General features: G+C 39.6%; 9 protein-coding genes, 2 long non-coding RNA genes, 1 other non-coding gene and 1 pseudogene across 15 annotated transcripts; 6 read left to right on the top strand and 7 right to left on the bottom strand.

The window, feature by feature from the left end:
* The first annotated feature begins 1,963 nt into the window (after nt 1-1,963).
* On the top strand, nt 1,964-3,976 carry LOC112174472 (cyclin-D3-3). Its single transcript, XM_024312246.2, has 4 exons — nt 1,964-2,709; nt 2,815-3,016; nt 3,155-3,285; nt 3,394-3,976. Exons 1-4 carry the CDS (start codon nt 2,206-2,208, stop codon nt 3,676-3,678), a joined length of 1,122 nt encoding a protein of 373 aa, XP_024168014.1. The 5' UTR covers nt 1,964-2,205; the 3' UTR covers nt 3,679-3,976.
* A 21,866-nt stretch (nt 3,977-25,842) lies between these two features.
* LOC112169781 (probable isoaspartyl peptidase/L-asparaginase 2) lies at nt 25,843-27,754 on the top strand. Its single transcript, XM_024306841.2, has 4 exons — nt 25,843-26,106; nt 26,373-26,606; nt 26,851-26,937; nt 27,033-27,754. The coding sequence occupies exons 1-4, from the start codon at nt 25,945-25,947 to the stop codon at nt 27,528-27,530; spliced, it is 981 nt and encodes a 326-aa protein (XP_024162609.1). The 5' UTR covers nt 25,843-25,944; the 3' UTR covers nt 27,531-27,754.
* A 3,240-nt stretch (nt 27,755-30,994) lies between these two features.
* LOC112169782 lies at nt 30,995-31,768 on the bottom strand. Its single transcript, XM_024306842.2, has 2 exons — nt 31,612-31,768; nt 30,995-31,517 (listed from the first exon to the last, which is right to left on the bottom strand). The coding sequence occupies exons 1-2, from the start codon at nt 31,693-31,695 to the stop codon at nt 31,245-31,247; spliced, it is 357 nt and encodes a 118-aa protein (XP_024162610.1). The 5' UTR covers nt 31,696-31,768; the 3' UTR covers nt 30,995-31,244.
* Nucleotides 31,769-50,901: 19,133 nt separating this feature from the next.
* On the bottom strand, nt 50,902-55,398 carry LOC112173576 (probable carbohydrate esterase At4g34215). 3 transcript variants are annotated; one of them, XM_024311232.2, is made up of 2 exons: nt 54,640-55,394; nt 50,902-51,318 (listed from the first exon to the last, which is right to left on the bottom strand). In XM_024311232.2, exons 1-2 carry the CDS (start codon nt 55,246-55,248, stop codon nt 51,253-51,255), a joined length of 675 nt encoding a protein of 224 aa, XP_024167000.1. In that variant the 5' UTR covers nt 55,249-55,394; the 3' UTR covers nt 50,902-51,252. The 3 variants fall into 3 exon arrangements, with proteins under 3 accessions (XP_024167000.1, XP_024166999.1, XP_024166998.1); XM_024311231.2 differs by lacking the exon at nt 50,902-51,318 and adding an exon at nt 51,377-51,575 and having other exon boundaries at nt 54,640-55,398; XM_024311230.2 differs by lacking the exon at nt 50,902-51,318 and adding an exon at nt 53,925-54,242 and having other exon boundaries at nt 54,640-55,396.
* A 9,341-nt stretch (nt 55,399-64,739) lies between these two features.
* Nucleotides 64,740-77,122, top strand: LOC112171809 (adenylate isopentenyltransferase 5, chloroplastic). The gene is made up of 3 exons (XM_024308930.1): nt 64,740-65,152; nt 69,477-69,485; nt 76,618-77,122. The coding sequence occupies exons 1-3, from the start codon at nt 64,740-64,742 to the stop codon at nt 77,120-77,122; spliced, it is 927 nt and encodes a 308-aa protein (XP_024164698.1).
* Nucleotides 74,806-74,884, bottom strand: LOC112174903. The gene has a single exon (XR_002926215.1). It is a non-coding gene; the product is annotated as a small nucleolar RNA J33 (small nucleolar RNA).
* Nucleotides 77,123-81,096: 3,974 nt separating the features above from the next.
* Nucleotides 81,097-82,376, top strand: LOC112169870 (transcription factor MYB44). The gene has a single exon (XM_024306933.2). The coding sequence runs from the start codon at nt 81,237-81,239 to the stop codon at nt 82,155-82,157; it is 921 nt and encodes a 306-aa protein (XP_024162701.1). The 5' UTR covers nt 81,097-81,236; the 3' UTR covers nt 82,158-82,376.
* Nucleotides 82,309-85,281, bottom strand: LOC112169869 (putative receptor protein kinase ZmPK1). The gene has a single exon (XM_024306931.2). The coding sequence runs from the start codon at nt 85,257-85,259 to the stop codon at nt 82,809-82,811; it is 2,451 nt and encodes an 816-aa protein (XP_024162699.1). The 5' UTR covers nt 85,260-85,281; the 3' UTR covers nt 82,309-82,808.
* A 1,864-nt stretch (nt 85,282-87,145) lies between these two features.
* Nucleotides 87,146-94,532, bottom strand: LOC112171808 (annotated as a pseudogene).
* On the top strand, nt 87,547-90,163 carry LOC112169829. Of its 2 annotated transcripts, none has more exons than XR_005802521.1 (3): nt 87,547-88,020; nt 88,892-88,934; nt 89,145-90,163. It is a non-coding gene; the product is annotated as an uncharacterized LOC112169829 (long non-coding RNA). The 2 variants fall into 2 exon arrangements; XR_002924917.2 differs by having other exon boundaries at nt 88,892-89,259; nt 90,029-90,136.
* On the top strand, nt 90,299-91,095 carry LOC112169830. Its single transcript, XR_002924918.2, has 2 exons — nt 90,299-90,378; nt 90,841-91,095. It is a non-coding gene; the product is annotated as an uncharacterized LOC112169830 (long non-coding RNA).
* Nucleotides 94,533-110,469: 15,937 nt separating the features above from the next.
* Nucleotides 110,470-113,198, bottom strand: LOC112173310 (putative receptor protein kinase ZmPK1). The gene has a single exon (XM_024310923.2). It carries the CDS (start codon nt 113,058-113,060, stop codon nt 110,661-110,663), a length of 2,400 nt encoding a protein of 799 aa, XP_024166691.1. The 5' UTR covers nt 113,061-113,198; the 3' UTR covers nt 110,470-110,660.
* A 9,540-nt stretch (nt 113,199-122,738) lies between these two features.
* Nucleotides 122,739-125,431, bottom strand: LOC112173309 (putative receptor protein kinase ZmPK1). Its single transcript, XM_024310922.2, has one exon. The coding sequence runs from the start codon at nt 125,252-125,254 to the stop codon at nt 122,852-122,854; it is 2,403 nt and encodes an 800-aa protein (XP_024166690.1). The 5' UTR covers nt 125,255-125,431; the 3' UTR covers nt 122,739-122,851.
* Nucleotides 125,432-144,179: the final 18,748 nt, after the last annotated feature.

Below are 144,179 nucleotides of genomic sequence, written 5' to 3'. Positions count from 1 at the left end.
TAAAACAGTGCCAACCTTTGTTCTGTACTTATAGTTCTGGTTCAATTGAGAGTTGCTTTAGTTTGGGCTTGGGTTTTTGGTTGAGGGCTGTATTGGAAATCACCATAACCACAACCACCACCACCACCACCGTTTCCTCCATTACACTCCCTCATTCTGATAACAGTATAGACCAATACTTTTTTGTCCCCTTATTTCCGTCTCTAGCTTAATTTCTCGGAGAATGTACCTATAAACTAGTAGGACGACGATGAAAAAAGAAAAGAAAAATTAGGGCAACGAAAGCAACCTCTCAGTCTCACACTTCCACGCGTCCCCATCTGTTTTTAGGCTACACCTACATTCTGCAAATTGCAGTACTCCCTTTTCTCTTTTTCTTGCATGGCAGAGAGGGAATTGGAATTGAAATTTTCCGTTGATTTATAGTATTTTGGTGTATTGAAATTTTAAAGACCTAAATCTTTAGATTAACTCAATGCATGGAACACATTGCAAACAGCGAGTGATTTAACGATATACATCTTTGGAGCTCTATAAAACTCTTTAAGAATTTTAAGGTGACTGTTACACCCAGACACACACTTTCTCTGTCTCTCTCTTCTGTAATTGCCGTAGTTGAGAACATAATGGTAGAGTGCAGCACGGAGAGAGGAGACCACTTTTTCGTACAAAGGAGGGGAATTGTGTTGTGCTGTCCTGCTCCTCCTGCTTCTGCTATAGAGTGAATTCCGCTGGAAAGTGTGTGCTTCCAAGAAATACCCTTATTATTATACACCACAGTTTTTTACCTTTGAAAACGTAAAGAACCAACCTTCAAAAAGTAACACTGACCAGGATTGCCCAGATTACATTCTAAGCTACTTATTTCTATGTTTCAGTAGGTAAGCAACTTAAGGATCGTTTTGAACAATTATTAGAGGTGAAACGAACATGATCATCGAGATTAAAAGCAAAACCCAGAAAGATAGAAAAGGGCAATAAAGAGTTGCCTCAAGAATATGCCTTTGATCTTCTGCTCGGTGCTAAAGCTTAAAACTATCCGTATAAAGTTTTCTCTTTTCCTTTTACCGTAACCAATCAACCCAAAACTCTTTATTATTGAAGAAATCAAAAACCCGTATAGTCAATGATACAAAGCTCACTATTGACCTATACGGAAGGACGCAGAATATTGGGTTTTTAACCCCTTTTTTCTCTGGTTATTTTTGGGTTTTAAACCCTTTTTCTTTCTCTCAAATTTTCTAAATACCACCGAACTCTCTCTGTAATCTGTAGCAATGTGCCACGATTCCGAATGCTAGGCTGGTTCGGCAAATACCCACGTAAACAATCTATTAAAATTCATATTATTTATATTTTGTAGTGTTTACGAGAGTAAAGACCGATTGATGGGTTGCCAGAAACGACTAAGTTTGATCAGGTAATGTCATGTAGCCATGTCTCGTACTCAGCCGCACAGTACTTTTTTATTCCCAAAAAGAAAAAAAAGGAAGGGAAATTGCGGGGTTGGGAAAGCAAATTTCTTTTTCTCATTTCGTGTGTGCCAGCCCACCGCATAGATGAAGCTACTCCCGCCTTCGCGCGCCAATTCAACCCCTCGCACTAAAATAATTATTTTTTCTTTTTTCAAAAAATAAAAATAACCAAAGATAATTAAATGCAGGAGAGATATTGAAATAAAAAATAACCAATTGATTTGCAAATGTTGTGAAATCCCACGGCCGAGAGCATCCGATGACTTGCATGTGAGCCGCTGATTAGATCACTCATCAGTGGGCCCCGAACGTTGTGGGCCCGCCAAAGGTACAATAAGGGCACGTGTCAACATGCTGTGCTGCATGGCCCATTATATCAGGCTCCTATTAGGCACGCGAGTAAGCCCCAATTAAAAAAAAAAAAAAAAAAACAGAGAGTGAGAGAGAAGAGTCTCCCCACAAAAACCAAATAAAACGCATATCTTTGGGGGTTTGTGGTCAGTCTTTCACTTCTCTTCCTCTCCTCCACTGACCTCTCTCTCTGCTCTGCTTGTCCATCAGAGACATATTTTAGTGCAACTGAGTGAAAAGAAAGAAAGACTGAGACGCCTTGAGAGGCTAAAGGCTCAGTCTTTGAGGGCCTCTTTGTGTATTGCTCATGCCCTCAAAGCCTCTCAGGCCTATAATGAAGTAATGAACCCAGAACCAAGCCTCTTCTTCATAGAAGAAGATGGATCCGCCATTTCTCTTGGACGCTCTGTTCTGCTCGGAACAACGTTTGGATGAGGAAGAGCAAGAAGCTACGGTGTTGGACTATTCAGAGGAATTTGTTGAAGATAGTTCTTTTTATAGCAACAACTCTTCGTCTTGTAAACAACAACAACAACCAATAAAGTCCCCAATCTTGCTAGAGCAAGACCTGTTCTGGGACGATGAGGAACTCACCTCTCTGTTGTCGAAAGAGAAACTGAATCAAGATCGGAAAATCCTGAATCCCAACTCGTCTTTGGCCGGGGCACGTAAGGAGGCTGTGGATTGGATGCTGAGGGTCAATGCCCACTACTCTTTCTCTGCTCTCACTGCGGTTCTGGCCGTCGATTACCTCGATAGGTTTTTCTTCAGCTTCCAATTTCAGACCGAGAAGCCATGGATGACACAGCTCGCTGCCGTGGCTTGTATCTCCCTTGCTGCAAAAGTGGAGGAGACCCAAGTCCCCTTATTACTAGACTTCCAAGTACGTTATGTTATGTTTTTATTGCTTGATGCTTTGTACTCTTAAGTCTCTTATGTCCTCGTTTGGGTTCTCAATCAATTTGGCTTTGTTTTCCGATTCGTTTAGGTTGAGGACAGCAAGTATGTGTTCGAAGCTAAAACGATTAACAGAATGGAGATTTTGGTTCTCTCAACTCTTGATTGGAAGATGAATCCGGTGACCCCAATTTCGTTTCTTGATTACATGACAAGGAGGTTTGGTTTGAAAGACCATCTCTGCTGGGAATTCCTCAAGAGATGTGAGCTCATCATTGTCAATCTCATCTCAGGTAACCCCATCCTTCTCATCCAAATCGGGTCTCTCCTTATCCTCCTTGTTGATAAATTTGATACCTTTGTTCAACAATAGCACTAGTAAACAAAGAAAAGTTCAGGCCTTTATTAAAATTTGGCCTTATTATCCGCAGATTCTAGGTTCTTGTCTTTCCTTCCATCTGTAGTGGCTACTGCCACAATGCTGCACGTTGTCAATAACATTGAGCCTTGTCTTCAAGTTGAGTATGAAAACCAGCTCTTGACTATTCTCGGAATCGACAAGGTTGGTTAAATTCTTACCCTTTTTACCTTGATTCACACTACATTGACTGTAAATGTGTAATATAACGAACAAAGTCCTGAATTTAACTCTTGATTGAATTTGAAACAGGGTTTGGCGGATGATTGCTCTAAGCTCATAATGGAACTGTCATCATCGTGGTCGAGAAACAAGCGCAAGTTTGGTTACTCAATTCCTGGGAGCCCAAATGGAGTCATTGACATATCATTCAGCTCGGACAGCTCAAATGACTCATGGGCCGTGGCCTCATCAGTCTCGTCCTCACCGGAACCTCTGTCCAAGAAAAGCAGGGCTCTGGAAAAGCAGCTTCTGGAGAAGCTCAACCAAACAGCAAATGCAGCAGCTGATATTCTCAGCCTTCCACGCCTTCCCTAATTGGTTCCCCTTCTTTCTAAGGAACTGCCTAATAATAATACTTTATGTTCCTAATTTGTTTATTAAGTTAGTTGTTAAATTGCCTACCATCTCTGTATTAAATTTTCATCCCCATATATCGAATCGATCGATAGGATCATCATCTTTGCCTCGCAATGTGGTGATCCGATCTATGGATTATGATCGGATACGGGATTAGGAAGCGGAGATGGTTGGCATTTTATCCGGAGGAAATTTCATGACGAACAATCATCAACATTATAGTAATGAAGAGTACTTGCATCATTGGGCAACATTATATCTTACCCTCTTTGCATGCTCCATCCTTCTGAAGTTAAAAACAAAGAGAAAACTACGAGTAATGTCTGTAATTTTCCTCACTTGGTTAGCCATTGGTTAGGAACTACTTAGCTAGTAGTCCAAAATAATGCTCAAAATCTTGTGGTCTTCTCAAGAGTTAAACCGGGGGGAATGGTTTAGCAGGGAAGATTACTAGATTAGGGAAGGGGTTTTGTGTCATGTGGGAAGAACAACATGTTGTCGGCCACTGGTGATTTTGATGTTCTTAAGATTGTGATTTGTGACTATTACTATTACTATTGCTTGGATGTTTGACCTCGAAGGAAGAGCTCTTGGTTTTGAAAGACTTTAGGGCTGTTTCTCAAACCCTAATGACTATTTGAAAATGACCTACAGGTGTAAACCACCCAATCCTTAACACCGTCCAATACCCTCATCCTCCTCCTCCTCTTGGTCTCTCACCTACATAGGTTCCATAACTCCCATTTTCCTTGCTCGAATTAGGGTTGTAAATAATGCGAGCACTATTCAATATATCTTAAAGTTCACTTCTTTGAGTTGTGCATTTATTAGGTTAATTTAGGATTAATAGGGCTAATGTGGTATGGAGAAGGGGCCTGCAACTAGTTGTAGCATCCCCCGGCCAGAAAAGCTAGGTCAACTAGTGCTACAAATAATGGAGAAAAACCATTGCATATAGAAAATGAATGCTCACTTATTTATATTATGTAAATGAAATTAATAGCTCTCTTTAATTATTTGATCCTCAGTGTCCTCTAGGCTCTAGTTTAGGAAAATGACAATTATGAGAATTATTCGACAACTGGTGCGTGTATAATTCTATATATTTAGGTAATATTTGGTTCCGATGGTAAAGTCGATAGTACATCAATTCATACCGTCTCTTAGCCGAAGGTTCAACAAGAAAGTTCTAGTTTTTAACTCAGATAGAAAACTACGAGTAATGTCTGTAATTTTCCTCTGTATCAATCGGATTCTACTTGCATAAACTCTGTAAATCTGGCTCTTGATTTTAATTAATCAAATCCCGATCTTGCTAGGCAATCCTAGCGTGTGATCGAGAGGGAATGACTTGTTGATTAGATTTTTCTGCCACTAGTAATAGTTAACAATTTGGAGGCATTGAACGAATGGATCAACCTCATTACGTGCAACAAGGATCATAAACATATGATATATAGTCGTTAACAATTCACAAAAAGACACCCACAAGAAGCAATCCATGTGCTTTTCTACTCCTTGCCCTTTTTGAAAAAATGGGTGCTGGTTTGGTTTGAGCTCGAGATTGAAATATATATCCAATCCAGTTCATAATTTTCTAATGCACCGCGATTGCCGGAGCAATATATAAATTGAGTGGTTGGCTCAAATTTCCGTTCATATATATTGACCCCATCTCTCTGCATCTCATTCATTCATTTAACACGTATTCTTGCTGCAGGGTCTGTATTTGGTAACCAGCACTATAATATTACAACGCAGATTTATGTGAATATGTATTTCATTGCCTCTTTGAGGAGGTGATTATTTAATCGATTGAACTGCACATGAAAATGTCATATGCAAAATTTATGAGGGATGTTTAATTCTTCATCTAATCGATCTTAAAAAAAAAAAAAAAAATGTAGCGGATCTAGAGAAGTTTTTCAGACCTTGAGAACATGTCCAAGTAACTCAATTGGGGTGGCAAACACCGAAATGCATTGGTATGCCTAGCACGGGAGTTGAGTTTATCAACAAATTTGGATAATAGGAGATAATTTACAGGGAATTAGAAAAGCAACGATTTAATTGATCAAAATTGAACAGTTGGGGGATGAATTAACGGACATGTTAAAAGATGTGGGGGCAATTAAGCTAATTTTCTTTTGTTATTTGAATATTTGATTGAAGTGCCACATGAAAATATCATGCAAGCTTCATGAGGATTGTTTAATTCTTCATGTAATCGATTTTTAAAAATGAATGTTGCAGATCGAATATTCAGACCTTGAGATCGAGATTACAAAAGATTAAAAATTAGGGATTTAGGAAGAGATAAACAAAACACAAATGGGGGGGGCGCAAAACTAAAAAGGAGAATTAAGAAAAGGTGAAAGGTAAGGGAATGGTGAGATCGGGGAACAATATCTTTTGATTTTGTTTGACATGTCTTTGTTGCTCGGTCCTTACAATTTACACTTTCATTGCTTTTTGGGGATAGAATGTAGGCTATGTAGTGTTATAAATAATTTCAACCTAGAAATAAAAAGAAAAAGTGAGAAAGACAATGATAAGATATGGATTGTTCATATATTGGTGATGGAGACCTGAGAGAGGAGAAAGCTAGCTAGATAGCAATGGATTCCAGCGTGCCATCCTCTTTATTCCCCCCTTTCAACTCTTCAAATTAAGTTCATCCCTTTAATTACCATTTGTCAATTGGTCACTTGCAATCTTACCCTAATAACGATCTCAACAAACTCAGAGGCTTCAAAGCAAAATCACTAATCGGTATATGTGTTTGTTTCTTGTAATCAGAGTTAACCGTTCAACCGTGTTTTTATTTTTATTTTTTTAATTTAACGATGAGAGTTTATAGTTTGGGTGTTTCTATTCATACCTCTAAAATTGACATTTGGACCTCCTTGTATATTAGACCCCTAACTTACTTTTTCAAATACTTAATTTGCTAAGTATACCTCCCTAATTTTCCCTAAATGCCATTAGCCATTATAATCATCAAACTTAGGGATCTTCAACAAAAACATTGAATTTCAAGCGACCACTGGGTGAGTTCCACTCCCATGCTTCAACCACCAAACATAAAGAACTTTTCTTGAGAGTCTAACACAATTAAGAAGAGCTATTGCTAGCTAATGATTATGGCAATGGATTTATACCTATTTGAACGTCTCTGCTTTGAGTAATAGGAAGATGATCACATCTCATATTAAAACTGAGGTTTAACCTCAAGAAGGGGTAATCATAATTCATTTCAACGAGAAAGTTCCCATTGTTATACTGTTTCTTTTGAAAGTCTGAACAAAGGTGTTGCATGAGGTTCAAAACATGCCATTCATCTTGATTAGGATTCTAACATGACGACAAAAAATGATGAAAAAAAATGCAGATGAAAACTTAAGAACATGAGCATGAACAATTACATGGTAATGAAAAGACTAAAGATCTGGATAAAGACTAATGACCACAATCAGGCTCCTATACAATAGATACAATTTTAAACATCACTTTTACTAAATTGTCTGCATATGATTTTAGGTAGGTTTTCAAATTGATTCTTGAATCACGAAAAAATGAATATAATTACGATAAAATTTGAAGTTGTCATATGTGAAATCTAAATGACAAAAAAAAAAAGCTTTTTCTTCATCTTCTTCTTCTTTTTTTTTGCCGGGTAAAATGAAACATGAATACATTGCTCAGTTTGTCAAAGACAGTGGGGAGGTAAGAAGAGAATTTATATTTAGGGCTAAATACAAATTACTACCCTGTGGTTTAGGTCTAAAATCAATTTAATCCTTGAACTTCTAATTTCATCAAAAACACCCCTGCACTTTCAATTTTGATCTAATAGGTCCAATTTGTTAGTTTTCTGACAATTGAGTTATTTAACTTGTTAATGTGGCTCATATATGGCCTATGTTTTATGATGTGGTGTCGAGGTGGTCTGCATAGTCAATTTAGGAGTGAGTCCTACTATTAAAAATAAATAGTTTTTCAACAAATAATTCAACTATAACTTGAACCCATAACACAATATTAACGAATTGGACCTATTAGATCAAAATTGAAAGTGCAGGGGTGTTTCTGATGAAATTAGAAGTCCAAGGACTGAATTGATTTTGGACCTAAACCACAGGGTACTAACTAATATTTAGCCCTTATATTTATTATTTCCATTTTTTCATGTTGTGTCTTTATTTGTCATTTTACGTGAGTTGACAAAGTCAATCATTACTTAAAAAAAGTAAGAGGTCCAAATGTCAATTTTAGAGATATGAATAGAAGCTCCCTTATAATTTTCTACAATAATTTATCACTCCAAGCCTAAATAAGGTTACGTAGATTTCTCGTCCAGCATTCATGTCAACTTCATTTGGGTAAGAACTGATGAATTAAGAAGAGGGTAAGTTTAATTATTAGTACGTTTGATATATTGTTCTCTTATTGTTACACATAATTAATCAAGTCATCAGTATATGCTAGCTTATGTGGCCAATCATCCTGAAGTAGGCTTGAACCTTTTTTGTTTTGAACAGTTTCTAAAACGAGTGGGATCACGCTGTTAAAAACATGATGCAACAATCATACATCAATGACCAACATCAAAACACATTACACATATACAAGAGCAAATAAACCAGCTGCACAACATCCACACAATATCTGCAAAATAGTTATCCTAGTGGAACTAGGACTCCACCTGGATGAATGACACTTTGGATCCCTGCAGAAACAGCTTGGAACAAGGATTGAATAGCAGCAGAACTAGAGCAAGAAGCCTTCTGTATGTCAACACTAACTGCTTCATAATGGGGCTGAACTATATGCAAAACTTATATTGAATACAGGGACTTTGCTCCCTATTTATATTGGCCAAAAACACGAGTTGGACTACTCATCCCATAAGGAGTAGTCTAACATTGACTCAATGTTTATCATTTAGAGAGGCTTAATTTTATCACAACACTTAATGCTAATCAGGTTAATTAGCCAATGAGTTCCCTACTTCTACTAGGAGATATACATCCAAGTAGATAACCGGAATTAGAGTTATAACCATGTACTTCTTGTTATTTATGCTTAGTTAAATCAATTGCTTAATCTTAATGCATATCTGATAATGTTAAGTCCACATTTTTCCAACACACGCTCTATATATATATATATATATATATATATATATATATATATATAGGCCTTCTCCACTGCGGACTTCCGCAGTTTTTCATTGGTGCGGATTTCCAGTTTTGACCCACTTTCTGATCATATTTTCACATCTTAACCGTTCAGTTTTTAGGTCCTAATGTGTAGATCACTTCTGCAAAATTTCAGCCAAATTGGTGATCGTTAAGGCATCCAAAACTGCAATTTACAACAATGTACACGAACGGTTCCGGTTCGGCAGATTCGGTCCGTTCGTGTAAATTGCAGTTTTGGATGCCTTAACGATCACCAATTTGGCTGAAATTTTGTAGAGATGATCTATAAATTAGGACCTAAAAACTGAACGGCTAAGATGTGAAAATGTGATCGGAAAGTGGGGAAAACATGGAAATCCGCACGTGAGAATGATTCTATATATATATATATATATATATATATATATATATATATATATATATATATATATATATATGGGAGCTCTGTATAAGTTGATTCACTTGAGGATCCAAGCATTATTTTCTCACAATATAATTACAAAGATGGGTATGGATAAATTTTGGGACGACACACGGTTATATTTCATATATGTATCTAGCTTGTTTTAGGAATCTTGAGATGTTGGGAAAAACTAACTTTCAAACTTGTTCTATATAGCTCAATCTTTTAATAAATCTTCTTTAACAATATTTCGTGTTTGATGAACAACCAATCTAAAAGTAAACATTTGTGAATCTTTTTTATTTTGCCCAATCCTCTTCTCCTTCATAATTTGAGAGTGTTAGATTTATTATTCGATCACTTTAGTTTGTAAATCACAGCACCAATGAGAAAGAGGCCCAATTGAAAATTGTGGATCAGTGCTTGAAATATTGAGTGCAATATGTCTGTGCACATAAAATATTGTTATAAATCCTTATTCTAAATGAAGTATTGGCATATGCAAATTGCTCTTAATAATAATGTATCTTCCATATCAACAGTTGATTAGAAATCAAAGGTACAACTCAAGTTCAAAAGACCAATATATGTGGTTTTGTTGTTTCAAAATTTTAAAATTTGTAGTTTTACATCACATGAATTGTACAATTTACAGAGATCTAAAATTTCAATTAATTCACTTAATCAATTTAATTATTCACGACCTGAATTGCTGTTACAAATAACTGAGCAGGTTTAATAACCCAACCTTTCCGCAGAATTTTAACTGAAAATCTGAAATTGTCTGGATGCAGAAAATTCACTTATGCAAGTAACCGACTAAGGGAAAAAAAAAGTGATCGAAATATCTTACATGTATGTCATATATATGTGAAGTCGCTTGGACTAGTGGACATAACTATATTATATAGATATGAATATTCTTGAGTTTGAAGACAGATGGAGTGGAGAATCTGGATTTTATCTGGAGAGAAGTGATGAAATGGGACATGGATTTGGCAGATGAACTGATTGATGCACATTCGACGCGTGAGTGGTTTAAATGTGAGCGAGCAAATCAATATCCAAAACCATCCAAAGGTTTAAATTTTTGAATACCTCCCCTTCCTCCGTCTTAATTTTTGTCTCAGGCTTTGTTTCAGTCTTGCAGTAGCAGTAGGGTTCGCAGAAAGACAGAGAGATAGAAAGCGGATGATGAGAGATCATCTTACATAGACCACAAGCTGGCGATGGGCTGGGCCTCACTGCTGTTCTCCCCGTCTGATACAATGTAGTGTGTCACTGTCTCGGCAAATGCCAAACGTACTATATTTTCAGAGAGCCTCTCAGTCTTTTTAATTAATGAAGACAGCCACAGCTCGATCTGCAGTACTGTACCATTTTGTTCTTACATATCATGGATTCATTGAGCTTCCAAGTTACAGAAACCTCACAGCGGCATTTGCAGTAATAATGGTAGCTTATGAACGATCAAAGTTAAGAGAAGCTGCATTATTGTTTCTGGAAAATTAAACCATGCATGCGGCCAAGTTCGACGTAAAAGTGGTCCTCAATCCCTCATGGTTTTTATAAACCAGACGTGGTCCATTGCGCAAGTGTACGTATGTTGAATTATTGCTATATCACCTATATGGTCTAACTTCTCGTTTCGGTTTTCCTTCTGGGTTTCATTTTCATTTTCCTTTCTCTTTCTGGTAATCAAATAATGCAGTATGAAGCTAATTAAGCTGCAAATTCCATTAACCCTTACCATCACTGTTTTTTTACTCTCTTTTTTTAGGTTAAATAACTGATTCCACCTCTCATAAGTTAGATATAAGATTTACCTCCTGTTTTGTTTTTGAACATGTGGCTAGCTATATCAAAATTTCTTACAGATGGTTAAACTTAAACTTAAAATTTGATACGGTGTTCTACCTAGCTTGGGCAATTGATCGTTGTACGTACTTGCTGAGGTTATTAAATACATGCATCACACATTATACCAGTGAGTACGTAAGTACCATCATTATACCAACTGAAATCTTCCAGGGCTTTGATTTTCATGAACAAATCTGCCAGTTATACGTCCCGATTGTCCAACTCTTATTATGATAATTGATAACGATTGGAGTTGTCTGATATTTAATCGTAATTGAATATATGGATGCATAAACTCTTCAAATTGGTGACCTGCAGACCTCCTCAACCGCAAGTGTTGCCAGCCAAAGCCGAAAGTGATAATACTACAGAGCTAGCTAGTCTCCATGGCTCCACCGCCGCAGGCATGCATTTAGGTGTATGGGTCCCTTTTTATAAATTAAAGCCCTACTTTCTAATGTACATGTAAAGTTATTCAACAAATTTATCTCTTTCACATATGGATTCAGATCCAACCCGACCCTGATGACAATAAAATTGGGCAAATCAACCTCGAGCCTCTGAATCTTTGGGGGCCGTATTCACAAAACACAAATGTGCATTTTTCTGCTGGTATGGGGCTTTATTGTTCTCACCCAAGTATGGGCCTCATTGTAGATGACATTTTTCTATTTGGTTGTAGAATTCAAGCAAAAGCACACAAATCAAATCCTACTCAAAAGTATAAAGACATTTCATCCTTTATTGCAAGTATTCACTAATATGTGATCGGTCTCTCGTCTCTCTCCGACCTTTATTGATGTTGAACAGATGGTCGAGAAATTTATGCAGCAATCCTAGAACTTCAATATTCTAACTTCGGCAACAGTGTTTGTTCGGTCCCTGAAGGTCCTTTCCAATTTGAAATTTATGGTGCGCACCTTAAATAAACGTGTAGACTCGCTTACAAGTTACAACAAGCTCACTCTAATCGGATACACTTGAAATAGACTGTGAGCCCTTGAACGTTACGTATCGCCCCGGGAGTACCAATTTTTCATTTTTTTTTAGGGCCGGAGTACGATAGACTATGCGTGTCGAAACCTAAGTCTTGCTCGACCCACTTTATTGGACACAAGAAAAGTAGACTTGGGCTCCAAGGACCTGCCTAGAAGTACATCAATGCAATGTGGGCTTGTTTCTCTTTCTTTGTTTGGTTTCATGTGATCAGAAGATAGAAACTCGCACAACACGAAATAGGATCTTTTTTTTTTTTTTGCTTTGGAAATGAGACATGGGCAAACTTGGGTTCCTTCTCCCACTGGGCGGCCGGCCTGGCTCGATCTCTGGATTGTGTGGAATCGGATAGTGTTGTTGACTCACTCAGGTGACAAGGCATATACACAATCGGTTGCAGGAAACCAAAATGGTTGGCTGGAGCTCTTATTAATTTGCCTTTTCTGGAATCGAGGGGACGTACGTACGACCCCCTTCTGTGGTGTTATATACAAATAAATAATAGTACAGCCCACTTGGTGTTTCGGCGCCCCCAGTTCCATCTCCATCGAACTCTTACTTTTATGATGAGCTACTCCAAACACCAAAGATCTCAAATCTGGAACATCCAAATTGGGCTGACGTGGAATACGCAAGCTGTAAGTTACAGTCTCTGACAAGGGCTGACGTGGCGCAAGGGGAGGCATACAATTACTCAAAGCAGGGGCAATTGGTAATTTTGAAATCGACGGTCGTTAGGGATTAAAATTGTGGCCGTTAAGGTAAAAAATGTCTCATAAGACAACAATATAGCATTTGAGAAACCACCAACCCACCACGTCCCTCCATTCATCTTCTATCAAATGAAGCCCCTGTTGATCAACACAGCAGGGAGAGTGAAAGAAAGTGATCGATCAAATATATATCGACAAGGTGTTCGTGAAGATCAGTTTGAACGATGGTGTAGTCGAAGATCAAGAAGGCGATGAGGAAACTTTCAAATCTCACAAAATTATGCTGGAATAGCGAATTTGCGGAAATCTGACTAATTATCTCATCCCAATTTCAAGTTTTATTAGATGTGAGATTACTAGGTACGTAGAAGTGATCCTTGGTAATCAAACCCATAAACGAGGTTTGTATGAGTGGAGTGTGTGCAAGTATAAATGGTTACGAAATCTATCCAATTTACTCATAGATAACAGGTTGTAACGAAATCTGTCACCTACCTTTGGGTGTTGGATTTGCTCACACGTACAATCATCAATTTTGCTGAAATGGAATTTGGGCATAACAAAACTTGGATATAAGCCTGCAGAACAGCTCTGCAACGACCTTGCTTGATTACTTCTGAGAACCCATAGGTAGGTGATTTCTATACCGGAATTATGAGGACAAATTGATCGTGGGTGTAAATCATTCTCGCCCTTTGCTAATTTATATGAATCAAATCAATCTGATACCTTGGAATCAATTTAGAACAACATATGAATTAACTCAATCTCATCTCCATCTTCTTTCTACTAGTTTGGTCCAATTATAGTGAAAATAATGGATCAAATATGGAGATGTGTAGGATATAATCACATCCAAATTGAATTGTATGACGTCGGAGATTGAAATGACATGAGATATTGTTTCTTTGGTTTTGGATGCTCTGCAATTTTATCAGGGATGGGTTGGATTTATATCTCTTCTTTAACCTCCATCTAAATCAAAACCAAACCCAAACTAGTTATGCAGACCCAAACTAGTTATGCAGACAAATGATGTTATAGAAAGGACCTAATTCAAGGAGAAGAAAGAGAAGCCAAAGAAGAAGAAAAGTTGAGAGAAGAGAACTAGAGAAGGGGAAGAAAGGAGAAGCTCATCCGGGAACCAAAAACGCTGGATTTGGTATAGAAAAGAAAGAAGACAAACAGTGAATCACATGAGTCGAACACTAGAACGGTAGAACATGAGGCAATATGAGGAATTAAAAGATAAGGAGAGGAACCACTGCAAGTGGTCTAGTGGTTCTTGCCTAGTTGGGTGTGCTTCCCAACCTAAGTTCGAATCCTGAAGCTGTCAAAGTGGCCAGGCACTGTGCTGCAATGCACAGTTGGAGTATTTCACATACGCCGAAGGGGTTTATCTTGGACCTAGGAAGCCTTTGGGTTCCCCTTGACAAAGTCAAAAAAAAAAAAAAAATAAGGAGAGGATCAGTGTCCCCCTCGATCTGTGAATAGGCTACAAACCCAACGATTTTTTTACCACAACGCCCGTAATTTTTAGCTCATAACGTCCGTCAGTGGGCAATTACCGATTACCCCAACTTATACCAAATATGTGGATATGCTTGCGCCACCTATTCCCTTGTCAGTGGCTGTAACCTACAGCCTGCGCATTCCAGCCTCCTCCTGCAAATTGATCGCGTTCATTTCTCACAATTTTGGAGTCTTGTCGTTGAGACTTATCAGCAAAATTGTTATTCCCTGATCTGTGGAGTTGTTCGTTTTGGCACGTCCCCGACCACGATCACCCCACTAGCACTGTGAGGTTTAATTCGTCATTCGAGCAATTCTACTAGGACAGTCTTTTGTATTATTAATTACTGATAAGAGATCAATATATGGAGCAGTACCTGTCCTTATTAGTGTCCCATTTTCTGTTTGGTGGGCACCGGGCAGTGGTTGAGCTCAGGCACCACTTAGTGGTTGAGACAACTACGTACTATTGATTCAATTGGTTGGGAGTGGGGACCTTAATCAAAGCAAAGAGAGCCATTTGATATTGAAATTTTTCCTATTGGCTACCTCTTATTTTGAAGATAACAAAAGATGAAAGAAGCCAGTGCTTTTTCCTTTGGCTATTTTGAGGATAAGACCTGAATGCAATGCTCCATTTGGGAACAGATCTAATGAGATAAGCTGATCAGCTTTCTCTCTTACCAGAAATTCCTCCGTGCATAGTACTAAATTATGTCCACATATTGATCGAATATTTTAGGATGATCCATCAAAATGCGATGCTTAATTTCATTTTCAGGGAACAAAACCAAGTGCCAATGCTCCTTATGCTTTCGACACGGTGATAGGACCTGCTTCTTTGTTATTTGAAATTTTCTGGGATCCGTTAAAAAAATTAATGGTCACACGTCTAGATTGATCTTCTACTATGATTCATTTTTCTTTTATATTCATTGTACTCAAATATTTTATGTTAAAGAAAATAAAATACCATGTTTAAGGCGAGTTGTGTAGCATAAAATTTGTATTCAAAATCGAAAGAATGACGAGTTCACAACATTTAGTCCCAACAATTCCATCAATTTTCCTTTTTTTACAACTACAAGAGTCTGCAAACAAAGCAAGTACAGCAATTCGTCTATGACATTGCCTTAAAACTCTTAACTTCTTTTGCCTGTCTTTCACTGTCTAGCATCTTTTACTCGTACGTTTTTATGAATTATATTTCAACGTTATAAACATCTTTACTTCCACCACCATGGGAAAAAAGTAAAATTGAAAACAACAACTAGATAAAATATCTGAAATATTTAAATAATAAACGATTGGACCGCGGGCGTTTGGTTGCATTAGCACCTTGGATCCGCCGATGTTTCGAAGCGAGTGGGATTGTATGGAAAATATGGATTGAAATTCATGCCCAGCAAATAAAAAACGAAAGACATAGTAACTTGAGTTATACAAGTTTGTTTAAGTTTCTTCTGGGAAATTGACACCCCCGTAACATTAATTCCAGAAATGAAGAAACTGTTGCCCAGCGCCGACAAGAGATTTTTCTTGTTTTTTTTTACCTCTTTAGTCACCCATTTTTTAAAATAAAGAAGATGAAGAAAAGGCCAGAAACGAGAACTTTATATAAAGAATGAAAATCAAGAGCGTATCGCTGATCTCAACTAAAAAAAAAAGAGCGTATCGCCCATAGGATGACCAGCTTCTATCGCTGGGGGACAAAAATTAAAGCTACTTTGAATACAATAATTTGGGTTTTGTCCAGTCGGGGCGGAATATTCCACTTTATTAGGTCTGGGTTGGGCCTTTTTGACAATGACATTAGTAGCGCAAAGTTGGGAGATTACTGACAATAAGACACGGATACATGCATGTGATGCGAATCTTTTCCAAGCTCACATGCATAGAGTCGTATAGAACCCAGCAAGTGAGCCTACCTAAAGAATCTTACTTAGATTCTCTCTCTCTCCTGCACTCTTGCTACCAGTCTATAATCAGTATTATATCATTAGGGTTTAGTGGATGATTGACTTACCAGTTTGATTACTATTTTTCAATCACGTTTTGTGCCGCCTCAGGAGCCAAATGGATCGGCTACTTCAACTTTGATTGCTTGGCTCATATGCAGTAGTAGCTACCCAGCTCCGACCATGAAAAGAAAGTGTTTGGAAAATGAGGGTGTATGTTTATTATTTTTGGTTAGCCATTGCAGTTTTGTAACTAGGCCTCATCAAAAATCTCGCGGATCAAGTGGGCCGATGGAGGCCCGCCGGCCCTAAGGGCTAAAAGCCCTGCTCGACCTGTAAAAGCCCGCAAACAAAAAATATTATATAAATAACACAGAAACTATTGTGCAGAATACCTAACTTCGCTGAATTACTGGGAACTGCTAAAATGGAATTAGGAGCTGTACCTAGGGCTGTCAATTCCAACACGACTCGAAACCCGCATGAAATAAAGCGGGTTGAACCCGCAAGATTAAAAAACGGGTCGGCCGTGGGTCAACCCGCCATGATCCATTTATTTAATAAATGGGTCGGCCACAGGTCAACCTGCCAACACGAAGTGAACCCATATAACCCGATTATAATATACTTATTCTTAAAATTTTGGAAGTTCGGAGTATTTGATCATAGTATTAGATAATTTGAAATATTTTGCTTTATAATTATTGGATTTAATTATTTATGAATATATAAAATTATTCATATTCTTCGTCTTATGGAGTTTTTAGTGAATTTAATCAATTTATGCATATTTTTTTTAGTTAAATGGGTCGCATTATTAACTCTTAAATAAATCATTTTGTCTAACACGACACGACCTATTTGTTAAATGGGTTAAGCGGGTTGGAAACGGGTAACCCGTTTAATAAATAGGTTGAGTTTGGATTTGAATTTTTGACACGATTATTAAATGGGTTGGGTTTGGGTTTGGATCTTGCGACATGACAAATACCTTAACCCGACACGACCCATTGACAGCCCTAGCTGTACCCTCTATGCACGGAAAGCCCCATGTGTCTACTTTCTGAGGAATTTTACGGTTTGCAATTCTGACTTTTCTAGAAGGAGTTATGGAATTTAATTGAAGGAAGTTCAGCTTGAACGAGAATCTGCAACACATAAACTGTTGTGCAGAACACCTAACTTCGCTGAATTACTCAAAACTGCTTGGATGGAATTAAGAGATGCACCCTATATGCACGGAAAGCCCCATGTTTCTAGTTTCTGAGAAATTTTACGATTTGAGATTCCGACTTTTCTAGAAGGAGTTATGACAATTTAAGTGAAGGTAGTTCTGCTTCGATTGGAATCTGCAACATCTTTTACAAGTTCATGTCTAGAACCGAACTTCGCTGAATTACTGGGAGCTGCTCGGAAAGAATTAGGAGTTGTACCCTATATGCATGGAAAGCCCCATGTGTCTAGTTTCTGAAAAATATTACGGTTTGCGATTCTGACTTTTCTAGAAGGAGTTATGACAATTTAAGTGAATGCAGTTCAGTTTTGACGGGAATCTAGAAGGCCCAGCACATATATTTGGAAATATTCAGTGTGCCACATCATCATTATATGTGTGTGTGTGTATCTCTTTGTGTGAGTGTGAATTTGTTGTAATTTGGCTTATGGTGAAATTAGACGTTCTCATACTTCTATATAGAATATGTGTATATATATTTTACATGTCATGACTACGGTTGATCGATTCGATCGGATTCGAAAATATGGTGAAATTAGCTAAATTTATTACCACACTTATAATTTATTATAATAATCTCATCCAACGGTCAGTTTTTCCATTTTATTTGAATTAATAGAGGTTACCCTTTTGAGTGTATGATATATAAATATAGGTTTATAAGAGTAACTAAGTTTGACCTATTTGATTGAATTCGAAACGAGAACTAAATTGGCTGAAATTTTTACAACCACCATAAAACATTACAATCTCTCCATCGAGCGGTTGGTTTCTCCAAATTCATTTTTCACTTCATGTTTGCTTTAGAATGAATCTCAATAATTTAAATGCAATGTATAAGTGATACAACTTTAGGAGGCAAATTGGTATAGGCCAATGTCTTTGTAATTAAAATTTAAGTTTTTATTTTATGTTCACGCACATCCATCTATGGAATATTTACAGACGTGATGTGAAAAAATAAGCACGTTTCGCGGTCGTTTTGTCATCGGTCAACTAAGAAAACATACAAGTGACGACGGTTGACCAATTCGATTGGATTTGAAAATATGGTGAAATTGACTAAATTTTTTACCACACTCAAATTTATTGTAATAATCATATCCAACGGTTGGTTTTTCCATTTTCTTTGAATTGATAGAAATTGTTCTTTAGAGTGTATGATATATAAATATAAGTTTATAAGAGTAACTAAGTTTGACCTAGTTGATCGAATTCTAAACGAGAACCAAATTGGCTGAAATTTTTACAACCACCATAAAACATTACAATCTCTCCATCGAATTGTTGGTTTCTCTAAATTCATTTTCCACTTTATGTTTGCTTTAGAATGAACCTCAACAATATAAATGCAATGTATAAGTTATACAACTTTATGAGGCAAATTGGTATAGACCAATGTATTTGTAATTAAAATTGAAATTTTTATCTTATGTCCAAGCACATCTATCGATGAAATATTTACAAACGTGATGTAAAAAAATAAGCACGTTTTGCGGTCATTATGCCATCGGTCAACCAAGAAAACATACAAATGACTACGGTTGACCAATCCGATCGGGTTCGAAACTATGGTGAAATTGACTAAATTTTTAACCACACGCATAATTTATTGTAATAATCACATCCAACGGTCGGTTTTTCCATTTTCTTTGAATTGATAGAGGTTGCTATTTGGAATGTATGATATATAAATATAGATTTATAAAAAAATTAGTGTCTTTAAATATTTATTATAAATAAAGCCCACAAGGCCCGTCCCTAAAAGGCCTGCAGGACCAGCTTTATATGGACGAGCTTAGATCTTTCGATTTACAATGAGACGAATGTACCATGCACTGCCTACTTTAACCTCTCATTGTGTGGCTTGTGTTGCTTCGGTTCTTAGCCAAGTAGTGTAGTACCTGCCTTTTCTTTTTCATATTCCATGATGACGTACCACGTATGATCCTTCTCAGATCGACAAAGACCTCAGTGAGCAAGAAAACACAGATCAATGCATTGGTGGAGAAAATACAATTACGCACCTAGCAATGTGCATGAGGATCTCAACACTTATTACTAGTTTAGTGACAAGTAAGTTAGGATGGTGGAAAGCTAACTAATTAATTGCCACGTACGAATTTGATGCTTTGTGTTCCAATTGCTAGGACAGAAGGAAATTTCTTGAAATGAATGACTGAATGAGTCGGCAACATTGTTTTGGGGTCTGCTCCTTGTTACGTTTCACGGGAGGCACTTCTCTGTTTTGCTCATCTTTTTTATGTTTCTCCGTTTTGCTCATCTTTTTTATGTTTCTCCAAGCGAGAAATTTTTATACAGGATAAACGTACCACTTAACTGGTAAAGCTGCTTAATTAGAGCAACTCCAACAGATTCCTTATATTTTCATTTTTCTCTATTTTAGGGAAAAATAAGCATCTTTTGCTCCAACAGATTCCCTATAACTATCTCTATTTTAAGGAAAGTGAGGAAAGAGAAAACCAAATTCCCTATATTTACAGCAAACTCTAAAATTTTAAGGAAGAATATGGAGATTTTAGAGATTGTTGTAAAATAAGGAATCTGTTGGAATTGGAGCAGAGTTTTGACTTTTGCTTCTCTATAATACATAAATTATAGGGAAGCTGTTGGAGTTGCTCTTAATGAACATATAAATAAGTGTTTTGGGTATTTCATTTTAATAAATAAGGAAAGTTTCGGAACACAAATTTTGTATAAATTTTGATTGGATTGCTCTATTACAATATGGTACTTTTGCCTTATGTAAAGATCTCTCATAATCCGCAAAGATTAAGTACACTATTTCCTTTTACTTACCAATTTTAGTGAAATCATATATTTTGGTACATGAAAAGTACTTTTTTGCCTCTTGATGCTAATAACACTTTTTTTTTCCCCACAATATTTATGCGCCAATCATGCTCATAAATGGTCGTTATTAGGTGCATGGTAATTTGAATAGTCCAACGACTTCAATCAATCTTCTAGGGAAATTACCAATCATGTCACAGTAATAAATTCTGCATATAGAGGTTTTTTTGGTCAATAATTTTGCATATATAGTTATTAGGAATGTTATGAAATGAAATTGAAATTAAAAGGAAAAATAGTGTGACATGAAAAGAAAAAAAATTATTCTATGCACCAGTGCAAGTAAAACAACAAATTCAACAGATCTCAATTATTTATATTTATGAATAATTATTTTTTAATAATTAAAAAATATACTTAATGTTATTCAGTCATTCATTTTTATTATTACATGACTCCACATGTACGTCGGTCCACTAAATATTTTTTTTACGAAGAGAGTATTGTGAGATAGAGAGAGAGCTAGTAGGTGGTGAGATTGTTCACGTGCCGTTGGTGATGGTACACGACAACAATAAAGTGGTCCACGGTGTACATAAACAAAATGTGGTGCTCGTGTGTGATGTGTCGTCCCCAACTTTGGGAGTGGGTCAATCTTTAATTATTAATATTAAATGTTATCGTCAATATTTTTATTCTAATCAAGCGTGAGCGGAGTAAGATTGTTAATGGTTGATATTTATTTGAGGTGTACGTAGAGTTCATTTTGATTTAGGCTTCTGACGCATCTACCTAATTTAATTAAATTAATTAATTGGAGCTAATTTTTGATTTTGCATGAGCTTTTATGTATATCTCGAGCTCTCATAGCTTCGTATATCCTCTCATTCTCACCACTTCGTCATCGGCCTAAGCTTTGCAATCATCATCATTCTTATCATTTCATATATAGTCAGTTGGAATTGTACACCAAATACCAAAATATCCGCGACCCCAGAAAACCCAGGGACCCATGAATACGAATGCTTTGAATTTGATTATGCTAATTAAGCCGCCAGGCCCCCCCCCACCACACCTAGAAACTGGTTTAAGAAACCTCCCTAGAAAAAAGAAAGCTGATCACTTGAAAATATTTAACATATTTGAAGAGAGGGAAGGGTTTTATTAATTTATTTTTTTCCTGAGAAAAAAGAGGGGACAAGAGCTCCAATAAACATTGGGTTTAGTGGCACGAGGTTTTGTACTCCGCTTTCATGGTGGTTAGAATCTGCGAAGAATCTTTCTAATTAGAATCTTTCTAATTATTTGCACGAGTTCCGGTGGTTATTATTTTTATATTTACGTCGGCAATTGTAATACTTGAAAACTTGTCGTTAGGAGCTGCAGATGTTGCGTTGTCAGTGACTAGAGCTGCCTTATAAGCTTGCATAAACAATAGGAAAACTCTTCTATATATAGAGTACTGCAAGTGAAAAATCAAAGAATTGAAGCAAATCTGAATAGTTGATATTTATAAGTAAATTTTTTTAATAACAAAAAAATAAAGTTAATATTATTCAATCGTTCATTTATGTTGTTGTAAGTGCATGTCGGTTTATAAAAAGTTAGAGTTAGACGACACATTTTATGACTAAAGGAACTACATATTCTTTATTTGTCATTTGGAATACCTGGAGAACCTAAACCCAAATGGATATAGTTTTGATAATAATTGTTGACAAGATTTAGTCCAGAGGAGAAACAATTATCACATACCTCGACTCATGAAGTCATGATGAGCAAGTAGTCAAATTACTTATAAAATTACATTAAAAAAATCAAATAAAGTTAAAATTTTTCTTTTTTCTAAAATGAAGACAAAAGATTTGAACTTCATATCTACTTATCTAGTATCAATACATTATTTGAGAAAAATGTCATACAACAAACTAAATGCCAGCTAGTTTATTTATATCATTACATATTCAAAATTCATATATTGTTTTAGAGAGCAGAGAATGCAAATAATTGCAACTCTCAAATCATAAAAATTGTAAAAATGATCAACATAGTTTATCATAATTCTAACAGCTATATCCCTTAATATTAAAATGATTGAAAGAAGCGTTTTGTTATGAGATTTCGATATAAGACAATCATTAATCATTGTCAAGTCAAGACGTAAGAACGTTTTGGCCGAAAGAGATTTGATATTTTAAGTGAAAGTTGATTTTGCTTTCAATTAAGTGTGCATTTATTTTCCTTCGTTTTAATTTAAATTCTGATTACTTTATCATATCAAATTTTGAATTTGTTACCATATAAACTGACCTAGTATGGTAGTTATTTATGTAGCCTTTCCATTTCAAATTTAGATTTATTTGATATACATGTACTAGTGGTGTTTACATGGTCAATAATTAATAAAAACAACGATGTTCAATCACTGTTGGATGTAAATGTAACAATGAAAAACAGAACAACTTAATTTGAAAATAATTATTTTCACTATTACATTTTTATCCAACATTAGTTGAGCATGATTTTTTTTAGGTCTCATCAAAAAGCCCGCGGATCAAGTGGGCCAATAGAGGCCCGCCGGGCCGGCCCTTCAAAAAACCCGCAAAAGCCCGCCTTGGTGGGTAGTGGACCGGCCCGTCAAAGGCCCGTAAAAATTCGGCCCAGCCCATAGGCCAAGCCAACCAAAAGCCCACTAGGCCCGGCCAGTAAAAGCACGCAAACAAAAAATATTATATAAACAACACAGAAACTGTTGTGCAGAATACCTAAATTCGCTAAATTACTGGGAACTGCTCGAACGGAATTAGGAGTTGTACCCTATATGCACGGAAATCCCTATGTGTCTAGTTTCTGAGAAATTTTACAGTTTCCAATTCCAACTTTTTTAGAAGGAGTTATGACAATTTAAGTGAAGAAAGTTCAGCTTGAACGAGAATCTGCAACACAGAAACTATTGTGTAGAACACCTAACTTTGCTGAATTACTGGGAATTGCTCGGATGGAATTAGGAGCTGTACCCAATATGCACGGAAATGTGTCTAGTTTATGAGAAATTTTACGGTTTGCGATTCCGACTTTTCTAGAAAAAGTTATGGCAATTTAAGTGATGGCAGTTCTGCTTCGACTGGAATCTGCAACATCTTTTACAAGTTCATGTCTAGAACCGAATTTCATTGAATTACTGGGAGCAACTCAAATAGAATTAGGAGTTGTACTCTATATGCACGGAAAGTTCCATGTGTCTAGTTTCTGAAGAATTTTATGGTTTGTGATTCTGACTTTTCTAGAAAGAGTTGTGGCAATTTAAGTGAAGGCAGTTCATCTTGGATGAGAATCTGCAACATCTTTTACAAGTTTATGTCTAGAAGGCCCAACACATATATTTGGAAAACTTCAGTGTGCCACATCATCATTATATGTGTGTGTGTGTCTCTTTGTGTGAGTGTGAATTTGTTGTAATTTGGCTTATGGTGAAATTGGACATTCTCATACTTCTATGTAGAATATGTTCCTATATATTCTACATGTCATGACTATGGTTGACCCATTCGATCGGATTCAAAAATATGGTGAAATTGGCTAAATTTTTTACCACACTCATAATTTATTGTAATAATCATATCCAAAGGTTAATTTTTCCATTTTCTTTAAATTGATAGAGGTTGCTCTTTGGAGGGTATGATTTATAAATATAGGTTTACAAGAGTAACTAAATCTAACCTAGTTGATCGAATTCGAAATAAGAACCAAATTGGCTGGATTTTCTATAAACACAACAAAACATTACAATCTCTCCATCGAGCGGTTGGTTTCTCTGAATTTATTTTCCATTTCATGGTTGTTTTAGAATGAACCTCAACAATTTAAATGGAATGTATAAGTCCATACAACTTTAGGAGGCAAATTGGTATATGCCAACGTCTTTGTAATTAAAATTGAAGTTTTTACCTTATGTTCACGCACATCCATCGATGAAATGTTTACAGACGTGATGTGAAAAAATAAGCATATTTCACGATTGTCATGCCATCAGTCAACTAAGATTACATACAAGTGACGACGGTTGACCAATTCGATCGGATTCGAAAATATGGTGAAATTGGCTAAATTTTTTACCACACTTATAATTTATTGTAATAATCTCATCCAACGGTCGGTTTTTCCATTTTATTTGAATTGATAGAGGTTGCCATTTTGAGTGTATGATATATAAATATAGGTTTATAAGAGTAACTAAGTTTAACCTAGCTGATCGAATTCGAAACGAGAACTAAATTGGCTGAAATTTTTACAACCACCATAAAACATTACAATCTCTCCATCGAGCGGTTGGTTTCTCCAAATTCATTTTTCATTTCTTGTTTGCTTTAGAATTGATCTCAACAATTTAAATGCAATAAGTTGTACAATTTTAGGAGGCAAATTGGTATATACTAATGTATTTGTAATTAAAATTGAAATTTTTATCGTATGTCCACGCACATCCATCGATGAAATATTTACAAACCTGATGTAAAAAAATAAGCACGTTTCACTATCGTCACGCTATCGGTCAACCAATAAAACATACAAATGACTACGGTTGACTAATTCGATCGGGTTGGAAACTACGGTGAAATTGACTAAATTTTTACCGACATGCATAATTTATTGTAATAATCACATCCAACGGTCCGTTTTCCCATTTTCTTTGAATTGATAGATGTTGCTATTTGGAATGTATGATATATAAATATAGATTTATAAAAAAATTAGTGTCTTTAAATATTTATTATAAATAAAGCCCACAAGGCTCGTCCCAAAAAAGCCAGGAAGGCCCAGCCTTGCCCGGCTCCAAAAAGGCCGTAAGGCCCGCTTTATATGGACGAGCTTGGATCCTTCGATTTACAATAAAACCCGACCCGGTCCGCAATTATTTAAAAATATAGTAAGGCCCGACCCAAACCTGCTATGAATGACCCAGCCCGGCCAAAGCTGTTGACGAGGCCTAATTTTTTTGAATCAATTACTGAACAATTGAACATTTCAGATACAAAACACGGTGACTCGGTGAGTTCAAACTTCTAACTTTGAAAAATAAATAAATAAAATAAAAAAGAAGACATTAACTGGTATTAGTGAGAGAAAGGTGAAGACAACCGAGGTGGGGCTAAATCCGTAAAATCCAATGTCTAAACATTTACACACGAAAGGACGCATCTGAACAAGGCGTGACCTAGAAACCTCCCGGAACAAGTGGGGCACAATTACAAGAGTGCCACATACAGAGAATCCTAATTTTATTTTTGGGGGGCCAAACAGAGAATCCCAATTAACTCGTATTGTTATTTTATTTTTAATTTCCATACGTATTATTTTTTGGTTATTAGGTCCAATTCATAGCCATTTGGAATCCGCCAGCGCCTATATAACGCACCAACATCCTTCATTCTAGCAGACACGCACCACCTTAGAGAATAGAGAGCCAGAGGTAACACACAAAAACCCACAGCAAATCCAGAAGGCCCTAGAGTGCGGGGCAGAGTGAGAGATGGGCGGTTGGGCTATTGCTGTGCACGGTGGCGCTGGTGTCGACCCAAATCTCCCTCTCGAGCGCCAAGAACAAGCCAAACAGCTCCTCACTCGCTGCCTCAATCTCGGAATCTCTGCTCTCCGTTCTGATCTTCCCGCCATTGATGTTGTTGAACTTGTTGTACGTCCCCCTTCCCTCCTTCTCTGTTTTTCTTGTACATTCTGCTTTTAATATTCTCGGTAAACCTCTACAAGCCGCCGGAACAAAATGAAACTGTTCCTCAAGGAATGGAAACCACCCTTTTTTTTTTTTTTTCTGTTTCCGTCATTTGCGTTATACTCTGACCTGAATTAATCAAGTTTGATTTGGTTTTTCTGTCTTAAACCTAAACTGTTACGGAAGAAAATAATATTGATAATTTTTTGTTTTGTTTTGTTCGTAAACAGGTTAAGGAATTGGAAACGGATCCGTTTTTCAATTCCGGCCGTGGATCCGCCCTGAATGAAAATGGCAGGGTTGAGATGGAAGCCAGCATCATGGATGGACCCAAAAGACGATGCGGCGCTGTATCGGGGTTGAGCACCGTCAAGAACCCGATCTCGCTTGCCCGACTCGTCATGGATAAGTCCCCGCATTCCTACCTTGCCTTCTCCGGCGCAGAAAGCTTCGCCAGGCAACAGGTCGGTTCACCCTTTTGTTTTCGCCGTCAATATCAACTGAAATATGTGTCTTTTTCACCAGGTGTATGAATCAATATGAATCTACGATTCTTGTAACAGTGGTTCCACTGTTCAGTATCTATTAATATTTTACATAATCCCCTGCTGCCAGAAATTTATAAATAAAAGCCTTTAATTTATATTTGTTTGGTAGAGGAATCTTTGTGTTGAATCTTAATAGGAATTGGTGCGTGTCATATTTCAGGGCGTTGAGCTGGTGGACAATGACTATTTTATCACGGAGGAGAATGTGGGGATGCTCAAGTTGGCCAAGGAAGCCAACACCATCTTGGTACGAATCTTTCACTTTGACAATTCCTATGTAGGTCCAAGAATACTAAAAACTACTATTAACAATTCTGTTACTTTTTCCTTTGTTACCGTCAGTTTGATTACAGAATTCCACTTGGGATGGAGACTTGCGCTGCTGGTGTGGACAGCCCGATACAGATGAACGGGCTGCCCATAAGCGTGTACGCACCCGAGACGGTCGGATGTGTGGTCGTGGACAGCCAGGGCCGCTGCGCAGCTGCCACCTCTACCGGTGGGCTCATGAACAAAATGACAGGTCGCATTGGGGACTCGCCACTCATCGGGGCTGGTACCTACGCGTGTGACCTCTGTGGGGTCTCTTGCACAGGAGAGGGAGAGGCCATCATACGCGGGACACTGGCGCGTGAAGTTGCTGCTGTGATGGAGTACAAGGGCTTAGGCCTTCAGGACGCTGTGGACTTTGTGATCAAGAACAGGCTCGATGAAGGAAAGGCCGGACTCATTGCTGTGTCCAACAAAGGAGAAGTGGCTTGTGGGTTTAACTGCTGCGGAATGTTCAGGGGGAGTGCAACAGAGGATGGGTTCATGGAGGTTGGGATTTGGGACCAGTAGGAGTTTCCCCTTCTTTTTTTTTGTTGTTGAAAAAGGAAGCGGTCTCTGGATTTGCTTTGTGTTTGTGACTATTGGTGGTGCTGGATACTGCAATTCCTGCTTGTGTCTAGTTGGAGGCCAAAACTAGGAATGCATGCCTTCATTAGGTGTAATCTTTAGTTTTAACTGGCATGTACATTATGATGGTGCTAATAAAGTCTCAAAGCATTTTCATTTTACTTGGATTTTTGTTTGAGCAGATATCCCACCTCCTTGCCTTTATCGGCTTTTTCATTTCTCTGCTAACGCCTATGTTAAAATATTTCAAATTTTTTTTATAATGTTAAATTCTGAGGTAGGGAACCAGAAAAATATTGTGTAGGGCAACCATAAAAATATTGTTCACACAAGTTCCAACACCACCTCTATTCCTTTTGAAATTTTGAACCACCTTATCATGCAGACGAAATATATGCAAAGTTATTTGTCAAGTAGTGATTGTTTGATACTATAGCCACGGGATATTATGACACGAAGGGGTTTTGGAGACCAGGAATATCGCAGGTCCTAGGTTTTGCCTCTGAAACTTTGGGTTGTCTCTGTGCTGGTTGGGCGGTCTTGTCCGGCACCGCCCCGGCGCTGGTGTGGGCCTCTGGTCTCGCCAGTGCATGGAGGCTGTTGTCGGATGGGTATTTGGTGTCTTCGAGGTGGTGGAGGCAAAAGCCTTGCAGGCGACATTCCTCTGCTTTGTTTGAGGTGGACGGATTAGCTAATGGTGGTTTCGATCTGGGCGAGGGTGAGGAGCGGATTCGACTGGATCTAGTTGTGCAGACCTTTGTCCGGAATAGAAGCATCCGGCGCTGGGAGGGAAGGCGGAGTTGGTTTGCGTCTTTGTTGGGTCTAGTTTGTTGTGTTAGGGGCCAATGGGAGGCGGCAGAGCAGGTGGGTTCTTGGAAGAGGTTTTTTCAGGCCGCTTTGTCCTATTGGCGGGGTTTTGACGCTTGGGGCCCTCCACAGTTCAGATCTGCAGCGGGGTGGAGCGACAATGCCAACACCAATCCAGCGACGGCGGCCGTTATTGGTCCGGTGACTGTAGCTTGGTGGCGGATTGTGGGTTGCAATGTTTTCCTATTGGTTTATGTTATGGTTTTGTTTTTTCAGTTAGGGTTTTGGTTAGGGTTAATAAGTCCCTACTCACTTGAGTTAGGGTTGTGTTCCTACTCTTTGGAGCTAGGATTAGGTCTATGTGTTATGCCATGTCAATGGTGTCCTTCCTGAGGACGATTTGGTTCAAATTTGGTTTACTGTAGTGGTCAATCTACTGACAAGTGATCCTTTACACGTGGTTTGGTACCTTTTAGACACGGCGTTGAAGAGGACGCTGTCATTTAGCTGTCGACTACGAGGTACTACTGGGACTTTCGGGATTATCGGTTCAAAGTAGCCTTGGTAGGAGGTGTATTGTGGTTAGAGGTTGGGCCCATTGGCCTGATGGTATCTGTAACCGCGGTTTCTTGGGGTTTCGGTCTATGTCTCCCCCCCCCCCCCCCATGTTGGCTTTCGATTGATTGAATGGATTTTCTATCTTTCTCTAAAAAAAAAAGATAATATAGCCACGGAAGGACATGAAAATTAGTTGGGAAGAAATTAAATGTTTTGACTACTAATTAAAGATAAGACACCTCTCCGGATGGATTCTGTGAACCCATAATTTGAAATGAAGGCATTAATTTGGTCCGTTGGGTTTGCTTAGCATTTTCAACGTGTCAAAGCTATGTTTTTGTTTTTATTTTTATTTTTTAAAAACAAAGATTCATTGTCTTAGATGACCAGCTAAAATGCCAGAGTCTACATACACTTAAAGACAGAAAGAATAGCGGGGTAACAACCAAGTTCCTATCTAATCACTGCAAACTCATTACAAGACAATTTGAGCCCGCTTTTTCAAGCAAACCCATAAACAAAAAACAACTCAGTGTTTTTTTTTTTTTTTGGGTCGGTGAAAAAAATGAATTAGATGGTCCAACTGGCACATCCAAATACAAGAGGTATAAAAGACCCCAGCATCAAGAGGCACATAGGCCCCAGCAACAAGAGGCACATAGGCCCAGCAATAGAGGCACTTAGGCCCAGCATAAACAAAATACAACTCATAATGGGTGTGGCCAAATTACAAGTCAGAAGCCCAAAGGTAAAAGAAAGAAACCCTAAACTTTCTAACAACCACCACATCTTCATCAGCCGCATAGTCTTCCTGCCGCAGTAATCAAGTTGTTGCTTGACGTCAATTCGCCGCCGCAGCATTAGATCGTACCGCCTTCACCACCGATTGTGACACACGCTGGGCACAAGAACGCCCAATAGAAACCGAGTAACCGAAGAGGGAGTGAGTATCGAGGTAATCTGGGCACCCTCTGTTAAGATAACAAAAATCCACCGCTAAAATCTGGGCACCCTCTGTTGAGATAACTAAAATCCCTAAACCCTAAACAGCTTAGTGTCTTTTGAGGAAAAAATTATCTTTTAGCCCTCCATCCGCCGAACACGCAATTGTGGTATTTAACATAATCTCAGCAAACAAATAGGAGCAGATTCCTCATCCATAAGCCGCTTGAAATACACCAATTTTATATTACCAATTCTATCAGAATCATGATCTGAATTAAATTGGTCATTTAAAGACCATAAAAAGGCCATACTCTACCAAAGTAGGTGAAACTCTTGGGCCAGGCCAACTCAAGGCATTAAGTAATGGATGAGGGTGGCATAGAATCAAACCAACTCCAACAGGCCCATATGGAAATGAGTCCGCAAGACCCAGCCCCAAAACCAAGCAAGCTGACTGGCAGCCCTTGCTGGCTGCCGATACCAACTAGTCACCATCGCGGTCAACTCCGGTTGCCTGTCTCACTGGACCAACATGAGCATAAGAAACTCCTCTTCACTCAATCCGCTGCAGTCCGAAACCAATTCGACCCGGAAGCCCAGATCAGAGAAATAATTCGATCGAGATAGCAAGACCTGGATCCACCGACGCGCCCAACCACTTACCTCACCCTGAAACATCGCTGCCGATCCCACCGAGAACCAGTTCTATCTCACCGCCGGTGCTGGAAGCGATCGGATCTCACCGCCGCCGCTTTACACGTCCCCCTAAGCTTAGTCTTCGTGTCAAAGCTATGGTTGGAAAACACTCAACTAGAGAAAGTGAGTCAAAAATTATTGTTGGAAAAATAATGGTTAGGCTGGGCCGGGCTTATGCAGATTGTAAGATGAAAGATATTTGAGGCATGGGTTCGACAGCTTAATTAGGATTGATTTTGACGGTGTTAGCAGGCCACATCTTGGACATTAATTTTTTGCCTTCTTTTCATATTCATCTTTTGATTTCTTGAGAAATAGACAGTAGCGTGCAATAATTTGAGCTCTCTGTTTGCTGAAACATATGCCATCCATGATCCGTCTAATTTACAAAGACAGCCCCGGATTAATATTTCTGCTGCTATATATATGGACATTAGAATAACTAGGATATTATTTCCTTGCAGTCTTCAGATTATAACACAAGCAATAAAGGTAAACCTGACAGAACATATTTAAGCAATTTCTTGGTTTTTCCTGGCCCTCTGATTATTTTGATTTTGAATGTTTTTGATACAACCAACTCATATACCCATCGAGCAAATTAAAGCATCTGTTCAAATGCTAGTTAACTGGCTCTTCCTACTTGTAGATTCATTTCGTGGTCTTATTTTCAGCAACAGCATCCTTGGGTTTTCCAGAAACAGCATCCTTGGCTGACTGAAAGGTATCTGCAACTGCAATAGCTGCTTTACCCACAAAGCCGGTAGCCCCGGTATTTCCAGAATTTGCTCCTCCATCGTTGATCTCATGAAGTATTTCCACCTTCTCCTTTACGGGTTCTTTGTCTTCTCCAGCCGGTGATCGGAAATCCACTGTCTCCACCTTGGTCTCCACTCCACCTTGCTCGTTTACACCTTCAGTTCCCTGCCAAAAAATACACCAACAAAATCAAAACCATCTCAAACATTTATATATAAAACAAGAACCAAGGAAAAGACTGAGTAGATAAACTCTGTACTTTTGAAGGATTCATGCTGCAGATTTGAAATATGAACACAGATGAATAATGCAAAGCTTTGGTTGCCATTGTGCAGAAAGTCATAGATGTTATATAGTCTACTTCGTGGTGGAGGTCGACCTAGCTCATCAGGAAGGATCTACCAATTGGTTAAGGACACGTTTCGTATGAGGTGTTTGATTCTGCTTGGTTCAAGCTTAGATTGTCTGTGGTGCTGACACGTATGTATCTTTGTTCTAATTATTTAGAACGAGTAGGATATTGTGTCGAACTGTCGACCGACATGAGCCTAACTTGCTGAGATGAAAGGACACCTGGACAATTCTTTTGAAAAGCTCGAAAGCCCAATAACGCTGGGATTCCTTCTCAAAAAAAAAAAAATAATAACACTGGGATTCAGTTTGTAGTAAAAGGGCTGTGAGATTGTGAGGGTATACCCAAGCATTCTTCGTCAAAGACTCCATACTATAAATCACAATGGTATTTGGGTTCTTATCATGGGTAAGGTCTACTAAATGGTACCTAAACTTAAAAATCGATCAAATAGGTACCTGTATTCACAAAAACACTTCAAGTAGGTATTTTTGTTAAAATTTTGTCTAACCTCTATTAAAATGGTTGGTAAATAAGACGTTTCACATGAAAATGATCAAAATGGCCTCATATGTACGATATAATCTGCTGCAAAATTAGATTTAGCAAAGTATTACTTAGTTTTCTGGGTTAAATCGGATGAAATTGATGATCTCATTATTTGATATCTAGATTATTTTCTTCATTTTTCGATTTTCGTTTGGGTTTTCAAGGTGTCCAACATGATAGTTCCAACTTGATGATCTCTCCCCAATCTTCTAGGTTGTTCACCTTTCCATGTTCTTAAATTAAGAACATGTTTTCTACACCCAATCTTCTGATTTTGTTCTAACATAATTCCAATTAAACCAAAAGCACTGACTTTTTTGTTTTGTTCTTTGGATTCATACTTACTCTTAATCTCTATTAGCAAACTAAGTGCATGTTTACTAACTTGGAATGGGAGGGAATGATTACGGGATAAATTTATTTCTGCGTTTACTAACACATAAAGAAATTAGAATGATTACGGATAAAAGTATTGTCATGCCCCTGATTTTTAACACAAATAAAAATCGATATATAATCCCTTAATTATACATGCGTGATCGTTCAGCCATCAATACAAAATACCTGGAAACTTTTTCCCTTTAAACCAAGTACATACTGATTCCCTAAACCCTCAAAGTTAATATACACTCGCTCTCCACAGAGTTATATATTACACAAGCTTACGAATTAAATTGTCAACAACAAAATAAAACGTAAATGCTCCTCAGAACTCACTACAAACGGAAGTCATAATAACGGTAAAGTCACAAAATTGACTTCCTGCTGTAAAACTGCTAGCATGCTACCTCAAATTCAGCCATAATTTTCCTGACCTGCAGGATTAACCCCTACATCGTTTGAATGGTGCACCGGGTTGTCACACAACAAACCCGGTAAGCTTTTGCAAACCAGTATGAGTAACTCAAAACACACAACTCACTCCAAAAACGAGGAAAACCCTTCAACTCGAGAATAAGGAAAACTTAGGCCTCATCAAAAAGCCCGCGGATCAAGTGGGCCGATGGAGGCCCGCCGGCCCGCAGAGTTTTTGGCTGGGCCCGGCCCGTCAAAAAACCCACAAAAGCTCGCCTTGGTGGGCCGATTGAGGCCCCTAAAAAAAAGCACGCAAAAACCCGGCCCGGCCCTTAAAAGCTCGCTAGGCCCGGCCCATAAAAGCCCGCAAAATATTATATATATATATATATATATAGATATATCTATATATGTGTGTGTGTGTGTTATATATATATAGATATATCTATATATGTGTGTGTGTTTATAAATATATATATATATATATAATATATAGACACATATAGATATATATTTAATATTTGTGTGTGTGTTTATATAGATATATATATATATATATATAGATATCTATATATATATATATCAATATATCATATATGTGTGTGTGTGTTTATATATATATATAGAGATATATATGTGTGTGTGTGTGTGTGTGTTTATATATATATATAGAGATATATATGTGTGTGTGTGTGTGTGTGTTTATATATATATATATATATATATATATATATATATATAGAGAGAGAGAGAGAGAGAGAGAGAGAGAGAGAGAGAGAGAGAGAGAGAGATATATATATATATCAATATATCATATATGTGTGTGTGTGTGTGTTTATATATATATATATAGAGATATATATGTGTGTGTGTGTGTGTATAACTGTATATAGAGAGATATATATATATATATATATATATATATGTGTGTGTGTGTGTGTGTGTGTGTGGAAGTTCTTATACTATTATACTTCTATATAAAATATGTGCATATATATATTCTAAATATCGGTTGACCAATCCGATCGGATTCGAAAATATGGTGAAATTGGCTAAATTTTTTATCACACTCATAATTTATTGTAATAAACTAATCTAACGGTCGGTTTTTCCATTTTCTTTGAATTGATAGGGGTTGCTCTTTGGAGTGTTTGATATATAAATATAGGTTTATAAGAGTAACTACGTTTGACCTAGTTGATCGAATTCGAAACGAGAACCAAATTGACTGGATTTTCTACAACCACCATAAAACATTACAATCTCTCCATCGAGTGGTTGGTTTGTCTGAATTCATTTTCCACTCCATGGTTGCTTTAGAATGAACTTAAACAATTTAAATGCAATGTGTAAGTCATACAACTTTAGGAATAAAATTGGTATAGTCTAATGTGTTTGTAATTAAAATTAATTTTTTTTATCTTATGTCCACGCACATCCATCGATGGAATATATACAAATGTGATGTGAAAAAATAAGCACGTTTTGCTGTTGTCACGCCATCGGTCAACCAATAAAACATATAAGTGACTACGGTTTACCAATCTGATCGGATTCGAAAATATGGTGAAATTGGCTAAATTTTTTACCACACTCATAATTTATTGTAATAAACTCATCCAACGGTCGGTTTTTCCATTTTCTTTGAATTGATAGGGGTTGCTCTTTGGAGTGTTTGATATATAAATATAGGTTTATAAGAGTAACTACGTTTGACCTAGTTGATCGAATTCGAAATGAGAACCAAATTGGCTGGATTTTCTACAACCACCATAAAACATTACAATCTCTCCATCGAGCGGTTGGTTTGTCTGAATTCATTTTCCACTTCATGGTTGCTTTAGAATGAACTTAAACAATTTAAATGCAATGTATAAGTCATATAACTTTAGGAATAAAATTGGTATAGTCTAATGTGTTTGAAATTAAAATTAATTTTTTTTTATCTCATGTCCACGCATATCCATCGATTGAATATATACAAACGTGATGTGAAAAAATAAGCACGTATCGCGGTTGCCACGCCATCGGTCAACCAATAAAACATATAAGTGACTACGGTTTACCAATTCGATCGGATTTGAAAATATGGTGAAATTGACTAAATTTTTTACCACACTCATAATTTATTGTAATAAACTCATCCAACGGTCGGTTTTTACATTTTCTTTGAATTGATATGGGTTGATCTTTGAAGTGTATGATATATAAATATATATTTATATTTAAATTATGTAAAATTATATATATGTTTTTAGAAAACTATCCGTTGGTTTTCTAATCCTACCGTTGGATCCGTCCGTTTTCTCATCCTACCGTTGGATACCAGCTGTGAGTGTGAGAGTGTGAGACGGCCTAAATGACCTAAAGTTAAGTCCTAAACCTAAAGCCTCAGCCTCACTCAGAATCTCAGATCTAAATCTATCACTTTCTTTGTTTCTCAAGCCTCAGCCTCAGCCTCCTCTCGTCTCAGCCTCACTCAGATCTAAATCTATCACTTTCCCGTCTCAGCCTCAGCCTTAGCCTCCTCTCGTCTCTCGACGAATCTGTTCCTCCATAGCTCCTCAGCCTCCTCTCGTCTCTCGACGACTTTGTTCCTCCATAGCTCCTCAGCCTCCTCTCGTCTCTCGACGACTTTGTTCCTCCATAGCTCCTCAGCCTCCTCTGATCCATCGACTCACTTTCTCAGCCACGACTCAGGACAGTGAACGGGATCTGATCCGGCGAGTTGGACACGGCGGCTTCACGGCAAGTTGGATCTTCTGTAGCAAAGCCGGTCACGACGAGCTACTCTCTTCCTCTTCCTCATCTCACGGGCTGCAGGAGGGGATAATCTGAGAGCAAATATTTGATCGAGCAGGTACTGAAACGGAGCGATCTGTTTTGTTTTGAGTTTGAGTTTGAGTTTCATCTTCAGTTTCTGTTTTGTTTTGTTTCATTTTCAGTTTCTGTTTTGTTTTGTTTCATTTTCAGTCTCATTTTCATTTACAGTTTCAGTTTCATTTTCACATGATTCTTTGAAGTGGTTTTGGTTTTGTGTTGTTAAGTTAAGAGTGAAGTTAACTTATATGTGTGAAGTTACCAGTTCTTGATGCAGCTGGGTCTGATGTATACCACAAAAAAATAAGAGACATGAACTTGATCTGAAATCTTGTTATTACTGGCTTATCTTAGAGTTAACGGGTCCAACATGATATGAAATCTTTCTCTTATGATTGAAAAATCAAAACTTTGTTTTCTGAGGTGTTAAGATGATAAAGTTCAAAACCAGTAGTTGGATCTTTTATTCTTCTGTTTCCTTGATATGTATCTTTTTGTCCGTTGATTAGATTCTGATATTGTCTAATATTGTCAGTTGCCACTTTCGGTAATCGATACTAATAGTGATGCACTTATGAATAAAGAATTTGATTGTTCAATTTGTTTTTACTCTGTTTGATTGTATATATACATAGATATCCTGTACTATGTACATAGTTTTTTTATTATCTTGTTTTCATTGTGATCTCTTACATTGCAGGATGAGTAAGAGCAAACAAAGGAATGGACAGTAGCATCTCTGCGAATAAGTTTTAGCTTGCTCATTCAAAAATTTCAAGTAATATCTTAACCTTGTTTCTTTCCCGCTAGAAATGGATGATATAAATGCTGATAACTTGACAGAAGCTGGAGCTTCATCTATTTATGCATCTTCTAAGAAAACTAGATTCACTAGTAATGTTTGGGAGTTTTTTGAAAGGGTTCAAGTAAATGATCATGGAACTATGGTACCAAAAAATAAATGTGGGGTTTGTAAGACATTGCTTAGAGGTGGTGCGAGTGCTGGTACTAGTCATTTAAGAAGGCATTTACAAATTCATGAAAAAGGGCAGAAAAGATTAGGTGTAGATAGTTCTGGAAATATCAATAGTTTTGCTTACGTTAAGAATGTTGCACGTAGAGAACTTGTTGATTATGTTATTAGAGCTGAACTGCCTTTTACTTTTGTTGAAAAACATGATTTTAAAGGAATGATTCGTCGAGGATTTTGTCCTCAATATGTAGGAATTTCAGCCTCAACATGTAAAAGAGATGTGATGAAGAAATTTACTAAGGGCAAAAAAGAGCTTTTGAGTTTTTTTGAAAAGTTTAAAGGAAAAATTTGTTTGACATCCGATGTTTGGTCATCGCGTCAAAAAATGGGTTACATGTCACTTACTGCACATTTTATTGATAACACTTGGTCTTTAAATAAAAGAATAATATGCTTAAAGATGATTGAGTACCCTCACACGGGAGAGTCACTTGCAAATCATATATATGAAGAATTGTTGTCTTGGCGCATTCATGATAAAATATTTTCCATTTCTTTAGATAATGCTTCAAATAATGATGTGGCTGCATTTGTTCGTCCCACTTATCTTATGCTTGAGGAAGTGCCTAAAAGATTGTTTCATGTACGTTGTTGTGCTCACATTTTGAATTTGATTGTGCAAGATGGTTTACATATTTTAGGTCCATCTATTGATAAAATAATCAATGTTGTTCGAAGCATGAATTTTTCTAATAAGAGACATGAACTGTGGGTGCGTTGTTGTAAGGATTTTGATTTGCCAAAAAAAAATATTGACAATGATGTGCCTCATAGATGGAATTCTACTTATGAACTTTTAGACCTAGCTATAAAGTATAAGGGGCCATTGAATAGGTATGCTCAAAAGGTGAATGAAAATAGGTCTTGCAATTTAGATGTTCCATTGGAACAAGATTGGTCAATTGCATTTCTAGTTAATGGCTTTTTGGGGATTTTTGCATCCTCAACTAAGATATTTTCTGGTGTCTATTATCCTACATCATGTCGTGTTATTAATTGCTTGATAGATATCCATGCAGCATTTGTGGCATATTCTGATTTTTCTGTCTTTAAAGATGCATTGGCTGCAATGAAGGACAAATTTGATAAGTATTGGGATACATTTCCCAAAGCTTTCTGTTTTGCTACAATTTTTTATCCTAGATTTAAGTTATTTGCTCTTGGAGAATGGCTAAAATGCATGGGTATGGATCAGCTTGATGTTGATACAAAATTGTTAGAGTTAAGAACCGAATTGCATGCTCTTTATGAAACATATAAGAAGAATATTGTGTCTAATGTAGCACCTAGGCAATCTGAAAATTTAGCTTCTTCGACCTCGAGTTTATCTCCGGGTTCTATAGCATTGCCTATTGTTGGTAATTTCTCAATGCAAAGTTTGAAAAGGGCAAAGGTATCATCTTCTCATACTTCAACTACGAGTTCTAATGATTTACAAATGTATTATGATTTACCAACTATTGAAGTTGATGATGATAATCAATTTAGTGTCTTGTCTTGGTGGAAATCAAATCAATCATTATACCCTGTGGTTTCTCTCATGACTAGAGATTTACTAACAATTTCAGCTTCTACTGTAGCTTCAGAGTCATGTTTTAGTGCAGGAGGTAGGATTGTGTCCGAGAGAAGGGCTAGCTTGAGTCCAAATACAATAGAGGCATTGATTTGCTTGAAGGATTGGAGTTTAGCAAAATCAAGGATGCAAGAGGCTCATTGTGAAATGCAACTAGCTGAAGAAAGGAGGCTCATTAGGGAAGGACGACCAGATTGGATGGAAAATAGTGAAGATGAAGCTGAAAATGAATCTGATAATGATTCTGAAAATGAGTCCCATGAACAGGTATATTGTTTTGGTTACTTCATTGCTTCTATTTTTTTATTTTCAATTTACCAAAACATGTTTTCTGGTTTTTTAATTCTTTATTTAAATGGGTAGGTACCAAGATCAGTTGAATCCCATGAGTTATCAACGAATCTGCAGCCTTAAATTTTCAAGGTTAGTAAGCTGCAGTTTGCAGACTTGCAGTTTATGTGGAAAATAGTAATTGGATCCTTAACAATTCTTAGATGCTTTTACATACAAACTTCATCTGAATTTAGACTATAGTGGGTAGTTTTAAAGCTTGAATTGGTTCATTTGAAACTTTGAGTTGCTTGCTTTTACTAAAACTTGCAGATTAGATATTTGGCTCATTTGAAGAAATTTTTGCAGGGCTGTACCAACTATGCAGGGCTGCTGGCAGATTCTAAGTGAGCCTCAATGATACCAAGTTTGAATGGAAGAGAATATGCCTAATTAGATAAACTCAAAGAAATTGTATTAATAATTTGCTTTCGTTCTAAGTTGTAAATTGGGACACTTTGTATTCTGTATTTTTATTTCAGTACATTAAAACGGGCGTGGGGATGAGCCTCCTAGTTCGGCTAGGTTCCAAACCCCTTAAAACTTTGAAAGGAAAAAAATAGCATCCTCAATATGACCTGTGAGATGATTTAGATTTTAGAAGAAAGATATAGGATATCCATTTTAGCCGAAGACTTTATCAATTAGTTGCATGAGGTTGAGTAAAATTAGTTGTTGTGGATGACGCTAAATATTGCACAATAAAACTCGCATAATACAAAAGCCCGGCCCGGCCCGGCCCGAATAAAGGTGGGCTACCCGGCCCGGCCCGGCCCGAAAAAGCCCGCAAGGCCCGCCTTATATGGACGGGCTTGGATCCGTTGATTTACAATGAAGCCCGGCCCGGCCCGACCCGTCACTATTTAAAAATCTCATTAGGCCCGGCCAGGCCCGGCCCGTTGACGAGGCCTAGGAAAACTTACCATGCTTTCCAAAACAATATTCTTTTCCTAAAAGAAAACAATGAAAGTCACACCGTGACAAAATCATATAAATCGTTAACCTAACAATTCAAATATATATGATAAATCGATCCAACCTGGATTATAAAAGTCAACTCACAACAAAACATTTCGGTTTAACCTGGACAAAACAACAAATCGGTCCAACCTTACGATATAACATTGCCATGACGATGCAACCTACAACCCCAGATCCTTAGGCCAACCTGACCCTCAGATCAAAACATCAAACGAGTCGCACTGGACTCAAAATGTTAAATCAAATCAAACGGAGAAATCACAACCTGTGACTCTCAAACCCTTAGACCACTAGTTGTCAGATTAAAAAATTTAAAATGGTCATACCGGACCTGAAAATGTTACCCAACCCAAAAGGAGAAATCACAACCTGCAACTCCCCTAATCCTCAAAACACTTTTCAAAACAATAGAAATATCATTTCCCACCATAATTGTTTTCCGAAAAGTCACATCACAAAACGAGAATGAACTCACCCACACATATATATTTCACGTAAATATATAAATACGTGGTCATTCACTCAGAAATGCCACTAATACCAACTATAGTTTGCAGTTAAATCAATAACTCACAAAACGACAAATGTAATTTCATTCGTAAATGAACATAGTGAGATTACTCACCTCGAAATTCCCACTGCGTCTTCACACCACTAGCCTACTCACAGAACATACTCTTCAAGTACCTAAGGAAAGTACAACCTTGATTCAGTAAATGGAACACAAGGAATAACGTTCGAAACCCTAAATCGAACTAATATTCCCAAAGTGACGCCAATTGAGGCGAAACCACATCCGAGACCACCCAATGTCTCTGGAATACTTCTACGATTGATATGTCAAAATCACAAGTCAATCGAACGCTCAAATCCTCATGGATCAAATCATCAAACGGTCCAAAACCGTAAAAATCACAATATATTCATGCTGTTGATGTTTAAGATTGAGCGATGACCCAAGTCTTTGGTTAACGCTAGTCCGATGGGCGGATCGCTACTTATGTTGTGATCGGTACTTCCGCTACCTGTCAAGTAAAATACAAAGGGCGTCAGAGGGAGATCGCGTTGGGAGGTCTTCTCTTCTTTGATGCCTAAGTTAGTCAATGTATTTGTGTTGACAGAATAACAGTAGGTAAGTAGTAAATGCGTAATTAATGAGGAGAGAGGAGAGAACCTTTTATAGGTGGGGAAGAGGCTGATCTCTTCCATGTTTTTGATGTGGGACTGATATGCTTCAGTTCCCAGCTTCTGGATCTTCTGATGCCATCTTGACGTGGCGCGTGGCGGCGCGTTGGTGGTGATCTGGGGGTTAGCCGGGGCTTAGGCGGTAGCCTGCTTGGATGTGTTTCCGTAGGTCACTCCGCTGGCGGGAGTTGGTACCGCTGGCGGTAGCATGAGCGTGGCTCATTAGAGCTAATTATGCTCGGCAAATGCTCATGTAAGTACAAGTCCCCCAAGTCCCCAGTCAAGGAGGGTAATCTTGGTTGGGGAGTTGCCTAGTGGTTTGAAGCGTTACTTCCGCTAGACTTGCAAAAGCATAATTATCGTCAGTGTGTTGTCAACCATGGACTTACTGAGCAAAAGCTTTATATCCTTTCGGGTGGGCCCTTGCTAGGTCCCCCAGGGAGTCCCCCACTCCCCGGCTAAGATAGGCCTCCGTTTGGTCGGTGTATTGTTTGTTGAGGGGAGCTGCACTGAGTAGAGGGTGTTGGGTAGCGAGCCCAATCTTTGGTACCCGAGTGGCGGGGGTCAACGTGCCTGATCAGGGCCTTCGTAGACTGTTGACGTGTCCCCGTGTAGCCTGACTGTAACACCGCGTGGCGGTCGTAGTCAACATGAGGCGTTGCCTCGGGAATCGTTGTTGGCGGAAGTCCCTCTGCTGATAGTAAGCGGCAAGCAGTGTCGCGGGGACCTGTTTGGTGGTAGCCCAGTGAGTGGTGTTGCGCTAGCTCAGCGGAGACTGTCGCGCTTGCAAGATGAAAAAGGAGAAGTCCCGCTTGCGGAGACTCTCACTTGCAAGATGAAGAGGGAGAAGTCCCGCTAGCGGAGACTCTCACTTGCAAGATGAAAAGGGAGAAGTTCCGCTAGAGGAGTTGAGCTTAGCGGAGACTTACTTGCAAGATGAAAAGGGAGAAATCACGCTAGCGGAGTTGAGCTTAGCGGAGACTCTTTGACAATTGGCGGTCTTCCTTTTTGATGGTTGTTTCGGATAGACGCTTCGTCTGACGGCGTTTGACACGTGGCCGGAATGTATTGGGTTAGTGTGTAGAATAACGTCCCCGTAGCAAGCCCACATCCTTGCCATTAATGCGAGTAATTATTGATTTTGTAACCGAGGCGACGCCTCGGTTAATCCGGAGAGTAAGTGCGATCGTGGGGCATGTGTATGGCTGTCCTGCGATGTCGTTTTTCAGCGGACGGTTTAGATTGGTTTGATGTTGACATAAAAGAGAGGGAAACCGAGTGGTTCAACACTTTGCACTTTGAACTGTTATCGTGTTCTTCAAGCTTTGTTTGCTGATAGTCGAGGAGTGCCTTCTGCAAATCGAGTGAGTGTCGTTTGGTGACGGAAAAAGACCCTTCGAAGTGAAGATATACATCCCAAGCGTACCGGATTTCTTATATTTACAGGTTGGTGATTCGAGTTTCTCTATTTCATTGTTTGTCAGTTTCTGGTTTTGTTGCTTCGAAGTGGTTTCTGTCATTCCCCGGTGTGTTTGAGGGTCTAGAATTGTGTTTGGGGGTGGGTTTAGGTGTTTGACAGAGGGTTGGGGTTTCTTGCTTTGATAGATGGTCAAATCTGGGGTTTGTGTGTGTATGCGCTTTGTTCTTGTTTTGGTTGTTTCTGGGCTTTTTGGGTAACTGTTCTTGATGTTCTTAGATGAAAACTGATGTAGGGATAGTTTAGATCGTTGTTGAACTAATTGACCTTGGTTTTAGAGTTTGTGATGGCTAGCGTTATAGAGATCTCGAGCAGTGAGGACTCCGGGTCTAACGTGTCGCTCAGCGTGGCGGATAGGATATTTATTGACTCGTTGCGTCCTTCTGCCTATGCAGGAACCTCACTGTCTGATCCGCTTGATATTGAGCCGCTACAAACCATACCTTGGGAAGGAGCAATGGGTCGTGCGGGGCGTCCAGAGAGCTCTAGGGGAAGAGAGGATGTTGCCGCTCGTAATAGGCGCGAGGAGAGGCTAACGAGTAATAGTGCCGCTAGCGGTTCCGCTGATGGGGGAGAGACTGGTGGGGAGGAAATTGAGTCAGCCTGGGTCCTTCATGAATGTACCCCAGGGGAGGAGGCGGGCGGGAGAATGACTGTAGTCGTCGTGAACCGACTAAAGCGGGTGTTTCGCCTCCCTGAGGTTGTGAAACTGCTCCCCCCAACGAAGGACGAGAGAGTTTCGATTCTGCCAGCGGGGCTTGCCGTCGTGCACGAGGCGATCTTCCCCAGGGAGTGCAGTTTCTCCTATTGCCAAATCTCCAAATTTTGGTTTGCGAGTTCGACCTCGCGTTTTGGCAAATTTGTCCCAACATGTGGCGGTTGTTGATGGCGATGAACTTGCTCTGGCGTCTGTCGGGATGTGAAGGGCCTACCATGGCAGAGGTACTTCACTTCTACGAACTTATGTATGTGAAGCGCCAAGGTTGCAGCGGGCAAGTGAACTTGAGTCGCCGCCAGGGGGCGCCGAAGCTAATCGAGAATCTGAAGGATTCCATGTCTCCTTGGCTGGGGACCTTCTGTATTGCTATCGTGGGGTGGGAATATCAAGCGGGGTTGAATAAGGGGGCGCCGACATTCAAGATTAAGTCGGAGTTCCAACCTATCCGAGGTTGTCGTTAGCTACCGCTGCTCAGAGTTGGTGGTTTTGCTTGTGTGATAATTCCTCTATTTTGTTCTAATCATTACTTCGTTTTTTTTTTTTTTGTAGCGGTCTTGCACTATAACCTGACGCGCGAGGAAGAGTGCTGCGTGGCAAGGATTAGAGGCTGTTGGCTGAATCGCAACTTGCTTGACCTTCGTCTTCTCACCGGTTGGGAGCTGTTGGTCGATCAACAGTTGACGTGCCCTTGGTAAGTAACTTCCGCTAATCTATGCCCTAGCTCAGTTTGTATCAGGCTAACTCGTTGTTTTTGTACCGATTCTCCGCCGGGTAATAAAGCGAGCCGCGACGCTTTTGCCAAAGTCATGGACCGCGCAGAGATTAATAATTTGTTGGAGGGCATATACGCTGCTGGGCTGGCGGCTCAACAAACTGTCGTTGATCCACAGACACTGGTAGTGAGCCAGTCAGAAACCCCAGTGGTGTTGTTGATGCCGCACCATTCTCATCTCGGTGCCAACGGTTCACCCGTGGTTCAGGTGGGAACTGGTGCAGATAGTGGGGCTGCCGGAGGGAGCAGGTTACATGCCCCCCCCCCCCCCCGGAGAAGGTGAGGGAGAGAGTGCACGCCAACCTTCGTGGGCCCCAGAAGGACAGAGTGGTGTTGGGGAGGGAACCAGTTACTGTTGCGGTGTTGGAACCACAAGTGACCTCGGGACCTGTCGCTGCCTGTGCCACGCGGGTGGTTCTTCAAAAGAAGTGGCTGCAGAATGACGCCGATGAGGAAGATGAGGCAGCTGATGCGAAGACCATTGGGGCCCGCCAACAGAAGAAGGACAAGCAATCCTCGTAGCCGGTGACTGTGGCTGTCATTGGGGAGACGCAGCAGGGCTCCCTAGACTCGTTCTCTGCTTACGTGGAATTTCTGACCGATCCCGAGCGAGAGTTTCTGTTCCACCTTTGCTACAGGCTAGGGTTCGGTGGGCTGGATTTGACAGTTCGTTCGACGGCGGTTCAGCAGTCACCCTTCAGCTCGGTGTTTGGACATCTGTCCGTCGGGCTGCACGAGCTATTCCTGGCGGCGTCGACCCAATCTCGAGTTCAGCGGTAGCTGAGGGAGGAGATCAAAGGTCTCCAGAGGGAGTTAGTGGAGGCGAAGGACAAGCTTGCTAATGTAGAGCGGCGCCTGACCAAGACAGAATGCGTCGCTATGGATGCCCGTGGCAAGCTGAATATTGCCATTGAACGAGACCTTGAGCGGAACGACCACGTCTCCAAGCTAGAGCAGGACATAACTCTGTTGAATGACCAACTAGCGGCGAAGGCTAAGAAAGTTGAGATTCTTTAGTGGGACTCTGCCGCCAAATCTGCGGAGGTGAAAAAGTTGGAGGGAGAGGTTGCCCGGCTGGAAGCTGAGAGGAGCCGCCGTGGAGTCGTTCAAGCAGTCTGCGGCGTACAAGCAAGCAATGATGGAGGCGGTGAAGGCTGGTGCTGCTGCCAAACTGGACTTACTGAACCAGAAGGGCGCCATTGACTGGGTGAAAGCGTTCCAATCCGCCGTGTTGTTGGGTCGGCGGGAACCTGCGAGTAGTGTGGTTCCTACTCAGGTTGAGGGTGCCCACTCAAGTAGTGGAGAGAGTGGTGAGCGTTCGACGGATGACTCTCAGCGGACTCCACCTCCTACTCAATCTGAAATTTCATGCGCTGACTTCATAGCCGCCCACACCTGAGCGAATGGCACCATGGTGGCGCCGAACCCTACTGCACCTGGATCTTATCAGAGGGGCCGCCCGGCCGGGCAACAACCGCCGTTGGAAGGTGAGGATGTCGCCGCTTCTCCCAAAATCTGTGAAGACTGCTCCATAGCTTTTGTAATGCCGCTGAGGCTTGTTTGCTTTTTAGTGTCGCTGAGGCTTCTTTTGTACTTTTGACAATATTTTTGGGCGGGGAGTCTCGACCCTGAATATATGAAGCATTTGCTATTTTCCTCTGAAATTTTTCCAAGTGTGGCATTGTGTAATGATTGCGTTGTTTGAATGTTGATGAACCGCTAGAGTTTTGACGTTGTTTTTGTTAATCAACGAAACATTAAAGGAATTAAAATTGTTCCAAATGCACGCTGTAGCGAACGTGGTCCGCCAAATATTGTTGGCGTTGCAGCTAACTCTTGTGCTTGGACTTGGTGACAATGGTTTGAATAATTCCTCGTTTCATTGATAGCTGATAAATTAGCGTTTACAAAAGCGGGGTTGTACCCGTTGGGTAGCTTCCCTTAGCTAAATATTGAACAAAAATTTAGCTAAGTCAAGATGCTCTTGGGTAGCGGCATGACTATTTGTAATAGTACCAAAGGTGTTTGGTATTCCAAGGGTGGGTCGTTGTGATGCTATCCTTGTCCATTAAGTAGAAGGTGCCGGGGCTATCGACTTTCACAATTTTGTATGGTCCTTCCCATGTTGGGCGGAGTGCCGTTGATAGCGAAATAACTTCCTTCATTACCCAGTACCCCAGTTGGGGGTTCCGGGCTTTGACTATGGCGTTGTAGAAACGTGATACCCGTTGCTTGTTTTGCAAGTTGTGCAAATGGGCCTTGTGGCGTTTCTCCTCGAGGAGATCTTTGTCGAGGTTGACGCCTTCACTATTGGTCTCGGATCAGTAGCCCTTGATCCTAGCGGTAGGTTGGGTGACTTCAATGGGTAGGACGGCGTCAGTGCCAAACATCATACAAAATGGTGTTTCACATGTGGCGGAAGTTGGGGTAGTCCTGATGGCCCACAGAACTTCCGGCAGTTTCTCCGCCCATAAACCCTTGGCGTTGTCGAGTTTCTTTTTTAGCAACTTCTTGATTATCTTGTTTGCTGCTTCGACTTGGCCGTTGGTTTGGGGGTGAGCGACAGATGCAAAACTCATTTTGGTGCCCAGGTTAGCGGTGAAAGATATGATTCCTTGTTGTTGAAATGTGTGCGGTTGTTTGTGATGATTGTTGTCTGTATTGATTTCATGGCGGCGCGTCGATCATGCCACCGTCATTGAATAACATTCCCGTGCCAGTTGTTGACTTCCTTTCACACATCCTATCCCGTTGGGTGTGGGGAACTTCATGAGAAGCATGTATCCAGTTATGATGCATTTGAGCTTGTTAAGTTCCGGTCGACCAATGATGGCATTATATGAGCTGAAACAATCGTCAATGATGACCTCTGTATGTATTTCTGCTGTACATGGACTAGCGCCGATAACTAGTCTCATGTAGTCAGAACTGAGTGGCTGCGTGACGTCACCGGAAAAGCTGAGCAATGGCTCATGATCCTGGAGTAATTTTCTATTCCGTTGGAGTTGGTTATAGCAACCATTGAATATGACATTGACAGTGGATCCGCTGTCAACAAGGACCCTTCCCACTGACCATTTATCGAGCATGGCGTTGATCAAGAATGGATCATGGTGGGGGAGATGAACTCTGCCCTCCTCCTCCTCCGAGAAGGTGATGGGTTCCCAACCAGACTTTGGGAGTTTTGCGGATATCTCATAGCGAATGTTGCAAACTTTTTTGGGGTGGTTAGTGCGTGCATAGCGCTTTCTTGCCTAATGAGACATGTTGGTGATTGGAGCACCGTCGTCGATGGTGTTGATGCGGTGCATGGGTTCGATGTTGGCGAACACAGGTGGTGGTTGGCGCACCTTGAATTGTTCCATCTTGCCATCACGGTATAAAGTCTCAATAGCCGTTTTGAGAGCATTGCAGCTGTTGGTGGTGACCGCTGTCCTCGTGGTATTTTCACCACTTGCCGGTGTTCCTGGGCTTCCCCACCCTTGGGTATTTTCTTGGGGGTGGTGGCAGAATCTGGTCCTTGCACTGGTCGTATATCTCCTCCTACGAGGCTGTAAGGACCGTAAACACTGCGTACCACTGGGAGGACTCCGTCTATTTGTTACGGTTATCCCCATGGGATGAGCAGTTGCCCTTGTTGTAATGCTGGTCCTTGTGTCGCTTGCTCTGGTAGTTGGTCTGTTGCCACTCTCTCTTCTTATCAGTTGGCGGCGTAGCAGAGGTTTTGTTAGCGGTCTCCCGATGGCTGGAGGAGGGCTGAGTGGACTTTGCCGGTGTTGGCGGTGATGGTGGAGTTTCTCCATATGTGATGAATTTTTCCTGTGCATGGATGACTGCCTCGCCCATGACATGGTCATACGCGGCATTTGGATGATTGTAATTGAGGTGATAGAGAAATGGCCCCTTGAGGAGTCCTTGCTTGAAGGCTGCTAATGCCATTGTTTTGTCAAGATCGCAGCATTGAGATGCTGCCGCCCACCACCTAGAGACAAATGCCTTCAACGTTTCCTCGGCACCCTGTTGGACATTGAACAACTGACTTGTGTTGTGGTGTCCGGCGGCTAGCAGCATAAACCGAGAGAGGAAAGCATTTGATACTGCATTGAATGAGTCGATGGATCCAGGTGGGCATTCAAAGAACTATCTCATTGCCTCACTGTCTAGCGTTTCGCTTAATAAGTGGCAGAGGGTGGCGTCATTAAATCCCTTGTTGTTAGTGACTTTTTTAAAAGTGTCCATGTGGACGAAGGGGTCAGTCATGCTGCTGTAATGTGACATCTTTGGTGTCTTTGCATATGCTGGTCTGACGGCCTATAGGATCCTGGCGATGAATGGCCTTAGCCTGGACGCAAAGCTCGGATTTGGTGTTGGCGCTTGGGCGCCTACCTCCGCTCGGATTAGACTTTGTTCTAATTGTTGCATCCTTTCCAGGATTAGGGCGGTTGCGTCGCCAGCCGGCCCACCTGGAGGTTCCCCTGCGCCAGCTCCCGCCTGGGGGCAGGTGGATTACCTTCAGTTCTGGCCCTAGCTGTAGAGCTGTTGGTGTGAGGTTGTGACTCCGCTTCCTGCTCGAACATTAGGTGGGGTAGGGGAGGTGGGCCCATTCCCAATAGTTTTGGTGGGTTCAGCGGTACTTGCATCTGTATGATTGGTACGGGTACCAATCCGCAGGTGTTGGGTCGACTAAGTCTGGTGCTCCGCGATTGTTTGCTCTGCGCTGGGTTAGCGTTTGCCTCCAGCACCTTTTTTAATTTGTCAAATTTTGACATCAGCGTGGCCACTTGCTTTTGGGCCTCGGCCTTCTCTCTGTGCTCGTGTTCGCGCTCCCTGTTTGCCTTGTGGAGGTCCGCTAATGCTAGCTCATACATAGCGGCGAGATTTTGGCTTGGGGGTGACTGCTGCCCGGTCGGGCCTCAGCTACGGTTTGGGTTAGTGGGACCTGGGATGAGCCCTGGGGTTCTGAGCTGGGGTTGACCGGAGTGTTGAATAGTGCTCGGTTAACGTTAACCGCTGGGTTAATGTTAGCTGCGGGGTTGGCGGGATGGGGGTTGGCACATTGATCCGTTTGCTCTTCAACGTTTCCCCTGCTACCGTTAGTCATGGTGATTGTTGTGTTGCATCGCCTTTTGTTCAAGGATTCCTACAAACGGAGTAAATGTTGATGTTTAAGATTGAGCGGTGGCCCAAGTTTTTGGTTAACGTTGATCTGATGGGCGGATTGCTACTTATGTTGTGATCGGTACTTCCGCTTCCTGTCAAGTAAAATACAAATGGCGTCAGATGGATACCGCGTTGGGCGGTCTTCTCTTCTCCGATGCCTAAGTTAGTCAATGTATTTGTGTTGACAGAATAACAGTAGGTAAGTAGTGAATGCGTAATTAATGGGGAGAGAACCTTTTATAGGTGGGGAAGAGGCTGATCTCTTCTATGTTTTCGATGTGGGACTGATATGCTTCAGTTCCTAGCTTCTGGAGCTTCTGATGCCATCTTGATTGGTGTGTGGCGGCTCGTCGGCGGTGATCTGCGGGTGAGCCGGGGCTGAGGCGGTAGCCTGCTTGGCTGTGTTTCCATAGGTCACTCCGCTGGAAGGAGTTGGTACCGGTGACGGTAGCATGAGCGTGGCTCATTAGAGCTAATTATGCTTGGAAAATGCTCATGTAAGTACACATACGATCTCTAAAAATTATGTATTGCAAATCGAAATGCTCGTATCGATTAGTAGATCGAACTCATGAACAGAAACTATCCCTGAGGTGGCCGGAAACCGCCGGAAAACACCACCACAGTGGCGGCCGCCAATCCAAAGTCAGAATTTGGAAAAACTTCCAACACCAAAGTTCTTTATCTCAACCCCAATTTCAACTTTCATAACTACAACAAAGTCCAATTATAAACCAATCGATCGAAGTTTACCTTAGAACAAATCAGACCGATTGAAACCCTAGAACTTCAAAGCTTCGATTCGTCCTCCACAAGTGAAATCGTTCCAAGCTACTTTGGGGGAAGCATCTACGTCCTCTGGGCTCCAAAAGCCCTCAAGAATCACTGGCTATGGTGGCTGGAATCTCCAGTTCCGACGAAGGCGATTTCGTCCCCGACTAGGCTTCTTCTCGACCTTGCAGTGCCACATATAGCTCGTATTTCACTTTGATTTCTTCTACAAACTTGTAAAGGAGGTCGAGACAAGAAAACCCCAATTTGTTTCACGTCAATCGGTGGCCAGATGAGGAAGATATGGACTGAAAACCAGAGAGGAATAAATCTGGGCTCAGGAGAGAGGGAGAGGGTCCAATTTCTGGTTTTGAAAAATTATGTCCTTTGGAAAATTCGGAAATTTTCTCATAAATATGAGATGTTCCCAATTTTCAATCGCTCATAACTTTCTCATACGAATTCTGATTCTCACGTTCCGCATGTCCACGAATTCGTATAGACGCGCTCTACGACTTTTGTGAAGGAAGTTTTCGGAGAATCCTAATGTATAAAAAGTCAACTTTTGCACCCCCCTAGAACCATATTTTTCAAATAATTAATTCGTCCGAAACACTTCCGCTCCCCGTCCACGAGCCACGAAACCGTCCTATAACCACAATTTAGATTCTAGAAAATCCTTGAAAAATAAATACGATTTTCCGGCGCATCACAAGTATTCCCGCGTTTACTAACATATGAAGGAATTGGAATGGGTGTAGGTCTCACCTCCTTATAAGGAATCGATTCCTGAATACTCAGGAATGTGATTAAGAAGGGGGAAGCTGGGTTTAGGAATCAACTCTTCCGGAATCAATACAGATTCCTTTCTTCTCCCATTCCATTTGTCTGCAATTCATGATTATTTCCATTCCAAATAAGTAAATGTGCCATAAAAGTCACTCATCCAATTCTCGAAGGAATTCAAAATACCTTGCAGCAATTAAAGAATAATACAACACCCAAACTGAGCAACAATTAAAGAATAATACAACACCAATACCACGAGATTCAAGATGAGAATTCTACCGGCTACCACATGAAGTAATCCAATTTACGTAAACTACATCGTGCAAGATGCAGATGGGTCAGCGTTCTTAATTGAAGTGCGGTTTTCAAAGTATAAACCTGCATTGTTCTCATTCGGGTTCGTCGGAATACAAATCCAACAGGGGGCGAACTGTAAGTGCACGAACCTGTTCATGGTCAATTGGAGCAAATTGACAAGACACATATACCCACTTAGGCCTCCCAGAATCTTGATATCCGACAAAAGGAACGCACCATGTCTCCACCCTCCGAACTCGAATTGACGTTGGTGATGGAGAAAGAAGTCGTGATATGGTCAGTCATGATTTGATGACCATAGGTTTAGTTGGCCGAAGGAAGAAGACAAGTAGGAGGTCCAGCTCTGATAATGAAGGAAAAAGTCAAATTTGCCCATGCATATGAGTGATACGTGATTGTTTTAATGGATGTTAGACATAACTTTAATGGAAGTACTTAATTGCTGAGGTGAAGAAGAAGAAGAAGAATGGGGAGAAATGCAAGAGGGTAAATTGGACAATTTTCCAATGACGTGGCATGCAAATTGCTGAGGTGGAGTGAAATTGATGGCCTCGTTAGCATCTTAATGGCAGATTTGGATGGAACCCTAACGGAGCGGACCTATTAGAGTGAAATTAAGAGGTCAGGAAGTTTACGGATTAAATTGAAATGTCAGGGACTGAAACAATTTTGGAGGCATAGTACATAGACTAAACAAAATTTAATCCTTAAAATAATCTTTAGAGTATGTAATTAATGCAGAGAAAGTATGAGGGAAAATGAATCCCATAAGATGTGGTAGGATCCATCCCTCCCTCCCCCCCCCCCCCCCCCCCCCCCCCCCCTCTTGTTTTCCCTTCATGTAATTAATGCAGAGAAAGTATGAGGGAAAATGAATCCCATAAGATGTGGTAGGATCCATCCCCCCCCCCCCCCCCTTCATGTAGGAAACTTATTCATTTCCTTGGGTGTGCCAAACCATAGGAAATGATTAACTTTCCGTTCCTAAATTTTCCATTCTGCCAACCTAACGAGGCCTTAGTCTGTACTCATAAGAGTACAGACCCTACTCATGATAAAAACCCATTGTATATTTGTGGCAAAGAATTTTCAGAGAGCATAAGTGAGGGTGTCTAATTGTTTATTACAAGAAGCATTGTGTACTACAAATCCTAGTTCCATGTGTTCGGGGCTATATATCTGTAATACACGACTAGAACTCAACCAAAACGTTTTGTATATAACATACATTGATAAAAATGGGCTTTCCGAATTCGAAGAAACCTCTCTACCACTCAAAAACTATGTCCTCATTACGAGTAGTGTTCCTCTGGGGGAACAAATTAAGCCCAAGGTTTTATGAATTATGAATAACCAAAGCAAATCTAAGAAGTTCCCAGCAAGGGTCTTATAAATTAGCAAAGAAACCCTAAGAACTTCCCAGCAAGGGGTTACAACTCTCTCACTTTGTCACAATTTTGGTTACATTTATATCAACCATAGGAAGCTAGAAAAGAATTTGCTAGCTTGATACCTAGCTAGGTGGACGCCAGTCGTGGCCATGTTTGATGGCAGTCAGGCACGCTTGAGGAGAATAAAGGTAAAAAAAAAACTGCGTTCACGCTCGTTCACGCTCATTTAACGAGTAGGATTACCTACACTAAATACCATATATTTGTTACTTGTCAGAATACTAATTACCATATTTGATCACTCACCTAATTATTTGAAGCAAATTTGGTTAAAATCTCTTTAATATTAACCACATGGTGTGGTAAGGTTGGTCGAGCTGTCTAGTATGGAACCCCCATGTCTAGAGTTCGAATTCGAACTCCCTCCAGTTTGTGGCCAGCAGGTTTGAGGGGCCTTTGGGTTATTGCGCATGCGGCGAGAGATTAGTCTGACTTTGTTGGGATACTCCCGTGGACTTCGGTCCTAATATTGACTGGGTGAGTATGTTACTAACGTAATTGAGAAGGCTTGCTACCTCACTTTCGATCCAAAAAAAAAAAAAAAAAAATCTCTCTAATATTTTAAAAATATTATAGGGATTAGTACCGAATTTTTACCGAGTCTGCTTTTCAAAAATAATGTAATTTCCTTATTTTCATATTAGTACTTCTCTTAAAATCCGGTAACATATTCCATATTAATATCCAGGGTACTAAATTTGGGTAACAATTTCACATGGCTTGAATGATGGAAACGTAAGTACAGTGGCGCCTCACAATTAGATTGATAATGGACTTCTGTCTAGATATACTGATAGGGATAAATGGATTTTTTTTTTTAAAATTTAAGTATTATGAATGTATCATACCATATGTCCATATCATAGTACTAGTTAGGTCGTACTAACATCATGTTAATTCTTTGATAATACTTCATTCTATGTTGTTTTTTCATTGTTCAACAATTCATGTTTATAAATTATCCGTTAGGTCACAAAAGACCGACTGTTTAAGACGCAAATTGCATAGAAATATGAACGAATCGCAATTATCTTACCATGATTGATGGGGTTATATATGGATGAAGGGGTTTGGTTGGGTTTAGTGAGATCCTGACTATCAACCAGGAGGAGAGGGCTAATATAGCAAACCAAAGCATTGTCCCATCTCCCCATCAATTTCCTCCACAATTTACTCTTTTCCCAATATTTAGCTCAACAAATTCCCCCAGCCATACGTAATTATTTCCAGTTTTTATCCAACAACCGGTAGGTACTTGGAAGATTCCTAAAGGACTGAGATAATGTTTATTGATTGGGGCACTGGCCTTGTCTAAACCCAGAAGAAAAGGCTCGATGATTAACTATTGAGTAGTTATTCCGTGTCCTACATTCTTCACCTACATGGATATGATGTATTATGGAGCCCCACAATCATAGAACAGATTGCTAGCTTGACTTAGCATCTACCCAAAGCAAAAATTAATGACTTGAGCACATTAATTAATGACTCAATGAAGTTTGAACTAATTTGATAAATTAGATTAATGAAGTTATGTAGTCATCCCTGTCCATAACAAGCCAATAACAAAATGGATGATCAAACAAGGATGTCCATTTCTCCGAGCATTATTGCTTGTAGTGCTGGGAATTAACTGAAAATATGCGTCAGCCAACATTTCCCCTAGTCGAACCTGACTCGGGGTAGTGAGGTGCAACCTATCAGGTTCTAATGTTAGACCCTTGGCATCAACGGTTCGCACGTTTAGTAGGTCAATTCCCATCTGAGCTTCTCTAATGGTCTCTATGTATGGTCCCGACCCAGATGCAATTGCAACCTACACATCCAAAACACTTGCTTTTAAGATTTGCAAGTAATTTGGTCGAGTTGTGTAACTCGAATAAAAAATAAAAAAATTCTCAACCCAATGACACTGTTTCACTAGCAAATATTCTGGTCAAGTTTGGTTCAAAAAGCACGAAAATGAGTATCATTTGAAAGTTAATATCCTCTAAATATAACTCCGCCTAGGTACATATATAAGAACAAACAAAAATATAAACTATGATGGCAACTTGATCAACTAGTGCATCTTTAAATTTTTAACAGTAACAGACACCAATGACATGCCATAATATTACTATGCTATTGAATCAAATTCAAATCTAAAGCATTGGAAATATCGATATAAATTCAAAACCAAGTAACAGATATCAGGAAAAAGATTGCAGTACCTGGATTATTGGAAGCATAGGAAATTGCAGATCCAACCGGAGGTCTCCAAAGAAGGTTTCCAATCTGGCTTTGTAAGATCGGGCGTCTTCTATACTAGTCGTATCGCTCTCACCTTGATACCAGAGTAGTCCCCTCATTGAGGCGCCATTATCATTCACCTTTAACAAAGCCGCCTTGGCTCTCCCAATCATCTGTCTGTATAGGAAAGACCCTCGTTCCCATTGGCTTAGGTTAGTCCCGCCGATTGCGCACGGGACTAAACCAATCGCGCCAATACTGCTAGCACGATTGGCAAGGATCGCACTGGCGAATGGCATCCCGGGTCCGATCCCATTCGTCTTCTCCACGTCGATATCAGCGTGGAGAGGCTCGCGGGCTTCAACCCACGTGAGGTTTGCGCTGAGTCGGAAGATGGATTTGTTGGGGAGGCACTCTGGAGGAACGACGCCGTCCCAGGTGGTGATTCCGGTGAGAGTGTCGTTAACAACGCCTCCGCGGCCGGCCATGTTGCTCTGTCCGGCCAGGATGAAAATGCTTTTGACGTGTTGCTCTTTTGATGAGGAGGCGTGAGACGCAAGAGACAAGAACAACAGAAAAAGCATCATCATGTGCTGGAAGGAGAGTGGTTGTGGGGCACAATGATGCAAAGTGAGGGAGGGTCCTAGTTTCCTCCAACTGCACTATTTGAAGCTCGCCTTGCTAGCTAGCTTGATTAACTGGCAATTAAAGAGAGAAAGAACTGGGTTAGTATTAATTGGTTCAGTGGTTGGAAAGCATAAACTAAACTTATAAAATGACTCCTCAAGTCAATTCTCAAATAATGGCTAGCTGGGAATGATGCTGCCCCGATTAATACCTGATCTAACTTCCTCAACCGAATATTTCTTGACTAGCTTTGTGTTCACCACGCGGTTGATTTACATATTCCAGTTTAATTTATTAAGACTATAAATCCATACAATAGTCCAAACTAAAACAACAAGATTCACTAACTAAAAAGTACCCTTTCTTGAAGTTAACAATATATATATTTGTGGTCCTTTAAAAAAAAAAAAAAAATTATTTGTGTTAAAGTAAAATGACAATTAGAATTGATCTACTCATTTCATTTCATAGTCCATTTATATAGGGATAGAATTACAACGGAAATATTAATTACATTAAATACATTGAATGCTGATTGATCTATAATTGTGCTGATTGATGGTAATCACTGATTCCTTGATTCCCTCTCCGTCAGTTGCTTTGACGAAAGCACACAATATGTTTTTCCTTTAACACTCCCCCTTATGCCAAGTCAAAGACTAAATGGTGCATGAATTGTTGCCTCACTAAAAACCTTGCCAAGTAACAATAAAAACCCTGTGGGACAAAAATACACCTTGGTCGAAGGAAAAGAGCACAACGCACCTTCTACATTTGAGAATGACATGTGTGTGTTAGACTCCCCCTGACGTCTACACCTCCCCCTGATCTTTACATTAATCAAGTGAGCTTGGAAAGTCTTCGCATTCCTATGCTTTTCACATGTTTCTCAACTGTGGCCTTAGGCAGTGATTTGGTGAACAAATCTGCCACATTCTCCTCAAACCTTACTTGATTCACTTGAATCTTGAGGATGGTCTGTTGTTGCTGATTGTAGGAAAACTTTGGCGATATGTGTTTTGTATTATCCCCTTGATATATCTTAGCTTCATCTGTTCGATGCAAGCTGCATTATCTTCATAAATACAAGTAGGCTCTTCAGTGGTAGAACTCAAACCACTAGTCCCTCGAATATGTGTAATGATAGCTCTTAACCATATATACTCACGAATAATCTCAAGTAGAGCAATGATCTCTAAGCGGTTCGAGGAGGTAGCCACAAGGGTTTGCTTGGTTGATCTCCAAGATATCGCCGTGTTCCCAATGGTGAATACATAACCATTTTGGGAACGACCTTTATGTGGGTTATAGAGGTACCCAGTATCAGCAAAACCAACCAAAACGTCATTTGGTGTTTCAGTGTAGTGAGTGGCGCTTTTGCCATCAACATTTCCTTTAGGGATTGCAGTTCCATATGCGGTCCCTCTTGTCTCTCTGTAGGGAAAGAACAGTCCCAACTCAATGGTCCATTTTAGGTATCGAAGATGTTCTTGATACCATTCCAGTGACGTTGCGTTGGCGCTGAGCTAAATCTAGCTAACAAGTTCACTGAGAATGCAATGTCTGGTCGAGTAAATTGGGCTAAGTACAATAATGCACCCATTGCACTTAGATAGGGAATTTCAGCTCCCAACACCTATTCGTCATCTTCCTTTGGACGAAATGGATCTTTCCTTGCATCCAAACTTCGACCGATCATGGGAGTGCTAGCAGGATGTGCTTTGTCCATGTTATATCGCCTGACTTTTGGACATATGCAGACTGGTGGATTAGTATTCCACAAACTTGGTGTTCTAGTTCAAGGCCTATATAGAATCGAGTTTTCCCAAGATCCTTCATCTCAAATTCGGATTTCAAGTAGCTCGCGGTTTCTCTTATTTCATCAAGAGTACCTGTTATGTTCATATCATCGACATATACTGCTACAATTGCAAATCCGGAACTTGTTTTCTTTATGAATACGCAGGGGCATAATTCATCGTTCTTATATCCCTCCCCAATCAAGTAGTCACTTAGACGGGTATACCACATCCGCCTGGATTGTTTTAATACGTAAAGTGAGCGTTTCAACCTAGTTGCAAACGCACTCCGTGGTTTAGAGTAACTTGACTTGGGTAATGTAAGGCTATCAGGCACTTTCTTATATATCTCTGAATCTAGATCCCCATGTTGATATGCAGTAACCACATCTATGAGCTGCATTTCCAGTCCTTTGGAAACTACTAAGCTAACTAAGTAGCGGAACGTTATAACGTCCATTTTGGGAGAGAATGTCTCCTCGTAGTCAATTCCAGGGCGTTGTGAGAAACCTTGCACCACAAGGCGAGCCTTGTACCTTAGGACTTCATTCTTCTCATTACGCTTTTTGACAAAGGTCCATTTATGTCCTACAGGCTTTACACTTGGTGGGGTTAGCACTACCTGACCAAATACCTGTCTCTTTGTCAGAGAATCTAATTCTACCTGGATTGCTTCTTTCCATTTAGGCCAATCTGCTCTTTGTTGACATTTTGCAACAGAGTGTGGTTCGATATCATCGTGCTCTATGATTCCTTGAGCAACAGTATATATCATCACTGTGTATGGAAGATCTTTCTATCAACTCATACATAATCCTCTGAGATTTTTTTGTTCTCTGGAATCATTTTAAACATCGGAGCGTCCTCCAGTATTGATTCATGGACATGACTATAATCAGAGACAATCTCATGAGAGGGATTCTATACATTGATGATTGGTTTGTGCCTTACTCACTCTTTTCTTCCTTGGGTGAGTGTCAATCGAACCAAGTGACCTCCCCCTCTTCCTTGGGGAGCCACGGCCTCAACCACACCTCCACTAAGTGCGGATGCAGTGCATCTATCTGCGGCACCGTGCCCCTTGTTGGGGACTTCGAACCTTGCAGGCACATTTGTAGCTGGTATATGTGATCTCGTCACTTTTACGATATCAGTAAACGCATCAGGCATCGAATCTGCTACGTTCTGAAGATCAGTTATTCTTTTCACTTCACTTTCACTTTGTGAAGTGCGGGGATCAAAATGAGACGGAGTGGGGACAAACCACGACAATTCCTGTCGTTTTCTTGGAAAATCCTTTTTCCTATCTCCCCCTAACGACGGGAAGACTGTCTCATCAAAGTGACAATCCGCAAATCTAGCAGTAAAGAGATCGCCTGTCAAGGATTCCAAATAGCGGATAATTGTTGGGGATTCGTATCCAACATAAATACTTAATCGTCTCTGAGGACCCATTTTGGTGCGCTGTGGGAGCGCAATAGGCACATGTACTGCTCAACCAAATATGCGTAAATGTGAAATGTCAGGCTCATATCTAGTTACCAACTGGTATGCAGAAAATGGTTGGCTAGCAGTGGGTCTGAAACGAATAAGTAAAGCTGCGTGCAATATTGCATAACCCCAAGTAGATATAGGCAGGTTGGTGCGCATAACCAATGCCCTAGCCACCATCTGTAGCCTTTCAATGGTAGCTTCTGCGAGATCGTTTTGTGTATGCACATGGGGTACAGGATGCTCCACATCGATCCAATAGACATGCAATAATCATCAAATGCTTTTGATGTAAACTCTCCAGCGTTATCAAGTCTTATAGACTTGATAGGGTTATCAGGGTGGTGAGCCCTTAAGCGTATAATCTGTGCTAGGAGTTTTGCAGCATTTCTTGTGGACAATAAAGCGACATGTGACCAGTGTGTCGAAGTATCCACCAGAACCATAAAGTACTTAAAATGGTCCGCATTCTGGATGGATAGGTCCACAGATATCTCCTTGTATCATTTGTAAGAATGGAATGTTTTATTTTATATCTTTAGCATAGGAAGGTTTTGATCATGTTGCTAAAGAGCAGGCTTTGCAAAACGAGTGATATGCCTTTGAAATAGTCAATGGGGCATAATGGGAGAGTGGTAGTGCTTCTAGTACTTTAGAAGGCTATGACTGCATTTGAGCAATACTAGAACCGACACCTTGCAGTGTGACGGATTTTTGTCCCATTTTATGTTTCACTCGAAAGAAGGGGTGTCCATATGAGTTCGTTAAAATACGAATCATCATGTCACGACCGGGGTGCCCTAGGCGGTCATGCCAAAGCTTGTATGAGCCAGTGTCCCACATTTCACTGTTAGTGACAGTATAGGATTCAATGATCCGAATCGTAGTGAGGTACAGTCCACTAGATTGACTCATAAGTTTCTCTAAAATGTGCTTCCTTCCACATTCATTAGAGGTAATATAAATATATTCAGTTCCATTCTCACAGTGTGTTTTTACATGATAACCGTTGACCCGAATATCTTTGAAACTTAACAAGGTTTGATTAGCTCTTGGTGCATATAGGGCATATCTCATATTCTTTAGAGTATTTCTATTTTAGTAAAATGATAATCTTTGCATTCTAATAATTTTTCTTTTTCTAGATGTATTGCTTTACATCTATATATTGTTATTTCAAACCATGTAAATATGTGTATAGGAAATAAATTTGAATAAATTCAGTGCTTCAGAATAAAATTCAAAATTTATTAATAAGCCAACGATAATCAAATCAAGGTCTTGTTCTAATTCATCAAACCATTATTGAAATAAACTTTAAGACCAAGTAATAGTCTAATTAAAAATGAGGCATTATGCCTTCACAACTGTTTTTGGAAAATAAAGTAAATAAAGCAGATCAGTCAACATCTGGGGCATCGGTTGACTGAGCAAGTTCCTTGTTGCCATTTAAGTCTGCAATTGTGAGGTTGACTTCTGGGTCATGGCCTCCTTCTTCCATATAGTGAGCCTCTTGTTCTTTAGACTCCCTATACCTCTTGTAATTGGCTGCTACTCTGTTGCTTGCTTGGCAGTTCTTGTACCAATGCCCAATGACTCCACACCGATACCTTGTTTCCATGACCACTAGGGCCAGCACCACCATCTCTGTGCCATATATTGGGAGGGCCTCCACGGCCCATATCATGACCCCCATGTCCCTTGCCACGTGGTGCATTGTTGCCACGTGGGTAGGGATTAGCACGTCCAACCCCATTTGCATTGGGGTTCTTTCCGCCTTTCACTTTTCCATAATTAGCCTCAGGAATTTTCTTTGTTCCAACAGGCCTGGCATTGTTGTTCAAAAGAACCTCATTATGCCTCTCAACCACTTGCAGTAGGTTGATCAGCTTGTTGAAGGTTGTGATTCTTTTGTTATCATACTCCAGCCTATACTGATTCGCTAGTATAATTGCTGAAGTAGGAAAAGTGGAAAGATCTTCTGGATCATATCATCTTTTGTGAGTTCCTTTCCACAGAAATTTAGACGTGCTTTTAGGCGCAACATATCCTTGTTGAATTCATTTACCCTTTTATAGTCAAGCAAGCGGATTTCATTCCACTGAACGGTCAGTTCTGGGAGTAACGTGTCATGAATGTTCCCAAAATGTCCCTTAAGGGCATCCCACAGTTCTTTGGGTGTCTTCAACTGAAGATATTCTCAGCGGAGGCTAGGATCAATATGTCGCCTTAGAAACATTAAGGCATTTGCTTTCACCTTGTCAGACGGTCCATTGTCTTTGGGGTCGGTAATGGTGGCAGTGTAATCTCTTGCCACAAAGGCAGTTTCTACATCGGAAACCCAACGGTGGTATTCAAGTCCGTCTGAGTCCAAAATGTCAAATTCAGGTCGAGTTGGATCAGCCATCTACATAAACAAGAGAGATGAAATAAATTACGCAGTCATAAAGACATCCACGTGAATTATTTTCCAAAAATATGAATTAGATTTCAAGACCAAGATTCGTAATGGTCACATTTTTTCGATGCTATGTGAAAATACTTTATCACAGTAAGTGTGTGTATAATGCGCATGAATTTTCATTATCATGGAAAAATGGAATTTTAATTACAAAAATAACTATAACACATTTAATAATAAAACATAGCATATATAAAAATAAACTACATGACATGCTCAAATTGCACAAATATACAACAAAATATATGCTACATATATGATGCGTAAAAATAAAATATAAATAATAGCATAATATAAAGGCATGCTTAGGAATAATGTATATAAGGATAAATAAAATAAAAACATGCTCAAAATTTCATAAATAAACCATAAACAATGAAATATATAATCATGCTTAAAGGTAATTATATAAAACATAAATAACAAGGCATGCTTAAAATGATCAAAATTATCTAATTAAACATGCTTAATAACAAACTATAATAAAGGTATAAACAATAAGGTATAAAGCATGCTTAAAAATAGAAAATATAAATAAAATTCACATGCTTTAGATTCCACGAATATATATCACATATATAACAATAAAAAGCATGCTCAAAAATAATAAAAAAAATTCTAATTATAAATAATGAAATATACCATAGTATGAAGATAAAAAGAGAACATACTTGGTTTTGAGAAAAACAATCTTAACGCACGCGCGTGTTGATGCAGGCGTGCGCAGCGATGTTTTTTTTTTTTTTTTTTTTTTTTTTTTTTTTCGGGTTCTGCCTGGCCTGCTGATTTGTTGGGCTGCAGGGCCTGTTTTTTTTTTCGTTTCTGGGCCGCACAATTTTTCTTTTCTGGGCCTGCAGGTTTTTTTTTTTTTTTGGCCGGGTCCCTTTTCTTTGGGCCGGGTTTTTTTTCTTCTCTTTTTCCTTCCTCTTCTTCATGTCTTCTTTGTTATTTTTCTGTTTCTATTCCTTCTGGGTTTACAGATGGTGGACTGAGGCGGCTAGGCGAGGTGGGAGGCCGCTCGAGGCTAGGCGAGGCTGCACTGCAGGTTTGTGGTGAGCCGGCGCGGGGATCTGAGCAGACGAGGAGGAGGCCGATCTGGAAAAGGCAGAGGATGTCTCTGGTTTATCGATCTGCAGAGATCAGAGATCGTGGACTGAGGCCGGTGCTCTGGGCTGCAGGTGAGCGAGCGTTGGGCAGTGGCCTTAGCGTAGTGTGCAGTGCTGGAGATGGCTTGGTGGTGCGAGGCTGGGCTAGGCTAGACAGGTCGAAAGCGCTGTAGGGATGCGCTTGTGCTGGGCTGGGAACGAGACACACGGCAGAGGAAGATGGAGGCAGGTCTAGAAGAGAGAGAGTCTGGCCGGTCTAGAGGAGCGGGGCTGGAGAGCGCTGGGCTAGGCGGTGCAGCAGCGAGGTGGGCTAGGATGGAGGCTGGTGGGACGTGCAAGGCAGAGGTGTTGCTTGGTGAGAGCGGCTGGGATAGAGGCCGATCGACTGCAATGGAGGTCGATCTGCTTCTGGAGAGAGATATATATATATATATATATATATATATTTTTTTTTTTGGTAGCGGTAGAAAAGAAGAAAAACTTTTTTTTTCTTAGGGTTTTTTTTCTTGGCTATTGGCTTTGAGCGTGCTGATAACGTGTTAAAGTAAAATGATAATTGGAATTGGTCTACTCATTTCATTTTATAGTCCCTTTATATAGGGATAGAATTACAACGGAAATATTAATTACATTAAATACATTGAATGCTGATTGATCTATAATTGTGCTGATTGATGGTAGTCACTGCTTCCTTGATTCCCTCTCCGTCAGTTGCTTTGACGAAGGCACACAATATGTTTTTCCTTTAACAATTTGTGGTTATTTCATATTTTATCTCTCATATATGATAAATTTCTTGTTTCTTTTTTCTTTTTTTTGGACGAAACAAGAGATTTTATTCATCAAACACGATTAAGATCATCTAAAAGGACATTCGATAAGCAATTTGAAGCATGATATTGAACCATTTAGTTTAAATATCAGAATCAAAATTGAGGTTTGCTAGCCTATGAGCTACTTTATTAGCTTGCCTATTGACATGAACTAAAGAAAATAAATAACAAGCTTACAACATATCTTTGATGTCTGCTACCAGATCACTCAATCTCGATAGATTTTTAGATGGAGATTTAAAATAGCATTAATCGCAGCCAAACAATCATTCTCCAATATTGCATTGTTCGACCCCAACTCCACAAGCAAGAGCAGCCCTTGTTTTGTACCTAACATGATGAGGTGAAGTCACATAGGATTTTCTGATAGAGAAAGTCAGAAAACAGCCAAAAAATCACCTTGACCATTACCTAAAACAACCCCCAAAGAACGCCCCCAGAACTAACACTGGGGAAAAAAAATCCATCAACATTTATCTTAACATTAATAAAATTATCAATCACTTGGTTTGCAACTTTTTAACGCTAACTACTCACTTTCTCTCTATCTCCCAAAAACCCCTATCAGGGCTGTCTTCTTATGGAGTCATGGATCAAGGAGGCAATGCTAGTCATCATACTCGTAAAAGATTCCGCGTACATGTTAGCAGCGGCTTCTTTGTGGCTTCTGAAATTTATCTATTCTTATTTTCATCTATCTCGTTAGAGGAGATGTGACTCTTATATACTGATGCAGTGTCTCACAACGCCAATACGGTTAATGTACCAGCCATAGTTCATCCTTTGTTGGAAGACTGGGGTGGAGAATCAAGACGCAGTCAGTTTTACTCTTCTGTGGTTGCATTGAATGTTAGCCAAATAGTCATCCTCAAGTATAAGAGATATAAGTAATAGTATAGGGATTTAAGAAAGATTGTTGAACCCACGAGGATTGGATTCCTTTAACTAGTTAGAGTGTTAACCAAAGGAGAGCTAGAATATGCAAATGTACAATCACAAACCTAAATTCACAGGAAAATCTAGGCTGATAGAAAGTATATGTATTGTGGTGGTTGTGAAATTGTTTGTTGAATAGAGTGGTGAACCAAATTAAAATAAATACTCAACTATAAACTAAACTAAACTAGTAATATAATGGATGAAGTTAGGGGTTGGATTGTCTACCACTAACCTCCCTTGCAAGTATTGAAGTTCAAATATAAGTGATGTTATTATAATTTCCCAATGACCCTCTTTGCATCCGAATAAGACTACAAAGGCTTAAACTCCTTTAATATTATCAATTCCAACCGGATAAGTCTAGAATTAATTACATAAGAACAAATCATATTACTGGTTAAGTCTCAATTAATTGTTCCTAGATGCATAAAGCTTTGATTTTAACTCACAACATTCAAATGCACATAGAGGATATGCTATCATGCTATCAATACTTAAGGTTGACTACTCCCTAAACATTTTTTCATGAGATGGCAAACACAACACATTCAAAGTAATTTAGTTTGAATGAATATATTCACTTCTTGATAGGCCTGGGCATAGTCGGGCCGGGTCGGTTTCAGGCCCAAACCGAAGTCGAACCGATCCAATCGGAAATCCCATTTATGACACAAAAGAATTACTTTCCTTTTCTTGAACCAAATAAAACCTTAGAGTTAGCCCAAATGGTGGGGATTAGGATTAGTCAAGTATAACTGTATAAAGCTTGCATGGAATTTATGATTTGTATAATCAATTTATTTTACCTTTTTAATTGCAGTAACCATGGGATCTACCAAAGGTGCGGAACTCCCCACGAACAAGGAGAAGGTCATTTTCATCATGGGATCGACTGGATCCGGAAAAACCAAACTCTCTGTAGATTTAGCATTACAGTTTAAGGGTGAAATCATCAATTCTGACAAAATTCAAGTCTACAAAGGTGGCGATATTATTACTAATAAAGTCTCGGAGATCGAGCGCCAAGGAATTCGCCACCATTTGCTAGGGTTTATTGAAGACACTGAGGAGGACTTCACCATAGAAGATTTTTGCCACCATGTCCAAGGTGCCATTAAAGAAATTATTAACAGCAATTCGATCCCAATCATTGCAGGTGGATCAAACTCGTACATCGAGGCACTCGTTGAATATCCAAAAATTAATTTTGGAGCTAACTATGATTGTTGCTTCTTATTGTTAGAATGCAATTTATTTATGGACATCTAAATACTTGATCATATATAACAACTCTTATCTTTATAGCAGCAAGAACATTTGAAAAAACTGTTCATACAACTTCTGCAGATATATATGATTATGAATTATGATTGATTCTAAGTTCATCGTCATACTAGATAATTACAAGGCTATGTCAAATATAAGATTACAATTCAAGAACAACATGAATCAAGAATCTACTGCATATTGAACATTATGTCTAGAAAATAAAACTGATAAAAGTATATGATACTAACATGATGTAGTTCCATAATCCATTGATGCTTCTCCTAGATGCACCCTCAATCTCAGATTGTTAATGGGACAATTTTGTTTGAGGTTTGGTGTTCTAGCAGGGATCAAATGAGGACATTGTAATCCTCCTTATATCAGAAAAACTGTTGTGGCAATTCCTTCCATTAAGCAACTGCCTTATAACTTCCTTATGTTTATTTGAATGGATTAATCTAAATAACCATACATGTTTGAATTCAAATTCAAAAACAGATTGCATTAATAAAACTATTTTCAATTACAAGCTTTATTAAATACTTTGATGTTACGAACTGAAATTCTAAAACTCCTCACAATGTCAATTTGCAGAAAGTGTTGATGTCTAGTTCAATAAGGTCTTACAATCTCCCACTGAACTAGATATCATACAAAATCAACTTACATTGTTGAGTTGTTTTCTTAAGTGTGCACAAGAGTTCAAGGACATCATCTGTTTTTCAAAGTCCTGTCAATTTTGCTAAACTGCATTGAAGTACAAAAGATTACAATGAATTGGAAAATCACTAGTCTTCTATGATCACAATGCAGCAAGTAAAATTACATGAAACTACCTCAAGTATGATCTTGTACATGTTTACTTTATTTACAGTAATCGATTTGTAAAACATGTTTGATCCAAAATTAATTTCAACTAGATAAAGAGTTGTATTAACTTACTGATTTGGCATATCAGTATCAAGTTTTTCTACATAAGTACATATTCACTGATTTAGAATATCAATATCAGGCTCCTTATATGTACATGGTTCTGCATATGTACGTGTTCTACCTATACAGCAACCAAATGTTGAAACTTAATTTTATTCAAATGATAGATATCAATTGATGACTTCATAAATGACTGACTGACTAAAGAAGATACATTACCTGATAGTACTTCACACAATATAATCAGCTTTGTTATAGGAGAATTGTAATCGTGTTTATTATTGATAATAGGAGCCCTTTATATAGGGAGTTACAAGGTACACAATAGGTAATAGAATCCGTATACAATTGAATACCTAGAACACTTTCCTATTACAACTCTAAACCCTAGTTTGTAGAGGCACACATTATGTCGACATCCTTTAACACTTCCCCTTGTGCCGCTCAAACTTGGTGATGACGTTTTGATTGTTGCCTCATTAAAAACCTTGTCAGGTAACAAAAACGATGTGGGACAAAAATAACCTTGGTCGAAGGACAAAAAGAGCACAACACGTCCTTCACTCTTCGAGATCGAACATGTAGACATCATGCCTCCCCCTGATGTCAATATCCCCCCCTGATTGCTACAATCATGGGAGTTCGTATAACTTTCTCAATCCGATGCTCTTCACATGTTTCTCAAAGGTGGATTTTGGTAACGACTTAGTAAATAAGTCCGCTACATTATTCTCTGATCGGATTTGGTTCACTTCAATATTTAGAAATGCTTGTTGTCATTTTGATGGAGGGGAGGAGGAGCACGGAAGGTGGTATTTTGCCTTGTGGGGTCCGATCCCACACTTCCGTCATCTCTTTTCTCTGTAGGGATAGAACAAACCCATATCAATCGTACCTCTCAAATATCGAAAGATTGTCTTTATACCAATCTAATGGCGTTGCGTTGGCGCGGGGCTATATCTAGCCAATAAGTTCATAATAATTGAGGTGTCCGGTCTTGTATTATGCTAATTAAGTACAATAATGCGCCTATTGTACATAAATAAGCACTTCTGCTATTAACATGTCTTCATCATCATCCTTGGGACAAAACGGATCCCTTTTAGGGCCAAGACTACGGACGACCATGGTGCATCTTTGACATTATCAAAAATGCCTCTTGACACGGTATACAAGTTCTGAATTTAGACAAAACCGTGTTCTCCCAAGGTCATTCCTCTCAAACTCGGATTCCAGGTGTTCAGCGGTTTCCCTTAACTCTCAAGGGTTCCATAAACCGCGACAATTGCAAATCCGGAACTTGTCATGGAAACGAGTGGGCATAGTTCATCATATCCCTTCCCAATCAAGTAGTCATTTTAGTGAGCATTTCAACCTCGTTGCAAATGCGCTCCGTGGTCTAGAGTCACTTGACTTGGGTAAATAAAGTCCACAAGAACCTTCATTATATTATGTATCTAGATCCTCATAGAGATACGTAGTGACCACATTCGTAAGCTGCATGTTCAGTTATTTGGAAACTACCAAACTGACAAGGTAGTGGAGTGTAATGACATCCATTACGAGAGAATATGTCTTCTCGTAGTCGATTTTAGGGCGTTGTGAGAAACCTTGCGCCACAAGGCAAGATTACCATATCTTTTTCTCATCACACTATCTAATGAAGACCTATTAATGTCAATAGGTTTTATGTTAGGAGGTGTTGGCATCTCAGGCCCGAAATCCTTCCTCTTCGTTAGTGAATCCAATTCAACCTGGATCGCATCTTTCCATTTAGGCCAATTTTCTCTACATTGGCATTCTTCAACGGAGTAAGGTTCGATGTCATTGGTCTCAATAATTCCACGTCCTCATGTACACTATTGTAGTTCGTAGAGATCTCTATATTCTCAGGAATTGGTTCTAACATTGAGGCGTCCCCCAACAATGTCTCTTAGACATAACCACAATCCAAAATATTCTCATGAGACGGATTTTGAGTATCAATGATCAATGAATCAAGTTGTGCCAAACTCGCTCTCTTCTTAGGGAGAGAATCCATCGAACCTATGGATCTCCTACTCTCTCTAGCGGAACTCATGGCCTATGACGCCATTATGCCACCTTTGTGGCGTCACCATACTATCATCCATGGTATTGGTGCAGTACCCATCTTCTCTGGGTGGCACCATGTCCTCTTGTGGGGACATCAATCCTTGCAGGCATGTTTGCAGTAGGTATATGTGATCTCGTCATTTTTAGGGGATCAAGATGAGACATAATGGGGACAGACTACGACAATTCCTGTTGTTCCTGTTGAACATTGACGTTCTAATCTCCCCCTAACGACGGGAAGATTGTCTCATCAAAGTGATAATTCGCAAATCTAGCAAAATAGAGATCGCCTGGCAAGGGTTCTACATAGCGGACTTATAGTTGGAGACTCATGTCCAACAAATATATATATGCATTCGTTGCAATGACTCATGTTGATGCGCTGTGGCGGCGCAATTGGCACATGAACCGCACACTCAAATATGCATAAATACGAGATATTAGACTCGAACCCAGTCACTAGCTGTAACGCAAATAAAAGTTGAGTGGCTGCTATGAGTCGTAGACTAATTAGCATAGCTGCATGCGATATTGCATAACCCAAGCGGAAATATTGGTGCGTATTACCAATGTCCGGGCTACCATCGTAGTCGTTTAATGGTGGCTTTTCCGCGAGATCAATTGGGTGTGTACATGGGAATATGATACTTGATATCAATACCCAATGATATGCAATAGTCATCGAAAATTGTCGATGTAAACTCTCTAGCATTATCGAGTCAAATTGACTGAATGGGATGATTTGGGTAGTGAGCCTGTAGCCATATGTTGTGTGCTAGGAGTGTAGTATAAGCAGCATTACGAGTGGATAATGACACAACACGTGACCAGTGTGTTTGCGTATCGACCAACACCATAAAATATCTATACGGTCCGCAAGTTGGTTGATCAAATCCACATAATTCTCTTAGATTCTTTATGAGAATGGAATTATTTCCTCAATCTCCTTTGCATAGGATGATCTCAATCCTAAATAACAGGCTTTACAGAACGAAACATGGGCTTTATAATCAACCAATGAAGATTTTGGTTAGGCCATAATGTCACAATAGACTTGAGAAGTAGAGAGAGGAGTTTATGGTGTCAATGCCATGTATTTGCCGCAGGGGGTAGGCGGCGCAGGCCATGTATGGCCTGTCTTTGCACAATCATGGCGCCATGAGGCGCATGTGCAGCTCCTCGAACCAATTCTTGGTTCTTACTTTTCTTCGTTCTGAAAATGGATGTCCGTGTAAAGTCTTTAATACACGGATCATCATGTCAAAGCCTATATGTGTCAAAATCCCATAAGTCGTCTCTCATGACATGGTTGGATTCAATAACTCAAATAGTGGTTGCATACAACCCACTAGAGCGACACATAAGTTTTTCTAATACTCGTTTATGTCCGTAGTCATTAGAGGTGATGCAAAGGAACTCTGTCCATTCTCAAAATGTGTTTCCACATGAAAACCATTGGCTCTTATATAATAAAGTTCGAATTAAGGTATGTCCAAGACATTAAGTAAAAGAATTGACACTTTATTAATAGCCAATGATTACATCAAAGTTTCCAAAATCTAATCTAAAATAAAATCAAAGTAAGACACATTGTAGTCACTCTGTCCGTTTGGTAACTCCAATCAAATACGACCAGGAAAGTAGAGAGAGATGTTGGTGGAGCAAGGCTCTCTTAAGTACCAATAATCTCAATGACTTTCCTAGACATCACATTTTATTGGATTCGCCACATAAGAAAGAGTTAATACAATTGTCATTTATTGACTAAGGCAAATTGCCATTACAAAAGTTCTTGGAAAAATAAAAAGACTATTCGAAATAAAAATCTACGGCATTTTGTCTTCATCGCCAGATTTAAAGTCTTTTTGAACTTGATGTCTTGATCATTGTGAGGTAGCTACCTTCTTAGGTACATTGCAAACTCAGGCCCATTGATCAGACGTTCCATATCAGAAATAGATACTATGAAGAGGATTCTCCCTTGATTGAGGCGCATTGGCGCAATGTGCATGGTCCCTGGGACCTGAGGCGTTGGAAGATTATAACCATGACCAACGTTGGATCTATGGTTTCCAACCCTTAGTCCCTCAAAATCACGGCTCTTACTGTGGCGTGATTGTCGCCTTTGGCGACTACCTTCATGAGCATTTCAATCATATGGATCATGATGTCTATGGCGACTTTCTCTAGCCATGGGATGATGCTCTGGATAGCTATCTTGAAGCCTATCAATTTCTCTACTCACAAGCTCGTTGTATTGCCTTTCAGCAATTTCCATAGCTTCAATAATTTTTTGAAAGCTTGTGATCCGTCTTGCATTTATATGAGTCCGAAATAAATCACAGGATCTCATAGCATAGACAGGGAAGGTATTGAGGGTTTTCTCAATCAATTGTTCTTCTGTGATCGTCTTACCACAGAAGCGCATCATTCCTGTGATGCGGAGAGCTTCCGAATAAAATCATATGACTGTATCAAAGTCAGAGAAGCAAAGATCATTTCATTCTACTTCTAAATTCGGAAGGATGGAGTCATGAACATTGCCATGACATTCATGAAGCGCTTGCCAAAGCTTTATGGCGCTATCCTCATTCATGAACTCAAACTGGAGGTCTCTATCCATATAACGCATCATTAGGGCAAGTGCCCTGGAATTGTCAATCTCAGTTTGAGGGTCTGGAGCAGCTCCTTCAGAACAAAGCTCTTGGATTGTGTGCAATAGATCACGGGAAATAAGATGGAGCTCAACGTCCTGAGTCCATAATATGTATCTTTTGCCTGCATAATCCAATGGAACAAAATCGAGTATGTTCGAGTTTGACATCCTGAAAAAGGGTGAAATAAGAACGAATTAGTTTCGGAGCTAAACTTCCACGAAAACTAATAATAATAAGATTTCCGAGCTATGCTACCAAGAAATCAATTTCCAAGAATAATTGGATTAGACCAAACAATGATGTTTTAATATGGTCACAATTTGATGCTTACAGACGCTCTTAGTCCAAGCATTGTGAACGCTCTTAGTTCACACGAACACTCTTAGTTCGTTTAATTATGAACACTCTTAGTTCATACGAACACTCTTAGTTCGTTAAGCGTGAATCCCCACAATTCCGCTTTGTTAAATATCAAACTCATTTGGCAACATATATTCCAATATTTGCAGAAAATAAAAGGAATTTAAATACAAGAAAGCAGCAACCTTAATTATAAAAACTTACGTGATTGTTCTTGGCTTGAAGACACTCGCGTGTTGATGCAGCGTGTAGCTAAATTAGGATTGCTAGAATCTGGTCGGAAATTGGCAGTTGGTGGCTGCCCTTCTCCCTTCCTTTTTTTTCTTTCTTTTTTTCTTCTTTCGGGCCCAGCCCTGCTCCTTCCTTTTTTTTCCTTTCCTTTTTTTTTTTTTGGGCCCAGCCGGGTCCCCCTTTTTTTTTTTTTTTTTTCTTCTTCTTCTTCTTTCTTTCTTTGCGTCTTCTTCTTCTTCCCTCTATTTTCTGAATTTTTTTCCTTTCCTGCGGGGGGCTGCAGCTAGCGGTGTGGCTAGGCAGGCTGGCTACGGCTTGCGGGGCTTTTGGGCTGCTCGGCTGCAGGTCTGCGCGGCTGTTGGGATGGCTGCAGGTCGGGCTGCTGGGTTTGGCAAGGCGCGGGGCTACTGGGAGCGGGGCAGGAGGCAGCAGGTGTTGCGGGGTAGCAGTGGTATTGCTGGAGAGGTCCGGCCGGTGAGGTGAGGTCGGGGTGGAGAGATTTTTTTTGTTTGTTTTGGGTTGGCGGCAGAGAAGAAAAAGGTTTTTTTTCTTCTAGGGTTTTTTTCTTTTTCTGAAGCTAGGGTTAGAACTCGTGCTGATAATGTGTTGTAGGGGAATTGTAATCGTGTTTATTATTGATAATAGGAGCACTTTATATAGGGAGTTACAAGGTACACAATAGGTAATAGAATCCGTTTACAATTGAATACCTAGAACACTTTTTTATTACAACTCTAAACCCTAGTTTGTAGAGGCACACATTATGTCGACATCCTTCAACAAGCTTGAAATTCTGGACTGTCTCTCTCAGGGTCGCTATAAGGAACAAAATCTGCTGGACCAACTTCTCTGCTGAGGTGATAGATGACCTTTGTTGATAGTTCAGAATTTTTGCAGGCCAAAGGGAATAATTGCCAAGGATTTTTCTATCCAAGACTTTGGCCACTGCAAGTTAATTTCATTTATTGACAGGATGATATCAGAAATTGGGATTGATAGAGCTGTTGGGGGTTATGTTAGATATACTCTCCCTCTCTTTGTGGAAGCAACAAATGAAAAGCCGACTCGATCCTGGCTTGCTGCTGAAATATTATGCTCGTGGAAGTGCCCAGGAGGAAGTGCTGTAGCTTCATTCTTACCTTCATTGAGTGCTTATGCGAAGAGTAAAAATTTCTCTTCCCAGGAAAGCTTGCCAGACATTATTTTCAACATTCTACTTGATGGTACACTTGGTCAACGATGATGTGCTGCACATAATTTGTCTATCAGTGTCCTACTTCAAGTGATGAAGTGGAGGATATTATAGAACGATTCTTAAGAGCTCTTGTAGCTTTTCTTTTAACTTTGTTTAATGATAAAATGTGGGGTACAAGTCTTCTGTTTTATACACCAAAGTCCAACTTCATTCTTGTACTTGCTCAACAATTTAAGCTGCATTGCCATTTTCCATTAACTGATGCTTTGACTGCATGGCTTCCTTGAGTAATATAGGATTATTTTCTTCCCCCAAATCAAGTTCAACTTCAGTGAAATATAACGTGTAACACCACCGGAAATTGCAGGTTTCTTATTCTTGTTGATTTTCAAACTTCTGATGTGTAGTTTACAACAATTTCTGTGTTTTGAGGGCATTCAGGAATATGCACTTCACTCTGACTTCGAACTTGATTTTTGACTACAGTTGCTGGAACTTCTACTTCAGTTTCAGTTTGATCCTGCATTTTCTCTTCATCTCAAATGGAGAAACCTCGATTCATGATTCTTGGTGGTGGTCTTGAGTACCAGCGAGTTTCTAACCTATTGTCAAGTTTTGATACTCTTTTACAGCAGGAGATGGACCATTTAAAGATGGCAGTAGCAAAGATCGAAGCACGCCACCCTGATGTCCTTCTGGTGGAGAAATCTGTTTCTTGAGATGCTCAGAAATATCTTCTTGCAAAAGACATATCACTTGTTCTTAATATCAAGAGGCCACTTTTAGAGCGCATAGCTCGCTGCACAGTTGCTCAAACAATTTCATCTATCGATCATCGCTCTTCACAAAAGTTGGGCTACTGTGAGACATTTCATTTGGAGAGGTTTCTGGAAGACCTTGGTTCGATTGGCCAAAAGAAACTGGTGAAGACATTGATATATTTTGAAGACATTGATATATTTTGAAGGCTGCCAGTTGCTTTACTCAGTTCTGTAAAACTCATTTACTTTATTGTTCTTTCAAACCTGCCAAACTGTGGACCAAAGTACAACATTTGTGTTACCACATATTACAAATATATAATCCTGGATATCCTAACCTTTCTCACTCCAATTTTTCCATTTCTTCTAAACTCTGGTTTGTATGTTCTGCTCTTGAACTTTTTTTTTTCCCTTCTATTTCACTTTGGTCGAACATCTCATTATAACAAGTTGCTCTATGAGTTTTAAAAATTCTTATCCCTCTTTCTGAACTGCAGAATTTGAAATTTTTGACTTTTCTGAATGTTCAATAAAATATGCACTAATTGAGATAGTCCAACTATTGGATGTATTCATGGTGGGTGACGTTGCCTCCATGCAAATAAGTATAATTAAAGCCAGCAAAAATGTCTTCACTGATGTTAATCACCCTGAAAGATTTACTGATGCCACCTCAATTCAAGAACCAAAATCAATCAAAGACATCTGGATGACCATAATGCATTCGACCTTTCAAAGGATTTACCAACACCCACCCGCTGTCCTAAGATGACAACTTGTTTCCTGACCTGACATAAACCAAGCAAGTGTGAAACAGAACCACTAAAGACATGCTCCCTAACTCCCAAGATCGTAAGCTTCCGGATACCATGATAGTGCCTGTATTCTTCCAATAGATTCCGCATTTTGCATGCCTCCTCAAAGTTATTGTCTTGGTTCATATCAACAGGATTGAACATAATATCATGATTTTAATTCTCTGGTTTTCCCTCTTCGAGCTTTAAGGGACTAGGCAACTTAATGCAATAGAATTCAACTACTTTCTCTAATTAATTATCATACTTGACAAGAATAGAATAATATTCCTTTTCATTCGTGCCAGTTGAAACCTCATCAATATAGGCAATTTGAAGTGCTTCCTTAGTTTTCATCAGATATAAAATTTCATGAGCATGGAGATCTTTCTTTGCCTCTTGTTTTCCATATATCTGGCATGCAATCATATACATATATATTTCATCAAAGCAGTTCCAACTTCATGACCTTTGTACAATGAGTTCACACAACTGCTTGTTCTAGCTACTTAAACTCCTGGAAGAAGGTGACCTCTCCGAGGTCAAACCGTCCAAACCAATGTCTCGCATCATAGAACCAATTTCTTGTGAACCTTCCCGAATGTCCATCTCTAATGCAGAATCCAGAAAACCAACATCTTAAGAGCTCAAAAATAATATATCATCCCCTTTACAATTCAAGTAAGTGTATGCCCTCTGTAAGATGCCCAAAGCTTGAGTTCACTTAACTTCGTTGTCCGTATCTCATCATCATTGCCTATTCCTTCTCGACGCATCCTCTCCATGTTAGACTCTTGCATCTGCTTTACAATTAATTTTGCAGGTGGTTCCTCGCTCAACATATGATCAAAATCTTGGATTCTTAGATGCAGTTCAATACCACCTTTTTATTTCTTAAGTTCAATTCATTGAGCAACTGAATCTGATTGATACTTATAAGAAAATGCATGGCTGTATGCAATTATTCAATCTAAGTCAGTCATACTAGTGCTGTAAAACTGAAATTATGCACTAGAAATATATGTCCCAAATGTTAATTTAAATTTTGAACAACATTTTAATGAAGTGCAAATACATTGATCAGCAGACTATGGTATTTTCAAGAATTTTGGTGTCATTTGTGACACACTTTTCTCTGATATCATATGAATGTCTAATGACATGTATATGCTACTCAAATAACCAAATGTTTGAATACTAATTTCTTTGGAAACTAGAATCAAATTAATTTCAAGTATAAGTGAGTCTTTTGTTTTCTGTTGATAAATGAAATAGTTCATGCATTTATATAACAACCATTTTGATGGCAGGATACACACACACACACACACAATCATGATCCTGAAAACACTTCAGTTTGCATATAATCATGAATACATGGCTACTTTGGCAGCATACTATGTTGTGATCATATATGCAGTAATTTCTGAAATTATATTCTGTCAAACACATATTCAGGAATATTGTAATACACCATCTAATCAACTTGGAGATATGTATCATAAATAAAGCATGATGATTTTATCAATCTTGTAGTGTAATTGAAAATCACAAATTAAACATATATAAGCACCATTTATGCATTAATCGAACAAATTTGAATTACAGTAAGGATTCCAGAACATGAAACTGTTATGCAGCAATATGTAAGATGTGATCATGACACTTGAACCGAAACATGAATATCTTAACAATCTTAATTTGAGCATGTAGGCTCTGATACCAATTGTTAGAATGCAATTTATTTCTGGACATCTAAATACTTGATCATATATAACAACTCTTATCTTTATAGCAGCAAGAACATTTGAAAAAACAGTTCATGCAACTTCTGCAGATATATATGATTATGAATTATGATTGATTCTAAGTTCATCGTCATACTAGATAATTACAAGGCTATGTCAAATATAAGATTACAATTCAAGAACAACATGAATCAAGAATCTGCTGCATATTGAACATTATATCTAGAAAATAAAACTGATAAAAGTATATGATACTAACATGATGTAGTTCCAGAATCCATTGATGCTTCTCCTAGATGCACCCTCAATCTCAGATTGTTAATGGGACAATTTTGTTTGAGGTTTGGTGTTCTAGCAGGGATCAAATGAGGACATTGTAATCCTCCTTATATCAGAAAAACTGTTGTGGCAGTTCCTTCCATTAAGCAACTGCCTTATAACTTCCTTATGTTTATCTGAATGGATAATCTAAATAACCATACATGTTTGAATTCAAATTCAAAAACAGATTGCATTAATAAAACTATTTTCAATTACAAGCTTTATTAAATACTCTGATGTTACGAACTGAAACTCTAAAACTCCTCACAATGTCAATTTGCAGAAAGTGTTGATGTCTAGTTCAATAAGGTCTTACACTTATGGCTCGATGCTTCCTTAGTTCCTTACCAGTAATATATGCTCATGTGTCAAGAAGAGTTGATCAGATGGTGGAGCCAGGTGTTGTGAATGAGCTAAGACGATTTTGTGTTCCCGGGGTTGATTATGAACGTGGCATCCGACGAGCGATTGAAGCTCAGGAGATGGATCCCTTTTTCATGGCGGAGAGAAATAATGAAGATGAGGATACCAAGATGTCATTGCTTGAAGCTGGCATCAAAGATATTAAGGAAAACACCTGCAAGCTCGTTGATCGCCAAACAGAAAAGATTCGACGTCTGAAGGATGAACTTGGATGGGACATTCATCGACTTGATGTAACATGTGTGCATCAGAGACGTGGAGAAGAAGCTGAGAATGCATGGAGAGCTTTTGTTTTGGAACCGAGTTTGGCTATTGTGGAATGTTTTTTGAAGAATTTTCCTTATCCAGGACAGTCAAAAGTCAAAACCTACGTGGTCTATGTTCGGGAAAATAAAAAAATTGCAGCGTTGAGAAATCTCTGAAGTCACCAGAAGGGAAATGGGGCTGTCTCGACCTTTTTGAAAAATAAATCCTTTTATAGGGAAAATAAATTTTATGTGATCGAATAATAAATAAAAAAATGCTGCTAAACCAAGAAATAAAAGTAAAGAAATACTATATTTTATAGTTTGTACTGCATCAAAATAAATACAGATACATTCTTCATGTTCTCAGATATATATATTTGTGTCTTTATCTATAATTGTATGTTCATGTTTATACGAGATGAACTTACATATGCATGAATCATAAATGACATGTACTTATTTGCATAATAATCAAGATATTGCTAATGATATAAGGAAGGTTATTTTCTTAAAAATGAAAGTGGTAAACTTATTGCTGAGCAGCATAGTACATTGGTTCATGCTCATGTGCCAAAAAAGTGAGCAAATCTAGTTGGATCTTGTCAAAATTGTCTATATATGTTTTTGAATTTGTTGTTGTGGTATTTCAATTGGTTGTGGACTTGTGGCAGACAAATCTCAATCCTCCTCCATAAATTTCATGGCAATTAACTAGAAATATATGTCATGATATTATTTGGTTCATACGGGAACTCCACAACCTCTTGAGTGGTCTATACCTATGTATTATCATGATACTCCCACAACCTCTTGTATGTTTTTAATGGCAGCAGCGAGTATGTAATAACTATTTTAGTTTGAGCAATGATTCATTAATGAATTGATTCAAAATACGGGAACTCCACATTTTCAAGAACTACAACTAGGAGGGAAGAAACTGTGCATATCTTGGAACTACTAGTTCATTGGTTTACTCGAATTTGGCTCCATCTCTTATCAAAGTTCTTGCAACCGAGACCAAATGTGCTTGTATATTAGGTTTTGGTTTAGTCATTAACACTGTATTATTGAATTTTCTTTGAATAAGCAAGTTCATCAAGAAAACAAAGTTGATACAAGCTGGAAAAATGGTCCCGGCCCATCCTTATTTGATACAAGTAAGCCCCTCCCGACCTTGAGGCCCATCCCTAAGCTTAACCTATCAACTTCATGGTCCAGCCCTTCCCATTTTCCAAATCCATTCCTAAACTCTGCATTTAAGTGTTTCCCTGCTTCACAATTTTTGCCCTCATCCTTACTCACTATTAACGTTTTGAGAGACGACGGGCTCTTCCGCAACTGTCACACGGAAATTAAATCCCTTTCCTCATGAAATTAAACCTAATGAACATGAAAGCACTTGCATTAGAGAGTTCTATTCTGATAATCGTGACCAGTATACGATTAATCTACATTTCAAATTTTCAATCAACAACATATCAAGTTCTTAAATTGTATCTTAAGAATAATTTCAACAGCTTTTTTTTTATAATTTTAGTATTGTGGTTTTTTATATATGTATGAATTGTATCCCACGTTATTACTATACAAGATTGCTTTCTCCACCAACTTGTCTTAGAATGCTATTAAGTTAGGCATGCACTTTGAACTAAATCCAATAAAGAAATCAAACAACATGCATGCATTAGAGTTTGATTAAAATAGAAGACCGACGTTAAATTAACAAATCAATTAGGCCATTAGCATTAGTGGCTCCAAGCTTGGGCAGGTGAGACTTGAGAGGACTCCCCACCCTTTTCCCGGGGGTTTTTATAATCCGGAAGGGTTGGCGGTACGTGGGGATATGGAGCTCACGTGAGATGCACTCGTGTGGCGGACGTAGCCACGTGAGGAGTACGGGTAAAAGGACAGGGTTAGGTAGGAGGCGGGTGGGGCTGGCACGTGAGAGGGAACTGTTCCATGCGTGTGTGTATATGGCAAGTGGGGTGGGGTAAAAGAGGTTCATGTACATATATAGAGAGACAGCTGTTTCCCGCGTAACCGAATTGGATGTTGAACCAGTAGTAGTAGTCCTACTGTTGAAGAAAGGGGACTAGTCCTCACTCTCCCTCCTCTCTTTTAATCTTTGCTTTCTGTTTTTTGTTGCTTTCCTCCCTTTCCTTTTTCCGTTTTTTTTCTGTTTCTCTTTCCAGACTCATTCCCACGCACATTGTTTTCGTGACACTCACACGCACCTCAACTATAATGTTTCTTCTCTTTGTTGAAATTTTATAGTGCTTCAGAATAAGGAGACTCCAAAAAGAAAAGAAATTAGAGCGGTTTTGAAATGAGATTAAATGTTGGGAGGCAATTATTGATAGAGGGCTATATAAGTATATAACGGGAGCTCGTGTGAAATCTTACACCTATAAAATTAATTATTGTTATCGATATCATACTAATCATAAAAATAACTGAATTTAACAAATACCTCTAAAAGTCTAAATGCGAGACATATTTTGTCATGTCTATATAAAAATTAAATACAAATATTCAACTATGCTGTTATAAATCGTTAGATTGTAAAGTACAATACAATGTGTCCCGATCAAAAATCAATTTACAGTTTTGAAATCTAGAATTTTGATAATCCAAAATAACGTAAGTAATTGCCAACAAAAGTTTGTTCAGTTGGTAAGGACGGCCTTGTGTTGGAGCCCCCATCTAAGTTCGAATCCTGCTGCCGACTATCCTTTGTTGGTGGGTAATTTAGAAAATGTCATGCATAATTCCATACCAATAGGCTGGGTTGGGCTGGGCTGAGACACTGGCTAATTTTGTAAGTCATGTTGGGTCAAGATTGTAGGTTTGCCCTGACTTTGGTAGCGCAGGAAAGCCTCCCTCTTATCTGAACTTTTACGTGCTAAAAACAAGAAAAAAAACTTAAAGTAATTATATTTATTAACATTTAATCATCCAGTAATCTGATTTTTACGATATTAATTATTTGAAATAATTAATAGGCCGCACGTATGCTATTAACTCTAATTAAAGATCATGTACAAATGACCTCCACCAGATTGAAGTTTTAGGAGACGAGATTATAACAACTAGTGGAATGCAGAGAAGAGGAAGCAACGAGGAAGGGAAGCAAAGCAAAGCAATAAATTAAACCGGTTAGACGGTGGAGTCGGTTTTGGCAGTTTCGCAGGTGGAGCGTGACCGGCACGTGTCGGTGAGTGGTTGGCCGTTAGGGGGAGATAGAGTCTCACTCCCACTCGGGTGGGCCTTAAATTTTACAGCCTGTACTGACACAACTCCAGTACCGTTCGTCCCCCGATTCTGCTACCCAATTTTGTCGTCTTATGCATCCAGCTCAGCACTTCCGTGCGTCCGTTTCTCGCTTATATAAGTATATTAAAAAATATCTCTTTCCCCAAAATGCGAAACAGCCTGGCTCTTGGTCAAAGTCATTCTTATACGCTCCCATCCACTCCCAAACCAAACAAAACCAAACCGTACACCTCCCCTTTTATTAATTTTTTATGTCATTTTCTCAATTTTTTATTCTTCGCGATAAGATCACTTTCAACTCTCTAGTCTTATCCCAAATCCCTCTCTTTCTCTCTCTTTAACTTCCAAAACGGCCAATTCAGCATTTAAAACCCCGCGGTTTTGGGGACGTGGTGCACATTCTTTGGGCCGTTTAACTAACGGTTTTACTTGTTGACTGTTTTTACTTTCCCTCGGCCGTTAAAATTACTATTTACTGTTCTTACGTTATCAAATCTGTGAAAATTCAGAGGTCTAGTTGAGCCGAGGCCCCCACCCGTAGACAACTCAGGTTGACATGACCATGCAAGATTCTGGTTAAAAGTTAAAACAGCAGGCGAGTAGGGAAACCTAATTTTTGTTTTTTTTTTACTTTTTCTGTTTTTTTTTTTTTTTTTATATTAAAAAATGAAAAAGAGAGTGATTGTGCTTTTGTATTTATACGTGTAAGATGGAGGGGAAAGGAAGGGACGCGTGTTAGTTTGACAGCTGTATGCGAGTAACTGCCTTGCCAGGAAGAATCCCCCATATCACAACGGCTAAGACCGGTTACTCAACCGGCTATCACGAGTCACCAAATCCCCTTCCGTATATAAACCTTGCACCTGTGTCACCTCCTCTCTCTCAGATCAAAGGTGAGGCTCCGCCTCTACCACCACCCTAGCATCCTGTACAGAATTTCCAACTAGAATTATTTTTATTTTTCGTAGTTTTTAATTTTTAGCTCTCTATTTTAATTTAAGAGGACTATCAATCCATGGCTTCTTCTTCTTCGACCAAGAAAGCCGCGGCGGATCGGATAAAAGGTCCGTGGAGCCCAGAGGAAGACGAAGCGTTACAGAGGCTGGTCCAGAGCTACGGCCCGAGGAACTGGTCTCTGATCAGCAAATCGATCCCTGGTCGATCCGGTAAGTCGTGCCGGCTACGGTGGTGCAACCAGCTCTCGCCGGAGGTGGAGCACCGGCCGTTTACTCCTGAAGAGGACGACACCATAATTCGAGCCCATGCCCGGTTCGGAAACAAGTGGGCCACCATCTCTCGCTTGCTCAATGGCCGCACCGATAACGCCATTAAGAACCACTGGAACTCCACGCTCAAGCGCAAATTCTCGTCCTTCTCCGACGACATGTCGCCCGAGCAGCCTCTCAAAAGATCGGCCAGCGTCGGGGCGGGTACAACAGTGTCGGGTTTGTACATGAACCCGGGTAGCCCATCCGGATCCGATTTGAGCGATTCTAGTTTACCCGGCGTGATTCCTCCCTCGCAAGCCGTGCGGCCGGTCGCTCCGGTAGCGGATCCACCGACATCGCTCAGCCTGTCGCTTCCCGGATCCAATGAAGGGCCGAATCATCAGAGGTCAGCATCCGGATCCGGATCCAGTTGGGTTGTGAGCCCAAAGCCCAAGGCCCAGATAGTTCAACTTCAACCTCAAGTAATTCAAGCTCAACCTGAAGAAGCTGGAGGTGGAGAGGCGGCGCGCCAGGGCAACCATAACAGTGAGGCGGGGATTGATAAGCAGTTCTTCAGCGCAGAGTTCTTGGATGTGATGCAAGAGATGATCAGAAAGGAAGTGAGAAACTATATGTCTGGGGTTGATCACAATGGGATGTTCATGCACACTGAAGCTGCCATTAGAAACGCAGTTGTAAAGCGGATTGGGATTAGCAAAGTGGAGTAGTGATCCCAGAGATAGAGAGAGTGACGTAGCCCTAGGATTATGAATCTATGATCCGAGAGACCCAGGATGGTGATCAAAGTTAGAGTCCTGTCCGAAAAAGCTTCGGAGTTGGGCAGCCAAAAAAAGATTAAGCTCTGTTATTAAATTTCCCTTTTTTTTTTTTGTTTTGTTAAAAGTAGCAGTCGGAATAATTTTGGTAGTGTACAGAGGAGGAACAAACTGGGGATGATGAGCCTTTGGTTTTATTAACATAAAAAAGAGTAACTGGGTGGATGAAAATCTGGAAATGTTTCGAACTGGTTGTGTTGATGTTCTAATACAAAAATTGAAAACATGAAAAGCAAATTTATCCAATCAGACTTTGAAGTAAAAAGATTAAAACTAGAAGCAACAATGACTCTTTGAGACCAGCAATAGAACTGTATGTCACTCTAGGCCAGTTTGGCTTATGAATTTGGGCAATATCTTAGAGGCTCTATACTAGAAGCTCTAGAATACATCCGTTACTCGTGTATAAGTAGGGTTTGATGCTATTCATAATTCTATTATTAAGTAGTATGGATTGGAGGAATTGAAGGAACAAATGCTAAAGAGGGCAAATTTTATATTTAAAAACATACTGTTGACATCCCAGAATATGAACAGGCACCCCTACAATTCATGATGTAGAAGCATCTCAACTACTCGACTCATTGAGGGTCTTGCATTTCTGTCTTCCTCTATACACTGAAGAGCCACTTTAACAAGAATTTCCAGCTTACCCTCTCCATTTTCACCTCCCATCTCAGTCTCTGCATTTGTAAACGCTCCATCCATTTTCTCCATGACCCATTTGACCATTATTTGCTTCTGTGTCTCCCCTCCACCTTCAAGCTTCTGTGTCTCCCATCCACCTTCAACAGATTGAACGTTCCTTTCAGTTGGGTTCTTTCCGGTCAGCATCTCCAATACAACAATCCCGTAACTGTAAACATCCACTTTGGAAGTGATTGGCATATTGTGCACCCACTCCGGAGCCATGTAACCTCTGGTTCCTCTTATCCTAGAGAAGTCCGAGCTGGTGTTCTCACCTCTGTTTAATAGCTTGGACAATCCAAAATCAGCTACCTTTGGATTGTAATCGGAGTCCAATAGTATGTTTTGCGGCTTCACATCACAGTGTAAAACCCATTCCAAGCACTCTTCATGTAGATAAGCCAGGCCTTTCGCTGTGCCTAGAGCAATTTCATACCTCTTCTTCCAATCAAGCACATTGGAAGATAAATTTTTCGCCAAAGAACCATGCTCCATGTACTCATACACTAGAAGCCTATGCTTGTCTTCTACGCAATAACCCCACATCTCTATCAAGTTCATATGGTAGAGCTTACCAATAAGGCTCACTTCTGCAAGGAACTCTGCTTCACCCCCTTGTTTACAGTCATTCAGTTGCTTGATTGCTGCAACTCGTTGATCAGACAATATGCCTTTGTACACAACTCCTCCTCCTCCTCTGCCAATCTCTTCTTTAAAACCTTTTGTGGCCTTCTTCAACTCGGAGTAAGTAAACCTTCTGAATCCACTGGCAGCTTGAAGGTAGCCTTGAGCAAGTAGTTCTAATTCTGGATCTTTTTTATCTCCACCGCTTCTTCTTGTCACAAAAAACCACACAACAAAGATGCAAATAACCTCTATTCCTCCCAAGGCAGATGCAAATTTCAGCATAAACTCAATCGATCCATTGGGCTTGCTTCTTTCATATGTTCTGTCAAGCTGTGCTGTAAGTTTAGCTGAGCACATGTTGGTATCTCTATAGGTAGCATTGAGGAGGCCTTTTGGTAGCTTGACATACAGCTCCCCATCAAAAGCAGGTGACCGGTACCCATTTCGTAACTGCGCCTTGGGATAACACTGATACTGACCACCACCAAATTTGTGGTGGAATGCAGTACAGTTGCACAAGTCCAGGCACAAACTTTTGCACTCATCTAATGTGTAATTGCCATAGACGGCATAATCATAACCATACATCTCAATACGTGGAAGATGCACAAAACCAAACTCCTCCCGTGCACTACTCTTGCAGGACAGATTGAAACCTGCCGGTTTACACCCATAAGACCAATCGGTTTTACTGATCATTTCATAACCCGGCAGGCATGAGCATTTCCTACCTGTACTAGGAATATAGCTGCAATAGCTATTAGCTCCGCATATGCCATGAATTTTACAAGGTTGTAAAACTGCCTCCCATGTAACAATCCATTTATCTCCAGGACCTTTTCGACTGTAACCTCTGAGATTACCATCTACATCCATCCTGAATATTCGCTGCAAATTTGCACCGTAGTCGATTGTCCAAACGATAAAATTATCAGATGCACTAAAATTTCCCAAGCTGTCAAAAGTTGCAATTCGACTGTTGTTGTATGTGGATCTTCCTACTTGCCAACTCAGAAGCCATGGATCAGGCCAGTAAATGCTCGAAACCTCGGGGCCGTTGTAGAGCATACGAAGAGTGTTGTCGTTGTCGAAGTAAAAAGAGTAGAAGCCGGAGGAATAGTTGGTGAGGCTTCTTGAAGAAATGAGCTGTGTGTTTCTAGTGAGCGCTTGCTGAGGCAAAAGTGTGTCCGTCGGAGAAGCAAAGCTTTCCCACAATACGCCGCCGCCGTGCGCAGCGAGCAGAACAAGATTGCCGGTGTTTCTAAGGTGCAAGTGGGCCGATGAGTTTGAAGCTGTGTTGGAGGACCACACGGTGTATCGGTCGATGTCGGAGAGAATAAGGGTTCCACTTTTGTGCAGGGTGAGCTTAGAGCGTTGACCGTTGACCGGCTCGTCACGATTTGCTATCCACACCACGGTGAGGTTGTGAGTACTGGTTGATGGCTCCGAGAACCATATTCCAAAGCAAAACGCATTTTCACCGACCGGAAAAAAGCCAGCGGTAAATACTGCGTCCGGAGACATCAAAGTTTGAGATGGATTTTCTACTGAAAGAAAGGATCCCATGCTCAAATTAAAAGCTGTTGATGATTTGAATGGAAAAATTAGTGCAAAAACAAGAACAAGGCACAGAAACGGAACCCTGTCCATGAGTTTAGTTGAACTCCTCAATCGCACCATTATAGGCCAAAATGTGATACAAGAGAACTAAGCAACTCAAACTTTGAGCTATATAAAGGATAAAGAAATGAAAATTAGTGCAGCTTACGTATGCTTGGTCTTGAATGTCAGCCAAACACAGTTGAATATATTATTACTTTTCAACGCATGCCCTAGTGTGGCGAGCTATCTAAGCAAAAGAACAATCTTGAATGTCTTGACGATCGGGGAGTCCTGATCAGTTTGGTCATTGGAAGGGATCGAAAAACCGAGATGGATTTGTCATTTCTATCATAGTTGCGTTATTATAACTACCCACTTGCTAATGCTTTTTAAAATTTAAATGGAGAAGCTAGAGCTTCAAATTGATGAATGCGGTATGCAGAAAACAAATAAGAATTGTCTGGTATGAAAGAAGAAAACATGTGATCATAGCTCTTCTTCTTCTTCCCATGAAGAATAAGGAAGATGAAGAAGTCAAAAAAGTAACCACTATAAGTGGCCTAGTGGTTTTTGTCTAGTTAGGTGTGCTCCCTAACCTAGGTTCGAACCTGAAGCTGTCAAAGTGGTCAGGTATTGTGCTGCAATGCACAGTTGAAGCATTTCACATGCGCTGAAGTGATTTTATCTTGAGCTTAAGAAGCTTTTTGATTCCTCTTGACAAAGTTAAAAAAAAAAAATCAAAAAAGTACTTGGATGCTTAGGCCATTGGCAGGGAAATACCGCGATGGATTTGTCATTATTGGCAGGGAAAAACCGCGATGGATTTGTCATTTCTATCGTAGTAGTACGTAAATTATTATATTACCCACTTGCTTAGAGCTTCAACTTGATCGATGCGGTAGGCAGAAAACAAATAAGCTAAGAATTGTCTGGACAAACATGTGATCATAGTAATTGGTAGACTTCATCTACCTTCTTCTTCCCATAAAGAAAGCGAAGATCGATGAGGAAATAAGGAAAGTAATTGGATGCTTACTTTGCATTAGAAACTTAGGTCAATGACTATATGCTATACGGACAATTAAAGACTGATAGCAAATTAAAGATGGACATGTCCATAAGAACTACTAGATGAGAGCAATTTAGATAAAGATAATGGTTACAAGCAGTACAACTATAGCATGAGATGTAAATCACACCATTATACGAACAAAGGAAAATATTAATTTACTCAAATTTGAGCGACACTAATCCCATTTATCTAAACATTTTATAAGATTGCTCACTTACCCAATAAATTACATATTTTTAGCCCTAATACCCAATTAAGTTATTTTTTATTATTTTTTAGGATAATTTTTCCCTCTCTCCCTTTGTCACTTAGAGAGAGAGACTTCATCGGACTCTGGTCGCTGGAATCCGGTCACCGGCGGCCATCCGACCCAATTTTATTGCTCCCTAATAAACTTTTTATTACCCCCCATGCCAATAATACCCAATAAACTTTTTATTGCCCCCCAATAAAAATTTATTGGGGGTAATAAAAGTCTCCGACGACCTCTTTGCGAACTTCAAGCAACCTCCGGATAGGCGACCGGAGTCCCGCGTCCTGTTTTATTGCCCCCCCAATAATACCCAATAAACATTTTATTGTCTCCCAAAAATTTTATAAAAATTTATTTTGGGGTAATAAAAGTCTTCGGCGACCTCTTTGGAAAAATTAGGCAACCGGTGATCGGATTCCTGCTGCCGGTGACCCGATTTTGGCGACGTCGCTGGATTCCGGCAGCCGATGACTGGAGTCCGCGCGAAGTCTCCAATGATTTTTTAATTATTTAAATGATCAACTCTTCTTTTTACATTTAAATTGAGTAAGTGGGCACACAAATCTTTTAATGGAGTAAGTGGGCATTTGTTAAGCCCAAACTGGATAAATAGTCAAGAGCCCATGTCATATCCATCTTCTACTTAACCCATGAAACAAGCAACTTTTTCTGTGTCTCCCCTCCTCTTTCTAATGAAAATTGAACACTTTCTGTTATCATCTTGCCGGTGAGCATTTCCAAGACAACAATCCCGTAGCTGTAAACATCCACTTTTGAAGTGATGGGCATGGTATGAACCCACTATGGAGCCATGTAACCTCTAGTTCCTCTAGTCCTTGAGAAGTTGCGAAGCTCACCTCTATTTAATAGCTTGGACAACCCAAAATATGCTACCTTCGGATTGTACTCAGGACTTGTTTGAGATTGCTGTGACTTTTAAAAAAAAAAACTGCTGCTGCTGTGTTGTGAGAATAATCAGATATGAATTAAAACAGTTTCGTGTTTGGTAAATAATATTTTTAAAAGTGCTGTTACACTACTAAAAAAAATTGCAATTGCTTCGCTTTTTTACTTCGGCAACGGTTGCCGTCGCAATTGAGACCTTATTGCTACGGAAAATGTTCCGTCGCGATTAAGTCTTATCATTTGCGACGGAAAATTTTTGCCGTAGTAACTTTATAATGAATTGCTACGCTTTTTCCTCTTGCCGTCGCAAAACTTGTTTCTATTTCCCTCACTAACATCCCGATCTGCAGCCCTAAATAATCTCTCTCACCCAACGCTCTGTCTCTATCACGCCCAAATTCTCTCTGTCTCTCTTCTCGCCCAAGCTCGCCCATGCCAAGCGCTCTCGCTCTCTATCTCTTTCACGCCCAAACTCTCTCTCTGTCTCTCTTCTCACCCAAGCTCGCCCATGCCAAGCGCTCTCTCTGTCTCTATCTCTCTTGCCCAAGCTCCGCAGCGCCTTGAACAAGACATAGTCGAGGTCCGAAAGAATCGTCAGAGAGAATAAGGTGATTTTTTTGAAACTCTAAAACCCCTAGATTTCTTTTAATCTGAAGTTCTGTTGTACCTGACCGATTATGCGATTTTTTATCGCTAGTTGTCTCTCATATGCTGATCGATTGTGTTGATCTTTCATTTAGTTTGGTATTGTGCGAATTTGATTTGATTTGGGTAGATTTCGTTTGGGTCTGTTTAGGGCTCAAGATCTAATTTTGATTCGGTTTTCTTTCTGGGTTTTCTAGCCAAAGGTCGATGAGATCTTTCCCCCTCCCTCAACTCCTCTTTCGCTCCGGTTCATTTTGCACTTGCTTCTTTATCAATTGGGTTACATTTTAATACACCACAGGTCATGGTTCTGAAGTTTCTTTTTAAAACTTAGAAGCATCTTTTAAGGCTAAAAATTAAGATCTTGACATGTTACACAGTTGTTTCAGCTGCGAATATAGATGCGTAGGTATAGTAATTCTTTCTGTTTGTTACTTTTTCCAGTGATGGTTTTGTAGGAGCTTTCTTTTGTTTCACTCAGTCCTCTCTCCTAACACACGTTTTTGTATTCTTATGTTTCTTGCTAATTTCTACTTTTCATTTCCTGCATGAGTAGAAATTTCATTGCTTGGATAGAGAAAGGTACAGTCCATTTATATGTGTGCCTTCTTGGAAAACAAGTATGAATGTATGAAATTTGTGTACAAACAGTAAAGGGTACAGTCCATTCATATACATTCATATAAACAAGTATTGCATGAAGAAACAGTTTCTCTACCCTTTACTGTTTGTGCACAAAATATAATGCACATAATGCATTTATGTTTTCTGCTCTGCACCTAATAAATATAGGTGGTTATCTGACGCATTTTGTTCATCTTTTCTGCTCTGCAGCTTTTGGGAAGAGAGTGGCGCCAGATTCTTGATGTTGGTTTATGTAAATTTCAATTATCATCTTTCAGTTTTAGTCTTAAGAAGTTACTTTTCTGGATTGAATTGTTTTGAACGACCTTCATACATGCTAACCTACTACATCATAGTTTCACACTATTTATACTACGCATGACATCCAATAATCACTAACAGTGGCTGGTTGGCAACCAGACTGCTAATCTTAGAACTTTTTCCTGTCTGATGGAATGTGCAGAGTGGTTCCCTTTCCTTCGTCACGAACCATGACTCAATATTTGAGGTCGAGGCCTCAAGCTTCCAGCAAGTGATGATGTTTCTACTTCCATGGCCATCTAGCTGAGTGTTTTCAGGTTTTCTAAGCATCTTTTTGTGAAAGATTCTTGATTCTCTTGAATTGATTCATGTGTCCAGGGTATATATACTTACCCTCATTGTCAATGGAATGGGAGATAACTAACTTGGTCTGAGAGATTTAGACTTTTGATACTTATCTTTAAGTGTCTATGGCTCTATGGCATCAAGCTTTCTAGGATAAGATCTAGAAAACACCCTTCCATAACATCCTCTTTCATTAGCTCGTTGAACTTTAGCACCTTTAGGTTGTTGGTCATCCGTTTTACCATGGTAGATTATAACTGCAAACTTCTGTGTTTTGGATAAAAACCTGTATGTTCTACTCTGTAATTGCCTGTGCTTATGGCTAGGGGGTAAATCAAACAAGTTTATCTTTAGTTATAGTTTGAATGTCATGAACATGACACATAATGCAGACAATCTTAATTTCTGTAATTGTTTTCTTGTCTATGACATGCAAACTATATAGGTAATATATGACTAAAGCTTTGACAATCATAAGTATTATGATTGTGGTCGCCATTTTTTTTTTGTTTTTATGGTGATGTGAGTAAAAAAAAAAAAAAAGGCTAGCTTGGCTTAAAATCGTATAGCATATTGTTAAGGTCACTCTATAACTATCGTTGTTGTTTGATCGGTGGGTTTCACAAATTCAATGCTAACTCAGGAATTGTTCTCTGTTGTTAACAGTTAAAAGGGTCTCTTAGAGTCCGGTTATAGGATGACATCTTCTGTTAACAATAGTAATTGACAATGTATGTGCAGAGCTTGCATGGAAAGGCAGCTTCATAATAAATATATTTTGTGCACAAACAGTAAAGGGTAGAAGAAACTGTTTCATGTATTTTTCCCTTCTTAAAGGTAAAGTTGGTCTATATGAATGTATGAAATTTTGAATGAAATGTCACCAGATTGAACTTCAAATTCTCTCATAAATGACAGGATAAAGTGTTGTCAACCGTTGATACCTTTATTTTCTATATATAATCTAATATTACCCTATTAAACCTTCTGTCTATCTGTACACAGGTAACTAGTGTTGGAATCAATACTGAATGGGGATTGTTGATGGCAAGTATATCTCTGAGGATACCTATAAAGAAACTCTTCTACAGGTTCTTGCATTTTTTCTAGAATGTTGTTCTTTAATTTTGGAAAATCACTTACAGCTGATTGCCATCTATTTGTGGTCTGAAAGTTATCTATACGGCTAGAGCTCTACTCTAGTAATATTCATATTGTTATCTCTCTACTGTGTACAAGTGATTATGATGGATGTAGGTAGGCTTTTACTATTCGTCACAATTGCTTGCATCTGTTATTCTATGGTAAATTAAATATAAAGCCTAAGGTCTATGATTTTAGTGCAGACAAGGTTGATATCGAAACTAAAACCGAAAGCGAAGAAGGCATGGTTCCAACTTCCTATATTAACATTAGGTTTCTTGTGTTTTTTGTGTTGTGCTTAATCATGTTTTCTGTAATGGTTTGCAAGCTCATTTTCTTCACTGTTGCTTGAAGTAAATGATCTCTTACCATTCCTGTAAGAGTCTCATAGATTGTTCTTTGTTATGCAGATTTATGTTCTTTCCAATTTCTGACCTGAAACTGTTGAGGATGCTAGCTAATGAAGGTCCTGCAGTGTTGTGTTCCTTGCAATCTTTGACCTGAAACTGTTGAGGAAGCTAGCAAATGAAGGCGTTACAGTGTTGGGGTTGCCTTGACTAGTCTTTTTTTTTTTTTTGGATTTGTGATTTTTGGTTGGTGTAAGAATGATAGATATTGTATTTTGATATTTGTCAATTTATAATATTTGTGGAACATGGCACTTGCTTTGGTGTGCAATTTTTTTTTTTTTTTGGGTGTGGAATTCACCCTTTTTTTTTTTTTTTTTTTTTTTTTTTTTTTAAACGAAATATCTATTTGCGACGGCAAATTACCCGTTGCAAATAGTTTAGCCATTGCGACGGCAATAGTTTTCCGTCGCAAATACTTTTTGCAACGGCATTTTACCGTCGCAAAATGGATTTTGTGACGCCACCTATTGCAACGCCAACATTTCCGTCGCAAAAGGCTCAATTTTCCGTCGCGAAAAGTTTTTTCCGTCGCAAAAGCCCAATTTGCCGTCGCAAAATAGGAGTCGCAAAAGCAATTCTTTTTAGTAGTGTTAGTACATAAAACAACGACATAGAGTGTGTTTTGATCCACAACAACTTCTAAAAGCAACCTCTGGGCTGCTTCTAAAATCTGCTGCCGGCGACCTATAATTTTCAATTAAAGCTATTTTTTTATTTATTTACCAAACACAAGAAAATCTAAAATTTAGAACAAAAGTTTATTTTTTTAAAAGCGAAGCAAACCCAAACGGGGCCTCAGAGTCCAAGAGAACCTTGTGAGGCTTTATATCACAGTGCAAGACCCATTCCAAGCATTCTTCATGCAAGTAAGCTAGCCCTTTTGCTGTACCAACAGCAATTTCAAACCTTTTGTTCCAATCTAGCACATTGACATTGGAAGACAAATTTTTTGCCAAGGAACCATGCTCCATGTATTCATACACCAAAAGCCTGTGCTTGTCTTCTATGCAATAGCCCCACATATCTATCAAGTTCATGTGGTATAGCTTACCGATAAGGCTCACTTCTGCAAGGAACTCTGCTTCTCCTTGGTTAGCAATATCCAATTGTTTGATTGCCGCAACTCGTTGATCGGACAATGTGCCCTTGTACACAATTCCTCCTCCTCCTCTACCAATTTCTTCTTTGAAACCTCTTGTGGCCTTTTTTTAACTCGGAGTAGCTGAATCTTCTAAATCCAGTGGTAGCATGAATGTACCCTTGAGTAATTAAATCATCTGATTCTTCTCGCTCCTTTTCCCTTGTTGTATTTAGAAAAAACCACACAAGGAAGATGCAAACAATCTCAACTCCCCCAAGCCCCGCTGCGAATCTCAACATAAACTCAATAGACCCATTTGCATGTATTGCCTTTCTCATAGGTTCGGCCGGTCCAGCTGTTTTGAGACCTTGTCAGTACACATGTTGTTACTAGTGGATTCATTATCACCACGGACATCATATGACAAAAGTGTGGATTTGGGTAGCTTGAGGTACAAGTCATCATCAAAATTAGGCGAACGGAATCCATTTCTCAATTGGGACTTGGGATAACAATTGTAAAATTGATTTGCCCAGTCATATTTGTGGTGGAAGCCGCTGTACAGTTGCATAATCCCAAGCAAATAGTCTTGCACACTTGTAAGTTGGTATTATAATCCCAAAATCAAACCCATACATTTCAACTCGAGGGAGATACATAAACCCAACTCGATCATCACCGGCGTGGGAGCATCACAAGACCGATTGAAATATGGTTCGCACCCACAAGACCAGTCATCTTTATTTACCACCTTATATCCCGGTAGGCAGGAGCATTTCCTACCCATACTAGGATTATAGGTACACCAACTATTGGCTCCACAGAGCCCATGAATTTTGCGGTTGCGAAATGGCTTGCCACGTAACACCCCAGGTCTCTCCAGGCTTCTTTCGACTGTACATTCGGACGTTACCATCCATATCCACCTTCACAATTCTCTGCACCAATTGGCACCGTAATCCAGGACAAAGCGGTAAAGTCGTCGGATGCACTGAGGTGCCCTAATGCATCGAACATTTGAAAACACTAAATGGAACAAAATAGTTAATAACGAAAAATCAACACAAGTATTGCTAACGCAATGTAAACCTCACCACTGAGGAAACATCACTGCGAGGCGTTTTATGTAGCCCACACATAAGAAAAATCCACTATGAAATCAAGTTCTTACAACACATAAGTTGTGGTTCACAACCACTTTACAAGCATCACAGCTAACTTGTTTACAATTTGAAGACCCTATTCTACACAAGAATTACACAGCCTATTGTAGTTATCAAGAACTGAAATTATGGATCTTCTTGTGAAACAGATGCCTCACTAATCTTGAATGATACGCATGCAGTGAGTGTAGTGAGCAATATCAAATACCATAAACAATGAGAGTTTTTCAAAACAATTTGCAAGAACTATATCTCACACAAACAAAACACTTTTAATAAAAAACTCTACATGTAAAATGCAGTTTCAAAACCTTTTATAGAGGATCAAGACTCTCCCTCAGTCAAATCTCTTTTAGCACCACAGAATAAGATATGTATGTAAAAGTTTTAAAACTGAAATCAAATCTTCCTATTTTTTGTGCAGATCCGATCTCCATCTGATATGCATGACGAAAACCTTTTAATGAAGATAAGCATATCAGATCAATCTATCTGATATGCAAATCAATTTAAATCATGTAAAATGATATGAAATGAATCCCACCTTTAACCCAAGATCAATGATAGTGATTCTCCTTGATTTCCTCTTGGTGATCCGATTTTGCAAATTTCTTCTATTGCCTTGTGCCACCGGAAAAACAGGAGAAATATCTCCTAAACCTTTGCAGCCTCTGATCTCCTAGTAACTTTGGGAAAGTCATATGTTGAATGGTAATAACCCAATATACTTACAACATTGCGATTCTACCGTTGTTGCCTGTACGAGGACCTCTCAGCTCGGTAACAATTAGAAGCCAAGGGTCAGGCTAGTAAATACTCGAAACTTCGGGTCCATTGTAGAGAAGCTGGAGGGTGTTGTCATTATCGAAAAAGAGCTTGTAGAGGCCGGAGGAGGAGTTGGTGAGGCTTCTAGAAGATACGAGCTCTTGGTGTTCCTTGTTAGTGGCTGATAAGGCAAAAGAGTGTTCGTTGGTGAAGCAAAGCTTTCCCATAAAACGACACTGTCACTGGCGAGCAGGACAAGATTGCCAGTGTCGTGGAGGAGCAATTGGACTAATGAATTTGAGACGGTGTTGGAGGACCAAAAGATGGATTTGCCAGCATCGGTGAGAATAAGGTTGCCGTTTCTCGGGAGGGAGAGCTTGGAGTGGTGACCGTTGACCGGTTGGTCACGGTTGGCCATCCATACCACGGTGAGGTTGGGAGTTGGTGTTGTTGGCTCGGTAAAGCAGATGGAAAATTAAGCAATATGCATTTTCACCTACGGGGAAAAATCCGGCAAAGAATGCACCATTTGGTGACAGCAAAGTATCGGACAGATGTTCCATCGAGAGAGATGAACCTATTCTCAGATTACTAGATGTAGATGATGAAGATGACAATGAAGATGATAGTATTACTGCCAATAACAAAAGCAACCCAAATGAATAATTATCAGATGCACCCATGGATTTAGTTGAAATCATATGGTTCCCTATGGTTTGAGGGCTCTGGGATATTCAAAATGGTGCAGGAAGTAGGTTATTTAACAGAACAAGCTAGTGCAACTCTTGCATGTGGAATCTGTTAGAATAAAAGCGGACCTATCATCATCTATATTCAGTTTACAAATTGGATTGGAATTTTGTTCATGAATAGGAGTTGTATGTTAAGTACAAAACCTAGAAACCTATTGAGTTAATTATATCAGCTTATAGGTTATGAATCCATTAGTTGGGTTACATTGTAATTCGACTTAGTGTTGCATTAGGTTTTCTAGTTGTTGGTGACTTGGTTTCTAAGAAACACTTTTATGGGAGGATTCTTAGGACCATAACCAATATATATAGGAAGTGTTGGTCCATGCTCTCTCTATAACATAAGCCTTAAGTCCTGCCCCATAAAAGGAGCTTTAAATCAGAGCTGAGGAGAAGATCAATCGGGTTTGTTGTCAAGGTCAATTCGTGCACCTCCAATGGCTCCCAACAATGAAGAAGGTTAGCAAAATAAATCTTGTGTTTTGGTTCATGTGGTGTTGACTAATATTAGGTGTGTTTATGTTCTTGTGAATTGATCATAGATTTGACTTGCTCATTAAGTCTAACAAATGGTATCAGAGCATTAGGTTTTCACAAACATAAATCAATTTTGGAAGAACCAAAGTTTTATTTTTAGCAAAAAATTTTCAAAAATCCTGTTCTAAACCTTGCTAAAGAAAAAAGGGCCACGTGTGGGCCAGTTTTTAGAAAACCTTTCGGCTCAAAACCCGCAGGTGCTGACCCGGACCCAATCCCATTTAGGACTCTGCACCAGATGACCATTATACTCCAACAGTCATATTCGAATTGGGGATTAGGGTTTTTGGTCCGAGATTGAAAGCGCAGAGGATGTTATGTCCTTTTGGAATTCAAGACTCCAATCGCTGCGGATTAAGAGGCCGAACTGATCGATCGCTGCTTTCAGTTAAAAATTCACGCTTCCACGATAAAGTTTTGCAGCAAATTAAGAAGAACAAGGTTAGAATTTCTGGAAACTTGGGTATTTAAAATTTGGAATGTTTTTTATCATCGTTTTGTACAAGAACAATAGAGGCATTCCCGGCGTGCACCTAGGCTAGAGTAGATGGTGACCAAATGGAACTTAATTTTCAGAATTTGTTTTGTGATGTGATGGTTTCCGGAATGAACTTGAATATCTTGATGTTTCTTATATGATTGTTTAATATGTTTTGAAATTCCTATAATTGATGATCTGCGATGGTATAATATGACATGTGATTAAGTCGATCTCCCTATACATGCTTGATATGCTAAAAGTTGCAGATTGAAAGGAAATATTTCATGGTCTGTGAATTTAAATGGTTAAGTGGATATGTTGCACAAAGTGATTATCTGCTTGTTATTCAAAATTCATTAAGATGAAGAAAAGATTATAAACTTGTGTTTTACTTTTAAACTGTATATGTATATTGTCTTCCAAAGAAGTTTGAGCTATATGGTTTAAAAGTAGAACAACATTATGCATAATTTTGAGTTCAATTTTGGATTCTAGGGACTTTTCTTCTATCATAAAGATGTTGATTGTCTTTAGAATAATATGAATTCACTGCTTGTGTCATAATGATTGAGGAACCTCCAGAATATCATGTTTTCTGCTATAAAAGTGATGCTTGATATTGGCTAAAGTTTTGGGGCTAAAAATTACTTTATTTTGGTTACAAGTTGTTTATGTTTTCTGCTTGTGTGTTATATGAACTGCTTTAGAATTAACACATGGATGCAAAACATTTTTTTGACAAAACTTGTTTTGAGAACTGTTAAAGACTAAAACTTACACTTTTCTTTTGTTTGCTCCCTAGGAATCACATACATGAATTTGAATAATATCCAGATGCTTACTGGATCCAACTTTAAGGCTTGGAGGAGTGGTGTAGAGTTTTATCTCATGATGCATGAAGACATGGACTTGTGTTTTACTAATATAGAACCCTATGGAATAGATGCCAATAGCTCACCTGATGAGAAGAAATATTATCGAGATTGGCATAGAGCAACTTATAGGGCTAAGAATGTAATGAGGATCACCATGTCTGATACTGTGAGGGGTAGCATAGAAGAACTAGCCTTAGCAGTTGATTCTATGGATGCTATAGCCGAGAAATTCAAGGAGAGCAATAAGGCTGAAGCAGCAAGACTCAATAAGGAAATGAATGAATTAAAATATACTGGTAGTAGAGGAGTTAGGCAGTACATTTTGAAGCTTACTGAGTTGAATGCTAGGCTCAGGGATCTTGATATGGGGGTTAAGGATGACCAACTTGTTCACAATGCCTTAGATTTCCTGCCACCTAGCTTCAACACTCTGAGGACTAGCTACAATGCACAGAAGGAGAATTAGACCTTGAATGAGCTGATAGCTATTTGCGTGGATGAGGAGAGTAGAATGAAGAAAGAGAAGCAGCCCTCCACCTCTATCAATTTAGTTGAGAAGCCAAAGAAACAGAACAAATTCAAGCCTAAGAAAACTATAGATAAGCCATTAGGAAATACTGCAGCAGCTAAAGTAAACAAGCCATTTACGTTCAAGTGCTACTTTTGTAAGAAAGTAGGACACATGAAGAAGGACTTTACAGGATTTAAGGCATGACTTGTGAAAAAGGGTAAGATTGATTTATTTGATCATTTAGAAACTTTTTCATTAGAACTTAATTTTGTTAACATAGAACCTCATTCTTATTGGTTAGATAGTGGCAGTCCCTTACATATTACGAATTCTTTGCAGGGATTCATAAGGAAGAGGAAGCCAAGAAGTGATTAAGCTAACATCTGCGTTGGGAATGGAATGAGGGTTGCAGTCAAGGCAGTAGGATCTTTAAAACTAGATTTGGGATTAGAAATTTTTTTGGTTTTAGATAATGTTTATTATATTCCCTCAATTAAGAGGAATTTGCTTTCAGTTAGTCTTCTGGTTAAGAGTGGATGTAATTTTTACATTGGTTCTAATGGAATAAATTTTTTTAAGGATTCTCTTGATTTCTTACTTAAAGATTATTCTATTTTTGGTTCTAGTGTTATTGTGAATGATTATTTTAGATTGAATTGTTCATTAGGTCAACAAGAAACTTTACTTGTTGAAAATAACAATAACACATCAAGCATAAACACCATTACTGGTATAAAAAGAACCCTGCACAATGAAAAATCTGCATATTTGTGGCAGAGGAGACTTGGCCACATATCAAAAGATAAATTGAAAGTATTGTGAAAAATAAAACACTTGCAGAATTAGACTTTGGTGATCTTGAAAACTGTATTGAATGTTATAAAGGAAAAATGACAAACTTAAGAAAGAAAAATGCCAACAGAAGTAAGAAACTATTGGAATTAATCCATACAGATATATGTGGACCTTTTAGACACAAGACAATATGCAGAAATATTTACTTCATTACTTTTATAGACGATTTTTCCAGGTATAGCTACATCTACTTACTGTCAGAAAAATCACAATCACTTTAGGCTTTTAAAATTTTCAAAACTGAGGTTGAACATTAACTGGACTTGAAAATTAAGATTGTAGGTCTGATAGGGGGGAGAGTTTTATGGCAAATATACTGAGCAGGGACAATAAAAGGGTCCTTTTGCATTATATATGCAAAGTTTAGGCATAAAGGCTCAGTATACAATACCATATAATCCCCAACAAAATGGGGTAGCTGAAAGGAAAAATAGAACTCTATTAAACATGGTAAGAAGTATGATGTGTACTTCTGGATTGCCAAAAATGCTTTGGGGAGAAGCCTTAAGAACTGCAAACTACCTTTGCAACAGATCCCTAAGCAAAGCTGTAGATAAAACACCATTTGAATCATGGTGTGATAGGCAACCAAGTTTACATCATTGTCATGTCTGGGGATGTAAAGTTGAAGTAAGGATTTATAATCCAAATTTAGGAAAGCTTGATCCAAAGTCTGTAACTTGTTATTTTATTGGCTACTGTGAAAAGTCTAAAGGCTATAAACTTTATTCACCTTATCATTCATCCAGAGTTTTTGAAACTCATCAAGTTAAATTTTTAGGTGAAAGTATCTGCAATACAAATTTTGAGGACTTGTCCTCAGATTTTGAAGAAATTGTAGAGAATGTGGATAATATAGCAGTATTGCCAAGCATTCAAAATAATTTGTTAAACTTAGGATTGGCTCAAAGTCAAAATCTAGTTGAAGGTCAAAATGTTGTAGATGAAAATTTAGAGGCAAATGATCATGATTCTGAAATAGCTGAATTAGACTTAGGGCAGGAGCAAGTGACTCAAACTGAACCACAAACTGAGCCACAGCCAGAACCTTAACCCCAACCTGAGCCACAACAAAATCAAGTTGTGCAACCTAGAAGATCACAGATAGTGAGGAAACCAAGGTTTGGAGGGGAGGATGACATTTATGAAGTATATCTAAATGAAGTTGAGTCTGCATTGTCAGATGACAATGATCCCACTAGTTTTAAACAAGCCACTGAAAGTAGAGATTCTGATGCTTGGACTGAAGTTATGATTGCAGAGCTTGACTCTATGTACAAGAATGGAGTTTGGGAGCTAGTGAAGCCAAAAGAAAATCAAAAACCAATTGGCTGTAAATGGGTTTTTAAAACCAAGAGAGATGCCAATGGAAACATAGAAAGACATAAAGCTAGACTAATTGCTAAAGGTTTCACAGAAAAGGAAGGGATAGATTTTACAGAAACTTTCTCACCTGTTTCAACTAAAGATTCATTCAGAATCATAATGGCTTTAATAGCTCACTATGACATGGAATTACATCAGATGGATGTAAAAATAGCCTTCTTAAATGGAGAGTTGGAGGAAGAGATCTTCATGGCACAGCCTAAAGGTTTCATTGAACCAGGAAAAGAAAATATGGTCTGTAGACTTAAGAAATCTATTTATGGACTCAAACAAGCTAGTAGGCAGTGGTATAAGAAATTCGACTCAGTGGTTTCATCTTTTGGATTTTCTGAAAATCTTGTCAATGAATGTGTTTATCTTAAAGTCGTTGGAAATAATTTTATCTTTCTTATCCTGTATGTAGATGACATTCTCCTTGCTAGCAGTAATATGAAATTACTTAAAGATACTAAAGCCTTCTTGTCAAGTAATTTTGACATAAAGGATCTGGGAGAAGTATTATATGTGCTAGGAATTGAGATTAAGAGAGATAGAAAGCAGGGACTGTTGGGATTGTCTCAACAAAATTATATTTCAAAAATTCTGAAAAGATTTGGAATGGAAACCTGTGCTAATGGTGAAGTTCCAATGTCTAAGGGAGATAAACTAACTAAAAATCAATGTCCTAAAACTAATATTGAGAAAACTGAAATGGAGTCAATACCATATGCTAGGCTAGTAGGGAGTTTGATATATGCACAAGTCTGTACAAGGCCAGACTTGTCTTTTGCAGTTGGAATGCTATCCAGGTTTCAGTTGAATCCTGGACATGAGCATTGGACAGCTGGTAAGAAGGTTCTAAGGTACCTGCAAAGGACCAAAGACCATATGCTTGTGTATAAACGTGTGAAAAAGCTTGAGTTAGTTGGCTTTACTGATTCTGATTTTGCTGGGAATTATCCCACATCTATGAATTCGACCTGTGGTTATGTTTATATGCTAGCAGGTGGTGCAGTAGCTTGGAAAACAATGAAACAATCATTGATAGCTACTTCTACCATGCAGGCAGATGTGATAGCTATATATGAAGGAGTGTGTGAGGGATTGAGGATCAGAAATGTTATTTTGGAGACTAAAGTGTTGAGTGATCTTATCACTGGAAGTTTGAAGGTGTTTTGTGATAATGAGGCTGCTGTGTTCTTCAGTAAGAATAGCAAAAGGTCAAATAACTCTAAGCATATAGACTTGAAGTTTTACAGTATCAGGAGAAGAGTTAAAGATGGTGAAGTTGAAATCCCGGGCATCAAGACTGGGGATCAGCTTTGATCCATTTACTAAGGCATTGTCAGTAGCCACTTTTAAAGAGCATTCCAGGAATATGGGAATTTTGTCGAGTTTTGAAGATGCTTAAGTTCAGTGGGAGCAAAATGTTTTGAGAAAATTGTTTTTCAGTTTAGTTTTGTTTTTGTTCAGTTCTTGATTTTCTGTTTTTGAGTTATGTATCAGAAAACGTTGTACTTCGTGTTTTGACTTAATAAAATGAGGTATCTTCAGTTGATGTTTTGACAGCCTTATTTATTCATTTTGGTAAAATTTATGGTTGTTGTATTTTATCAGTTCAGTTCAAGTGGATTGTTATATATGCATATATTCAGTAAGAAGCAAACATTAATCCACTGTGTGTCAAGAAGTTATGTTTGCATTGTGATTTTGATATTCAAAATACTTAGGTTGGACTGTTGTCAAATAACAACTGCAATTTAATATATGATGTTATTTGATTGCATCACATTAAGTTAAATTCATGTGAAGTGCAGAAATTGTTGTTTTGTGGTCTGGAACTAGTATGCTCATTTGAATATGCCTATTTCTTGATTCTGCAATGGTTATGCATTTTAACATAATTGAATGGATTTAAGGTACATATACATCTCAGTGCACACTTCAGCTATTTCTGGAAATTTTCTTGATTCAGTTTATATAGACAATGATGGTCCAAGTGAGAGAATGTTAGAATAAAAGTGCACCTATCATCATCTATATTCAGTTTACAAATTGGATTGGAATTTTGTTCATGAATAGGAGTTGTATGTTAAGTACAAAACCTAGAAACCTATTGAGTTAATTATATCAACTCATAGGTTAGGAATCCATTAGTTCGGTTACATTGTAATTCGACTTAGTGTTGCATTAGGTTTTCTAGTTGTTGGTGACTTGGTTTCTAAGAAACACTTTTATGGGAGGATTCTTAGGACCATAACCAATATATATAGGAAGTGTTGGTCTCTGCTCTCTTTGTACCTTAAGTCCTGCCCCATAGAAGAAGGAGCTTTAAATCAGAGATGAGGAGAAGATCAATCATGTTTGTTGTCAAGGTCAATTCGTGCAGCTCCAATGGCTCCCAACAATGAAGAAGGTTAGCAAAATAAATCTTGTGTTTTGGTTCATGTGGTGTTGACTAATATTAGGTGTGTTTATGTTATTGTGAATTGATCATAGATTTGACTTGCTCATTCAATCTAACAGAATGGACCGCGTTGTAGGATAGCCCGCCATGGAAGTCATTGTATAACTAATGTATTGATAGACATGAGTTGGTGGCCGGCCTCGTTCTTTCTGGGTTGGAACTAATAATCACATAAGTAATTATATATACAACTCTTAGAAAGAAACTAATGAAAGAAAAATCTTGGTCATCATCCTCGTGATCGAGATACGCTTCTACAAAAATGGGAAAAAGAAACCATTCTGTTCGGTGTCACTTCATTGGTGAGAATGACAATAGCAACCCCTCGGATAAAGAATACATAAAAAAAATAGTATCCAACGGTGGGTTTTAGAGCCGTGACAAACACTCGAGAATATCACCAATCCAACAATGGTGAGTTCCTACATGTGGGTTCCAGGAGTGGAAAGTCATCACAATGATAGAAATATAAAATACATAGTAAAATAAACATATAAAACAAAAAATAACCAATTTCTTATTAATATAGCAAAATAAAATACACACGGTCTCCATTCGGGGCCTTGATTCAGTTGATTGGCTCCTTCATCCATTTTTCATAGCAAAAGCAAATACCGGGCGGTCTTCATTTTAGCTTTAATCTTGGCTATTTTCTTCTTCATGGATGATTGCATAAAAAACAATATAATATTTAGACGTATAAGTAACGCTGTTGTAGAGCTTATAAACATTAACTAATGGCTTCAAAATAAGGGTAGCGTACGAGATATTAACACAAGAAGCTTAAGAAATATGAAAATAAAACTATGAGTAATTTCATATTCTATTTTTATTTATATTTAATATCGATTATTTTACTTAAATATAAAATTATGATAAAGATCATATTTTTCCAACATAAAACTGCTACGGGATTAGCCTTCTTAATGGTATCATTATATAGATAGACCAACAACAAAGAAAAATAAACAAATTTTTGTGCTAAAAATATGAATTGAGGATTGTTTCTCTGGGCTCGATAAATAAGTTATTGGGCTCATGCCCCGCCATCCAAGCCATATCCTCCGGTCACAAGCCGACCCATTTGGGTCATGTTTGGGCTTTGCAAGTCTCAGATTCTGATTAGCAAAAACAAATGCAGGCTTTTCGTTTAGCCTTATTTGGTTGATTTGGGCTGTGCTCGATAAGTATCTTGGTATATTTTTGACTTTATACTATAGCAGTTTTTTTTTTGGAAGAGCTGGCAAACAGCCCACTATTTTATAAAAAAGATAGTACTATCGAGGGAGACAAAACCTGACCTCTGTTGTAAATATTTGTGGATAATCATGTAAATAGATGTTGAGTAATAGGTGCCTATCCCTATAGATTGGTGATTGATAGGTTGTAATTGTAGGAGTGATTGGATTGTAATTAAGCATTACCCTTTCGTGTACACCATGTAGTCCTATATAAGGTTCCTTATGTTGAGATGAATAAGACACACAATCTAATTCTCTGTGTCCAAACTCTCTCTCTCTCTCTCTGAAATTTTTCTGTTTTACAACACGTTATCAGCACGAGGACTCTAACCCAAGCCTTAGCCAGAAAAAAAAAACCCCCTGCTGCAACCTGTTTGCACGCCCCGAAACCTCTTGATTGGGACCTCAGATCAAAATCTTTCCTTCATCAAAGTTGTTCGTCTCTGCCTCTTCTCTCTGACCTCCAAATTTCAGCCATATTGGAGTCGTTTTGAGACCTGTACACCATTTGAAGTGGCAGCTGTTCAGAAGAGAATCTGCTCCGCGTTCACGACTAGCTCTAAGATTTGGATCGAATAGCTTTGAGATTCGGGATTTCCTACCAGAAGAGGCGAATAGTTCTTGGATTGGCTGAGAAGACAACCTTCTCAGTTCTGCACACATAAGCTGAACATTCATCCGTTCTTCATCAAGTAATGTTTTCCAAAATCTAATTTCATATTCATGTTTATTGAGCCTAATGATTGAATATGAACAATCACCATGATGCATGAACCCTAATATTTGGTATATACATATTTATATATATTCGTTTATGTGTCTTGGTTTATTTGGCTTTGGATTGTTTGGTTGGAAAAGAAAAAAAAAGGTTAGGATTCTTGGATTTGAAGCATTTGATCCAGTAGTACCATATAGTGCATACCAATTAAAAAACAAGCAAAAAGAAAAGGGATTCTGCTGCTCCTGGGATTCGAACCCAGCCACATCATGCATTAGCCTAGCACATTGTCCACTATGCCACTATGGCTAGCTGGAATTTATCAACACCATTTAGTATTAATTATGCCAGAAGCAGATTTGAGGCCAATTAATTGGTGATTGATCAACCTGTGATTTGATTTTGATTGATTTTATCCAAAGCAATTACCATAGTAATTTATACTCATTACCACAATCACTTCATTATCACATTGAGACAATTCTGAATTATTGCATGAATTATCATAGAAGAATTATGGGCTTAATTTTTGGTTACACTAATTTGAATTATGCCATTATAATTCTTTATGCTAGAAGCATTATGGGCTAAATTATTACGTGATTATTACATAAACATTGTGCCAGAAGCATTTGCCAAATTTATTACCTGTACGTAATGCCAGAAGCATTAATGGGATTTGAACCCATTTCCTTAGGTATATAACCGCTGCATTAGTTTATTTATGTTACGATTTAATAGAGGCTGAGTCAGAAGCTCAAATCAAGCCTAAAGTCATAACAACAAATTCGAGCCAGAAGCTCAGGCCCAAGTTGCAAGGCCAGAATAGAAGCTTACTACATGTTACCATGACAAAAGTTATGAATCTTCTCAAACTAGGCTCATCCAGTTGGATGCGATGTCTAGGAAAGGTTCAGATGAGGCCGTGTACTTAAGCGAGCCTCGCTCCACCTAAACCTCATCTTTCCTTACCTGGTCGTATTCAATTGGAGTTACCGAAATGGTTGAGTAATAACTTTTCATTCCTTGGCAGATTAGCCTGAGCCCAGCAGGCCCACTCTCCCTCTGCAGGACCTAGCAGCCCAGCAGGCCTCACATACTCTTTGACTAGCACATGAAAGCCTAGGTCATGAGCTCGCAGACTAAGCTCAATAGGCTTCACTATCAAGCCCACTCCTTCTTTGGTCCAGCAGAATCAAAATAAAAGGAAAAATGATTTCATATTGTAAATAGATTAACCATATTTAATATGTGTAATTAATTGCCAGAAGCATTTATTCGCATAATTGTGTGATAATTAATCTGTTATATTACTAGCATGCAATTAATATCTCAATTGATTTATGATTTCCATTTATCCAAATTGTGAGATTATTCCAATTTGCTCAATTCAATATTATTGTGTTACTTGTCTAAATTTTCGCATTAGAATATATGTGTAGAAAATGCAGGTATCTGATGAACCAGTAGTTCATACATAAATCGAACTTGTAGTTTCGATAATGCCATTTAAGAAACTTGAAGTTTCATTCATAAATTCACCACACATGATAAAACCAGTAGATTTTACATGTCTAATCCGATTTTTCATACCATGTTATAGAACCTGAAGTTCTCATTACTTGCTTATGGATGATATTACCCAAAGCACTAATATTATTTGTTCATTTCCTGTAAGAAATGTCAAATCTCAACATGTTTGACTTTGTTGCTTTGGATCTCCAGAAGAAACTATCTAAAGTGAACTCAAGATGTGAAAATTCATCTGACTGCAAAGAAGATGAGATCAACAATCGATATTGACAATGTCGTCACTGAGGCTTTTGAGGTGAGTGCCATAATGTTCATAAGGAAACATATGGAGTAAACACTCCAAGTTGAGTATCCGATGAAAAGGATATACAGACTCTTTGGGTCGCTCTGGAAGAGCACTTTCACCATCAGATGACCATTTCTTGCTTGAAGCAAGACATGATTGGCAGAACGAAATTAACCCATATGACCGTCTGCCACTTGGCCAAAGTCTAAGAGGCCACGTAATTAGGCTCCACATGGTAGGTACCATGATGCCATAACTTAGCAAGCCCGAGTTGAAAGAAACACTGGTCCGGCCCGCTGCCACCAGAATCAGCATGATCTTTGTTATCGATGTGGAGGAATTGACTGCTGGTCCCGCACCTGTTATGTGATAGCCGAAGCGGTAGATGAGTATTACTCCTGTCGCGTAACTCGAAATACATTGAAGGGTAATTTTTTATCGATTCCATACTAGAGATCATGGATTTTCAGGCAGTTACTGAACATACCGAGGATTAGAACTCGAAGACATGGGTATAATTGGTCCCTTGTGTCATATCTATTTCATCTTAATGAATGAAACATCTTCGGATTATTTTTGGTGATTTATGTTTTCAATCATTTTGGATTATGAAAATGTGGTTATGTTCGAATGTATTTAATTCAATAAACTTATTTATACATGTGATCCATTGAATTAAATAAATGAATAGACATATTCTGTGGGGAAGTTTGTTGTCTGGTTAAAAGTGCTATTACACACACCATACTCCCAGATCGGAGATGTTTTTCAAACTTATTGTCTATTCATACCTCTGTGACAACCGTATTAGGGCAATCCAACCTGATAGAGGGCTATGGCAAAACCCACTATATGTTGTCCAATGGTACTGAACCTACCATTAATGAGGCCTTATAATCTCCACGTTCCAGAAGAACGTTATTGAGTATTAAGGATATTCGAACCAACAGTTACCACGTTGAAACCACTGAGAAAAATGCGTGGAATATCTTTGCATAACCTCCGAGTGTGCGGCCAGAAGCGTACATTGGAGAAATTGAAATCTGTTAGCTAGAAGCTAACTAATTCAAGCAACTACTTGCTATGGCATGACCTTTTGGGACACCCAGGTCAAATTATGATGCACCGTATCCTCAATTCATCGCATGACCTAAGACTTCTGAATAAGGGTCTTGTATATAATAACACGCTATGCCATACTAGACCATCAATGCAAAGACTAGTACATACACCACCATTTTTCTGCACAGAATGCAAGGGAAATTTGTGGACATATCCAACCACCATGTGGACCAGTTAAATATTAATGGTTTTAGTTGATGTATCGACAAAGTGATCACATGTTACACTATTGTCCACAAGAAAACGCTGCTTTTGCTAAACTCTCACCCAGATCATGAAATTGAGGGTTCACCACTCAGATTATCCCATAAAGTCTATAAGACTTGATAATACCGGAGAGTTTACATCGAAGTCTTTCGATGATTATTGCATATCCCTTGGGATTGATGCTGAACATTTAGTTCCCTATGTTCACACCCAAGATGGTCTCACAAATAGAATCTTGGTAATGCGCACCAAGCTCCTAGTTTTTGTGTGGGGCTATGCAATCTTGCATGCAGCTATGTTGGTCCCGTTGAGGCCCACTGCTACCCAACCTTACTCCGCGTTACAGTTGGTGACTGGGTACGAACCTGATGTTTCGCACTTACGCGCATTTGGGTATGCAGTCCTCGTGCCAATTGTGCCGTCACAACGTACAAAATTGGGTCCTCAACAAAGGATGGGCATACATGTCGATTATGCATCCCATCCATTATATGCACTTTCGAGCCCTTGACAGGTGATCTCTTTACCGCTAGATTTGCGGATTGTCACTTTGATGAGACAGTCTTCCCGCCGTTAGGAGGAGATAAGAACGTTACCGTTCCTGATGAACGACGTGAATTGACGTGGAATGTCCCCACTATGTCTCATCTTGATCCCCGAACTGCACAATGTGATAATGAAGTGTGGAGAATTCTAGATCTACAGAGTGTAGCCCAAAATAAGCCAGACACTTTCTCTGATCTAGCTAAAGTGACGAGATCATATATACCTGCTGCAAATGTGTCTGCAAGGATAGACGTCCCTGTAGGATGTGTCGTCCCAGATGGACGAGGTACGACCATGGCGGCTAACCAGTCATATGTCCCTGCCCTGAAGTGAGGTGAACTATTAGGTTCTAAGGATTCTTTTCCCTAGAAGAGGGTAAACTTGGCACAAACGAATCCTCTTGACATCGCAATCTCAAAACCGATCCATCTCATGAGATAAATCCGGATTATGGGTCTGTCCTAGAAGAGACGATGTTGGGGGACGCTCCAACATTTGAACCCACTCCCGAGAATAGAGAAATCTCGGTAAATTTAGTGAGATTTGGAATCGGATTGAGATTATCATCGATGATAATTAGTATTTGCGGTGGCCACCGAAATTATAATAAGCGATAACCTCGAACCTTGCTTTGTTGATCAAATTCAACGAAGAGACGACTGGCCAAAAAGGAAATAAGCAATCCAGGTCGAATTAGATTCCTTGATAAAGAGAAAGGTGTTTGGACCTGTTGTTCCTACACCTCCCCATGTTAAACCCGTAGAATTTAAATGGGTATTTGTAAGGAAGTGTAATGAGAAAAAACGAGATTGTGATACACAAGGCTCGTCTAGTGGCGCAAAAATTTTCTCAACGCCCTGTGATTGATTACGAGGAGGCGTATTCTCCCGTAATGGACGTCATAACGTTCTGCTACCTTATTAGTTTGGTAGTTTCCGAAAAACTGAATATGCAGCTTATGAATGTGGTCGTAACTTATCTCTATGGGGATCACGATACAGAGATATACATAAAAGTTCTTGAAGGACTTAATATACCCGATGCAAATAGTTCTAGACCACTGAACACGCTCTCCATTAGTTTTGAGGCGTTCACTTTATAGATTGAAAAAATCTAGACGGAGGTGGTATAACCGTCTAAGTGAATATTTGATCGGGATGGGATATGTGAATAATAAACTATGCCCATGCGTGTTTATTAAGGAAACAAGTTTCGGGTTTGCAATTGTGCGGTTTATGTCAAAGATATGAATTTGATTGATATTCCTGAAGAAATCAAGGAAACCGCAAAGCACCTGAAGTTGGAATTTGAGATGAAAGGCCTTGGGAGAACAGATTATTGTCTCGACCTGGAGCTCGAGCATAGTGCAGATGAAAAATTTGGTCTATCAACCAAATAACATCTAGAAGATGTTAAGATGCTTTAATGAGGATAAAAGCAAGCACACCCATGGTCGTCTGAAGTCTAGAGAAAACCGTATCGTCCTGTAGATGATAACGAAGAGATATTGGTGCAAAAAGTCCCATATCTAAGTGCAATAGGCGCATTATTGTACTTGGCTTAATGCCCTAGACAGGACATCTCATTTGATGTGAACTTGTTAGCTAGATATAGCTCTGCGCCAACACGCTGCCACTCGAATGGCATAAAAGACATTTTTCGCTACCTTAGAGGTACGGCGGATATGGGCTTATTCTATCCCTATGCATCAAGGAATGGATCAAACCCCCTTGATCCTCAGAATGATGAGATACTAGCTCTTCACGAAGCAGTATGTGAATGTACATGGCTAAAAGTCGTTACAAAGCATGTTCAAAGCACATGTGGACTGCATTCCACCATTGATGAACCAACCATTATCTACGAGGATAATGCTGCTTACATAGAGCAGATAAAGATGAGTTTCATCAAAGGAGACAACACCAAACATATTGTATCGAAGTTCTCCTTCAATTAGCAACAACAGGAGCATCAGAGGATTGAAGTTAAGCATATTTGATTTGAAGACAATCGTGCAGACCTCTTTACCAAGTCACTACCAAAGTCTACATTCCAGAAGCATGTTCAAGGTATTGGTCTACGTAAACTATCTGAATTACCTAACATGTAATTTTCAGGGGGAGTATCTTGAAGCATACCCACTTGACCATCGTGTACTCTTTTTGTCCTTCGTCCAGGGTTATTTTGTCCCACTGGGTTTTGTTACCTGGCAAGGTTTTAACGAGGCACATCTTTAGCATGGTCACCCCAATTACAGTACATCCTGAAGATGCTTTGATTCGACATATACATGCATTTGCTCATCTTTTCCCTTCGACCACGGGTTTCTCCCACTGGGTTTACCGGGCAAGGTTTTGGTGTAGCAACTCTAATGTATCCCTCTCGTAGACATACTACCTACTTATGGTGCTGATAAGAAGACTTCACCTATCTCTGAAGCTGTGATACTGCTACTCCACACTCAAGCGCGTTGTGCTCTTTTTCTCCTTCGACCAAGATTTTTTTTTTTCCCACAGAGTTTTTATTACTTGGCAAGGTTTTTGACGAGGCAACTTAGAAGCGCTCAGCCTATGCAACACTATTGACATGGAATATCCAAGGGGGAGTGTTGTAAATATTTGTGGATAATCATGTAAATAGATGTTGAGTAATAGGTGCCTATCCCTATAGATTGGTGATTGATAGGTTGTAATTGTAGGAGTGATTGGATTGTAATTAAGCATTACCCTTTCGTGTACACCATGTAGTCCTATATAAGGCTCCTTATGGTGAGATGAATAAGACACACAATCTAATTCTCTGTGTCCAAACTCTCTCTCTCTCTCTCTGAAATTTTTCTGTTTTACAACAACCTCCCAAATCTTACAATTCTCTAACTAGAGATGATAAACAAATGCTCACTTAATTGTGCATGCATGCAAAACCAACAGCAGCTTCTTGTCCTTGCTTCCATAGTACAGTTGCTCCTTTGAAGACATATAAAATGCGCCACTATAAGTGTGAAGTGTTAGGTGGCGACTCACTAGTGTGAAGTGTTAGGTGGCGAAGTAGTGTTGAGAATATAAAGTTAGTAAAAGTCGAAAATATGCTAACATACTATCAAGCACAGCCCATACATGTAAACTCTAGCCTTTGTCTATTAATTCTAATAATATCAGTTTCTATTCAAAAGAATTGACTACCATGAATAAAATATCGCATTATTTGTTATATAAAAAAATACATTTTTGTACGGTAGATTGGTAAATACACCATGACACAGCAAAGCCGCCAGAAACCAAGAAAAAAAAAAGCCGCCGGTCAGTGAATCTTTTGCTAATGTTCTTGGTCTTTGTCAAGCGGCACAAGCATCTCAACGACTTGGCTCATAGTTGGTCTCGCGTCTCTGTCTTCCTCTACGCAATGTAAAGCCACTCCCAACAGAATCCCCATCTTTTTTACATCATATTTACCTTCAAACGAAGGGTCTATGACGTCTCCTATCCGAGCTTCAATTTCACTAGCAGAAGTTCCATTATGTAATTTCTCCCTCACCCACATGATCAGCCTTCTCTGCTCACCATCAATGGCATCCACATCCGGCTTAATCGGGTTCTTTCCGGTCACCATCTCCAACACCACAACCCCATAGCTGTACACATCCACTTTGGATGTGATAGGCAAATTGTAAACCCACTCCGGAGCAATGTAACCTCTAGTTCCTCGTATCCTCGAAAAGCTCCAGTTCTTAAGGTCATCTCTGTCGAGGAGCTTGGATAGGCCAAAATCTGCAACCTTTGGTTGATAATTGGAGTCCAAGAGTATGTTTTGAGGCTTCACATCACAATGTAAAACCCACTCCAAACATTCTTCATGCAAATAAGCAAGACCCTTTGCAGTGCCTAGAGCAATCTCAAACCTCTTTTCCCAATCAAGGACATTGGAAGCTAACTTTTGTGCCAAGGAACCATGCTCCATGTACTCATAAACAAGAAGCCTGTGCTTTCCCTCCGAGCAATATCCCCACATCTCAATCAAATGCATATGGTTCAGCCTCCCAATAGTGTTGACTTCTGCTGAAAACTCACCTTCTCCTTGGTTGGTTTCATTAAGCCTCTTGATCGCTGCAACTCGATGATCAGCCAACACAGCTTTGTAAACAACACCTCCTGCTCCTCTTCCAATTTCTTCACTAAAACCCCGCGTCGCCTTCTTAAGCTCAGCGTAGCTAAACCTCTTGAATCCAGTTGCAGCAAGATGGTAACCGTACTTATCCTCAGTGGAATCTCTCCGGTTTCGAGTTATTAGACCCAAAACCAAAAGTATACAAATGATCTCGAACCCTCCAACTCCACAGGCAAACCATAGCAAAAATTTCACTAGACCAGTTACACGGCTCTTCTCGTAGGTTCTGTCTAGCTCAACCACCTTATCTAAGCAACTCAAACTATAATCTTGTTGTGGCAATCCATAAGATGACAGATGTATCTTTGGCACTCTCAAATATATGTCTCCGAAAAAGCTAGGAGACCTGTAACCATTGAGCAACACTGTTTTCGGATAACAGCTATATATACTAAGGCTTGGGATTCGAGAGTATTGGAACCCTTTGCAGTTACACAGCTGCAAACAAAGATCCTGACACTCCATAAAGGTGTAGTTGGTGAAGTATCCGTAATCGTACCCGAAAAACTCGAGCTTCGAGAGCTTGAAGAAACTAGACTCACCTCTACCGCAAGTGTAATTGAACTCAGGTTCACAACCATAATACCAATCAGTAAGATTTGACATTTTGTAACCAGGAATGCAAGAACATTTTCTTCCGGTGCCAGGCTCATAGCTGCACACACTATTAGGACCACAAACCCCATGAATCTTACAAGGATCTTGAATGATCTGCCCTGTCACAATCCATCTGTCTCCGGGTTTGGCCCGGCTGTGCAACCGAACATTTCCATCACAATCAACCGTCAGTCTTCTCTGCCAAGCTGCACCATAATCGGAAGCGATCAAAGTATAGGTGTCCGATGAAGTAAACTTGCCTAGGGAATCCATCACGGCAACTCTACTGCTGTTATCTGTGGACCTTCCGGCGTCTCGGCCTGTGAGCCACGGCTCAAACCAATACACACTTGAAACCTCAAGACCGTCGAAGAGTAGCCGGAGAAGGTTGTCATTGTCAAAGAAGAGCTTGTAGAAGCCTGAGGAGTAGTTGCTCGGGCTTCTCATGGAGACAAGGATTGTGCTTCTGGTGAGTGGTTGGCTCGAAAGAAGAGTATCAGTAGGGTAATCAAAGCTCTGCCATAGAATGACATGCTCCGAGTTGAGCAAAACAAGATTGCCGGAATTGTGGAGGCTTAAGTTCGCCGGAGAGACTGAAGTGGTGGCTGTGGACCAAACATTGGATTGACCAGCGTCGGTTAAGATGAGATCACCAGTTTTGAGGAGGGAGAGCTTTGAGTGTTTGCCATTGACTGGCTGGTCACGGTTGGCCATCCAGACTATGGTTCTGTATTTGTAGTGGTCAAATGGCTCACTGTACCAAATAGCAAAGCAAAATGAATTGTTGCCGACTTGGTGAAACCCGGCGGTGAAAACTCCATCCGGTGAAGTTAAAACATCGTCTGGTTTCTCTACAGATAGGGATGAGCCTTTATTCAGAGTGTCGGAGGTTGAAGACGAGATTTGGGAATAAATTGCAAGAAAAAGAAGAAAAATGTGAAACAGAGAAGCCATGATCCCAGAGTATTAGCACCAGCAACAGGAGGATTAGCAATTTAGCACTAAATATAGAACATAACGTGGTCAATGGGTCATGAACTCATGATATCTCTGTGGAGAATTTGAACACTTCTCAATCATAATTTATTGAGTTCAACTACCACCCTAAATAGGTATGCACTATTTTGTTTTATAGAATCTGTCACATTTGGTTATAAGATCCTGTTACGTGTGAAAAACCAAATAGTAATTTTATAGTAATCCTGTTACGTGTGAAAAACCAAATAGCTTGGACCTTAATCTGTTGGACTTTAAATATTATTTCTTCAAGTGGGTGCGGCTGCTGCACGGAAGTCGTCGGATTTACACGACATTATTTACATGAATTATTGTGTGTGACCCATGGAATGAATGTCTGATGCCGACTACAAACTTCCAACCATCTTTTTCCAGAATTACCAGTCCTAAATTATCATCAAGTTGCATGGAAAGTCAGTTGGCTGTGCCTGCACTGTTCCAAAAAGATGGCAATAGGAGCTCCGTTTCGGCTTAGAATTTGTATAAAATAAAAGACGACTTGTCGGCACAAAATATGATTTTGAAGACAGTGGATTTCCTATCATATTATAATACACCACGAATGACGATTAGGCCGGCATGCTTTTTAGCAACGAAAGAATACTCGCAGCTCGGAAAATGTTACTTCTGTTGAATCTCTGGGTCTGTAGGTTATGGCTAGTAAAGGAAAATTGCTTCAAAGGCACGTAAGAATTTACGCTTTCCTTTAGACTATATTTGCCCCACTTAACTTGTGTGCAAAGGGGTTTGATCAAATAAGTCTTTAGGATACAATGAAGCCTAGCAATCCTGCTATTGTTGATCGGCGTCTTGCACTTACGAAGATCAACCCAACACTCGATTAAAGGTTTTCAAGAGGCTCAAGGTTACTAGAAACTATATCTGCAGTTTTATGGTTTCTAGATTTTATTTTTGTAAGAGAGAGGAAGATTGATTGAATGATTTGGAAGAAAGAAACAGAGAAGAAGAAGCAGGTCCACATCTCTCCTTCTGCAGAGAACTAATCATAATATATAGGAGTAGTTATACCTTTTGAAAATGTTATCAGACCATTTCAGTTTGAGTTATAACTCTTCACCAACAGTTATATACAATTGCCAACAGATATTGTTTGATTTTGAATTCAAAATCAGCAATATTAATTGGTCTGAAACACCTTTTCAATACATGTCATAACCACCTCTTAGTTCTGTATATATCACATATATACACCGTTTGACAACTCTTCTATTTTCCTTTCTTTATAATTTGAAAATCTTTCCAACAATCCTCCACCATTTTCAAAATATAAAAGTATAAAGTTTAAAATGTTTTGGAAAATCCTTGAACAAAATCTTGGAAAACATAATGCATAAACTAAGGTGTCTTGTGGACTTGAACCTTAGCTTAGTGAGAATACATCAAAGTTAAATCAAGAGGGCGAAGTAGCATTGCTTTGAACTTGCGATCCTATTGTGTCTTAACCGGATATATTTCACACACTAGTTTTCTACTTCTTTCGAGTGTTCTGAAAACCGACACGTGGATTGGCCTTGTGTCTTGTATCCTTTTCATGAGTGCTCTAGAGACTAGCACAAGTCGCATAGAAGGCGGCACCACCTTCACACTCATATAGGTAAGCATGTAGTACCCCTGTAATTAAAGTACTTTCCATCATGCCTATTAAGAGTTTTATAAATTCAACCTCCACCATTCATTACAGGTACCAAGCACTCTTACCTTGGGATGGATATATATATATATATATATATATATATATGTATGTATGTATAAATATATAATCAATTTATATTAGTGCTTGCGATCACTACATATGATGTACTTTGCTCATTGAACTCACCCTTTTGATGTTTTCTGATACGCTCAAAGCAAGCATATAATTTAACCCTGAAATGTCATTAGTAGTATAAAGTAAATAGGGATCGTTCTATTCCGGGGATTGAGGGTACACCTGTCATTGTCAAACAATTAAACAATTAAAATTAAAACAAAGTATAATATTCACAAAGGTATTCACAATTATAAACATTATTTACGAAAATAAGGGGAGATTTTGTTTTTGGTTTTCTTTTGCCGAAAATAAATACTAAGTTAACTAAATAATTAAAATGTAAAAACATAAAAACACAAATGGGATGTGAGTACAAGGATCAAAGTCGAAACTCATGATTAAAATTGATTCAAGTTCATCATTGTTCATCATAGTCATGCAAGAGGAGTTGATCATGTGAAACGTTAAAAGCAAACAATTCCCCATATTTTACTTTCAATGCTAATTAATCTAAGTGAAAGCAAATAGACTAATCCTATCAAACATGCATTCAAGCCCTAGAAAGCTAGTCAATCATACATGTTTAACGCAACAAGCACCTAGAAAGGCTATCAACTCAAATGTGCAACTTAGTATGAAAAAGTTCACCTAATTGCAATCTTCTTTGATTAAATTCGGTTTTTGCACAAAACCTTTACTACTTATTGATTCAAGAACACAAAACAAAAAAGTTGATCCATGTTTCTCAAATTCGTAGCAACATTCACATAAAAACCCTAAATGTTTCGAACCATTCAAGATTATCATACAAAAGATTTCTATCATGCAAATTTAATCAAACACTCACACAAAAGCAACCATAAATCGCAATATATGAATCTGAAAATTAACAATTAATCATAAAATTTCAGAAATCAACAAGTGTTCAAACATATGTGTCAACTAAGGCAAGACCAACGAAAATTACAAAGCAAAGGTTACAAGGAGAATCGGATTACACCGTGATGAAGATGAGATGAATGAAGTGATGATGGGTCTCTTGAATTTCGAAAGCAATCTTCACGGATGGTGATGGAGGTAGTGCACGGCTTGTCTTCTTCTTCCTTGGCCTTGCTTGCACTTCGTGGTTGCCCTAGAGGATGGAGAAGAGCACGGCTAGGCTAGAGAGAGTTTTCTGATTTTTTTTTCTAACGTCTAGAATGTAAAGAATGGAACCCCAAACGTTGAGAAGAGGGGAGATTATATAGGGGACGGCCCACTAGGTCTCCAAGCCGTCCAAAACCCTAGAGAAACTCACGGCTATAGCTTGCTTCCTCCACATAATTTCCTCCAATGATTTCTTGCCACATAAGCCCTATGAGGTGGTCCAACCAATCACAAAATTCCAATATTAATTCCCTAAATAATTCTTGCCAAAATATAGAGATATTTTCTGATTTTTAACATTTAATTTCGGCCAAAACTCTTTAGGGAATGTAGGAATGTATCTAGACTTCTTTTGAGCTTTTCTTGGTCTCCACCTTTTTCTCTTTCCTTAAAACTCTCTAAGATATCTCTTTGCCGTCATCTTTGCTAGGGTTTTCACGTTGCTCCTTGTTTCTCTCTTGCAAATTCACGGCAAACCTTCTAGGGTTTTTCTCCAAGTATTTTCTTTCCATAAAAATAGCCCTAGAAAATCTCCACATATAATTCTGATTTTCACGCCACTTTCCTTGTTTTTCTCTTGGCTTTGAACGGCAATAATGATATCTAGGGTTTATTCTTGCGTCATAAACCCTAAATGTATGGGCTTCATGGGCCTTTTATCCATTTGCCGAAAATCCACTTCATTCTTGAGAGTTCTTGGGCCTTGTTGCTTCTCATTCAAGCCTTGTCATCTTCCAACGTCACAATACTTTATTTTTCCATTTCTTTTTCATAGTAACGTTGGAAACTTCATTGGTGAGCTTTCCTCCTTTTCACAGGGTTTCCTGGTTGGACCAGGAGAACTTCTTTTCTTCATTTCTGCTCATTTCTGTGGCTCATTGTTCTTCATCTTTGCTCCCCTTAATGTTCGCAAGTTCCTCTTTCCATTTGTGAGTTCATTTCCACTTTTTAGCTCGGAGGTCCTGAAAATAGAAACTAATAAGAAAAATAGAAACTTTCCTAAAATGAAAAATGGCAACTTCCTAAACTGAAAATGGGAAACTTTCTAAAAATGGAAAATAGAAACTACCGAAAATGGAAACTTACTAAAAATGATAAATAGAAACTACAAAAATAGAAACTTTCTACAAATAGGAACTTTCCCAATCAAAGAATGGAAACTTTCCTAAACAGAGTTTTATTAAGGAAATAACGCAGAAAATGTAGGGAAATGCAGTTAAAACGTCGCATTAAAATGCTCCTATCATTTTCCACACCAAATTCCTTCCAAGTCCTTTTGTTAATGGATCAGCCAAATTATGGCATGACCTTACAAAATCAATGGTTATTACACCATCAGTTATTAGTTGCCTCACAGAGCTATGTCTCAGACCAATATGCCTTGACAATAGGCTTGTGATAGTGTTGCTTGACTATCACAATGAATAGAGATCGGAGGCATTGGCTTAGGCCATATTGGTATCTCTATCAATAAATTCCGTAGCCATTCGGCTTCTTTGCTACATGAAGCCAAGGCTATAAATTCTGCTGCCATGGTGGAATCTGCAATACATGTTTGTTTCTTAGAGCCCCAGGAAATGGCTCCTCCACCAAAGAGAGAAAATCCAACCAGTAATGGATTTATGATCCTATTGTTTTGAACTTGCTTTGAACTTGCGATCCTATTGTGTCTTAACCGGACATATTTCACACACTAGTTTTCTACTTCTTTCAAGTGTTCTGAAAACCGACACATGGATTGGCCTTGTGTCTTGTATCCTTTTCATGAGTGCTCTAGAGACTAGCACAAGTCGCATAGAAGGCGGCACCACCTTCACACTCATATAGGTAAGCATGTAGTACCCCTGTAATTAAAGTACTTTCCATCATGCCTATTAAGAGTTTTATAAATTCAACCTCCACCATTCATTACAGGTACCAAGCACTCTTACCTTGGGATGGATATATATATATATATATATATATATATGTATGTATAAATATATAATCAATTTATATTAGTGCTTGCGATCACTACATATGATGTACTTTGCTCATTGAACTCAAGGACTTGATGTTTCAAGAGTTGAGTTGAGTTTCCATCATTGGTGATTATTAGAAATGGACTTTAACCCCATCCCTTTTGATGTTTTCCACACCAAATTCTTTGCAAGTCCTTTTGTTAATGGATCAGCCAAATTATGGCATGACCTTACAAAATCAATGGTTATTACACCATCAGTTATTAGTTGCCTCACAGAGCTATGTCTCAGACCAATATGCCTTGATTTGCCATTATATACTTGACAATAGGCTTGTGATAGTGTTGCTTGACTATCACAATGAATAGAGATCGGAGGCATTGGCTTAGGCCATATTGGTATCTCTATCAATAAATTCTGTAGCCATTCGGCTTCTTTGCTACATGAAGCCAAGGCTATAAATTCTGCTGCCATGGTGGAATCTGCAATACATGTTTGTTTCTTAGAGCCCCAGGAAATGGCTCCTCCACCAAAGAGAGAAAATCCAACCAGTAATGGATTTATGATCCTCTTAATATGCTATCCAACTAGCATCAGTATATCCTTCCAAAACTGCAAGATACCCACTGTACCTTATTCCATAGTTAATGGTACCTTTCAAATACTTTAATATCCTAGAAATTGCATTCCAATGTGATTGACCAGGATTATTAGTATACCTACTTAGCTTGCCTACGGCAAAAGCTATGTCAGGTCTCGTACAAGACATGATATACATTAAGCAACCAATCACTCTAGAATATGATAATTGATCTACAGCTCTACCATTATTTGGATACAACTTCAAGTTTGGATCATAAGGTGTAGAAACTGATTTTGTATCAAAATGGTTGAACTTCCTAAGTATCTTTTCTATGTAATGTGATTGAGTTAATATCAAACCATCATTACATCTTGTAATTCTTATACCTAGAATAACATCAGCTTCTCCCATATCTTTCATATCAAAGCTAGAAGATAAGAATTTCTTAGTTAATTCTATGCTTTCTATGTCAGTTCCAAATATAAGCATGTCATCAACATATAAACAAATTATTACACCCTTGTTATTTTTGAACTTGCTATAGACACACTTATCAGATTCATGAATTCTAAATCCATTGGAGATTATAACCTTATCAAACTTCTCATGCCATTGTTTAGGTGCTTGCTTTAAACCATATAATGATTTAATTAACTTGCACACTTTTTGTTCTTGTCCAGGCATGACAAACCCCTCGGGTTGATGCATATAGATCTCCTCATCAAGTTCACCATTTAAGAAAGCCGTCTTCACATCCATTTGGTGTATATTAAACTTATAGATAGAAGCTAGAGCTATAAGTACCCTTATGGTGGAAATTCTAGCAACTGGAGCATAGGTGTCAAAATAATCTATTCCTTCTTTTTGTGTAAACCCCTTGGCTACTAACCTTGCTTTAGACTTGTCAATGGTTCCATCAACTTTCATTTTCTTTTTAAATATCCACTTACATCCTATTGGTTTTGAACCATGAGGTAGATCTACCAATTTCCAGGTCTTGTTTCCAATGATAGAATCCATCTTATCATTAATAGCTTCCTTCCAGAAAGAATCATCTTGTGATTTCATTGCATCCTCATAAGTAAGAGGATCAGACTCTATACTAGGTGTAACCATTGTTTGCCTTTTGTGTGAGTCTCTTGTACCTTCTACAAGGTACACAATAAAATCTGGTCCAAAAATTTTTTCTATCCTTCTTCGTTTACTTCTTCTAATTTCTGTATGTTCAGCAGACTCACTACAAAGTCTAGATATTAGGTGAATTTGATTCACTATCATTGTTTCTTGGCAAAACCTCCACCACTTCATTCTTATTTTTAGATAAAGAAGTGTACTTATTTTCATAAAATTCAGCATCTCTTGACTCTATTACAGTGTTAACTGATATAGAATCATTGGGTTCTATAACAAGAAATCTATATCCCTTGCTATGTTCTGCATATCCTAAGAAAATGCATTCTATTGCCTTTGGTCCCAACTTCTTTATCTTTGGTTCAGGTAACCTAACTATGGCTCTACAACCCCAAACTTTAAGGTAGTTTAAGTTGGGCTTTCTTTTAAACCATAGTTCATAAGGTGTGATTTTTAATGCCTTAGAAGGTACCCTATTTAGGATGTAACAAGCAGTGAGCAAAGCTTCTCCCCAATATCCCTTACTCAAGTAAGAGTTTTGAAGCATTGCATTAACCATCTCTACAAGGGTCCTATTTTTCCTTTCAGCAACTCCGTTTTGCTGTGGAGTATAGGCTATTGAAGTTTCATGTACAACACCTATTGATTCAAAATACGAAGGAAAATGATACTCTCCTCCTCTATCCGATCGTAGATATTTTATTCTGCTTTCACAAAGATTCTCCACTTCATTTTTATATCTCTTAAATTTTTCCAGAACTTCATCCTTAGAAAGTATAAGATAAACATAACAGAATCTACTAAAGTCATCTATGAAAGTCACAAAATATTTCTTTCCTCCTCTAGTAGGTGTACTATGTAAATCACAAACATCGCTATGAATAATCTGTAGCAAAGTAGAGGTTCTTTCAATCTTAGGAAAAGGCTTTCTAGTCAGTTTTGTTTGCAAGCAAGTAGAACATTTATCAGGCATATCAGTCACAGGTTTTGGAATTAAATCTAGATTTGCCATGTTATTTAAATTTCTAGTATTAACATGTCCTAGCCTATTATGCCATAAAGATAAAGAATCAAGCATGTAAACAGAAATAGTAGATACTTTATTAATATTAAGTTTGAACATTCCATCACACATATACCCTTTCCCAACAAAAATACCACCCTTGGTCAGAATAAACTTGTCTGATTCAATGACAAGCTTAAAACCAAACCTATTCAAGAGACTTGCAGAGACTAAATTCTTTCTAACTTCTGGAACATGGTAGACATCAGTAAGAGTAAGAATTTTTCCTGATGTGAATTCTAATTCAATTGTCCCTTTGCCTTTGATAGTTGAAGTAGAAGAGTTTCCCATGTAGAGTACGTTGTCATCTCCACTTGGTTCATATGTTTTGAACATATTTTTGTTCTTGTAAACATGCTTTGTAGCACCAGAGTCTATCCACCAAGCTTCAGCATCCTCCATGATATTAATTTCAGAAATCATTGCCACAAAATTTTCATTGTTGGTTCCTTGTTTGTTCTTGAGATGACGACAATCTTTCTTGAAGTGACCAAACTTTCCACAAAAGAAACATCCTCCTTTTTTCTTTTTGTTTGCGCTCTGACCTTGGGAGCTTTTCTTGGAAAAGTTTCCCTTCCTCTTATTATTCTCATGGCTGATTTTTGGGTTTTTAGGCCCTTCATCAACCATATGAATTTTGGAGGAGGGATTAGATTCATCAGTTTTCTCACGGGCTCTGCATTCTTCTTCAATGCGAAGATGAGTCCCCAATTGCTCTATGGACATGTCCTCTTTCTTATGTTTGAGGCTCTTTTTGCATTCCTTCCAAGATGGTGGAAGTTTATCCATAATTGTAGATACAATTATAGAATCATCCATATGCATTTTAAATTGATTGAACTGATTGTATATATGCATAATCTCATGGAATTGTTCAACAATTGATCTATCATCAGTCATCTTATAATTGAAAAACTTTGAGATAAGAAATTTCTTACTGGTAGCATCATGTGTGATATACTTAACCTCAAGTGCGTCCCATATTTCCTTTGCAATAGTCATCTCATGGTAGATATCAAATAATGCATCAGACATGGAGTTACAAATATGGCCCTTGCAAATATAATCATCTTGTTCCCACTTAACTCGATCACGCTGTGCAGCAAGAGTTTCATCTTCTATTTCTTGAGGTTTTGGAGTAGTAAGCACATAGACCACCTTTAGGCTTGAAAGCAGGAAGTGCAATTTCTTTTGCCATCGTCTGAAATTTGCTCCATCAAAACGATCAAGTTTAACAAAGTTTGCAGTAAACTCCTTCAAAGATACCATAGCAGAAAATATAGTCTAAAGATTGTTGAATCTCTGGGTCTGTAGGTTATGGCTAGTAAAGGAAAATTGCTTCAAAGGCACGTAAGAATTTACGCTTTCCTTTAGACTATATTTGCCCCACTTAACTTGTGTGCAAAGGGGTTTGATCAAATAAGTCTTTAGGATACAATGAAGCCTAGCAATCCTGCTATTGTTGATCGGCGTCTTGCACTTACGAAGATCAACCCAACACTCGATTAAAGGTTTTCAAGAGACTCAAGGTTACTAGAAACTATATCTGCAGTTTTATGGTTTCTAGATTTTATTTTTGTAAGAGAGAGGGAGATTGATTGAATGATTTGGAAGAAAGAAACAGAGAAGAAGAAGCAGGTCCACATCTCTCCTTCTGCAGAGAACTAATCATAATATATAGGAGTAGTTATACCTTTTGAAAATGTTATCAGACCATTTCAGTTTGAGTTATAACTCTTCACCAACAGTTATATACAATTGCCAACAGATATTGTTTGATTTTGAATTCAAAATCAGCAATATTAATTGGTCTGAAACACCTTTTCAATACATGTCATAATCACCTCTTAGTTCTGTATATATCACATATATACACCGTTTGACAACTCTTCTATTTTCCTTTCTTCAAAAGATTTATTTCTATCCAAATTAGCATTACATTACAGGTGAACATGCATGAAGCATTTACAAAATCAAAACATATGCAAGGGAGGAAATAGAATTACAATATGAACTATATAGAGAGTACATTCATTAGAAGTTTTTACCAAAAACTTGTCAACTGCAACAAACTCATTGCCACTGAGATTCTTTGCCGTGGTGTTGAAGCATCTCAACGACTTGACTCATGGTTGGTCTTGAATCTTTGTCTTCTTCCACACAATGTAAAGCTACTGTTAACAAAATTTCCATCTTTTCCACATCATAGTTGCCTTCAAACGAGGGATCTATGATCTCTCCGATTCTGGACGCAATTTCAGTTCCATTTAGTTTCTCCCTCACCCACATAATTAGTCTTCTCTGCTCACCATCAGTGATTTCCACATCCATTGTCGGGTTCTTTCCGGTCACCATCTCCAATACAACCACTCCATAGCTGTATACATCCACTTTGGATGTGATGGGAAGATTATACACCCACTCCGGAGCAATGTAACCTCTGGTTCCTCGTATCCTTGAAAAGCTTGAATTCCTGAGCTCATCTCTGTTAAGAATCTTGGAGAGCCCGAAATCTGCAACCTTTGGTTGAAAATTGGAGTCCAACAGTATGTTTTGAGGCTTTACATCACAATGTAGAACCCACTCCAAGCACTCTTCGTGCAAATAAGCTAGACCCTTTGCAGTGCCGACAGCAATCTCAAACCTATTCTCCCAATCAAGCTCATGGGAAGCTAACTTCTGTGCCAAGGAACCATGCTCCATGTACTCATAAACAAGAAGCCTGTGCTTTCCCTCTGAGCAATATCCCCACATCTCGATCAAGTTCATATGATTCACCTTCTCAATAGTACTAGCTTCTGCTAGAAATTCGGCTTCTGCTTGGTTAGCTTCACCGAGCAGCTTAATCGCTGCCACTCGCTGATCAGCCAATATGCCTTTGTAAACAACTCCTCCTGCTCCTCTCCCAATTTCTTCACTAAAACCCCGCGTTGCAGTCTTGAGCTCAGCGTAGCCAAATCTTTTGAACCCGGTTGCAGTAAGAAGGTAGCCGTGAATATCTTCATTTGATTTTGAGAATGTACTGCTCAATAAACCCCAAACCAAAATGATACAAATGATTTCAACTCCCCCAACTCCATAGGCAAACCAAAGCAGGAATTTCTCTGGCTTACTGACACGATCTTTAACATACTCCCTCCCGAGATCAACAACTTTTTCTGTGCAACTAAAACCAAGGTTCGTCAGGGGCTTTATGTCTGTGTTAGAGAAGAGGTGAGCCTTGGGCAGTCTCAGATAGAAGTAACCTTGAGTGTTCCACCTGTGCCCACTTCGCAACTGCGTCTTGGGATTACACTTATAAACACCAGAATCAAAGGTGTACTGAAACCCCTTGCAGTTATCCAGTACCAAGCATCTTTTCTCACAATCACCATAGCTATAATTTTGGTACTCATTATAATCGTAACCATAGAACTCAACTTGGGCAAGTTGGAGAAAACGAGACTCACCTTCTCCATAAGAGAATTGAAATTCCGGTTGACACCCCGAAGACCAATCAGTATGATTTTCCATCTGATATCCTGAAAGGCAAGAGCATTTCCTACCAGAACTGGGATCATAGCTACAGATGCTGTTTGCTCCACAAATTCCATGAATCACACAAGGGTCTGAAAAGGCTTGCCATGAAACCACCCAACTCTCTCCTGGCATTTTTCGGCTATACAATCGAACATTTCCATCAAAATCAATAGTCAATCTTCTCTGCAACTTTGCACCATAATCAGCTGCAAGAAAAGTCAGATTGTCCGAAGAGGCAAAACTGCCCAAGGAATCAAGCACGGCAGTTCTACTGCTGTTGTAAGTAGACCTTTCATTATCCCAGCTCACATATGCAGGGTTGGGCCAGTAGACACTAGAAATCTCAGGGCCGTCAAAGAGTAGTCGGAGAAGGTTATCATTATCGAAGAAGAGCTTATAGAAGCCAGAGGAGAAGTTGCTCTGGCTTCTGGAGGAGACAAGTATGGCGGTTCTGGTGAATGGTTGGAGTGGAAGAAGGGTATCAGTTGGGGAGTCAAAGCTCTGCCATAGAACAACCTTCGTCTTCAGATTAAGCAGAACCAGATTACCGGAGTCGTGGAGGCTTAAACGGGCAGGGGAGATTGAGGTGGTGGTTGTAGTCCAAACATGGGATTGAGCAGCATCAGTTAAGATGAGATTACCAGTTTTGAGGAGGGAGAGCATTGAGCGCTTCCCGTTGACTGGTTGGTCACGATTTGCCATCCAGACTACAGTTCGGTTCTGGTAGGAGTCTGGTGACGATGATGATGATGGCTCGTTGAACCAAATGGCAATGCAATATGAGTTGTTGCCAACTTGATGAAAGCCGGCGGTGAAAACACCAGCAGGTGAAATCAGAACATCTTCTGGTTTCTCTACAGAGAGAGATGACCCTTCACTCAATGAGTCGGAGGTTGAAGATGAAGTTGGAGAAGTGATGGCCAGAGAGAGAAGTAGAATGAGAAACAGAGGATCCATGAAATGAACTCACAGAAAGGACACACGACCAAAAGAAAAGGATTTTAAACAGAGTTGATAAGTTAGAGTAGAAAGATGATCATAGACAAAGGCATTTGTACTGATAGAACATTCACACGGTCGACTGAGTTGACGGAGGCCGATGGTGATTCGGAGAGGAAAAAATGGTCACGTTTTTTTTTTTTTTTTTTTTTTTTTTTAAAGAAAAACCCTTAGCAGCTTAGCTCACTCACACTTATCACAGCTCATCGGTGGTCACGCTTCATTATAGGTTTTGATGTTACACCCATCTGCCGCACCAAATACGTTTTCAATATTTAATGCAATATGTCGTATGACAAGGTTTTAACTCATGAGACCTCAAGTCAAGTAAAACCAATCGAGGGTAGCAACTTCTTGCAGAAATGGAGTTTGTGACGGTCGGGCCTCATCTTAGAAGGCTGTGTTAATCACTTTAAAATTGAAGCGAAAAAAAAAAGAAGTTAATTTGATTAAAGTCCAAAAGCTAGACCCTATATGGCTATATTGATTATAGTCTGCATCAATTTTTCTTGTTAATTGCTGTCCAATGACTTAGCTGCCACCTTAGATTTATTTATTTTTCCATCTTGCTGACTCAATCCTCATTAAATTTTTTTTTACAAGACTAATAGGATTAAAATTAAGGCAAGAATTAATTTTGCTTGTAGGATTAAAATTAAGGCAAGACTAATAGGATTCTTTTTTCCATCTTCCTTTTCCATCTTGCTGACTCAACCCTTAATTAATATGATTAAAATTAGCAATATGATTAGTAACTTAATATCATATTTGATGTAATCTTTCTTAAATTATTTTTAAAGATCCGGTATAAAGTTAAGGAATTGATATGACATTGAATATCATATTTAATGTAAATCATTCATAAAATTATTCTAATTTAAAAGATATCTTCTATAAGTTAGGAATCTTTCTAAAGCAATTTTTTGATAATATTTTTCCTCTTTAACACCAAAACTTCTATGATTATGGCTCTTGTATGTAGTGTCAAGTTTTTTATGAACGTGGTTCTCCTTCTTTAACTCTAAGCTTTCTATGGTCAATGTATTTTCTAGTCTGCCCTATACGATTATGATCTTTTTGGTGTTCGATTTTCTTTTTCTTCCATCCATGGATTGTAGCTATTTTTCTTCTTCTTCTTCTTAACTTACCGGTACATGTGTGTATATATTGTAGGTTGACAAACCACTATTGTAACCTTATTCTAAGGTAAACATTACGCAATTTGTGTGGTAGATATATTAAGAGTTAAAAAATTCAGCATTTCAGTATACCTCATATTTAGGTAGTTTTTTTCACCATATGTATCTCAATTATTTATACCTATAATAGAAGAAAACTAATCCGTAAATTTATATCTCTTACTTAGGTACATATCTCAATTATAGTAATCAAAGAACATTAATCCGTAAACATATATCTTTTACTTAGGTACGTATCTCTTACTTATGGTGCACCTACAATAGAAGAGAGTTAATCCCAATATCTCTTACTTTGTATATATCTCGATTATTTATACATACAATAGAAGAAATCTAATTCTTAAATTTATATCTCTTACTTAGGTACATGTCTTGATTATAGTAATACAAGAACATTAATCCGTAAATGTATGTCTCTTACTTATGGTATACTTTAAATTTATACCTCTTAATAGGTTATACGTATCTTTTAGTTAAAATGTTTTGATGAACTTTTTTTTGTACTTTCCAATTAGGTTGATTTCCCATCTCTATTTGCTAATATTATAATACTAATTATATTTTGAATTATTGCAGGTTCATCATATATAGGTTCAAAATTCAAATTGAAAAAATAAATAAATGCTTAAAAACAATTAATTTGTTTCTATATTTAACTGAAGGGGCAAAATGAGTATGAAAATATAATGACAAAAGTCAATAGACCTACATTGATAATAAAATGGTCCTTGACCCAAAACACCAAAATGAACAAAAGTTATCCCACTTACCCCACTAACAGATTTTTATTCCCACTAACCAAATTTAAAACAAAATAACAATTCTGCTCTCCACCTAATTAAACAACTACTTTATCCCACTCTCTCTTCCCTTTGATCTCTCTCTCTCTCTCTCTGTATACTGTTTCTGCAAAGGATGAGAAGCCGGAGCTGGAGCCGCGTCAGAGCCGATTTGGCTCACCTCTCTCTCTCTCTCCCCAAAATCAAATCTCGATTTCGCAATCCTCCGATCTTCCTCGGCCATACAAACGGTGGCAACTCTCAGACCAGCAGAGGGTTAAGATTGCGATGATCAGAGTTCCGCCGAGGTCAAGGAGAAAGGCGGCGTACGGGACTAGTGCGACAGTGACTCTTGCTCTTCCTCCCTCGAGATTGTCTTTGTCGGCTCTTTCGAATTTTCTCATCTGCAAACCCGACATCCATTAGCTCCGGTGGTCCAAGCCAGCTCCAGAGCCAACGACTCGGTTCCCTTCGAGATGTCAGTGAAGAATGCCCTCAGGCTCATCATAGTCTTGGTAATATCCTCAGAGTCTTTGCAATAGTGAAGCATAATCTGACTGTTGTGCTTGTTATCGGAATCCATGGTTATCTAGTTGATCGGTTATGTAGAAGTATTAAGGCTTTGTTTGCCCTAATAGATCGAGAGAAGAAGATTGGGGAAGATTGAGGGGGTGCCCAAATCAAATTATTGCTTCTTGTTTTTTTTTTTTCCTTCTGTTTTTTGGGGATAAATTGGTTCAGAAGCTCAAAATGAAAAAAAAAAAAAAAAAGAAGAAGGTTCCATTGGGTCAATAGAGGCCTGTTAAAGATCTATTGGGGGCAATAGACGTCTATTGTGGGGGCAATAAACGTTTTGAATTGATGTAATCTTCTTATTTTTTTAATGTAATCAAAGTTTTATTTGTCTAAATTTAGGGATATTAGTTTCCATTCTGGCAACTGAAAGTCCTATTGGCGGGCAATAAACGTCTATTGGAGAGCAATACATGGCTGATAAACGTCTATTTGGGGGGGGGGGGGGGGGCAATAGAGGTCTATTACCTCTATTTCCCCCAAGGACTAAAAATTCAATAAAATCGGCGAAATATCGTTTTTTTGAAACTGCGATATTTTCTCCACATACCATGATTATTTTGTCCGAAAATTTCGAAATAGCTCGATATTTCGCGATATATTGGATATTATAGAAAATATCGCGACATTCATGAGTAGCTCTCAAACAAAAAAATCTCAACAATTGTGTAGATGATGATTTTGAACCTCTGCCCTCTTGGAACAGAGCCAACACCAACACCAACTCTGCTAGGATGCTCTTGTCCTCATTTTTAACATCTTTTTATTAATATAGTCTGTTCTGGACATATAAAATTGATGAATTATCCTTTTTTTTTTTGTTATAAAATAAGAACAAAGCACAATACCAAGAGTTGCAAATTTTTAATTCAACTATCAAAATTCACTTTACTTCACTCCAATATCTTTCAACTTACCTTTTGAAATTCTAACTCTATAAATATAAAAAAATTTCAACATATTCATGTCACTCTTTCTATTTCTACTTCCTCACTCACATTTTTTTGTTTTCGAATGAAAAATTAGTTACTCAAGGTTACTAAGTATTTGCTTTTTATAATTTATTTTCATAACTAATAATAAATATTATTCTATAATTGTTGTTTGTCAGTGATCCTATATATACCAGTTCAACCCTTAATCACTACAAGTCACTATGAAATAAAGCTTGTTCAATATATTCTTTTCAAATAGAGTAGATAATATAGTTGAATAAACATTTCTTAAAGTTTCACTTAAAATTTTCATGTTTTTCTTCAAATTTCCATCATTTTTCTTGATTATTTACAGAAATCGATATATCCTTGATATTTCTGTTGAAATTTCTGTTTCCAGGACCATCGAAATTTCCTCAAAACTAGATATTTTGGTCCTTGATTGCCCCTCTATTGGGGGCAATCAACCTTTCTGGTGAGGTTTTCAAAAAAGTCCGATGGGCGGCAGCTGGTGATCGGAATCCGGCTGCCGGTGACTGGAATCCGGCAGCCGGTGACCAGAATCCGGCAAAAGTTGACCGAAATCCGGTAGCCGGTGACTGGGTTCTGGCGAAGTCTCCTATGGTTTCTCTCTCTCTTTTTAAGTAACAAAGGGGTGAGGGTAAAATGGTATTAAAAAAAAAAACAAAAAAAAATTCTTAATGGGGTATTAGGAAAGACATCCTTAGATTGTTTTGGGTAAGAGGGAATTAAAAAAACTTAATCGGGTAAGTGGGAAAAAAATATCTAAAAAGGGGGTAAATGGACAAAAACCCATAATAAAATTACCTATAAAACTACATCCATTATGACGGAATGAAATTAGACTTATATTCAATAACCTCAAAAAAAAAAAAAATTGCTGCGACTTCTGATAACAACTTGATTGTTTGTAACTTTGTTCCCATCTTAACTGATAGTCAAAGATTGTTGCAACGTAGAACTAGAACAAAAGGTGCAACCTCCACCGTCAGTCATATTTTACTAGAGAAGTCTTACAAGGCATACGGTATATGTTGAAAACACATGTTACATGCGCAATGAATTGCAATACATTATACGGCGAATACAACAAGCACATTAACGGTCACCTGCTTTTGGAGCTCGGAAAAAGTTCAAACCAGGCCAAGATATCACACAACAGTTGTAGTTTTACAGTATTATGTACAAATATATTGTTGCAAATATGTCCCTACTTAGTCATCTTGTTTGTTGGTGCTGATTTTAGTATCTTCTGGTACATGGTAGGAAGTGTTTGAGCCCAAAAGTAATTTTGGCAAGATCCTTTAGTGGATTTAGCATAGCAGGCCGATACCTGCTGCCCAAAAATAAGTCTACTTGGAATTGGGTTACAGCTTCGCCCATTCCGAAACCCATAAGGAAAACGAGCCCTTATTGGAGTCAGGTAGCGGAGATTGAATAGGAAACTTCAATCAATAATCCTTCTATGGCAAGGAACAGTCGAAACCCTAAGTATAAATACCAGGTTTCAAGGACAAATCAAGGAGGACTCTCAAATCAATCAATCCCTCGGATTATCAAGCCTCCTTGGAGCAAACCTTCAACCTAGTTGAAACCCAGCGACCGTACTTCCAGTCCTAGTCTCTCTAAGAGCCGACTGTTAGTGCTACTGCCACCGATACTACCAGCGAAGCAAGGGTAACCCCCTTGCAACCCCCGCGAAGCTAAAGTCACGCTTTAACAAAACCTTGTGCTTTCTCCAAACTTCCCAGTGATTGCTCTGCTTAGTCTACAACACTAAGTATCGATTCGGTGACGCGAAGAGATCACAACCAAAGCCCTTATCCGTAAGGCAAGAAGTCCTTTCTCGGAAGGCAGGAAAAGAGCCTTGTGACGAGGTTGGTGCTCTCCTCGTCCACAACGCTTGATCAAGAAGTCAGATCAAGGGATGCCCCGACGACTACACCCCATGGTGCTGGCACGCTCGCGCATTCAAAAGAGACAGTTTGTACCATACTGGATTTTCGTGTCAAACATTTTGGCACACCCAGTGGGACCTTTAGATTTTCGCGAACGTAACCATTGGGAAGTCAAGCGAAAACCCTTATCAAAAGGTTTACGATAACTGCTCAAAGCATAAGACCTCCGGTTACAGACCGCACTTTAGTGCGGACTGTCGTGGTCTTTCTGAAGAACAAGTGACTCAAAGGTTTTCTCGTTACTCCCAATCAACCAACATGTCAACTGAACAGGGAGAGAATCACCCGACCGCTACTGAGGGTCAAAGTGTCACTACTAACCAGGCAGGTGAGCCTGTCAACACTACCATTGTTTCTGATGCCGCGGAAAGTGAAGAAAGAGAGGCTTTCATTCCGAAGCCTATTCCAGAGGAAGCGACTTTCGAGGAAAAACTCGCGATCATCATGGAGAATATCGAGAACCATCGTGCGAAGGTAGCTACTGACTTTGACAGGGAAACCGCGAAAACAGACCACTTATACGCGAACTAGACTAGCGCATTGCCCAACGTGCTGAGGATACTAAGTAACAAATCGCACGATCGGAGAATGCAGTAAGGGCCCATGCCAGAGGTATCGCTGATGAGCAGAGTCAACATCAAAAAGAAATTATGAAAGCTATCGCGAGCCAAACCAAGCAGACTGCGTCAGATTTGGCAGGTCTTCGCAAGGATGGTTCTAATCTTGCAACAGAGGTCGCCATGCAGAGAGACGAATTGAACCAGGCTAAAGAAGTATTGAACAAAGCTCTAGGTGATCCTAACGCCATCCTCGGCTCACTTGGTCAGCCCTCTGGTTCTGGTAAGTATATACCACTAAATGCTCGTGAGAAGGCTAGCAGCAGTACGGCCACACCTCCTGCAATGGCTACTGTCGCATCAACCAGAAATAAGGAAAGAACTTTGGTGATTGGTGGTAACAAGGCTGATCCATCAGCCTCACAAAAGGATAAGATCCAGAAGACCGGTGATGGTACTCCAGCTGATCCTGTGGTGTTTACTCAGTACGATAGTGATGGGGTGGAGAATGTCTACCATGAACTCCCAGACAATTACTACGGCATTGACCAGGTAGGCATAGACCTGTAAATGGATCGGATTTGGATCAGATCGACCTAAATCCAAATCCGTTTACTTAAAAAAAAAAATTCGATCCAAACCCGCTCCGTTAACCCGGCGGATCGTTGATAGCTCGATCCAAATCCGTATCTGCCGGGTTAACGGATACCCGATCCGCTAATCCGACCCGTTATAATTTCAAATATTTTTAAAATTTTAAATAGTAATATTAAATTTATATCATGATACCTCATAAGATATTAATAAATATTAAAACAACATGAAAAGTATCACCAAAAGTAGAATTATATTATCAAAATTCTTAATGCTTCTTGGAATCTTGGGTGATAGACTGTCCCTTAGATTTTTGCAAAAAAATTGTGTTAGAAATTTGTCATATTTTATATTATATATTTAAAAAAAATATATATATATATATATATATATTAATAAAAAATAATATTTTATTATTACAAAAAGGGGCCGGATCATTAACGGATCGGATCGACCTAGATCAGTATTTGATCCGTTAAATAAACGGGTTAACGGATTTGGATCATTAACGGATCAACGGATCAAAACTTTCGATCCAAACCCGTCCAATAGTCATGGATCTGGAGCAGGTCCGGATCAATATCCGGTCCATTTACAGGTCTAGGTAGGCAACCCCATCAAGATAACAGTGTTGGTCAAAGATCCGCCTGTACCAGAGGTAACTCTTTAGCAGTCTGCTAATCCCCAGACTATTCGCCTAAGGGAATGAACAGCGACTGCTAGCCAAACCGTACCCTTGCTGGTTGCTCGCCAGACTGTGGCGAATCCTCCTCCTCCTCCTGGTCCAGAGTATGTGAGACGTGAAGAGGTAGAGGAGATGATCAGGCTGGCTAACCCTAGGGCCCAAATGGATGGGGTTTATGAGGGACCTTTCCCGCCATATATAATGCTCGCGCCTTTTCCAAGAGGTTATAAGAATATCATATTTTCTACTTTTTCAGGGGAGGACACTGAGAACGCGGCAACTCATCTAGCCAGGTTCAGGGTGCAATGGGGCCAATACCAGAATGATGACATCTTCAAGTGCAGGATCTTTGGCACTTCTCTTTCTGGAGCCACCTTTAGGTGGTTTTCCAAACTCCGACCAGGAACAGTGGCAAATTGGCCCGCAATGGAAAAGCTCTTCCGAGAAACTTTTGGAGCCATTGAGCCCGAGGTCGATTTGGCCTCTCTTACTCAGATGTCTCAACAACCCACCGAGTCTGCCGTTGAATATCTTCAATGCTTTCAGATCCAGAAAGCCAAACTGAGTGTGCTCTTTCCTGAAAAATAATTGGTCAAGCTAGCGATCAAAGGTTTGGAACCGCGCCAACGAAAGAAGCAACATGGCAGTATGATCCAGTCAATGGGAGAACTGATCATAGAGGTGGGTAGCTTTAAGCATCTCCTCAGAGAGACTGATGCTAGGAAAAATGCGTCCAAAGGAACATATGTGCCAGGGAAACACCGCACAGTGGCAGCTCTTAGATACCTACAGCCAACCTATGATCCTTACTATCACCATCAAGGGGAAGAGGTTTTCCAGGGTGAAGATGAAGCTGAAGAAGAGGAGAACGACGTCTCCACGCTAGAGTTGACAGGTAGGAAGAATTTAACCCTCAAGCAGTTAAAGATATCTAAGGAGCTTATCAAACTCAAGTTTGTGGCTTTCACCAAACCTGAGTTCACGACATATACATATGATGCCAATAAGGCACATGAGATTCTGGATGAGATGATTGCCGCGAAGATGGTGAAAACAGACTTTGGCCCTTTCCCTCGACCAGATCATTGTGTACTGCAAATTCCACAACTTGTGGAACCATAACACAGCTGATTGTGTGAAGCTAAAGGACCAAATTCAGGTATGGCTCAATAACGGTAGTTTGCAGGTAGAAGCTTCGACGGCCGTGCAGCACTAGTAGACTTGAACCCTTTTCCGGATACCAGCGTCAGTATGGTTGATGTGAACTGGCCAAGAAAAACCAGAGGAAACCAACCCTGGATTTGACTACAAAGGGGAAAGAAGAGAGGGATGAAGGGGAGGAAACCCCTGTAAAGAAGAAAGCGATGCCCATCAACGAAGCCTCACCAGTGGTCCTTTGCTCGCGATGCAAAGAAGAATGCAGCATCCAAGTGTTGCACACAGAAGTCGAGCAGACATTTCATTTTGGTTCCCTCCCGCTAATCAAATGGGCTTCACCATCACGAAACTACGAGCCTTCTAGCCCAAAGGCGAAAGATGAGGTAAAGTCACCACCATCCCCAAAGGATTCCAACTTGTTCAAGAAATTGAAAGCGGCCGCAGCCGATCAGAAACGAGAAGGAAGGGCTTGGAATGAGCACAAAGATGTCATGACCAAACCTTACATTCCTCCTGCTTCAATGTCCACCATCAAGGAAGGCAAATGGTATACCAGAGAGAAGGGGAAAGCAGTGGAGATTAGCCCTTCCAAGAAAAGGAAATTGCAACGCAGGTTCAGAGAAGCCAAGCGCACCTTAGAAGCTTTGGATCAGGGCCGGATCAAGCCGTCGCAACTGGTTAAATCTCCTTAGCAATATCAGAAGGAGATGGAGGCATTCGCCGCTAAGCCATTAGTGGCTCCTCGCAGCTTTCAAAAACAGGCGCGCTCAGAATCAAGAGCCTCTAAGCTTAGTGTTTTCTGCAGGATCACGACAGAAATGACACCTCCGCTAGCTAGGAAAGACAACTCGCCAACTAGGCAGCCACATGTTAGGCTCAGGTTGTTTCGAGAGGAACCAGAAGCCAAACCCTCAGTTTTTGAGAGACTGGGGGGCAAGGGCATCACTGCAGAAGCTTTACAGTGGAGACCTAAAAAAGTCCAAAGTCTGGTGGTCGCGCCCTTAAAGGAGATACTTGCAGGGGAACAAAGATCAAACCCACCATTGTTGATGGCCGAGCTGCAGGAACAAAAATAGTGTGAGGTAAAGGTCCTTACAAAAGAGTCATTGGTAGACCGGCTGGCGAAGTAGTTCAACACTAACATCCCGGTTGGAGAGCCGAAGCTCAACCTAGAGGACGACATAGACGAAACTGAGGGGGTTGATACTTCCTGCAATATGGTCTATGTACTTCCCGCGAGATATGCTTTGCCAATAGCAGCGCAGGAGTGTGTGGAGAATGAAGAAGGTACCGATCAGCCTCTGCAAATCACATCGGCTGCTACAACACCTTTAGCAGAGGCAGTGGTTCTTGAGACGGAAGACGCTGAGGGTAAAGGTTTCTTTATGAGTTTCACAAGACCAACGCCCGCGATGGTTCAGCACATGCGACCTTTATATATAACAGTGGAGATTGCTGGCACTAAGGTCAGTAAGGTCATGGTTGACATAGGGACCGCTGTCAACGTTATCACCACAAGAACCATGCATTTACTTGGGATCAAGAAAGAGAAGATCCAGTCTACATCCCTCACGCTGAAGAACTTCGCGGGGACAGTCACAAAGACTTTAGGCTTATTGTTTCTACGTATCAAGGTAGGACCAGCAGAGGGAGTCTATGCTTTCTTTGTGACAGACTGTTACGCTGCCTATAGCGCCATCCTAGGGCACTACTGGATTCACCGGAGCTATTGTGTTCCTTCAACTCTCCACCAGGAACTAGTGATGTGGAATAGGGTAACAGATTAAGCTGAGGTGATTAAAGCCGATCCTCCCCCATTCCCAGTTTCCGCGAACTATGTAGATGCCATGTACTACTTGAAGCCAATTACTCCATTGCAAGTCAATGGCATCGATGACAAAGGCCGGCCCACAGGGGTAACGGCCTCTGAATTGGCACAGTGGGGGCTTACGCTCTCAAAAGAAGGCTTGGAAAGGCCTGGCCACGCTGTGCCCAAACCCTTAAACGATTAATGGATTACGACCTTCCAGAGGAAGGGATAGAGGCCTTCCACTCGCTGCACGAAAGACTATCCTCGTACCTGGTGGAAAAAGAGGCCTATGATCGTGTCACGACCTTGGAAATTGTCAACGAGGAGTTCTCTGACCAAGAAAAAGAAGACGAAGAAGAAATTCAGCTGGCTCCAGTAGCGCTGGATGACACCCCTCCAAAGGTCAGAGATCCTACAGAGAAAGTCAATCTTGGAACAGTAGCTGAACCTATGGAAGTGGCTATCAGTGCTTACTTAGAGCCTAGCGAGAAATAGAGGCTCATTGATTTATTACTGGAGTTCAAAGACTGCTTCGCGGAGAAATATGAGGACATGCCCGGCTTGTCACAGGACTTGGTTTGCCATCAACTACCAACACTCCCTGACAAGAGGCCTGTGAAGTAGGAGCCGCGAAGAATGAACTCCGAGACCCAAGTTCTGGTCAAAGAAGAAGTTGAAAAGATGCACAAGTCAGGCATCATTCTGGTGGCCAAATACAATCAGTGGCTGTCCAATATCGTGCCAGTCCGTAAGAAGAATGGTAAGATGAGGGTCTGCGTGGACTACAGAGACCTTAATGTCGCTCCGCCTAAAGACGTCTACCCCATGCTGGTCACAGATATGTTGGTAGATGCAGTGGTAGGACATGAATTGTTATCCTTCATGGACAGAACTACTGGGTATCACCAGATTCCTGTTGCGGAGGAAGAAAGACACAAAACCGCGTTCCGTTGTCCAGGGTTCGCGGGGGTTTTTGAATACGTGGTTATGCCTTTTGGACTGAATAATGCTGGGGCAACATATCAGAGAGCCATGAACCTGATTTTCCACGACATATTGGGGAAGATTTTAGAGGTTTACATTGATAACGTGGTCGTCAAGTCCAAGCAGCGCGGGGATCACATCACTGATCTCAGGAAAGTCTTCGAGCGGATGCAGCTACACAAGCTTAAGATGAACCCCGCCAAGTGCGTTTTCAGAGTTCAAGCAGGAGATTTTCTGGGCTTCATTGTCTATCAAAGGGGTATTGAGGTCCCTGAGGATAAGGCAAGTGCAGTCATCAACGCCTCTTCCCCGCACACAAAGAAAGAGTTACAACGATTATTGGGTAAGATCAACTTCTTGAGACGTTTCATAACTAACTCTGCAGGTAAAATCCAGCCTTTTTCCCCACTACTGAGACTACAAGGACACGAGTTTGTGTGGGAACCTCAACACCAAGAGGCTTTTGACAAAATTAAGGCCTATCTGGCCAACCCGCCAGTACTCGTTCCACCTAGAGCTGGATATCCATTAAAGCTGTATATTTCAGCAGCTGAGGCGTCCATTGGCAGCCTACTCGCCTAGGATGATGAGGAAGGTGTCGAGCATGCCATTTTTTTACCTCAGTAGGACACTAACAGATTGCGAAACCAGGTATACTGTCACGCCCCGAATTTTGAATAACAATTTCAAATCCGAAACATGAATAATAACCAATACAAATAACGTCCTGAATTTTTTTCTTAACCAGCGTCTCACAAAACATAAAACAAACCAAAATAGACTAAGTGCTGATGTCAAACCCGCTGCCCTACACAGCTCGCTCTCGACCCTGATTATCCTGACCTGCAGGATTTTCCGCTACACCGTTTGAATAGTGTACCGGGATTGCAACAACACAAAACCCGGTAAGCTTTTTGCAAAGCTCGTGAGTAAATAAGAATGAACGATTGATTTAATAAATCACAACATTTTCAACCCAAATCAAACATTCATTAACAAACTCAAACCATTTCAAATAAAGTCTCTCCACTCGACACCTCATAACCTTCATCCCGTGTCCATGATCACGAGTAACCCAACTCGCTGCTTTCATGTCACACAATGGAAGACAAACTCTCCAACCCGTGTTCATGATCACGAGTAATTCAACTCTCTGCTTTCATGTCACACTCTCCAACCTGTGTTCATGATCACGATTAATTCAACTCGCTGCCTTCATGTCACACAAAGGTGGACAAACTAGAGCTCTAGCTAAATCGTAACGTGTCACCTTGGCCTAGGTTCACCTTTACGATATCTTTACACCCAGGTTACCACTGTAACCTTCAGACTTCAGACCATTAGGCCCTCAGAACAAACCCAGGTTTACCACAGAAACCTTCCGACTCACAATTGTCACATCACAACTCCAAATCACTCTTTCAACAATAGAAATCATCAAAAACCACATATTTCAATGTCACACCATTCCGTATAAAATCATGTAAATATATATATACGTAATCATCCACTCAGGAATGACTACTAATACCAACTATAGTTCACACGTAGTAAAACCAAGAAATTCATTTTCTTATGTACTTTAAATCTCATTTTCTTAAAACCATTTTCCCACACATAACAATTAATTGTGCAATAAGGAAATTCGGTTCGTAAATGAACCATGTGAGATTTACTCACCTCTAATCCTGCTGCGTCTTCTTAACAGCTCGAAATATGAAACACAAATCGTCCGCCAAATCAAACCGTCAAACACCTAATCAAATGTGACTTGAATTTAGCCAACAACTCACAACATAAATAACGATGATCTAACGGTCGGATCAAAATTAAACGATGATCCAACGGTCGGATCCTCACAGATCGCCCTTAGGATCATCCTCCTAAATTATCACGAAGATCCAACGGTCGGATCTTCCTGAATCGCCTTTACTAACATCTCCACAAATTTATATGAAAATCCGACAGTCGGATTCTCACAAATCGCCTTCCAAATTACTATTTCACAATTATACGAAGATCCAATGGTCGGATCTTCGCCCATGACCACACGAAGTCATCGGGACAGTCATACGATCAACATAATAAAACTACAAGTCCATCAGACGGTTTGATCTTCACAGATCACAAATCGAACGATCGAAATGTAAAGATTCAAAACTTAAACATACGATCTCCAAAATTCACATGCTATATATCGTAATGATCGTATGAACATGTAGAACATAAAAATTGGCAGAAACTGCCCTTGGGACCCCCGGAAGTGGCAGAAAAAGGCCGCCGGAGTTAGAGGCAGAGCCGCCGTCGACCACCGCCAACAACGTCGGGGCCAAGCTACTCCTCTTCGTTTCATCGATCTGAGAAATTTTCATAACTAGCACGAAGTCAGAAAATGAGTGGAAGTGGTCGAAATTACCTAAAACAGTCCGATTTGGCCGGAATTTCTCCAGTTTTTCGATGAGGCTCCGTTCAACGTGAAATCAATCGCTTCAGGTCCGATCCTTCTTGGTGCTTGTTTAGAAAGTTGAGGCGAGTTCAACAAGCGAAGAACCTCGAGTTTTCGTGGCCGGAGCTTGGAGAAATCGCAGCTGGTAGTTTTCGGGCTCGGACCGATTTCGAGCTCCACCGCCGCGTAGCCTCCACGAGAGGGTAAATAGTGACCACCAATCGACTCACAGGAAGGAGGCTAGTCGATCTGGGCTTGGTTTCACCTCAAACGATGGCCGGAGCTGTGAGAAAATGGCCGGAGAAGTTATGCTCTGTTTTCGGTTTCGGGGGAGAGGAGAGAGAGAGGTCGGCTGCCCAAAATGGAAACCCTAAATTTGGAAACTTTCCATTTATATATATACCCAATTTGGCAACTTTTCCAAATGCTATAACTTCTTCATACGAACTCCGATTCTTGCGTTCCGCATATGCACGAACTCGTATCGACGGGCTCTACAACTTTCGTGAAGGAAGTTTTTCCAAATTCTAGGTATAAAAAGTCGATTTTCACGACCCCCTAAATAACGTTAGTTTCGAAAATAAAATCATTCAAAACCAAATTCCTCATACATCGTCATACGACTCAAGCCTACAATTCATAATTCATATAATTAAGCAAACATTGAATTACAAAATATTTAACTGAAAATTTCGGGTCTTCACATATACTTCCATGGAAAAATTGTGTCTTACATTGTACTTCTTAGCATGCAAGTTGCGACACTACATGTTATCTTTTACCACTTGCATTATCTCTCAAACCGACCTGGTTAAGTACATGTTGTAGCTACCTATTTTGCGAGGTCGTATTGGCAAGTGGGTACTGGCCTTATCCGAATTCTCGCTACAATACATTCCACAGAAAGCAGTGAAGGGACAAGCCATCGCAGACTTTCTAGCACATCACCCTATGTTGGATGTCCCCAAGGTGAAAGAGTTAGAGATCGCGCCCGCAACCATAACTCGCCCAGATTTTTCGCGCATTCCAGAATATGCTATTTGGTATCAAGCCACAATCTCCCTTCAAACCTGGATATTATTTTTTGATGGCTCAAGAACAGAAACACTAGCAGGGGCAGGGATTGTTCTGGAAAACCCAACGGGCGATCGTTTTTCTTATTCTTTCCAATTGGAGTTTAAGTGCACCAATAATCAAGCAGAGTATGAGGCCCTCATTATTGGCCTAGAAGTGTTACTGAAGCTAGGAGTAAGAGATGTCCAAGTACACGGTGATTCTTTGCTTGTCATAAATCAACTTCAAGAAAAGTACAGGTGTGTGAGCTGCTTGCTTGTACCATATTTGAATCGCGCCATTGAACTTCTAGATCAATTCAATGACGTGGATTTGGAATATATTCCTCGCGAGTGCAACTTTGCGGCCAACGAACTTGCTCAACTGGCTACGAGCATTACTTTGAAGTATGGGGTTCGCGAGAGAATCCTGAAAGTTGAACGACGCACGCTGCCTTCTTGGCTCCCGCCACCTGACCCGCCAGACGATCCAGTCGTCGCGGTCCTCGAACCTATTGATATAGACTAGCGCATCCCTTTGATTGCTTACCTAAAGCAACCAGACACCGCTGCAGATAGGAAGACTCGTTTGCTTGCCTTAAATTACTTCCTCAGAGGCGATGAGCTGTGCCAACGCGGCGAAGATGGCATAGATTTCCGGTGTGTGTTTGGCCGCGATGCGAAGCGTTTGATGCGAGAAGCACATGTCGGCGTATGTGGAGCCCATCAAGCGGGTCCAAAGATGTGTTGGCTCATCAGGCGACATGGGTATTATTGGCCCAACATTTGAAAAGACTGTATCATGTTCGCGAAAGGCTGTCAGGATTGCCAGACTCATGGACCAGTTCAGCATATTCCCAATATTCCCATGCAGCCTATTATTAAACATTGGCCTGCACGAGGCTGGGCATTGGACTTGATTGGCATGATTCATCCCCATTCGTCATTCCAACACAAGTTCATCATCGTCGCTATGAATTTCTTCACTAAATGGGTGGAAGCTGAACCTTTGAAGGAGGCCTCTGGAGCAACCATTCTCCAATTCATCTTTCAAAATATTATATGCAGGTTTGGCGTCCTCGAGGTGTTAGTATCGGATAGGGGGGCAGCATTTATGGGTGGTGATGTGGAGCAGCTCGTCAACGACTTCGGCATCCAGTTTCTCCACAGCACACCTTATTACGCTCAGTCTAATGGTCAAGCAGAGGCCAGTAACAAGATTATCATTACCCTACTAAAGAAGATACTTGTTGAAAACCCTCGCCAATGGCACGAGACATTGTATGAAACGTTGTGGGCCTATCGCACTTGAAAGCGAACTCCTACTGCCACAATGCCCTATGCACTCATGTTTGGTCACTACGCGGTTTTACCTCTGGAGATCAATGTTCACTCCCTACGCGTCCAAGATCAACATCATTTGATTGGTGATGACTACGTCCAGGCCATGTGGCAGGAGCACGAAGACCTTAGCGGACAGCGCTTAGAGGCTTTGGACAACTTAGTGATGGATAAGCAACACATCGCTCGCGCCTACGATAAGAGAACTCGCGGCCGCAGTTACAAAGAGGGCGAGCTCGTTTGGAAGGTAGTCCTTCCATTTGGTGAGAAGTTGACCGGTCGTGGTAAATGGACCCCACACTGGGAAGGGCCCTTTGTGATTCATAGAATTCTAGAACGTGGGGCTTTTCACCTCAAAGATTTGGATGGCGACCTCCACCGCAATCCTATCAATGGCAAGTTCTTAAAGAAATACTACCCCAGCGTTTGGGAATTTGAAGATCCCCTAGATTCTTCCGTTGCACGGACAAGGGGGCAAACATAGTGTCCTTTGGCTCGCCTCATCCCTTGTAATTAGGCCTTGTCATTGTGGCCTCGTTCACCTGTCTTCGCTCCGCCTACGAACACTAGGGGGGCAACACTCTCTGCATAAAGGCCTTCATAGTGGCCATTATTTTTTGCTTGCATCTGGGAAGTTTTTTGTACATTTTCGTTCAATATCCTTGACAATATGTGTTAGGAATGTGTGTAAGGGCCGATACCAGAGGCCTTATTATATCATATTGTTTTTAGCAAATAAGAAAATTTTGAATCTTTCATTCATGAAGTGGCTTTGCGGCCAAAAGCAACACAATGTGTTCAAGAAAATTACATTTACGATATACAAAGCCAGAAAGTGGCTAAAACAACTAGTAAGGATTCATGTCTTCTATGAGCTTCCGGATCTTGCGGCAAGAAGGGTTGATGAGATATTCACTCTTACTCTTCCTCTCTTCACCCTCCTATGATCTGAGTCGCAGCTGCTATCATTTGTACTGGAAGAAGAGGGAAGGAAAAAATCCATCGCAACCCTTCCAGTTGGTTATCCTCCGGGATGGAGACAGAATCAGCGCTGGAGTGCGACCCAGTTGCCTTACCTACCTCCAGGTGGGAAAACAGAAGTCGGCTCATCAGACCCCGGAGGTAGGCTGCGGAAGAAGAACAGTCGACCTCGAGTGGCTTTTTGCCCTTCTTCGCTTTGCTCCGCGCAGAGAAATTTGAGGAGAGGGACTCCCCAGCATGTGGTGCCCCACGTTAGGAGCTCCTTGTGTTCTTCAACCTACCCAAAACCTAGGATGTTCCATCCAGGCTTTCATAGACCAAAGACACGAGGTTGCCTGAGATTAGGCCATAAGGCCTACCCAGGCAGTGAGATTAAGCCATAATGCCTAAGATCTAGAGGCTAAGGGCGAGATCGTATGGAGAAGATTTGAGAAATAGAAGGAAGAGGAGAAAGGCCTGCAAGGTCATTTCTGGGTAAGCCATGTTTGTGTAAGTTTTCATCTTTCCAAAGTATTGATATTTATAGAGGCCTGCCTCAGTGGCCTCAACCCTTGGATATGGGTAGTTGAAGATGTTTCAATGCCATCAATGGGAATATCAATAGAATTCAATGCTGAGATCTCGAAAATAAACGGAATTGAATACGCGTGGACGAGAGAGCGGTCTCCAATGAGGTAACTACTCCTTTTCGAGATTATCTTTTTGAAATTGTTTTTGTGCAGTTAAAGCAAAAATTGAACATAACTATTGCCTACGAGATAAAATAAATTTGGGCCAACAAAGTGGGCTAAATAATTAATTTATTGGTAGTAATATTGTTCATACAAATTAATGGGCCTAATATCAGAGGCCTAAAAGTCCCCGGCCTGCATGAGTTAAGCGGAGGAAAAGTTCATCCAGGCGAAAGCTAGCATCAGCGGCAGCTTGTGAGGCCTGTTCGGCTGCTACACGAGCTTGGGCCAGGTCATGGGTCAGCGTCTCGAAAGCGGCAAGGGGCTGCTCCAATTGAGGTTCCGCATGGGCTAGCCTAGCGGTCACATCAGTTAATTGGGCCTGAAGATCCTGGATTTGGGTTCGCAGGTGGTTTCTCTCGAGAGTCAGATCCCTGATGAGATTAGCCCGGTCACCCAAGAAATCACGCGCAGTATCCGTCTGTTGAGCAAGAGTCTGGTAGTGTGTTTCGGTCTGCCTGGCTTGCACGGTCACGACCTTGGGGAAAATCCTGCAGCAGCTGGACAACCTCTTGAAATTGGTCTTCAGTGATAGCCCCCTCGCGAAGAAGTACCCTTAGATACTCCAAAACTCTTGCGGGAGCACCAGGAATTAGAATATCAGGGCCCAGAAGGCGACAAAGGCCTTCTCTGGCATCATCTACCACCCCAGGAGGGGTTACTTCGAGCATACGAGCTAGCCGTTCTAAAGTGGATGGAGACGGTTGCTCAGCGACAAAAGGGGCCTCAAGAGGCTCCGCAACAGGTATTGCCTCTGGCAATGACTCAGGGTTTTCCCCTACTCCCCTGGCTTCAATGGCTTGTGGGGCATGGGGGGCAGGCTCCTGACCAACCACATTGAGGACGGGTTCAGCAGGATTCTCGGCCACTATCTCTCCGGCTATTACAGCCGCTTCCTCGTATGGAATAACATTTGGGTCCTAGAAGGAGGCATTGTCAGAATAACCAAGCCAGGGGTTTAATGATAAAACATTTTGTTAAGAGAGGTACCTCTTCAACAGGTGGCTCGCGAAGAATTGCTGTTGGCACAGGTTCCTGGGCAATCTCACCGGACGTTGGAACTGAATCAGGCGCTGCCT

Source organism: Rosa chinensis, chromosome 6 (assembly GCF_002994745.2).
Source record: "Rosa chinensis cultivar Old Blush chromosome 6, RchiOBHm-V2, whole genome shotgun sequence".
Taxonomy (NCBI): Eukaryota; Viridiplantae; Streptophyta; class Magnoliopsida; order Rosales; family Rosaceae; genus Rosa; species Rosa chinensis.
This window is presented reverse-complemented; position numbering and strand designations above follow the sequence as displayed.

Coding starts and splice junctions, on each gene's coding strand:
- LOC112174472 (XM_024312246.2), top strand. CDS start 2,206: ATGGATCCGCCATTTCTCTTGGACGCTCTGTTCTGCTCGGAACAACGT. Junction 2,710..2,814: donor CCTTATTACTAGACTTCCAA/GTACGTTATGTT, acceptor CGATTCGTTTAG/GTTGAGGACAGCAAGTATGT. Junction 3,286..3,393: donor CTATTCTCGGAATCGACAAG/GTTGGTTAAATT, acceptor AATTTGAAACAG/GGTTTGGCGGATGATTGCTC.
- LOC112169781 (XM_024306841.2), top strand. CDS start 25,945: ATGGGCGGTTGGGCTATTGCTGTGCACGGTGGCGCTGGTGTCGACCCA. Junction 26,607..26,850: donor AAAGCTTCGCCAGGCAACAG/GTCGGTTCACCC, acceptor GTCATATTTCAG/GGCGTTGAGCTGGTGGACAA. Junction 26,938..27,032: donor AGGAAGCCAACACCATCTTG/GTACGAATCTTT, acceptor TGTTACCGTCAG/TTTGATTACAGAATTCCACT.
- LOC112169782 (XM_024306842.2), bottom strand. CDS start 31,695: ATGACTTTCTGCACAATGGCAACCAAAGCTTTGCATTATTCATCTGTG. Junction 31,518..31,611: donor GCAGCATGAATCCTTCAAAA/GTACAGAGTTTA, acceptor ATTTTTTGGCAG/GGAACTGAAGGTGTAAACGA.
- LOC112173576 (XM_024311230.2), bottom strand. CDS start 55,248: ATGATGATGCTTTTTCTGTTGTTCTTGTCTCTTGCGTCTCACGCCTCC. Junction 54,243..54,639: donor CTATGCTTCCAATAATCCAG/GTACTGCAATCT, acceptor TTGGATGTGTAG/GTTGCAATTGCATCTGGGTC.
- LOC112171809 (XM_024308930.1), top strand. CDS start 64,740: ATGGGATCTACCAAAGGTGCGGAACTCCCCACGAACAAGGAGAAGGTC.
- LOC112169870 (XM_024306933.2), top strand. CDS start 81,237: ATGGCTTCTTCTTCTTCGACCAAGAAAGCCGCGGCGGATCGGATAAAA.
- LOC112169869 (XM_024306931.2), bottom strand. CDS start 85,259: ATGGTGCGATTGAGGAGTTCAACTAAACTCATGGACAGGGTTCCGTTT.
- LOC112173310 (XM_024310923.2), bottom strand. CDS start 113,060: ATGGCTTCTCTGTTTCACATTTTTCTTCTTTTTCTTGCAATTTATTCC.
- LOC112173309 (XM_024310922.2), bottom strand. CDS start 125,254: ATGGATCCTCTGTTTCTCATTCTACTTCTCTCTCTGGCCATCACTTCT.